Source organism: Pinus tabuliformis, chromosome 1_1 (assembly GCF_031772625.1).
Source record: "Pinus tabuliformis cultivar Carrire ecotype Pingquan chromosome 1_1, CPIR1, whole genome shotgun sequence".
NCBI lineage: Eukaryota > Viridiplantae > Streptophyta > Pinopsida > Pinales > Pinaceae > Pinus > Pinus tabuliformis.
The window spans coordinates 362,242,160-362,386,338 of record NC_142297.1 but is presented as its reverse complement, the minus strand read 5'-3'; the positions used below and the strand labels follow the sequence as shown (position 1 = coordinate 362,386,338).

The 144,179-nt window shown below is 38.2% G+C and overlaps 2 protein-coding genes and 1 pseudogene across 3 annotated transcripts; all 3 read right to left on the bottom strand.

Annotated features, from left to right (window-relative positions):
- Positions 1-20,077: 20,077 nt before the first annotated feature.
- On the bottom strand, positions 20,078-21,500 carry LOC149213101 (cypmaclein-like). Of its 2 annotated transcripts, none has more exons than XM_089390711.1 (4): positions 21,394-21,500; positions 21,184-21,228; positions 21,022-21,064; positions 20,078-20,370 (listed from the first exon to the last, which is right to left on the bottom strand). In XM_089390711.1, exons 1-4 carry the CDS (start codon positions 21,451-21,453, stop codon positions 20,189-20,191), a joined length of 330 nt encoding a protein of 109 aa, XP_089246837.1. In that variant the 5' UTR covers positions 21,454-21,500; the 3' UTR covers positions 20,078-20,188. The 2 variants fall into 2 exon arrangements, with proteins under 2 accessions (XP_089246837.1, XP_089246838.1); XM_089390712.1 differs by having other exon boundaries at positions 21,190-21,228.
- Positions 21,501-81,603: 60,103 nt separating this feature from the next.
- LOC149213100 (small ribosomal subunit protein eS27y-like) lies at positions 81,604-140,075 on the bottom strand. The gene is made up of 4 exons (XM_089388923.1): positions 139,965-140,075; positions 81,973-82,146; positions 81,860-81,888; positions 81,604-81,730 (listed from the first exon to the last, which is right to left on the bottom strand). Exons 1-4 carry the CDS (start codon positions 140,073-140,075, stop codon positions 81,604-81,606), a joined length of 441 nt encoding a protein of 146 aa, XP_089245049.1.
- Positions 140,076-140,126: 51 nt separating this feature from the next.
- Positions 140,127-140,807, bottom strand: LOC149213099 (UDP-glucuronic acid decarboxylase 2 pseudogene; annotated as a pseudogene).
- Positions 140,808-144,179: the final 3,372 nt, after the last annotated feature.

Genomic DNA, 144,179 nt, shown 5'->3' with positions numbered 1-144,179 from the left:
CGGGGAGAGTGGATGCCATCTGATCGTGATGGGGGGTGATCAGACGGTAGGGAATCAATCGAGCAGGTTTTTCGTTGGATTTGACGGGGAACCGCTGGATCGAGGTGCGGCGATTGATGACCACAATAAAAGGGGACGATGGGTTACGGAGCGCGAGGTCATGTGAACATGATTGTATGGGGGTTTAAGTTTTAGCGCTCAGGCTTGAGAGCAAAAAGTTTTTTTATATGATTTTTAACAAGAAGCCCAGAAAATGGAGGTGAAAGGAGGATGAGTGAGGTGAAGGGGAGGGTGAGAATGACTGGTATAGACCTCCTTTGAGAAAAGCCAAGGACCGAGCTTACTTCCGCTCCTCGAGTATTAGCAATATGTAGTAGAGCTAACACTGGCTCCTTTTGGGGATGAGATCCTCCATGTGAGGTCTCGAGAACTGCAAACCAACGCCTTGCCTGTCAAAACCAAATGAGCATAATTTCCTAGTGTTCCATTGGGCATGGAGTCTAATTAATCTTACACCTAAACTAATAAAACAACATATTTACAAATTTAAGGCCAAAAGAGCTTAAATAACATAAATTTTTAGAAAATGCCCATTAACTAGGGCATCAAAAACTGTCTCTTCCTTCATGCTTTGCAGCATGAAAGTATTGTTCCCTTGGATCTGAGAAATGATAAAGGACCATGTCCATAAGGCATCAAACTTCCCATGGTTGCCTTTCTTCTCTTTCAGTGCATCCCACTTAAGAACCAAGTCCCCAATCTGAAAATTAGCTATTTTTGTCCTCTTGTCAAAAGCTTCCTTGATCTTCTTCTGATGTGCTACAGACCTTTCAAGCAGTTGTTTTCTGACTTGATGTATCTCTGCTAAATCAGTGATCCTCTTTGCCATGTCTTCCTCATCATTCTGCTCTATCTGCAACAACTTTGCCACAGGGAGGGTCAACTGTATTGGGAATACAGCTTCAGTGCCATACACTAGCTTGAATGGAGAATTCCCTGTGGATCTCTTCGTGGTCACAATGCATACTTGAGCTTAGAATTCCAATTCTTTTTGTTGTCTTCCAACAAATTTTCAATTATCCTTATCATGCTCTTATTGGAAGATTCTGCTAGACCATTGCCTTAGGAGTAGTATGAGGTGGAAAGAACTAGCTTAATGCCCATTGAGTCACACATATCCACCAACTCTTTTGCCCTGAAGGCTACTGCATTGTCTGTAGCCAATTTATGTGGACAACCAAATCTGGTGAAGATATTCTCTGTCAAGAACCTCATGACCACATGATGATCAGCCTTTCTGGTAGGGAATGCTTCAATCCACATAGCGAAGTCGTCTGTGGCTACTAAGATCCATCTGTGTTGGCCACTGTAATGTGGATTGATTTCTCCAATAAAATCCAAGCCCCGCTACCGAAAAAGGCCGCTAGCACGTATGGGTTTTAAGGGCAGGGATTTTAATTGCTGCTTTCCTTCAAATCTTTGGCACCAGTCACAAGATTTAACAAATGAAAAGACATCAGAAAATAAGGTGGGCAATAGTACCCAACTGTGAGGATTTTACGAGCTGTACTTTTCCAATAATGATGTCCTCCACACATGCTGGAATGAAACTACTAGATAACCTCCATGAATTGTTCTTTGTCCAAACATCTCAACAAAATTCCAGAGGAGTCCCTCCAATAGAGCAGATTTTCATGAATGCAATATTTGGCTGCCCTAAGCTTAATAGTTCTGGGTTGGCTTGAACTAAGGCTTGGAGGAATTTCCAGCTTCAGCAAGAATTGAGCTATTGCAGAGTACCAATCACAAGAAGCTAGATTCTTTGCCAGTGACTGTTTTTTCCCTAGTTCAACTGTTTCTTCTCCTATTTGACCATTCTCTGAATTTGTGTTTATGAGATTTATGTCTAGCATTCTACAATTTTCTTTAGCCATTAATCTCGCAACGGCTTGACCTCTGACAAGCTTGGTGGGCTTCAGTTCTATGTTAAATTCAATAAGCTTTGCAATCCATTTAGCCCTTCTTCCATCAGCATCACGCTGCATTAAGACATCTTTTATTGAAGCAGAGGGTACATATGCAGTTATCTTGGAGTGCGGGATGTAAACTCAGAAAGCTTTCAAAGACTTGATAAGAGCATATGCTTGTTTCTCAATGATATCATACCTCAGCTCAACATCCCTTAAAGTCTTGCTGAAAAATGCCATTGGATGCTCTGAGCCTTCCTCATCTGCTTGCATCAAAACTACTGCAAGTGTGTCATGAGAGGCAAATGAAAATACATGGAACTCCTTGCTGTAATCTGGGCTGATTAAAGTAGGAGCTTCCACAATAGCTTTCTTAATGGATTCAAAGGATCTTCTTGCTGCATTGGTCCATTTGATTTCTGACCCCTTTTTCAACATGGAGGTAATGTGTTTTAAAAGTTCTGCAAAATTTGGGATAAACCTCTTTACAAAATTTATCTTGCCCAGAAAGGACTGGATATCCTTCTTTGATCTCGGGAAAAACAAGGTCGGTATTGCTCTCACTCTTTCTGGGTCGATTCTAACACCTATAGCGGAAAAAACATGTCCTTACGACTTGCCTTCTTATAAAACAAATTGTGACTTTTTAGGATTGACGGAAATCCCAAACCTTTTGCACTTCAGGAACACTTTCTTCAAATGATGCAAATGGTCTTGATGGCTACTGGAGTACGTTGTTATATCATCAAGTTAGATAAAGGAAAACTTATCCTTCTCTCCTACAAATGTTATATCCATAGCTCCTTGACAGGTGGCACCAGCATTCATCAGTCCAAAAGGCATCTTGGAATACATAAAAGTACCCCAAGGAGTGGTGAATGCAGTCTTCTCTTGGTCATCTGGATGTACAACAACTTGGTTATACCTTGAAAATCCATCCAGGAAAGACATCACTTTGGCTCCTGAGACCTTCTGCAGCAAAAGCTCCATCTTGGGCAGGGGATAATTGTCTTTCTTAGAGAATTTGTTTAAGTTTCTCAAATCGCCACAGAGCCTGATTTCTCCAATTTTCTTCCTTACCACTTCCAAATTGGCTACCCATTTTGGATATTTGAGAGGGACTATGATTTTGGCAGCCAATAACTTCTTGACTTCCTTTTCAATCAGCGGGAGGAGCAAAGGATTGATTGGTCCCAGCTTCTGCTTAAAAGGGATGGTGTCTTTCTCTAAAGGGATTTTATGTTGGATGATCTTTTTATCATATGTTTTTAGGTCACTATATTCCCAGGCAAAAACATTAGCAAATTTCCTCATTAAATTGCAGTACTCAGAACTTTGGGCAACAGATAGAAGGGTGGACAGATTTATATGTCTTGGATGCTCTGGACTCCCTATATTATGCTTATAGACTGCAGATTGATCCTCTTTTTGGGCAGCCTTATAAGGCACATCATTTTGGTCAAACAACTTTTCTAAAGGAACTAGGCCTTTAGGTATATGGTTACTCGGTAGTTGGAAAATGCTATTTTTACCAATTTTGTTTCTAAGCCGAGACTGGGGATTTTCTTCTAAGGCTTCATTTTCTTGATCAATTTGCATTTCACAAAATTTGTCAATGACTTGTAGAAACCTATTCACTTCATCATCATCTTCAAAAACTTTTCAATGCTGGACATTATTAGGCAAGGATGGTCTATATTTCATTTAAACTTCATAAACTAGTGTGGGAGGCATGGGAGGGGTGAACATGCTAGCAGACACAGCAAGGGAATCAACAAGTTGATTTTTTACTCTAAGGATGTATGAGATACAAAAACTATCAAAAGAATCCTTAAGTCTCCATACCTCATCTCTATATGCTTTCAGCCTTGGGTGCTTTGTTTGAAAAGTTTTGTTCACTTGATGAATGATACGATCAGCATCTCCAAACACCTTTATGCTTCTGATTTATCTATCTTTAGCTGCATTAAGGCCCAATATCAGAGCCTCATACTCTGCTATATTGTTGGTGACTTGGAAAGTCAGCTTAAAAGAAAGATTTGTGCTTTCTTGTTTTGGAGATATCAGCACCACCCCTACTCTTGCAGTCTCTCTTGAACATGTTCCATCAAAGAACATTTCCCAAACTTGACTTCCTTGCTCTCCCTCGACCTGATTCACTGATTTCTTGATCTGCATTGAGGCCTCCCGAGATTCTTCTATTTGGAGTATACATGCTCCAAAGTCAGTGTCCACAATGTAGATAGGATGATTGGAAGGATTCTTTTCATCACTTATGATATAAGCTAGTTGTGCTTCTCTGTACAATCTCCTGCTTTCCCCTCCAAAAACTGGGATAGTGGCATAACATAAATCATTCTGTAAAGTCCCACCTAGTCTCTTAATCCACCCTCTGGACAACAGCATGCCAAACTTAGGGGGGGCATCTGCTACCACAATGTCCATCATCATGATTTTCATGGCAAGTGAGTCAGGGAAATGACTAAATCTTTGATCAATCCTAGACATTTGACCTTTCTTGAATCGAAGGAAAATAGATCATGATACGGTTTGGTAATATCGAGGCCTAACTCTTCTATGAGAGCTTTGGGCATTAAATTGTGCCTGGCCCCTATGTCTAGCAGGAAGTTGTGGAGGATTTTCTCATGAATTATCAAGGATACATAAAATGATGGGGAATTATCATTAGCATGTTTAGTCATTGGGCTAAGTACAACTATATGCTTATCATCTTCCAAATTGACATAGTCGGTGGAGGTTCGTGTGGCTTTTAGCTCAAGAGCATCAAGGATAGGCTTTCTAACCACTTCACTCTTTATAAGTTCTATCAGAGGTATAGATATTTTTAAATTCTGGACTTCTGAGTCAAAGCTGAAAGGGGAAGGGGACCTTTCAGGACCTCTTAACTCTTGAGCTGGTGCTTTGAGGATGACTGGATCAGCTGCTGGTCTTTTTTGTTTGAGGTTCTGATGCTCTGCCGGGACAACAGCTCTTAGGGCTGGATTCTCCTTGATATTGTTTGCTCTTGACCTCAGATTATATCTTTGTTGTTAATCAGTCTAGAGAACAACCTCTCTGTCCCACTTTTGACTGGTTTGGTCCTCTAGTAATGATTCTTCATAGGCAACCAATGTCAAAAAGGCAGCACCGCCTTTATCCTCCATGCAATGAATTTCATCATCTTCTTCAAACTGCTCCTCCTCCATGACTACGTTTTGGAAAGGGGCTTTAACCTTTTTTTCTTCATTTGCTTCGTTGCCACTCTGAATGATCTGCAATTGATCATTTTCTCTGCTAAACGAATTTGTATTTCTTGGAGCAAATGTGTTTTGAAGCCTTGTCTTCCCAGAGCTCTCCTCGACCTTCAGCTTAGATATCTCAGCAGCCAATGACTCTATCATTTTAGTCATTTTGTATAACTTAGGCTCTGAAGATAAAACAGAGGAAGAAGAAGCCTCGCCTTTCTGTCTTCTTCTATCAACATGACTTTTGAGCTTTTCTACAGCCATGATATTAGATTCCACCTCTGGGGTTGCATCTTGCATTTCAGCTAGAGTGGCACATCTTCTTTCTCTCAATAGCAGACAAAAATCAGAGTCAAAAGCATTGGCATAGATGAGTTTGGGATAGGTGGGGGTAGGCTTTACTTCAGCTGGTATCTTACTATACATACGATTAAATCTTTTACTAAACTCAGGCAATGATTCCCCATTCTCCCTCTTGAGGTTTCCAAACTCGGTACGGTAATATAGCATCTCTTTTTTATTTCCCCAATGCTTCAAAAATACATCATCTAGGGTTTCAATGTCTGCTATAGACCTTGGGGTCAATTCTTTGAACCACTTTTTAGCTTCTCCATCAAGGCTCTGGACAAATACTCTCATCCACACATCATCTTCACCGATATCTAGGTTATCAACATAACTATAAAAAGACTCAAGGTGTTATTCAGTCGTTACTCCCTCTATACCAATAAAATTAGGCATATATTTCTGATACTCTCCTGCGGGCATGGCATTTGTTGAAATTTGGTACCGGAGGACAGGTGGTTCCTTTAGGCTTTGATCTTTGGCCTAGGGAAAAATGTCCAAAAGAATTTAATTTTTCTCCTAAAGTAACTTTATAATTTTTATAAAGTTAAATCTAATTTAAAAGTGACTTTAAGTGATAAAGTTACTAAGTCTAATTTTAAAGTGACTTTTATAAAGTCAATGAAAAATTAGAAATGAAAAGTGACTTTGGAAATAAATGACTAAGTGGGTCTTTATTAAAGTGGGGTGAATTAGAAAATAAAAAGTGAGATTTAAATGAGCATTTAATCTCAGCCTTAGATCTCAATCTATTGCAGCCATTGGATTTAGGGATCACCCAAAAGTCACTTGGATCACCCAAAAGTCACTTGGGGTTAGATTAAAGGAGGAAAAGGTCATTCATTCTTTCATGAGCAGATTGGGAGAAGGAGAGCAAGAGAGCAAGAGAGATTTCTGAGCAGGGAGGAGAAGGAGACAACAGCTTGGCACACATTCCAAGGCAACAATTGAGCAGATTTGTACAGCTGATTCAGCACACAATGAAAGGCAGATTTTGGCACAATTTTCGAGGACTGGTTTGCACAAAAATCGAGTAGTTTGCTGTTTTTTTGCACGCAAAACGGGGGTCGTACATCGCATTTATTGCAGGCCATACAGCTCATTCAATGTTGTCTGTACAGCTGCATTTAATGCTAAAAGTGGGCACGAAAATCAAGGAGGCCGTATATCATTTATTGTTGTCCTGTTTGCTGTAATTTCCAGATTGCTGTGAGGCACGGGAAATGAGATAAGTTGTAAATTTGCTTGTTGATTTTTTGCTGAATATTTCACTGTAAAAAGGCAATTTTCAGAAATAGAGAAGAGCTCTCGAACTGTTTTTCCCCAAGAGTTGTAGGGGGTTTTTCTAGGGTCAAGTTGACCAAAAATATCAGTGTTTAAATGTGTTTTAATGGCTATTTATTACTACTGATTTTTATTTCTGCAATTTCCAGCATTCTGTAAAATTTCCAGAATTTGTGTTTTCAGCAAATTTATTTTTTCCAGCTTGTTAAATGTATGGTTATGAGAAAGGGCAGTTAACTATATGGGAGAAATAAGGAGAAACTGAAAACCGAGGTGGGAAATGAGAAATTTCTACATGGTATCAGAGCTTTAGTGCTGAAGGATAGTTTGGGACAGCAAAAGGAAAAATTATAGCTGCTAATTTTTCACTCAAAAAATTCCAGCAAGCTGATTTTTTTCATAAACAGCAGTTTTATCTTTACTACAGCAGTGTTATTTTTCAGTTTTAGGACAACAGGATGTCATTGGGATTGAGGGTGGAGGATAGGCTGGATGGGCATACAAATTACAGCGTTTGGAAGGAGAGAATGCATAGTATTTTTGAGGAGGCAGAAGTCTGGGATATCATGGTGCATACCACACAGAACCCCATTGTTGTTCCTACTGATGCTACTCAGTTGACAACTTATAATAAAAAGAACAACAAGGGTAAGAGGCTGGTTCTAGATGTAATCAAAGACCATTTCATTCCTCATGTGAGAGGAAAGGGCAATGCCCATGAGATGTGGATAACATTGTCCAATCTCTACCAGAGTACCAATGAGAACTGGAAGATGGTCCTGAAGGAGAAGTTGAAGAACATTAAGATGGGTAATGATAGTGCGGCTGGATATCTCACAAAGATTACTAATGTGAGAGATGAGTTGGCAGCGATTGGAGAGGCCATTCCACCCACTGAGTTGGTGCGGATTGCAATGAATGGCCTCCCCCGTTCATGGTTGAACTTTGCTGATGGGGTTTGTGCATGTGAGACCCTTCCCACATGGGAGAGGTTTTGGGATGATTGCATTCAGACAGAGATCAGGAAAGGTCAGCTTGGGGCAGCCAAGCCATTTGATCAGGATGGGGATGTAGCACTGGTAGCAGGAGGCAAGAAAGGCAAAGGGAAGAAGCAGGCTTCCACAAGCAGTGGTGGGGGCAAAGGCAAAGGTAAAGGTAAACAGGGGAACACACAGAAGGACTATTCCAAGGTGAAGTGCTGGAATTGTCAAAATATGGGACACTATGCAGTTGTGTGTCCAGAGAAGAAGAAGAAGAAGGGGAAGAACCAGGACGCGGCAGCTTCAGTAGAGATTGAGGATTTTGCAGGTCGTTTTGACCGGGACTTTGCGTTCACTACGTGTGAGTCCTCTAGTGTAGGATCACCTGCCACACAGGTTCAGAGGGAGCATGCTTTTCCCTCGATTAGCGGAGCATCTTCAGGTATCTGGTATGTGGACAGTGGGGCTTCACGTCACATGACAAGAGTCTGTGAGTACTTCTCAGAGCTTTCAGAGAGTGGCACTGATATAGAGGTAGTACTCGGTGATGACAGAGTTGTTAGAGCAGTCGGGGTGGAGACACTGACATTTCAGAGGGAGTCCAAATCTCCCTTGAAAGTGTCAGATGTTCCTTATGTGGCAGGGATGAGGAAGAACCTCATATCCGTCTCAGCTTTGGAGGACAAAGGATATGAGGTACTGTTCAGGGGATGACAGGTGTTGATGTATCCCAAGGGCACTCCAGCTGATTCAGCTAGAGTGATAGGTGTACGCCATGCAAAGGTGTACAAGTTTACATTTCAGCCCCTTTTGGCATTGAGCAGTAGTACCGACAGCAGAGCTAGGAGTTCTGAGCTGTTTGAGATTTGGCACCACAGGATGGGACATATGTATCATGGAGCCTTGAGGACATTGCGGGAGATCACTACAGGTGTGCCAGATTTCAGTACTGATCACTTTGATACTTGCAGAGGTTGTGCGATGGGCAAGTTTGCCAAATCCCCTTTTCCCAGCAGTGACAACAGAGCGACTGAGATACTTGATTTGATTCATTCCGATGTGAGCGGTCGGACGTCTCATGTTTCCTTGAGTGGATATGAGTACTATGTTTTATTCATTGATGATCACTCCAGAAGGACCTGGATTTATTTTTTGAAGACCAAGAGTGAGGTCTTCAAGCGGTTTCAGGAGTTCAGAGCTCTTGTGGAGACACAGACAGGTCGAAAGATCAAGTCCCTGAGGTCAGACAATGGAGGAGAGTACACCCTTGGAGAGTTTGTTGACTATTGTGTGGAGGCAGGCATTAGGAGGGAGTTCACTGTTCCTTACAAACCCCAGCAGAACGGGATTGCAGAGAGGAAGAACAAATCCATCATAGGGGCTGCAAAAGCCATGTTACATGATCCGGGGTTGCCATTGTTCTTGTGGGTAGAGGCCTGCAACACAGCTGTTTACTTGTAGAACAGGAGTTCGCATAGTGCCTTGGGGCACATGACTCCGGAGGAGGCTTTCTCTAGGAAGAAGCCTGATATTGGTCATCTTCATATCTTTGGATGCATTACATACTCCTATATACCCAAGGGTGAGAGGACCAAACTAGAGCCCACCGTAGAGAAGGGTATCTTTGTGGGCTACAGTGAGACCTCAAAGGCCTTTCGGATTTACATTCCTGCACAGAGGAGAGTTGTTGTCGGATGGGATGTGAAGTTCGAGGAGGACAGGGCCTTTAGGAGGTCACGAGAGTTAGAGTATTTGGATCAGCCAGACCCTCAACAGCAGTTGAGTCAGTCACAGGGATCCAGTGGGCAGGCATCAGGAGGATCAGGAGGTACATCTATGAGGATGTCAGGTCCATCAGTGAGTAGTGGCTCACCGAGCCAGAGGGGTGGTGCTCCGGGCAGCATGCAGAGCAGTTCACTAGGGAGTCCATTGATGGACAGTTCACACGGTACCTCAGCTTCTACAGGTTCAGGTGCAGGCAGGAGGACAACAGACAGACAGTCAGGAGTTCAGGCTACTGATGGTGATGAGGAGGAGGAGTTTCATTCTCCTATGGGAGAAGCATGCTCAGGGAAGAGAAAGCCCAAGTGGCTTCAAGACATCTTGAGAGTTGCCACATCTGTTGCTGAGCCGAAGAGGCTGGTCAGAGAGAGTAGACCACCTGAGAGGTTTTGTAGCTATATGGCGATGGTTACCAGCATCCTTGACTCTGAGCCTTCTAGCTATGAGGAGGAAGCTAGCCAGCAGGTTTGGAGAGAGGCCATGCAGGAGGAGTATTCTTCTATCATGAAGAATGACGTTTGGGAGGTGGTGCCGAGTCCTGAGGGAAAATCCGTGGTTACTTACAGATGGCTTTACAAGGTAAAGCATGCTGCATATGGTAGCATTGAGAAATTCAAAGCAAGGTTTGTGGCTAGAGGGTTCTCCCAGGTAGAGGGAGTTGATTATGAGGAGACCTTCGCTCCCGTGGCTCGATATACTTTGATCCGCTCCCTTATATCGATAGCAGCAGAGATGGGTTGGAAGATCCACCAGATGGATGTGAAGACTGCATTTGTCAATGGCTTCATACAGGAGGAGGTGTACATTGAGCAGCCATAGGGCTTTGAGGTGCATGGGAAGGAGTCCCATGTGTGCAGACTGAAGAAGGCCCTTTATGGCCTGAAGCAAGCTCCCAGAGCTTGGTACTCCAGGATAGATACATAATTGCAGGGGATTGGTTTCACAAAGAGTGAGGCAAATCCGAACCTTTACTTTATTGTGATTGGTGAGGAGCCTCTCATGCTGGTGCTGTATGCGGATGACTTGGTCATTACAGGTGCAGAGAGACTCATAGAGCACTGCAAGAGAGATCTTGCGACAGAGTTTGAGATGAAGGACATCGGCTTGATGCATTACTTTTTGGGCTTGGAGGTATGGCAGGAGGAGGGGCATTTCTTCTTGGGGCAGGGGAAGTATATTGTGGACATCCTTAGCATATTCCACATGGAGGATTGTAGACCCATGTCGACACCGATGATCACCAACTGGAAGAAGCTTCATGCTTTGGATTCCGAGTTGGTGGATCCCACATTGTACACGCAGCTGATTGGTTCCTTGATGTATTTGGTCAACACTAGACCAAATATCTATTTTGCACTCAACATGATGAGTCAGTTTATGTATGAGCCTAGGAAGGTTCACTGGGTGGCTGCAAAACACATTTTGTGATACTTGCAGGGGATAGTGGATTATGGTCTGGACTACAGGCAAGGAGATGGAGTGAGATTGGCAGGATACATTGATTCTGATTGGGCAGGTTGTGATTCTGATAGGAAGAGCACTTCAAGGTGTTTTTTTGGGTTGCGTTCAGTAGTAGTGTCATGGTTCAGCTTGAAGCAGCAGTCAGTAGCACTGATTTCAGCGGAAGCAGAGTATATGGTAGCCAGTCTAGCTAGTTGTGAGGCTATCTGGCTTCGCAAGATGTTGTTTGGCTTATTTGGTCAACCGTTGAGACCTTCAGTGATTTACTGTGATAATCAGAGTTGCATTAAACTCACGGAGAATCCAGTATTTCATGACAGGTCAAAGCATATCGGGATCAGATCTCATTTCATCAGTGACTATGTTCAGAAGGGAGCTGTGAAGCTTGAGTATATTTCCACTGATGAACAGGTTGCAGATATTCTTAACAAAACCTTACCACGGGGCAAGCATGTCTACTTCAGAGACAAGATGGGTGTGGTGAGGAACACCTTCCTCAGTAAGAGGGAGTGTTGAAATTTGGTACCGGAGGATAGGTGGTTCCCTTAGGGTTTGATCTTTGGCCTAGGGAAAAGTGTCCAAAAGAATTTAATTTTTCTCCTAAAGTAACTTTATAATTTTTATAAAGTTAAATCTAATTTAAAAGTGACTTTAAGTGATAAAGTTACTAAGTCTAATTTTAAAGTGACTTTTATAAAGTCAATGAAAAATTAGAAAGGAAAAGTGACTTTGGAAATAAATGACTAAGTGGGTCTTTATTAAAGTGGGGTGAATTAAAAAATAAAAAGTGAGATTTAAATCAGCATTTAATCTCAGCCTTAGATCTCAATCTATTTCAGCCATTGGATTTAGGGATCACCCAAAAGTCACTTGGATCACCCAAAAGTCACTTGGGGTTAGATTAAAGGAGGAAAAGGAGGAAAAGGTCAGTCATTCTTTCATGAGCAGATTGGGAGAAGGAGAGCAAGAGAGCAAGAGAGATTTCTGAGAAGGGAGGAGAAGGAGACAGCATCTTGGCACACATTCCAAGGCAACAGTTGAGCAGATTTGTATAGCTGATTCAACACACAGTGAAAGGCAGATTTTGGCACGATTTTTGAGGAGTGCTTTGCACAAAAATCGAGGAGCAGTTTGTTGGTTTTTTTGCACGCAAAACGAGGGCCGTACAATGCATTTATTGCAGGCCGTACAATGCATTTAATGATGTCTGTACAACTGCATTTAATGCTGAAAGTGGGCACGAAAATCGAGGAGGCCGTACAACATTTATTGCTGTCCTGTTTGCTGTAATTTCCAGATTGCTGTGAGGCACGGGAAAAGAGATAAGTTGTAAATTTGCTTGCTGATTTTTTGCTGAATATTTCTCACTGTAAAAAGGAAATTTTCAGAAATAAAGAAGAGCTCTCGAACTGGTTTTCCCCAAGAGTTGTAGGGGGTTTTTCCAGGGTCAAGTTGACCAAAAATCTCAGTGTTTAAATTTGTTTTAATGGCTATTTATTACTACTGATTTTTATTTCTGCAATTTCCAGCATTCTGTAAAATTTCCAAAATTTGTGTTTTCAGCAATTTTATTTTTTCCAGCATGTTAAATGTATGGTTATGGGAAATGGCATTTAACTGTATGGGAGGAATAAGGAGAAACTGAAAATCGGGGTGGGAAATGAGAAATTTCTACAGCATTCAAAGGAACAGGCAAGACCAGGGGCCATACCTAGCAACTATAATTCTTTCCATATTTGTGGGTGCTTGTTGGCCTGCCATGGCTGGGGTAGGTGGAAAGATACTGGTAGATTGAATGGTAGGAAGCAATGAAATAGGTGACAAAAATGAAGGAAAATGATGGACTATATGGGAGGCTTTCTTTGGACTGAGATCCAAAGGGGAACTAAAAGCACAAGGAGCTTTATGAATCTTTGTAGGTATTTCTTCACTAATAATGCTAAGCTCTAGATCTTCAGACTGTAAATTCTCAGCTATAATCTTCTCTTGAAAAGATACATCAGATTTTTTGGGCTTACCTGATCCTGATGCTCCTTTCTATGATGTTTTCCTCTACTTAACAATATTCTCAGGGTCAGGCATTGGATCAGCTGGTGATTTCTATGGATTTCTTCGAGTATGCCTCACAAACTGAGCCAAGACTGTAATGTGGAGTCGCCAAAGGTTGGTCTTCCAGTAGAGTCACCAAATAAATGATTACAACCAGAAATGTGTCCAGACTTTGTCTATCATCAAAATTGGAACTGTGTCGTTCTCCCAGGGATGTTGAGCTTCAATCTCCTCTCCCTGGCAATGGCTCCAATTAATGTTATCACCCCTAGAAACTCTCCTAGGTTGTAGCTCAGAGATGCTCGGGAACATAAAAATTCAACTTAATGTTGGAAATGTATGAATGGAAGGAATGATGCTTGTTCAAGCCAGATAACCACTTCTACCTTGCTTACCCCTAGACATGCGTGAACACCTCCAGAGTACAAGGCTTTAGACCACCAATTACTCACAGTTTAAGAATTGGGTGAATTTGGAGAAGACTGCCAACACTAGCAGATGCACAAGACCTTGTGATGGCCGGCTGCAAACAGTAAAGAGGTCTGCAAATCTAATTCTCTAATGTACAAACACGATGACAGCTCTCTGTCACTAGGTGAAAAGAAACCCGAATAACTCATTCACTAACACATACAAGACTTTAACATAGAGATAGGATGACAACTCCTCTAATGCCAAACATCAAGAGTTCAGGAAAACAACATATTAGGCACAGCCTGGAACAGACTAGAAATGAAAAGTGAGAAATTAACAACAAAAGAAGCTTATATTAGCTAAAAATGAAGACGATAACAAGTATCAAAGTAGTTACAGTCTCCAGAAGTTGAACCTTACATCAAAACATCAACCATCAACCCTGATTACATCTTGTTTGTGGGTATATATAGAGTTCGAATACAAAGGCACTCAGCCATTCTAAGTATGGAGGGGTCATAATTGACCACCAACCACTTTACCTACCGGATGGAGCCTCTGAGTGCATTTGCTTGCTATGGTGGATGTATGTGATCTTTTCCTGCGCTCTGTTGTCCTCTCAGGCAGGTGGAGTGTCGTGCAGAATGAAATTCCATAACTATTTAATGCATTCACCTGCTCGGGCTCTGTCCTTTTCTTTCTCAACCATACTGTCTATTGAAGGCAATTGTTGAGGAGGAAATGCACCTAGTACTGAAAACTGGTCACCTTCGTCCTTTCAGGAGCATGGAATGGTTAAGGTACGTGGACTACACAGTGGGTGGAATAGTCGGATGGTGGAGCAAGACTAGCCGTCGGATTAAGGGGATAGACATGGGGGATTGCTTGGCTGAGAGCATCAAGAGATATGGGAGCGAGGCGAGCGTGGGCCGTTAGATCTCGGGCAGATAGATCCATGGCTATCAGATAGAGGAGACGTGTTGGAGTTAATGGGTGGGGACAAAGGATGGGTGGTAAGTGGTATTTCCCACACCACCGTTGATTGTTGGGCAGTAAAGGTACAACGGAGGGCAATCCCACTTGGCGCGTGACCCATGGTAGTGGAGGAGAGGGAAAACCACCCTTCCATCGTGTGTTAATGCCCCAACACTTTGTGGTCATGGGGAGAGTGGACGCTGTCCGATCGGGATGGCGGGTGATCGGACGGTAGGGAATCAATCGAGTAGGTTTTTCATCGGATGTGATGCGGAATCACTGGATCGAGGTGCGGCGATCGACGACCACAATAAAAGGCAACGATGGGTTACAGAGCGCGAGGTCATGTGAACATGATTGTATGGGGGTTTAGGTTTTAGCGCTCAGACTTGAGAGCAAAAAGTTTTTTTATATGATTTTTAACAACAAGCCCGAGAAATGGAGGTGAAAGGAGGATGAGTGAGGTGATGGGGAGGGTGAGAATGACCGGTGTAGGCCTGCTTTGAGAAAACCAAGGATCTAGCTTACTTCCGCTCCTCGAGTATTAGTAATATGTAGTAGAGCTAACAGGAAGGAAAACTCCAAAAAGGTGGTAAGAGTAGTCATAAACTTATTTCATCTTCGTCTGAGTTCGTTTATGCTTTTATAGGACAATGTTACCTATTTGGCTACAGATAGAAGACCATGATGGATTGGTAACATTTCAAACAAAGTAATGGTCAAAATGTTTATAATTTTATAGAGGATTTTAATAAACAAGCATTAGCATTGAATGTTCCATTAGACACTCCTAAGATGTTGATGAAATATACTGGCTTTTTGCATGGTTATTTGTGTCATTCATTGCTATCATTTTGAACCTAAATCTCTTGATGAAGCTAGTGTGAAGGTTGTACATATTGAATGTATGGGGGAGCATGAGAAAGATGACCACCGAGAGAGGAAAGAAGCAGCTAAGAGAAGAGAAGAAAATCCCTCTTATACCCATTGTGAGAAATAAGGGTATGATGAGGATCATTGGTGGAAATTGAAGCCTAGGAGGAACTACAAAAAGAAGAAGAAAATGACAGTTTCAACTATGCAACAAGACCAAGAGTCTGAATGAGAGGATGACGAGAAGATCATAGCTACAAGATTTACAGGTGTTGGACGAATTGACCTGGGATTAGACTCAGATAATGATATGAATATTGAAGCGCTTGGGATTGTATAAGATGGACCTATTGACATAGGTTCTAATTTGAGTGATGAGACAAATATTTCAACAAATGTTGTGCGAAAAATGAGAAGGAAACCAAATGTCGCATGACTCCAATAGATTGAAGAGATTAACCAAATAATTCAGGCATAGAATATGGAACGAAGGAGACTCCTACAAAAATAAGAGGACGAGAAAAAATGTTGTAGCGTCAGTTACAAGCCAAGGAGGAGGCCTTGAAAAAGTTGTAGTATAAAAAGCCTAATGTAAAAAGTGATTCTTCAATTTCCTTAAGATATGTCTTATCATTATCACTTATTTCTTTGAATTCATCAAGTGAAAGCGTAGTATATCTATAAGTTACAAGTTCCCGTAAATCTTTAGCGATGAATATAGGTTGCATGTGTTTGCTCCAATAAAAGTAGTTTATGCTAACAAGTTTAGGCAATATAATATTGCTTGCCCCTATGAGCAGAGTAAAAGAGAGAGAAAAAAAAAAAATGCACAAAAAAACGCAACGCATCCCAAAAAAAGACTAAACCACCACCACAAAATATTTATTTTATTAATGTTTGAGAACCACAAAACATGTGTTTTATTAATGTTTGAGTACAACAAAGAGCTAAAAAGCTCAATTCTATCAAACTTAAACAAAATTCCTTCAAAACTCTCTCTTAATATATTTTCCCAATAAATAAAGAAAAAGTAATATAACTTTCTTTACACCACTTGCAAAGAAAAATAAATAAAATATCTTTAAAAAATGTTTCCCACATTTTTCAAAATAAAAAAATTAAAAATTAAAATTCATTTAAAAAATTCCTCTCATTAAAATGTGCCTAAAGAGAAGAGTCCACTAATTCTCTCTCCGAAGCCTCTTCTCCACTAATTCTCTCTCCTAAGCTTCCTTTAATGTAAAGCATGGCTTTAAAAACTCCACGTGAAACATTAATCTATTTCTCCTTTTCATATGTATTATTTAATGCATAAAAAAGCAATATGCATACCATTTACGCCTCCTGTTTTCAACTTTCACATCTACGAAAAAAATATAAGGAACATCTTAATTCACGTGTTTGCATGTTGTACATCAAATCAAATACAATGAATATAATCGGACAAGCATGCTCTACTGAATGAATAAAAAATGCATATATGCAGGTTCAAGACTCCAAAGCACTCTGAACATTGTTACTTCAACGCAGGTCTGAACATTGTTACAGACATTGCACAAGTTGCACAAGTCTCCAGGCAAGGCTCCACACGAAGATGTTTCTCATGGTCAAATATTGCACACACAGTCATTCACATGATGGTCTCATAGGCAATGTAGGAAAGCTCTAAGCATTAAGCTCTGCTCCTACTCCACACTGATGACTTTTGGTTTCCTGCTCCACACGCAGCATCCACAAAAAAAAACTTCATTCTAGCTCCAATGTGGCGTCCAATGCTTACTGGCTACAAGATCAGTGCACGCAACCCCAAGAACAACGTTAGGCGCAGGTTCTCACAGAGATGACAAACGTTCTGATGCTTGGTTTTGAACAATTTCTATAATACCAAATGAAAGAAAACACACCAGCAATAAACAAATGTGAGAGCAAAATAATTTGACTCTGTTATATCTTATAGAATCTCAATCATTTTCATAAATCACTTCACAAAAATCATTCCACAATTTCATTAAACACTCCACAAATCTCTCAATGCATCTATGGCTCAAAATATAGTCTCTCAATCATTTTCATAAATCACTTCACAAAAATCATTCCACAATTTCATTAAATACTCCACAAATCTCTCAATGCATCTATGGCTCAAAATATAGTCTCTCAATCATTTTCATAAATCACTTCACAAAAATCATTCCACAATTTCATTAAATACTCCACATATCTCTCAATGCATCTATGGCTCAAACTAACATATTTACAAATGAGTCAGTATTTCAAAAATTAAGATATTTAGCTCTTTAAGAGTTATTTGAAATTAATTTGATTAAATCCAAGTTTAGCCGAAAGTGTGTTTATTAGTTTGTTTTTTAGTATGCAAATGTAGTTATGAAAGTCCATAGTCACAATATGTTTTATACATAGAATAACCAGTGACTTATTTTTTTCTCAAAAGTGATAATCACTACTATGGATTAATATTAGATTACTTCATTATTTTTAGTTAAAGAGTATGGATGGTCATTTTCTTAGAATTAATTATTAAAAAATCTTTTATGTAATTTTTTTTATTTTGCATTAATAAATTTCACTATGTTGCTATGTTGGTTTGTGCTATGGATTATTTCACTTGTTGAGGGTTTTAATCATGTATAAGCACTAGCACTATGATACTTGACATGGATTTTTTAGTGGTTACTTAAGGTGGAGGGTTTTAATAAAGTACAAGCACTAGCACTATGATTCTTGATATGGATTTTTTAGTGGTTACTTAAGGTGCTTGTGCACTGTGAAATACTCAATTTTTATGAACATGGTATCAAGTCTCATTTGAAGAGTTGTCCCGATTGTTGATCTATATCTTAAAACGTCTACTACTACATTTCTTGGCTCTGTCAATTAAATACATTTTGTTCAAGTATACTATTCCATTGCATTTGAAATGATATTTTCAATTATAAATGCTTTTCATTTTACTTGAAAATGTTTCTTTTTCCCAAAATAGAACATTATTTGTTATATCTAGAGTTATAGACTATAAATGTTATTTTTTTTAGAAAGTTGACATTTTAATTTTCTATTTTCATTCCAATTTTCCTACTTTTTCTTGTCTACATGTGTTGCTTTTATGTGTTATACTCAATATCAAAATACATGTGTTGTTTTTATGTGTGATACACAATATTAAAAAATTAGGACAAAAAAGCAAAACTTGTTCTCTATTTAGTGTAATATATTCATTGTATGTTTTATGAAATCTCAACAGCTTAGAAATAGAGACAAAGTTTTCATTTTCTGATAACCTAGCAAAAATTTAACCCCATTGTTGTTGAGTTTTTAGGATTTTGGTTTAGAAATTTCAATTGTTTTTATATACAAACAGGTCACATCCTTTTCACATGAGAAAGAATTTTTGCTATAAGTAAACACTTCAAAACTTCCCACTCTAGCTAATTTGCTATTAATTTATTAGTACCTAACTTGGTTGAGAGTTATTTTATTTATCAAAGGCTTCAAGTTCAAGTCCCCCTTTTTCTCAAGTTAGAGTTTGGGAAACTTCATGTCATTGGGAATGCATTTCAATCAAGTTATAAATTTGAATTAAAGTAAAACAAATTTAATGTTCCCTTTTTATGTTACTATTTTTCATGGAATTTAATTTAATTTATAAAGTAATTTACGCTCATTTTATAAAAGTATGTAGATTTATAAGTAATTTGTTTGTAAAGATAAACATATTTGTTTATAAAGGTGAATATATAAATAAATTTAGGGAAGCAATAGAATTTTAGTTTACTCAAAAAATCATTTTACAACTCTCACTACATGGATGATTCTCTACCTACCACATAACACTTTGATCATGCTTTCAACACTTTTTTAAATGACATAAATTTTATATCCAAAATATATTTTCAGCAATATTATTTTTAAATATTAATTTTTTAAGAACTCTCTATCCAAAATATATGTTTCATATTTCAAATGTATTTTACCTACTTATTTTATTATAAATAGGTAAAATGATATTTTTTATACTAGTGCAAACAAATTCTTATGAAAATCCCATGTAAATGATGTGCTAAGATGTAAAGATTACATGTGCTAAGATGTAAAGAATTATACAAGTTACATTGAGGACATTAATGCTGAAAAGATAGTCGAGTGAGGTAATTATAGGAAAAAACAATGATATTTTTTATACTTGTGCAAACAAATTCTTAGGAAGATCCCATGTAAATGATGTGCTAAGATGTAAAGATTACATGTGCTAAGATGTAAAGAATTGTACAAGTTACATTGGGGACATTAATGCTGAAAAGATAGTCGAGTGAGGTAATTATATGAAAAAACATATGCAACGATAAACACTCTAAACTCTCCCCAACCATAGAACATATATAGAGCATATAAACTGCCCACAAGATCATATATAGACAGCCGACAAGATCATAAATAGCGTTGGAATTTTACAGGTGATTATACATATCAAGGCATTCTCATCCAATAACATTTAACCAACATTGCTTTTCACATTACAAATAATGTTATGACATTAATGATGTTAACCACACTTAAATATATCTTTCCAGATACAAGCCTTGGCTGAACTTGGCTGAACTTGTAGTAACCTAACCAACATTGTTAAGCGGTTATTCATGAAATATTCTGTATACAACTGTAGACACACATTGATAATAAGCTTTCTAAGGATCCATTGCAACTGCATATTATTTAGCTATATATACATGCTTGGTAAACTATATATGTCTGAACTCCTGACAACCTCAAAATTACAGTACTGGATATAGCATACTCAAGGGCACTTAGGTTTGTTGTCATGTGTCTTCATGCTGGCATAACATGCGCAGAGATCCTGGTTTCCATATGTACCAGGAGGAACACAGTTGCATTTGGCACAGCATGTACCACAAGCTCTTAAACATACATTCTGGCGGGATGCTTCTTTGCATCTTTCTCCGCAGGCGGCATTACAATCTGGGTTGACCGATCCAGGAAACAGTTAGTGATGCGAAGGATGAACGTTAAATTCATAAGAAAAAACTAAAACAAGAAACAAACCATAACACCACCAATAAACTAAAGATGTGCCTGGAATTCACACGAAATAGCTAAAACATCAAGAACAATAACAGCGAGATTACACACTGAAGATGGACTTGTGATTCACAAGTAAAAGTAAAGACAACAAACGCCTAAGATGAGCCTTGACTTCACTAGAGAATGTATAAAGCAATAACAGCATCAACAACAAATAACAAAGGCCTAAAACGAGCTTTCGAGTTCACCAGAGGAGTTGAAAACAACCGAAGCAACGAGTACAGAGGATATCAAAGATAAGCAATGGCTATGAGCATTGAATTTGAAAAACCACCTTACTAACAGAAGAAATAGAAGCAACAAATAACAGAAGAAATAGAAGCAACAAATAACCTAAAAGACAAGTCGTGAATCCACAAGAAAACTATAATCATCAGCAATATAGGTAGAAAATGTTGAAGCAGCATTAGCGGCGATAACAATAAATTGATGCCTAAGCTAAGCTTCGAATTCACAAGAAACAGTTCTAGCAGTTGATTCAACAATTATAGAAAATATAATATCATGTGTGCCTTTCGGAGCATTTACCTATGGTCTGCAGAAGCCTCCTATTCATTGCATGTGTTTGCAGCTGGAATCGGGAAAAAAAGGAGATTGTTATATATGTGTAAAAGCCGGGCCTCCTAACTACATCTAGGAATGAATTATACGGATGTAGTAAAACTCAAATAGAGGTTGAGATATAATCACCCCAACTTCTGTTAAAGCTCCAATATCAATAGCTTCGGCATACATCTGCAGACACAATAATTATCAGCTATGAGATCATCTTCAAGGCCAATCAGATATTTTTAACAAAATTTCCAGGTAACAGATCTGAAAATAAGTATCACAGGACAACATCCCTTCAGAGAAGAAAGAGTTGTATTGATAAGCAGGTAGATGCAAGTAGCTTCTTACCGGAACAGCCAGTACTATCATCAGAAGATACATAACAGACAAACAGCGTGTAGAAGCCATGAGAGCAGGTATAATTGAAACTCAGATATCAATTACTTATCTTCTTCTCACTCAATGATACAATGAGGTGCAGGATGCTCTCAATTTATAGGGAGCAGAAGAGATGGCAAATCTGTCTTCCTACCATCTTCCTCCTTCTGGGCGCTTTCCTCAAAATATCAAGGTGGCTGTGAGTGTCATCCTGGTCATCACTTGATCCCATTGTGTACTGCCTACTATTGCTTGATTGCCCATAATCAATTCCCTAGAGTGCAGAAAAGCATGATTAGGGAACAGTAAACTGGAACTCTATAATTTTAATACATTTTTAAATTCACTAGTTTGGTTGTGTATACGAATCCAACATGTTTGGGCCAACCCGAATACAACTTGCATCGTTTCTATTCACCAATTTCGAGTATGTTATCTGTTATGCATTGTATGTTGCGCTCTGCAGTGTAAGATGAATCTAGGCCATTTCCAACTGGGCCTATGTTATTCGCTGTAAGTTGGATTTAGACAATTGCCATCTGGGGGTATCAACCGGGCACTCTAACCTGGGGCCAGGCCATTGCCAACTTGCATATGATCCATTGTAATGAAAAGTGTCTTCTCTGAACGCACCAAAATATTAATGTACTGCATGAAGTCAATGTGAGAATAATGAAGAAATAGGATTAGTTAGTTATAGTTAGTTATGAGTTGAACAGAATAGTTGGTTGAAGTAGTTATTGAACAGAATTGAGTTTCCTATATAAGTGAAGTGTAATTGAGTAAATGATAAATAAAGTTAGTGAGTTTTATATTTTGAGTATGGTATCGGAGCTCAGGGTTTGAGCTGGGGTGAGAGCGCAGGTGAGGAATTCGGCTCCCCTGCGTGAGGCCAGACTTGCTGTGTGTGTACCCGAGTTGGCGTGGTGAACCCGTGAACCCAGGGCGTTGTGAGAGGCTGTGTAAAGCTTGCGTGTTGTGAAGATGAAACTGCACCAGCAATGGAAAAGGAACAAGCATGGACCGTTTAATAAGAAGACAAAAATGAAATGTTTTGTTGTAAGCCTAGCTGAGACTTAGACCAGCAGGCAAGATAAAGTTTAAGTCGTATCATTAAGCATATATATAGTTTGTTATATAGTTGGAATTAAGGCGGAGTGGTAGAAAGGTATTAATCCCAACTACCCTCTGTTAATGCAGTAGTTAGATAGAGAATACAGCAGATGTTGAGAATACAGCAAATGTTCAAAGTACAAGTTCTAGAAGTCAGTTAGGTATGGTAGAAAATCCATTTCTCCATTAAGGGAGGATGTGAGAATAATGAAGAAATAGGATTAGTTAGTTATAGTTAGTTATGAGTTGAACATAATAGTTGGTTGAAGTAGTTATTGAACAGAATTGAGTTTCCTATATAAGTGAAGTGTAATTGAGTAAATGATAAATAAAGTTAGTGAGTTTTATATTTTGAGTGTCAATGAAGTAACTTCAGGCCGAAATATTCAGCAGAATAATGGTTTTTTTAATATCTGAATGTATGAGCGTGCTTTGACTGCACCAAAATATTAATTTATTTTATGAAGTCATCTAAGAAATTGGTTTACATGTTGGGAAGTTGGAGCTCTCCACAGGCCAGGTATCCTCACAGTAAATCACATCTGCTGCAATACTGTCGAGCAAGCTTACAACTTAAATAATGTATTTTAAACAATTTATAATAAATAAGTTACTGACAAATTTTAATAAATTTATTTATATTTTTCATAAACTTCATCATAAAATTACTGATAAGACAAATGATGTAGCCGCAATACTATCGGACTACCTCCCACCTCATATAAGGTGTTATAAACATTATATAATAAAAACACAGTACTCATGGTTTTTAATAGAATTATTTACATTTTTCTTAAAAAGTTCATTGTAAAATCGGTGATAGCTCGTTACCTTTTTCTTATATAGATAAAAAAATTCATGGGATAAGCGTGTGTCATTGCAATGGTTACTTTTACGAGGCAATGGTTGATTTTGCTTGAGATATTTACGATACATTTTATCTTTTTCTGGTTTTGTAATTAATTAATATGTACCAAAATTATATTAATTAGTTTCATAAGCATATTTAGATTGAAATACAATTTTTAGAATTTTAATTTAATTATATGTTTTAAAATATTTATAGATATTAAAATATTTATATTATCATATATTTCAAATTAATAAAATTTAAAACAATAATATTAAAAAAAATTAAATTAAAATTTTATTTTAAATTGTATTATTATTATTAATTATAAAAATATTAAAGAGGTGGGAGGAGGAAGTATTTTAATAAATCTGGAGTGAATATTGAAAGTAAAATTCTCTTGGGGTCTAGGGAGAAAATCCAACAACCAGGTTGAAATGTATGGTCTCTTTGATTAAGCATAGCCAAAGAAAAATGTGTTTAAGATATCATTGTTTTAGGGGACTCATTGCTTACTATTTAGTTCTTTAATAATGAGAACATCCCAAAAGACAACTCCCTCTGATTGGTGTTACAAAGGATTAGAAGATTAGGTGTTTTTTTTCACTTCATGAAGTCATACCATATTCTCAGATCTAATAATGAGGAAGTTGATGTGCAAGCTAATATAGCCTGCTTCTTGGAAGAAACCATGCTATAAATAAATGGCTCTAAGTGTCTTTATCTTATTCCCTAGGTTCTTTATGGCTCCATTTGAAAAATTGTCTTTTTAGCCCACACATCATTGGATTATGGATCCCCTTAGAATTAAACATGCCTGGCTAAGTTTAATGAAAGATCTCCATCCATTATGGATATGGCACTAGCTAATAATCACCTCCATGCAGTGTCATTTGATCTAGATGTCTCTAGAGAGGCTAAAAAATCAAAGAGGGCTATGGAAAGGTTCAAAAATCAAAGTTCTTGGATTGCAATGAAACCTATGGTCAGATCTAGGATCTCATCTCAATATTTCCAACAACACAAAGGACACTTCTATTCAAGTTCATATGAGCAAATAATGGTCAGTCAAAGTTTTGTTCAAAATAGGCCCAGTGGGTAAATTTGGCAAAAGTGCCAACTAAATTTGGAGGTCCGCTAAAATTGGAGGTCCAACTAAAATTGGGGGAAATCGCTAAATTTGACGGCCACTAACGAGGCAACAATTTAAGACTTATCAGCGACAGATTCTGGCGACTGGAATGGGCGAATTTTTCATCGCTTTAAAATTTCTAGTTACCCTTAAAAATCAACGGATGATTTTTTAATTAATTTTTTTAACCGAAAAAAGAATTTTTTTTTGGGCTGGTTGGCCGGTAGTCAAACATAGACAACCGAGCTCCTACTATATATATATATATATATATATATATATATATATATATATATATATATATATATATAATGGACAGGTCGATGGGAGTCGAACCTTCCTCGCCGATCGTCATCTGGTCCACCGACAACGCCTCAACACCCATATGAAATCACACCAAAATGACACACCTGCCACCATACGTATAATGTAATAAGTTTGGGGGCAACAAGATTCAAACTTGCCCCACCTTTCAGCCAGCCGGCCCATGGCTAGCCCCATAACAACTGCCAACTATAAAGATTGCTGCCAAACCAAAAAAAAATGCGCAAACAAAATGTTTCCAAGGTCAAGATTTGAACTTGTAACTATTGGGTAGTCAACAACTTAACCTCTTTTTTCCAAATGCATGCCTAATAGGAACCATTTTGACATGTCCGCCCAAAAATCAATATAAAACCCAAGTTTTTCCATTCTACAGGGGACAAAGAATGAGTGGAACGTAGATCGAGGAGGATGGAACCCTGCGCTGAAGAAATCTATGAGGAATCTTGAGATTCTCTTCGAGCCAATTTTTCATTGTGTCGAAAACATCCCTAATTTATACTCAAAATAATCAAAATTTTTCCAAGAACCTGATGGTGCCAATGAATTTCTCATATGATTATTGGATTTTTAGTCAACTTGCAGAAAAAATCTTTATGGAATCATGAGGAATATAAAAGATTCTCAAATGGCAAATTTTGATACTTTCAAAACTAGGTTGATTTGTCATATGATTAGTAAAATTCCAGTCAACTAGCGAGAAGGAATATTTGGGGAATCTTTGAGATTCTCGAGGATCCAGATTCTAATGGTGCAAATCATTTCTTCAATAGAGGTATGCATTTTCAAACCATGACGTAAAGTGCAGGTATAAGGTGTCTTTTGTAAATGCATGTAATTTTATTTTGTTGAAGATTAATGAATGAGACCTCCCCACTTTAAGCATGGCCCAGAGACGTAACCCACACTGGGTGAACTCTGTTATCAAGTTGTTTTGTTCATTTGCTTTCTCATGGTTGCATTTTATTTCCGCTCCTATTATGTGATATGTTTTCATGGTTACGTGCTCCTTTATATTCAATTATGTATGCATCTTTGAAGTGAAAAGATCTAAATCAAGTTTGGTATCTGAGAAGGTCTTCTATTGATGTGAATTGCAAGTGTATGATAGCCATGGGAAATCTTTAAAGAGGTGAAGGAAAACTTAAGTTGTTTGATCCAGAAGTGGGCAGCGCAACATGAAGAAGGAAAACGGAAGATGAATATGATCGGTTAGAGGAAGTGAGAAATTATCACAAGGCCTTCTATGCCATGGTAGAAAAGGTGGACAAATTGTTTGCAAAATATGAGAAGAAAATAAAGCAAGAGAAGGAACAACCAGATGATCATGTCTTGGTAAATCATGAAGGTGGAGGAGAAGAGCCCTCTCCTTCCACCAATGAAATTTCTTCTTCTTCCTCTTCTCATAATTCTAACATGCATCATAGGAATGCATCTAAAAACCCATTTTTTAAGTTGGATGTTGAGTTTGATTTTCCTATGTTTAGTGGAGGATCTAATGCAGAAAAGTTAGATAACTTGATTAGGTAGGCTGAAGTATATTGCGCATACAACGAATCAAAAGGGATGAAGCCAAGATCCAACTATCAACCCTTTGATTCAGTGGCACTTCTCTCATTTGGTGGGAAGGAAAACTTCAAAATGGTGGTAAGAGTAGTCATAAACTTATTTCATCTTGGTATGAGTTCGTTTATGCTTTCATAGGACAATGTTACCTATTGGGCTATAGACAAAAGTCCATGATGGATTGGAAACATTTTAAAGAAAGTAAAGGTCAAAATGTTCATAATTTTATAGAGGAGTTTAGGAAACAAGCATTAGCATTGAATGTTCCATTAGACACTCCTAGGATGTTGATGAAATATATTGGCTTTTTTCATAGGTATTTGTGTCATTCATTGCTATCATTTGTGTCAGGCCAGGCAGTAACTCCACAAAACAAATAACTGATTCGTCTATTCATTCAATCAGGTAGGTCTGATATATACATGAGGGAGAGACTGTTCAGTTCATCTCCCGATGACTGTTCACATTTCTCAATTATTTATTTACAATAATTCACCCAATCACAAGGATTAGGTGTCAACATTCCCCCCCTTAATCTGAAGGGATGTTGGTGAGTCCAAGCATCATTCTAAATATTTCAAGCTTTTCTCTTCCAAGCGCTTTGGTGAAGATGTCTGCAATTTGCTCATTTGTGGAACAATGACATAGATGGATTGTTTTGGCCTCAACATGATGTCGAATCAGATGATATTTAGTATTGATGTTCTTGGTTCGATCATGGAACTTTGGGTTCTTGGCCAACTTTATTGCAGAGGTATTGTCAATCATGAGTGGGGTTGATTGTACTTGTTTTACCTGCAAATCTTCAAGAATTTTCCTGAGCCACACAATTTCTTTTGTTGCTTCAGCTGCTGCCACGTATTTTTCTTATGTTGTGGAATCTGCTGGAACTGATTGTTTGCGTGATCTCCAGGAGACATCTCCTGATCCAAGACTCATAGCATATGCTGAAGTAGATACCCCAGTTTATTTGTCTCCATCGAAGTCTGAATCAGAGTATCCAATCAAGCTGAAGTCGTCCACCTGTGTATACTTGATTCCAAGGTCTTGAGTTCCCTTCAAGTACCTTAGAACCCTTTTTGCAGCAGACCAATGTCCCTCAGAAGGCTTTTGCATAAACCTGGAGAGGATTCCAACAGCAAATGAAATGTCTGGTCTGGTAGTAGTGAGGTAGATGAGACTTCCTACAAGCTATCTATACTTTGTTGCATCCTCAAATTCCTTTCCTTCAATAGATGTGAGCTTTAAGTTTTGTTCCATTGGAGTAGTAAGAGGATTGCACTCTGTCATGCCAAATCTGTTTAACAAATCTCCAATGTATTTCTTTTGAGAAAGAAATATGGACTTTGGATGTTGGGTTACTTCAATGCCAAGATAGTAATGAACATAGCCCAAATTAGTCAGTTCAAAACTTTTCCACAATTCCTTCTTTATGGATGCAATGTAGCTTTCATTGTTCCCTGTCATTAAAAGATCATCTACATATACCACAAGATATACAACTGTTTTGCCAACTTTCTTGACAAATAAAGTTGCATCATCAAGATCAAAATGATTGAAGTTGAGTTTCAGAAGATGCTCAGTTAGTTTTTCATACCAGGCTCGTGGTGCTTGTTTTAGGCCATATAAGGACTTTACAAGTTTGCATACTTTATTTTCATGTCCTTTCACAACAAATCCTTCAGGCTGGGACATAAAAACATTCTCTTTTAGATCTCCATTCAAGAAGGCAGTTTTTACATCCATTTGATGGACTTTCCAAACGTTCTGAGCTGCTATTGCAAAGAGTGTCCGGATGGTGGCCCATTTTGCTGTGGGGGAAAAATTTTCCTCTTAATCGACCCCTTCCTTCTGTGAAAAACCCTTTTCCACAAGCCTAGCTTTGTGCTTGTCAAGTGAGCCATCAGCTTTGTACTTGTTCTTGTAGACCCACTTGCAGCCAATTGGTTTGGTTCCAAATGGAGGATCAACCAGCTTCCAAGTGTCGTTCTTTATGAGGGCATCATAGTCCTTTTGCATCGCTTCTTTCCATTCATCATGAGAAGCAGCTTCTTTAAAGGAAGTTGGTTCAAATTATGTAGACAAGTTCAATTCACAATCATAAGAAACATCCATATCAAGAGGTGAATTAGAGTCATCTATATCACCTCCATTTTGTCGGTTTGAATTTCTGGTTCCTGTTTTTCCAATTTCATCAGGATGAACACTTTCAAGTGTCTTCATCAGCCACTTTGGGGGACCTTTCTGAGATGGTCCAGGCTGCTCTGTTGATTGAGTTGGGATTGAATCAAGATGAGCCTCCTAATTCTATCGATTACATCACTTAAAGCATCATCCATTGTTGGAGTTTCAGTCAGGGGAGAGTATTCTTCAGAAGAAGATTCCACATGTTGATCTAGAATAGGAATCCCCCCTTCAAGATGTGGAATTTGATTATCAAATTCTTGAAATGATTTCGTTTTTGCGAATCTATCCAAATGATCAAGTTGCCACTCAACAACATTGTCAGATTTGGATGATTCAAGAAAAATTACATCTCTAGATACAACAAATTTTTTATTTACTTCATCATAGAGGCGGTATGATTTGGAGGTGTTTGAATACCCCAGGAAGATACACTTACGACTTCTAGCACCAAGTTTGTTTCTATGTAACTTTGGTATCAAAGCGTAACAGGTGGAACCAAAGATCTTGAGATGTTTTACCGAAGGAACATGTCCATACCATAATTCATAAGGAGTCTTGTTTCTTATAGCATTAGATGGACATCTATTGTTTATATATGCAGCACATAGAATAGCATCAGCCCAAAACATTATCTTTACATTTTTGAAGAAAAGCATAGATCGTACCATATTCAAGATTGTTCTATTCATTCTTTCAGCTACACCATTCTGTTGGCGATTATAAGGCATAGTTGTTTGATGTTTGATACCATGTTGGCGCAGATAGTTTTCAAATTCATTTGATGTATATTCTTTTCCATTATCAGTGCGAATAGAGCCAATATGAGATTGTGCATCATTTTCAATCCATTTATGAAAATTCTTGAATGTTTGAAAAGAATCAGATTTATTCTTCAATAAATAAACCCAACACATTTTGGTGTAGTCATCAATAAACGTCATGATATACTTATTTCCATTTGCAGAAGAAATAGGCATTGGACCACATAAATCTGAATGAATGAGTTCAAGTTTCCTATGTTCTCTTGAATGTGAATCATGAAAAGACTGTTTGCTATGCTTTCCTAGAATGCAAGAATCACATTGCTTAAGTTTTCTAGCCATTTTTCTTCAATAAGCGGAGACTGTCATAGTTTAAATGTCCAAATCTAGCATGCCATAATAAACTTGATGGAAGTGTACCTTCTTCATGATGAGAAATATATGAGAAATGTTGTGCATGAGAAGAGGTTCCTTGCAGTTTGAGAAGCCTTTCTTCTTCTATTCCCCTCATGACAAGTGAGTGGTAAGATGCTTTTCTTACCTCAAGCTTGCCATCAGACATATGAATGGAGTGACCTTGCTGGCGGATGTGGACCAAGGACAACAAGTTTCTCTTGAGTTGTGGGAGATATAAAACATGATCCAGAAGAAAGTCTGGAAGACCAGGCAGTTTAAGCCTGATTGTGCCAAGCCCTGATGGCTTGGATTTTTATTGATCTGCAAAGTATACTGCTCCTTCAACATTGTCAGTAAAATCTTCAAAAAAATCTTTTCTATGAGTCATGTGACAGGTTGCTCCTGAATCAAGCAACCAATCATCTTTCCAGGAAGCAAGTGAAGCATTAAACAAATTTTCATTTACTCCAATGTTACATTGTGCTTCAACATAGTGAGTGGATTTAGCTGCTTTACCTTTGTCTGTATCATCAGTTTTACCTTTCTGTTGGTTTCTTTTCTTCTCAATTTTGTCCCATGGTAGCTTGCATGTAGAGGCATCATGTGATCCATTTCTTTTGCAGCGTATGCAGTGCAATCTGCCTTTTCTTCTTGAGGGTGTCTGCCCCCCCTGCCTCTAAAATATCTTCCTCTTTCTCTTGAATGCACATTGTAACAAAAATTATTTCTACTGATAGAAAAATACTTCTGCTGATATACAATGAAATTGTACTCACAAGGGCAAAAAGATTTCAAATACTTTATGCACTATGTTTTCTTCAAATCCCTCTAATGTTTATAAAATCATCCTCATATCATATATCCAACATATAACTGGACCATTAACTCAATAGGAGCAGCGTATTCAATAAAGCAGTGTTAATATTCCACAGCGCATAGCATTTCACTTTCATATACCATATATACCAATCTACGCATTCAATAAAGCAGTGTTAATATTCCACAATGCACATCATTTCAACAAGCGCACAGCAGTTCATATTCCATATATATGCCCCTTCAACGCATTCAACAGATTCAACATGACATTTGAATGTACCATGTCAGTTTCAAATACCACTGGACAGGCACATACCATTAGAAAACGAATATCAAAATGCATTTAATATACCAAAACGTATTCAATACCAGAACTTGGTCGGGCACATACCATTAAATAAATCAACACTATTATTCAAAAGCGGGTTGCTTTGCTATTCTAGGTCATTGATGACGGCAGACAGTAATGCTTCCACATTATACGACATACATCAATTGAGAAACTTGCGGCTGAATAAAGACAGCGTTACCAAATGCATTCTAACTTTATGGACAACATTAATACGTATATACCATTCAAAGTTAAAGAAAAACAGGTATCTCTGCCTGGCATAGTAGATTCATTCCAATAACATCATTCAACAGCGTTCAAATAACGTCATTCAACAGCGTTCAAATGATTTAAAAACTGCATTCAACTGGAGCTGATACAACATTTTCATGTTGCACCCATGGCTCGGTATGCGATATGGTATTATACGAAGATATGGTGCTGGGCAGCAGATACCAGGTGGGCAGATTGTTCAAAGATACAAAAAAAGAGCTCAAGCAGTGGCCAACTACAAAAAATAAATGGAGACAGATGCGACCAAGGTGAGAATAATCAAGTGAAGGAAATCATGCAGTGGAGGCATAGGTGCAATAATGCCTCTTTTTGAAACGTTTATGACAGTCAGAGAACTGAACAGTCAGACAGAGGGGTAGCTAATTTTATGGAGAACCTGCTTAACTATATGGAGAGCAGACAGGGAGTTACAAGGGACACAAAGGCTAAAAAGGATCTGGCTCTGATACCATGTCAGGCCAGGCAGTAACTCCACAAAACAAATAACTGATTCGTCTATTCATTCAATCAGGTAGGTCTGTTATATACATGAGGGAGAGACTGTTCAGTTCATCTCCCGATGACTCTTCACATTTCTCAATTATTTATTTACAATAATTCACCCAATCACAATGATTATGTGTCAACAATTTGAACCTAAATCTCTTGATGAAGCTAGTGTGAAGGATGTACATCTTGAATGCAGGGGGAAGCATGGGACAGATGACTACCTAAAGAGGGAAGTAGCAACTAAGATAAGAGAAGAAAATCCCTCTTGTACTCATTGTGAGAAAGAAGGGTATGATGAGGATCATTGGTGGAAATTGAATCCAAAATTGAAGCCTAAGAGGAACCAAAAAAATAAGAATAAAATGACAGTTTCAACTGTGCAACAAGACCAAGAATCTAAATGAGAGGATGACAAGAAGATCACATCTGCAGGATTTGCAGGTGTTGGACCAATTGACTTGGGATCAGACTTAGGTAATAATATGAAGATTGGAGTGCTTGGGATTGCATAATATGGACCTATTGACTTGGGTTCTGATTTGGGTGATGAGACAAAGATTTCAACAGATGTTGTGCCAAAAATGAGGAGGAAACCAAATTTCACAGGGCTCCAAGAACTCAAAGATATTAACCAAATAATTCAGGCGTAGAATGTGGAACAAAGGAGACTCCTACAAAAATAAGAGGAGGAGAAAGAAAGGTTGCAACGTCAATTACAAGCCAAGGAGGAGGCCTTGCAAAAGTTTTAGTATAAAAAGCCTAAGGTAAAAAGTAATTATTCAATTTCATGCTCTTTTTATGATGATGTTTTCACTGCTTTTGAGAAACATACTATAAGAACTGGATCAAAATAGTTCAAGAAGATGAGATATCAGGCAAAGAGCCTCAACACTAATGCCTGGGGCATTGTGAATCCCATCAAAGTGGAGGAATTGCCTCGTTATGCAGGACTTGGGTATGTCATAAAAGAGGTTGGAGAATGCTCCAATATAGCCAATGACCAACCAATAACGGATGATGGGAGCAAATCATCACATTCCAATGATAGTGACAATTACACAGGAATTTATCCTCATCAGGGACTCATCAAGAACAAACATTCAAAGAAGGCCCAAAACGTTTGGAGGAGGAAGAACCATTGAACTCACTACAACAAAGATGGACACTCGAGAGCCATATGTGAAATACTCCATGCCCAAGAAAAAAAAATGAAGGAACTAGTTGGTGAAGATGTTCAACTAGTGAATCTACCATAAGAAGACGACACATTCACTTTATTAAGTAAGAGATGGTTTTGCTAGATATAGTAGCTTGAAATGGCCAAATTTTATAAATCATGTGTTCTGATATAATTGTAAAAGTGATGATGTGTTTTCTGTCACTTATTAAATTAACGATGATGTTTTTGACCTTTTGTTGATAGCTGAGGTATTGGTTTCGATTATGATGTACACATGACCAAAGAGTGTGTGTTATAAACTCTTGGAAAGTACATGTAGATGCTTGGGTCTTGTAACTGAACATGTAGTTTGAAAATATTGTACTACAGGTTTGCAGAGAATACAAGTCTCGATTCATCACTTATGGCTGCGAAGAACAAGGTTGAAGGAGAATGAAGTGTGGTCTGTCAAGACACTTGTGGTGCAGACAATGGAACATAATAGATTGCATATTATGTTCATGCTTTTTAGAGGACCAAAAGCTCCTCAGTGGGGAGGAATGATCCAAGTGGCTCTAGAGAGGCTAAGAAATCAAAGATGGCTCGAGAAAGGATAAAAATAAAAGTTCTTAGATTGTCAGGAAACTAGGGTTAGATCGAATAACTCGTTGCAATTTTTCGATGGCGCAAAGGACACCTCAATTCGAGTTAATATGAAAAAGTTATGGCCAGTCAAAGATTTGGTTGAACTAGGCCCATTGGCTAAACTTGGCAGGAGCACCAATTAAATTTGGAGGTCTGCTAAAATTGGAGGTCTGACTAAATTTGGTGGAAGTTGCTAAATTTAGTAGCAACTAATGATGCAACAATTTGAAACTTATAAGCAATAGATTCTAGCAGCTAGAATAGGCGAATTTTTCCCCTCTTTAAAATTATCAGTGACTCTTAAAAATCGGTGCATGGTTTTTTAATTATTATTTGTTTTTGAATCGAGAAAATCATTTTTTTGGGTTGATTGGCGATGGTAAATCTCGGCCAACTGAGCCCCCACTGGCAGCCCCCCAACAGCCATATGAAACTGCCACCCAACATCAAATCACGCAGAAATGACATGCCTACAACAATAGATATGATGTAATAAATTTGGAGGCTCATGGGATTCAAAAAAGCTCTCCCTACTGGTCGTCCTACCCACAGGGGGCCCTGTAACAACTGAAAACTATAAAAGTTGCTTCTAAACCAAAAAGAAAACAAAAACCAACAAAATGTTACCAAGGTCGGGATTTGAACCTGTAATTGTTAGGTCATCAACAACTTAACCTCTTATTGCCAACCTTGTGCCCAATGTGTACCACTTTGACATGTCCACCCAAAAATGAATTTAAAACCCAATTTTTTTCATTCGATAGGGGACAGAGAATGAGTGACACTAAGATTGAGGAGGATGGAACCTTGAGTTGAAGGAATCTATGAGGAATCTTGAGATTCCCTTGGAGCTAATTTTTCAATGTGTTAGAAACATGCCAAGTTTGTACTCAAATTAACCATAATTTCACTAGGATTCTGATGGTGTCAAAATATATCTCATATGATTAGTGGTTTTCAGTAAACCTGCAGAATAAAATATGTGTGGAGTCATGAGGAATCTAAAAGATTCCCTAATGGCCAAATTTTGATAGTTTCATAACCAGACCGACTTTATGCTCCTTCAATAGGTTTTACGCAAGGAGCGTAGTGGTGAAGTCATATCTATCATTTGACAATCATAATTCTGGTCAACCAATGAGAAGGAATCTTTGGTCCAAATTTTAATGGTGTTAGAAGGGAGTCAAGTTTGCAGTCATTTTTCACAAAATTTCACCAGGAATTCAATGGTGCATCCCATTTCTTCAGCAAAAATGTGCATTTTTAGACCATCGCCGGAAGTGGAGATACAAGGTGTCTTTTGTACGTGCATGTAATTTAATTTTGGTGAATATTAATGAATGAGGCCTCCCCACTTTGAGCAAAGCCCAGAGGTGTAACCCACACTAGATTTGCTCCATTATCAAGTTATTTTGTTCCTTTTTTCTCAAGGTTGAATTTTATTTCCACTCCTTTTATGTGATATGATTTCATGGCTACATGCTCATTTATATGAAATTCTGTATGCATCTTTGAGGTGAAAATATTTGAATCATCATTGTATTTCATTTGTCATGCCTTAGATGATTTAATCCTTCTATCTCATACCTTGAACCATTTACTACTTAGGATTGTGATGAATTTACGTAAAAGAAGTATTGTGGAATTTATTTTCAATCTTGTAGGATTCATGTGACTAGACAAGCGAATTAAGTCTAAATTTGAGATGAGCACTGATCAACTTTTAATTACACTTTTTTGTGTATCTATGTGAAGTCCATTAACACAAAAATTGTAAATTTGGCTCTGGAACATTTTTTTGTTTCAAGGGTGGCATTGAGGGGGCATCTCCCTAGTAGCTCTGTGAATAGCTCCATCTCAGATTTTTTATTACCCCTCTCAGTGGGTTATGTTGGTTCATTCACCACTACTACTTGTGGGAAGTCTAGAGAACGAAGATTTCTAGTTTGAAAGCCATCTCAGTAGTGCCAGGAAACTTCTTCTTAGGAGACAATAGTTGGGCTCGACTTCTTACTCCCAAAGGTGCCATATTTTTTAGTGTTTACATTTCAAATTTTGGAAACCTTCTTGATTTGGCTAGAAATCCCAAAAACCTATGCTGGTCTCTCATATCTCTAACTAGAAATTCTCTCCAATTAATAATTTTTAAGGTTTCATTGGATGATTTCTTGGTGTTTTAGTGGTTCCTTAGTTCTTCGTTCTCATGTTTGGCTCAACTTAGACGTTGCTTATTCATGCATGATTCCTATCAATTGAGCCTATTCCCCTCACTAAATAAGTTAGCTAATTATCATCGTGCTAAAATGGAATTGGTCATGTTAAGTTATAATATTTCTAGGATTGGAATTAATTATATTACAAGGATCATCGGGTGGTCTCCCTTTGCTTTCAAATTACATCGCAATTTTGGTTTATGTTTCCCCATGAACTCTCTTTCTTCCTCAGATGAATTCTTTGCAGATATCCCTTTCTCTCACTATTTGTCAACTCATGAAGCCCTACACAAGGTTGATTATGGTTTTCAAGTGAAATTATGTCATATGTATCATCACTAAGTGTATTAAACAAAAAAATTATTATTCCTTCATAACCAAATTACTCGCCTTAATGATGAGGCTGGCACACTTCAAAACATAATCATGGATTTGAAAATTAACAATGTGCCTGCCTCAGGCATTGGCTAGGTTCAGGATGATATTGGAAAAAAAGGATATTGATCTAACTTGCCTAGCAACTAAGAAGGATTAATATATGGTCACAGGGGTCCCTTCTTTTTGTATCTGTCTGTTCTGCAGTCTCGCTTTTTGTAATTCACTATAATGGAGTCCTCAACCATTTTCTTGGTGTCTCTTTTGGTGTACATAATAATATATCCCATTGCTAGCCTCCTAAGACTTAATTTATCAAAGGATGGTATTGCTCTTGCTCTTTCACTAGAAATGGAATTGATGGTGTAACTCTCAAGTGTTTGTTGCAATCGGGCACACATTTTATCAATAATATACTCAATTTTGTTTAAAAAAAACTATAAAAAAATATTATAGGAGTTGTATATATCTATATATATATATATTATCAACATTTAAGCATGAATATTCAACCCCATTGTGTCATGGTGATCGTTAACCTAGAAATACGCTTATTTTTGTAAATTATGGATCAATATGGCTTACTCATATGCATTCCCATCAAACCATAACTCATGTTCATATGCGACATGTTAGTATGCCAATTTTTCTTTTCCTTTATCTAATTAATCAATTTAGTTAAAAGTAGAGAAATGGAATTAACACTTTGTAGATAAATCTCAACCTCTTATCTATGACTAATACTAAGAATTTTCTATCATATTTCATAGAGGTTAAATTTGTTCCATCCACCTAATAAAATTCATTGGTGGATGGTATGGATTTAACATGCACTAAATATGCTAAATTATTATTAGTAGTAATCATATATGAAAGGTTGAGATTTACCTTAGAATTAGTAATGTCCTTTTAACTAATATTTCATATGTACACTTGTATTAATCAAACAATGATACAATAAAAATACATGAATTCTTTCTCAATATAGAGAAACAATGTTGATCTCTCAACCTAACTATATCTAACAACCTCCTAAAGACTCCAAACAAACTCCATTACTTTTAACGCATCATAAAAACAAGTAGGAGATATAACTCTAACACTCTTCCTTAAATACTACTTCTCTTAGTCTTGATCAATAAACTCTATTTGTGGTTAAATCTAGCATTAACAATCATTACAAAAAATGTGGCATTTCATATTAAGAGACAACCATATATCAAAATACATGGGTAAATAACCACTACAACCTTTGATTTAATATGACACTCTTGAGGTACATGGTTCATTCAACCATCATATCTTCATACTTGTACCTATAATTGTACCATTAATTCCCCGTACATATCATCATCATCACCTAGGCTTTGTTGGCTCAACGTAACCATGCTTTGAGTTTTTTCCACTTATGTTTAACCATGTTTTGGGTTTTTTCATCTTACCCTAAACTAAGCTTTCAGTTTTGCGGGTTTATGCTCAACTATGCTCTCAATGCTCTTGCATTGCACTTCCACGAAAATACAACCTTCTACAGGAGTCCTTGTCTATATGTTACCAATCTCACAAACTTCATCACATAACAAGTGGCTTTGGATTAGCACAAACCTACACATACATAGTGGTTTTTTAGATTACCACGTACTACATAGGGGTACACATGGCTCATCAGGATGATATCATGACTGACTCAAGTGCATTCAATGAAAAAATCCATTTATGGAGATGTTGTGTACATACATTCTCAACGACCAGCCCATCAAACCAAACATGACGTAGACTTGCTACAATATGTGCGACTGAGATGACAACATGGTCATGAGTTTATTTTAATCAACAAAAAAATATAATGTTTACCTTTATTGTTGTCCATCATCACTCAACCTTTGCCACTATCACAACCAATAGCATTTGCTGGAATAGTGCTTCCATAGGAACTATGACCTACATTCCTTTGACCAATCACAAAATAACTCTTTACTGCATTGAGGATCTCTCTATCCTCCCTACCATAAACTCATCATTTCACTCCGAAAAATGCAACCTGCAACCAAAACTTGGTTTCCTTAAGTGAGAACACAACACTTTGTTTCTTTAAGTGAGAACTATGGAACTTGGTTCCATAAAAAAAGTGTCCATGCTACCGTTGTCACTTGAAAAACTATCATATACCAATAAAAAACTAAAGTATCATTGAGACCTCAAGATGAATGAGAAACTATTGCACTGTAAGGCCTAACATCAATCTGACCATTAAAACTTATCAAGTGGGCACCTTATGGACCTATTTCCATCTATTGAGATACATGGGTTCCATCCACTGTACTTGACAGTTATCAAGGTAAGTAGTCTAGATACAATATTTATCCATCTTAGCCTTACATTATTTGCACCTTCCAATCATGCCTGACAATGTACCATTGCACAAATAGTTCATGGAGAAAAAACTCATAGCTAAAAAACCATTCTACCTACAACACATCTTACTTTACAAACTTAGGAATGATATCACATAACAAAACGCTGTAGCACTACTGCATACATAAAAAATGAATAATAACATAATCACAGGCATCTAATATTAATCTTGTAGTAGCTTACAACGCGACTATTTTATCCTCATCTTTGAAATAATCATTCAATGAATGTCTTGGATCTCCAAGTTTTGCTTGTAATTTTTTAGATGTGCGAAATCTAAGAAAAAAACGATACCTATATTGAGTTACATGGGGTTAATGATTTTACTCATGATTCCAAGACATAAAAATGAACTTTCACATTACTAGAGCATCAATTTTATCCACTTTCTCCCACGGGAGGCTTCATCAATTACATCTTTAGTTAGGTGACTGAAGACCGATCACACTTGTCACACCTAGTTAACAATAATATAACACATTTTGATGTCCATAATAGTATATATAAAAAAATTTACATCAATATGAAACCTTAAAGTGATCCACTCTTGAAAATTACCTTTGTTGCTTATTATTGGTGTCCATAATAACTCGTTGCATAACTACTCTCTTTTCCTGTAGGTTGAATGTATTAACTCTCAATATTCACTTGTTGCAACAAAAGTTATCTTTGGTAATGGGTTCCATGTCTTAATCATCGTACGTTGCCTCACACTTTTTCTCATAATCCAAGAACCTTAATCCCACTCAACAATCCCTCTTGGATCATTGATACATGCTTATTGTCACACGTAATTGCTTTTCTCACAAATTTTAAAGGAAACTCCCACACTAAAATGTGATTCAAATTCAATTTTAAAAACAGATTTCAATGAGAAACATGAAGTGCATGGGAAACATTATAAGATCCATCTCTCGTAGGGTAACGATATGGAATGGGGCTATAAATTTTGCATGGAAAACAACATTGTGAATGGGACAAGTCTAGGGTCTCGAGCCAACATCATATACAATATATGATTTCTTCAGTGAATGCATCCATTCAAATTTATAATTTGAGCAAGTAAAATAAGGTCTTGTTTGTTCGACTGGATGCAAATGCATCAACCTCTACACTTAACCACTATGAAATATGACATGGCCCAAACATAGATCCATTCACATGGTTTGTATATATGTTGGGAAGAAAAATTATTTCGTGTGCCCTGTTTTGGAGAATTTAGTATCTATGGATAAATACCAAATCCCTAGATAAGTAGCTGTATCTAGAACAATAGTTTAAATTTTTTTAGACTTTTCCTTTAAGTAATAGATAAGATGAGAAGATATAAGGCCTACCTGTAGTTCCGCTTTCCTTTCGTCTCCCTTGTATCAATTCCATCACTCCTTCCCATACTTAATCCACTTAAGAAGTACCTTGTAAACGCAACATAAGACAAAAACCGATCAACATACAATCTACTGAATATAAGTGAAAGGAATCAGATATAATTCACACACACAAGCATTATGAAGCAATACAAACATATGGGAAAAAGGTTCAAACACTTTATTAGATAGAAGAAGGAATTACAACCATTGGTGTTTGATTCAAAGCCATTCCTCCAGCATGGATCCCATCCACATCACATCAAAAGCATGACAAACTTGTAGCATCACAATACTTGCTTCAAAGCCAAATCTCATGGCTGCGTCATCTCCTTACAATTCAACATAATCTAGCCCCTAATCACTTAGATGAGTGGTCAATTTATAGGAAGATGAAGGATGTTTTGTCATTAATGGTGGCATTTGATGGTGTTCCATATGTTAACACCCAGGTTGTTCCCTATGACTCCCAAGGGAATACGGCCGGGGTAACCACTAACCAATCTTTGGATTACAGCTTCTAGCCAAGCTGAAATCAGAGAGGGCTCTCTCTTTATGATTTGTCTCTGTTATGATGGTGTTTTAGGCTAGGTGTGAAGTTTAATTTTGTTTCAATTGTTTGGTTGGAAAAGGTTCAGTCAAACGTGTATGCTCTTACCAGCATATTATATAACATTGGGCAATGGAGTCAGTGGTCCTTTGGTTTGGTGTGCTATGGTGATACAGTAATGAAAGCTGCAGAGCAGGGTAATTGTCTGGGAAACAATGCTTTGGAATTGAGTTTGGGTGTGATATGGTCAGGATAAGAAAGGCAATTAAGGATCTTTCTATAAACTGGTATGAAAGAAAAAGCAACTGTTACCTGGAAGCATTTAAGAATTTCTAGATAACATTCACAGCATGGAATTAAATGTAACATGAGCATTTAAGAATTCATGTCTGCTTTAATCCTGAAGAAAACATTTACAGCAATATAAGGTTGAGCACAGGGTGTTAAGAAACATGTCCTGAACTATTCTTTTTCTTTATTGCTAGATATGATGAAAATATGAACATGAAATAACATAGGGAAACGAAACAGAGTTTAAAGAAGACATATCATTCCACCAGACAACGCAAGGATTCTGCAACAGCACTTAGATTATCAACAAGACACCAGAGTTCCAGGAAATCACTGAGCTGAAATTGCTCTTTGTATTAAACTTTTCTGAAAGTACATAGTATACATGCCTCAGAGTAAAATTTACCAACCCCTTATGCGTTACTAAGGGGGGTATATATACAAATTTACATTTGGAAAATATCTGAATGAAGAGTAAATGCTCCATAAATGTCCTACCAACTGCTGGAGTGCAGCAGCTGAAAGAGTAAATGTTGTAATAACTTTTAGTCCCTTAGCTGTCAAAAATGGTCAGAGACTGTTGACTTGGTGGCAATTGGAGTCGGTTGGAGACGCGCTGTTCAAACATGGCTAGCTGTCATTGTCTATGTGATGAGTCACCTTTGGCCGCTCTTTAAACGCTAACCCTTTTGCTGTCTGTCTTCTGGTGACCTGGAGCTGTCAGTGGCCGAATGACTTGAAGCTATCGTGGCAAAATTTGGAGCATGGCCTGCCACCAGTCCTCCTTAGGCATTTGATGCCTCCGAATTTTTATTAGAGTCTCATCGGCCTCTGTATACCGCCAAAAGTTAGGAGGAGTTTCAAACAAATGATTTGCCTCACTTTCAATGAAGAATAGGCCTTCAAGCTTAGTGTACAAGCTCTGTCCTGTTGGAGGCCCTGTTTCCTCAGGAGTACTGCCAGATGCAGTGATTTGATTTTCAATGTAAGTAGCCATCTTGTTGGTGAATTGATCTCTGGTAATCAATTTCCCTGTACTGTTCAGCAGGCCAGGCAGTCCCCTTGCTTGCAGCATTCCTATTTTGAGTTTATACTCCTCCACCTCAGCCTGTATTTCATAGCATTTTCTTTCTACAGTCTGTACATAATTTCTGAGAGTTAGCACCTTTTTAGTTGTGAGGATGGCTTCTGTTCTGTTAACGATGCCAATGGCTGCCAGCTCCTCTTTGTCTTGCCTGTTCAAAAAATCTATCAGTTGGTTTGCCTGCTCAGGTCTGTTTCCCAGCACTGTTTTGGCCCTCTGGATTTCTGTCTGTGCTTGGTTAATTAAATCCATGTACTCATGGATTGTTTTGATGGATTTCCATTGCTTGGTGATAGCTTGGGTAATCTTACCCCACAAAATTCTTTTTATTTCTGCCATGGTATTTTCCAGATTGAGCTCCTTCTCTAGGGCCTTTATTTTATCCTTCAGGGCCTTAATTTCTCTGCCCTGCTCTGCTACTGTTACCTTTGATTTATCATATTTGGCATCTATCTCTGCCAATTTTTCTTTTGCTTTCTTTATCTCATCTGCCTGGAGCTCCATTGCCTTGACAGCCTTGGTCAATTCTTCTACACTTGGGTGGGCATCTGGAGTTGCTGTTGTGCCTGCTGCTTCTGTTGTAGGGGCTACTGCTGCCCCTGAAGTTGTTGCTGTTGTTGAAGCTGTTGGAGGAGCCTGGAGTGTAGTTTCTCCCTGTTTGTTTTGTAGCGTTCCTTCCAGCTCTTTCTCCAATTCTTTGATCCTCTGATCTTGCTGTAGCAGGAGGTCAAGCTGTTCATTAAGTTGTTTTTCTTTTTGTAGTTCTGCTGTCTGAGGGTGTTCTGTAGGTAACAGCCCCAACCTCTTCTTCATTGCATTCAGATCATCATCTTTCTTCTTTATGAGGGCCTTTACACCTGTTGGATCACTAGGATCATGCCCTAGATCAATAATAATCTCCTCAAGAGACTTTATTCTATTGTCCTTGGCCTTAGAGGACATCCTCTCAAAATCCAGCTGAGTATTGGTGTTCTTTAGGGATTCCTTCAGCTCATGGGCCAATGTGGCTTTCTCCACCAAGGTGGCATAGACCATCTCCCCAGTCTGCTTGTGGAGTTCAATCTGGTCCATAGGATGTATGTCTTTAGCTAGGACCTCCACCCTTGTTTTGATGAAATCTGCAGTTGTCATTGGCTGTGGCCCCTTGGGCTTGAAATGACTGAATATCATCTTTTCTTCCTTAAAGTCATAAACAGACATTAATCTCTCCTGCTGGGCTGGTGTAGCATCTATGAACTGCTTGTAGACCTCAGCCCTTAATAGCTCATTTGCTGCCTTGATTTGCTTAAAAGAAGCCTTAGTGCCTTTAGGCTTCTTGCTTTGCTGAGAAGAGGATGACACCTCCAAACCAAGCTGTAAAGTTTGCTCCTGCTGAAAGGAGCTTGTCCCTGTATGTTGGCTTCCCTCCCTGTCTTTTCCTGTGCTGTTTAAGACATCTTCAGTAATGTCTTCCACCTCAGGGGAATCTGCCCTTTGTCTTTTGGCCTCTGGCTGATGGGAAGGTCCACTAATAGGAGTGGACTCTTCTCTTTCTCTTTTAGTACCCCTCTCCTCATGGGCTGGGGTCTGCAGAATAGGTGCTATTGGAGGTTCAGTTTGTGGGGGAGGAGTTTGCATTATGGGGGTCTCTGGCAGCCCAGTTTGTGCTTGTTGCTGCTCTGTTTGCTGATCTGTTTGTTCCTTTCCTGCTTCATCCTCTGCATCCATTATGCCTTTGCCTTTATCTATTGCTGCTGCCGATGTAGAGGGTGCCTGTGGTGCTGTCCTTGTCACTGAGGTCCCTTCTCCCACTGAGTGAGGCGGCCTGAAAGGTACCTGCTGCACATAGTCCAGGTCAATAGTCTTCTCAAGCTCTTTCATGTTTTTAAGCATTCTTTCTTCTTCAGTTAAACTCTCCACTAGAGTGTCCAGCTGCCATTCTTGCAAGTTGGCATACTTTTCTATGTGTGGGTAGTGGCAGTGCTTAATACCTAGGAGTCTGTACTTATTTCTCCTAGCAGTCATGAAACCTTGAGGGTCATAAGGGACCCATCGAAAACTATAGGACAACTTATATTTGTCTTTGAGGATCAAGTCTGCAGATTCCCATCCTTCCTTCTTGTTCATAATGAAGGGGCCCAACTCATTTTTGAAATTAAGGTGGGCCTTTTTCTTGGAGCTGTGGAAATGGGTGAGGTCTGACTGAATTAATTGCCTGTAATACTCCAAGGCAAATAATCTCATAGGTACATACTTGGGGAGCCTGTATGGACAGAGCTCACAGCCATATACTCTGAACACAGTATGGTGTTCATATAGGTACCAGTCACCTATTTTGTACTTCTTAGATAGCTGCATAGCTTTCTTGATCTCATTAGATATTCTAGGTGGAGGGGACCTCATCAGCATGCAAGAGACTGGGTACACAAATTGGTCAACAAATTCACAGTAGGTATAGGGTGAATTTGTGACTTTATGATAAACTGAGGTCCAGAAGATGACATATCTTCTCTCCCCTTTATTATCCAGCCTTCTGATGTAGCATGGGAAGGCTTCAGAATGATGAAACATGAACAGATGGTAGATGTAAGCTGAGTATCTGAAGACCCCCTGTCTGTCCACTTTGCTTAATTGATCATGAATCTTGTTGGCTATAAACTTAGCAAAGTTATACTTTCGGGCAGGGGGTTGACGCGGGCTGTAAACAGACAGCAACACTAGCATGGATTTATCCACATGCTCACTGTTTTGGTATCCCAATACATAGGCTATCATGTCTAGTAATAGCCTGCCTATATCATCGAAGTGCTCCCTCAGATAGGGAGGTGGCCCTGTAGGTTGGCATTCAGGTCTCATGAAGTTCAGGGTGACCTTTTGCAGCTCCTCACTGGTCATTTTATCACCAGCTTCCAGCAAATAACTCATGGAGAATGGGATCAGCAACTCTGTCTGATCAAATTGCAACATCTTGTTGATGGAGTCAGCATTTATATAGAAGAGGATCCTCCCTGATGGAGTACTGACAGCTCTGTGCTGCACATCATAGTGTTCAGCACATAGGTGAATGATTTCAGGGAAAACATTCACAGCTGGGAGACAGTAATAGGGCAGGTTTGACTCCCATATCCCATGTGTACCATGCCCATCCTTATAATCTTCCCTTAGTTGAGTGAAGATCTTCAAGAAGTCCCTGTCTCCCTCAAAGTCCTCAATGAGACAATCCTTGTCAATAAATGGCAAGGCCTCCAGCTCCTTGTTGGTTTGATTTAATGGAGCTACACTGAGGGAAGAGGATGTAGAGGCTGCCATGATATAATCTGAATTTGTGCAGGTGGAGGTACTGGCTTGACAAGTCTATAAAGACTTAAGTAGCAGGTGAACTGTAAACACAGTCTGGTGTCCTCTTTTAGTGAATAAAGGTAAACAGGTTTGTAAGTTGCTGCAAATTCACAGGGATGTGAATTGCTAATAGATAAGTTGCAGAGATATTGATGTTTCTTTTTATAAAGAATGCAGGTGGCCTGTACTCGGCAAAAGGGAACAATGCCGAGCACCTTGGGGGCAATTTTACAGTTTTAGCCCGCGGACTGATCGCTCCAAGGTCGAATTGTGGTTTAGGGATGGTGCAGATTGCTTGGGTTTAGTTTAGGTAATCAGGCAGAACTGAATTAAGTAGTTTTACCAGTCCTTTAATGGTGATTTTTACAGATAATTGGAATGCAGGGGCAAAGTGGGAAAACTGGCAAAATACCTGGAAAAACCGACTTGGAAGCTCGCGGGCCGGGCTGTGGAGACTTAGTGCCGTCGAATTCCGAACTTTCAGCGGTTGAATTGTCGAATTTGATGGCTGGCTGAGAAAATTCGCGGCAGCTGTTGGCAACGGCTAGTTCTCTTTTGCATGAAAATGACCGAAAACGGCTTGTTTAGTCGTTTAAAACGTTAATTTTGGTAAAAGTGTGCATTTGGCGCTTTTCCGCCGATGACGTCAGCATGACGTCATGGCGGGACCCGGGTACGGAGGTGACGTGGCAGCGGAGGTGTCTGCCAGGGTGGCAGGACATGGTGGCGGGCGGATGCGATGGCAGGTCCGCGTGGAGGGCCACGGGACGCTGGGGCGGGCACTGGTGAGGTGACGTCAGGGTGACGTGCCAATGACGTAAGAGGGAGGGTGGTAACAGGGGTGGCGGTAAGCGGGTTCCCCGCACCACCTTTGGGCAAAGGCGGTAACGGGGAGGGGGGCTCCGAACAACCCCACCGCCTGCCACGCGTCCCCTGTACGGGACGGCCAAAACCACTTTCCCCGGACGCTAAAGGTCGGCAGGTCGGGGAGTGAAAATGACCGCCCACCTTTGGATCTGGGCGACGGAGATCGGACGGCTGGCGGGCCCTCCGACGGATCGAGCAGGTTGGGGGGGTCCCGCCGGCACAATATAATATTCAATTTAATATTTGGGGCGGAGGACTATAGAAAAATGGGTTTTTCGTAGTGTTTTGGGTTTTCTGGGTTTTTCGCAAGGGTTTATACAAGAAAAGGGGTTTTGTGTGTTTTTAGCAGAGGGACGGTGAGGGTTGAGGGGAAAGATTTCTGCTCATAACCAGAGGTTAGAGCACATCCAAGACGAGGTTGACCACAGTCCCAGATGGACTGAAGTCCCCTTAGACCATTCACTTGGCTATAATGCCAAAAGGAGAATATGTAGATAATGCTGGGATTTATACACCATGGTGTTTAATACTAGTAGGGAAAAGGTAAGATAGGGGAGTTATATAGTAGAATTAGAGGTTAATATGGATGAGGAGGGAAAATGAAGGGGAAACCACTAAGCTTATTTGAAGCTTACTTAGTTTAGAGAGTAGATCAAAATGAAAAGATTTTTAGACAAGAAATGTGGCTTTTGAATGAACAAGAACCACCATGAAACCATGATCTTCTTCCATGAATCTCAGCTGATGAGGGGATGTTAGTAATAAACTGGAAGGGGGAAGGAAGGAGGTTAGTCATGCTCCTTGCTGTAACTTGATGGAGAAGAACACCTTGTCAATTGATTGACTTTGTTTTGGTAAACACCGTTTATACATCTGCAATGGTAAAGATGACCTTTCTGCAACCCCAATTACCTACCCAGCTACTTGCCTAGCATTTTTTATTTCTTCTTGGAGGGTGCACTTGGACTTGCAGACCCTTACTTGCCTTTTCTTTTCTTTGGCTTTTTCTTTTGCTTTTCTGCCTGCTTCTACCCTTATTGCTTCCAAGGTCCCAGATTAAGCGGTTGGGAGCCCTTTCTTCTCTACCTGAACTACTTGTCTGCCAAGATTAAACAATTTGGACAGACTCCTTTCTCTATTCTACAACTGCAAATTTAAACCATGGAATGATCCAGATTAGACTTTTGGACCATCCATCAAAACTTGAAACAAGGAGAAGCTCTTAACACACCTTGTCTTCTCTAGGAAATATGGGATCTTTGGATAATCAAAGCTGAGCATATTTGGACTTTCCCATGTCAATCATGAAATATGAAACCTATTGGTATAGGTAGCTAACACCATACATAGAATTAGTTCCATGGAGGAAGGGATGAGAGGATATGATGCACCTTAACTCATTCCTCATCCATTTTCAAGCTCATAGGAGTTGATAAGTGAGGGAAACTTCTATATGACTCCAAAAGATAAGAATATTCCCCAAACCATATGTGAATTTTGCTCATTCTCACCCACTGCAGGTGAAAGGAAGCCTAATTACTCTGCAGAGCACCCTAGCAGTGGACTTAACTGCTATGTAGCACACCTTCATAAGGGCTTACCTGCGTTAGTCCCTCTAGAGACTATTTCTGGATGTCTTCAAGTCATGAAACTATCTGGGAAGGAGGCATTGAAAGGGGTGACTTGTTTAGGCCATGAAGCAACTGAAATTAGGGTTTGATGAGCCCTAAAAAGCTGATCTGAATGTCTACATTTGATGTGCCCAAATGGATCTATAACATACCCTCTGACTCAATCTTGGTTCTACTCGTTTTCCTAGGCATATCATTCTACGAAAAAAATATGTATACTAACATGCAGTCCTCCATAGCATGATACAAAGACTAAATTTGAACTTATTTTCCTCATCAAGGTAAATGTTTCCTCCAACAATGATCTCAACTGTCTTGATAAATGTGTCAATACTTTCCTCATTTGACAGTTGTGTCAGTGAAGAGTCCATGATTACGAGCCAATGTTGGTAGTTGCAGCCTTGGAAGAGAGAATCTCACATGTCAGACTCATTCAAGTCCATACATTCTTCGATACATTAAAATGAACAATCATACATTGCATTTCGGGAAAATATCTAAATCTCCTATGGTATTAATGATCCCCTCAATAGGTACACTTGCAATGACAACGTCTCTTTTAACCAAATAGAAAATGAATCCATTTCTTGAATGATAGACAATTAAAAATTGATATGGAAGATTCATAGTGACATAAAATCATTACACTGCCAAACAACAAATTTCTCTCCGCTCCTCCAACCTTGGCCATCTCATGAGGGTCACACTCCCTCCCAACTTGTTGAACTCTATTAGGTTATGTGGCGTGTTACTTAACAGTGTAAGCTAACCTTCAAGGTCTGCTATGAAGGAGGGGTTATAAAAATACTCTTCTTCCAAATGCATCAAAATTCAAAGCTAACACTACCATCTTATTCAACTCATAATCTTTTTCTAACGATATGAAATCTATCTCAATTTGACTCTGAGATTGAAATTTATGCTCATTTGAAACATGAAAAATTAGCCATATCAACGAGGGACCACCATATAGCATCCTTATGTGACCCACCAAGCCCTTCCACGTGATCTCGAGTAGTCCCACATCACTCATGATCCCTATGTGGCATGCACATGGCCATCAACAATCCTCCATGTCACTTGTCGCCTTGTCCCAAGCTTGCAAGTCCCACTACAGTTGTCCCCTTCATCTTATGCAACTAAACCTTGTCATATCCAATTCCGATGGAAACATTGAGTGCATGCCTTATCAATTACTGACACGATTCGTAAACACTCAAACCTCTAAATCAAACACAACCTCCATAGAAAATTTGGTCTTTATCCCATCACAATTTTGCATATGTACATAACTCAAACACTATCACATATACCAAATTCCACCTATGATAGAAACTTATAGGGAAATATGGCCTTGTGAAAATTTTCACCCAAGTGGGGTCGACCCCATATAAACCACACTTTCTATGGAAATATAGTTCGATTGTGAACTAGTTCATTTCAAAGGTGTGCATGGCCTATTTGGCTAGACACACCAGACTAGTGAGATCATCCAAGAGGTTAAATTGGAATCTTCCCCCTTGACATATCTAGATGAAAACAACTTTGGGAGATGAAAAAGGTATTCAACTCGAATAAAAATGTACCAAGTGACCGTCGAGTGTTGGATAAAAATACCAAATTTATAATAAAACTTTTATGTCAACAAATTTAACGAATTTTATTAGAATTCTTTAAGGAAAGACATTTTCCGAGAATGGGAAATTATAGGGATAAGATTAAATTTATAGAAATCCACCTTCAAAGGATTTTTCTATGATCATAAAATACTTACTCGGACTAACAAACCTAACTTACATAAGATCCCAAGAAAAGGATAAAATAGCTATAAATGCTAGATTTAACAGGAAAACCACAAACCATGCTTATTATGTGAGCTAAAGACTTTACCATGACCTACAAGTGTGCATAACCATAACATTCAAACATATAGTACATGGATTGTTTTCCTGTCATGTGAGGTAATTACAGTCTTAAACAGGGCATTGAACCATCAAATTCAAGAACATATCATATAAAGGAAAACTCTTTCACTAATAGGATAACTTAGGGGATTTGGGAAACCAAACATATTCATGTTAAATACTCCAAAATTCATGAAGTTAATAACAACCGGATAGATAAAAACAATTCAACAAAACCATGAAGGTAAATAAAGAAAATCATTGGCTTTGAACCTATAGTAATCTTAGCAACCCTCCATACATAGTTTTGATCCATACATTTAACTATCACATATCATACATTTTCATCATCCATAGTTCCAATAGAAACAAGTAATTATAATTATCCATTTAACTTGAGATGGATGGAAATTAAAGGATGGATTTCAAATCTCCACCCAACCATAAAGTAGCTAAACTCCAATATTTCTTGCATCTAATCATGCAACTTCAGATGGATGGAAACTAAATAATGTATTTCAACTCTCCACCAAACCATATGGTATCTAAACTGCAATCTTTCTTGTAGCTAGCCATGCTAGAGTTGGGTGCATGGCCTCAATTACATTATCAATAAAATTTTATGCTAATATTTAGTGAAACAACCCAAATAATGAGTCCATTGTTTAAGTGGTTTATCAACTACTTTTTGGAAGTAAGCATCCCGGTGACTCTCTTTCGCTCTAAGATCAATCATAGAGATTCAACGAAAGCTTGGTTGTATTAATTCTTAGTTCCAAGATATTGAATACAATATATAGGTGGTTAATCATCTATATTTCCAAGGAAATAACTCCAAGATTCTACAACCCACTGTCCAAGTCTTTTATCATCTTAGCAAGCGGTAAGTGGTTTATTAGTTTCCACACCAAGCAATTAGTGGTTTATCATCTCTTTTCAGTAAGTATCATATTGCTTCAAATAACCTTCCTAGTGGTTTATCAATCTTCCAATAAACACCCAAGTGGTTTATTAGCCCATTAAAGAAACACTAAGTCGTTTATCAACTTATGAAACAACCACTTAGTGGTTTATTGACTTAACTAGCAAGCACTAGGTAATCCAAATGTACATGGAGCCTTCCAATAGAAAATCAAACATAGCAACAAAATATAGTCCTCAATACATTACAAGGGACACTTTCCCAATCACATAGCACCATCTCATGGATGATTCTTCTTCCTCTACAATTGTTTGAATGTTTTCCTTCTTCTTCATATTTCTCCCCAACTGTGTCTCTTCTCTTCATGTCCTTTTTCTTCCCTTCCTTTCTTGTGTTCTATATATTTTTATTTTCTTATGTGTTGACTTCCTCCCATTTGGATAGTCATCCACTCTTCATCACATCCCATAAGGAGGGGGATAGTATGGGAATTGTCCACCACTTAGGCTTCCCATGACAGACTTTACTACATGTTTGTGACAATAATTTAATTCTTTAGGGTTGTAGGTAAATGAACAAAATGAGTTGGGTATGGATGATTTTGTAATATCACAAGCAACATCTCCTCCTCATATCTCTAAATCTATGTCATCTCCTTAATATCAATCATTAACTGAATTTTCACTTAAATTACATAATTGTTTCACATAGCAACATTTACATGGGGTGCATGGAAAAAGGGTTGTTAAATACCTACCCAATTAAAGAAACACTATTGTTAGTGTTCTATAATAAATCACAAAACAACCACTGAGATTTAGAGTTACAATTCTTACATTTACTCTCACAATAAATAAAAAAGGGTAATGTACCCTCACTTGATTTTCAATTTCCCAAGTGCCTTCATATGGTCTAAAAGTTTTCACCTTCACCTTCTTTATTACTTGATTTTGGAGTGTGATCTGCCTCAAGTATGTAATGCACTATGTTTCTGGTTGGAATTCTGTCGTGGATTACATATGTATCATAAACCAATCAACAATATGATTATAAGCATGTACATACTTCTTAAGAAAATGAATGTTAAAACTATCGTACACTTTCACCAATCTATAAGCCATTGTCCCCACTCCTTATGAAATATGAAATGGTCCACAAAAGCTTGCTGCCAACTTAACCCAATAACCTTTTCTTAGTGAACTCTTTCTTGGTATGACGTAGGGATATATATGATCTCCCACTTGGAATTCCTTGTGCATTCTATATTGATCAACATAACTCTTTTGTGCATCTTTGATTGCCTTCATTTTGTTCCTAACATTAAATCTCCTTCTCCATTTCCTTAAGTGTATGAGGTCCAAGAACCACGCTATTCACTAGATTATCCGCGAGTCTTACGTTTTAGCTATATAAAGCCTTGAAAGAGGTCATGTTTAGTGACTCTTGATACCCATTTTGGTAGGAAAAATCAGTTAAGTATCAGAAGTATTTCCACCTCTTTGGCCTATGCATGAGATACATCGTCAAAATCTCTTGTAAAACTCTATTCATTCTCTTATATTTTTTATTAGTTTGAGGATGATATGTGTTGCTAAATGCTTGTTGAGTTCCAAAATCAACAAAAAAAACTTTCATTTTTTTAAGTGAACCTTAAACCCCAATCCAAAATTATATTCTTGATCATTCAATGTGATTTGAGTATCCCATTCATGAAAAGACGAGAGATTTCAATTTCCAAGTGTGTGAACTTGACAGTTATAATGTGAGCTATATTTCTCAAATTTTCCAATAACACCATTATCAAATCTTTTTTCCTGGATGGTTTTGGGAATCATGTGATGAATTATATAGATATGCCTTCCCACTTCCTCTCAGAAATTGGAATCGACTATAGTAATCTATTTGGTTGTCTACATTCTATTTTAACATGTTGTAATTCCACGCACTTGGAAATTTTATAAATAAATTAATCCTTTTTCATGCCTGAAAAATAGTATATTTAATTCATATTTGTTATACTTTTTTGATAACTTGAGTGACTTGAATAAGGTATTTTGTGAAATTAATCTATGATAATCTTCTTCAAGTAGACCATGTAAAGTACATACCATTTATCCCTATACTTAAACATACCATCATTAGTGAGTAAGTAGTTATTTCTTAATGAACCTTCTGTATCCTACTATGCATTCCTTCACATGTTGGTAATGCTCAACCTAATGTAATGCATATTTTATCATTTCTTTCATATCAAATTCGCAAGCGTTTATGGCTTCCATATGTGCCACTTGCACACCTCTACTAAATGCATATACTAATTTGTTTTGTTTCCCTTAATGTAATTTATTTAAAATTCAAACCCACTGGTAAAGGATAACCATCTAGCCTATATTTCATTTAAATTTGGTTTCTAGAATAGGTATATCAACCCTCCATTGTCTCACATTAAAAATAGATAAAAAATCGAAGAAAGTAATGTCTCCACACTTTAAATGCATATATAATTTCTCTAAGCTCCAATTCATGAGTGACATAATTCTACTCATGATGATTTAATTTTCTTTATTCATAAGAAAACAGTTGTTCATCTTGCATTAGGACTCCACAAAGCCCTCTCTTACAACCATTTGGGCTAACCATGCAATATTTTTTTGAATCAACTATTCTCAATATAGGTGCATGTCTGATCAGATGTTTGATTTATTCAAAATTCGTTGTGCATTCTAATGTCTACTTGAATTCAAATCCTTTCACATGCAGTGTTGTGATTGGATGCCCAATATTTGAAAAATATCGGATGAGCCTCTTGTAATATCCTGGCAATCCCATGAAAAAAAGTTCTATAACATTTCAGGGAGTAGGCCACTCCATGATGCCCATTACCTTCTCAACATCCACTTCTGGTCCTTTAGTGGAAATAATATGCCCCAAGTACTGAACTTATTATTGGAAAAAATTATATTTTCTAAACTTCGCATGGAGCTTGTGCTATCTCAGTAATTACAATACTACTATAAAATGCTATTCATGCTCTTCTTTGGTTCTATAGTAAACCAATATTCCATCTATGAAGACCAAGAAAAACTCATTCAAACATGAGCTAAGGACAATGTTCATTAAACAAATAAATGTGCATAGAGAATTTGTAAGCCCAAATGGCACCACCACAAAATCATAGTGTCCATATCTACTTTTAAAGGTTGTCTTGTGGATTTATTCATATTTAATCAAAATTTGATGGTAAATAAACCTCAAATGCATGATTGAGAATACCGCAATAATTCTCATCTAATCAAACAAGTCATCAATTCTAGGAAGTTGATACTTATTCTTTAGTTTTTCTTCATTTAGCTGCTTATAGTTCAAGAACGGTTGTAGTGTGTCATCCTTCTTCTTCAAAGACAATGCTATGGATCCCAAAGGAAACACACTTGGTATAGTATACCCTCTTTCTATCATTTATTTCAGTTGTATCTTTATCTCCAATGGCTCTAGTGTACTCGTGTTATATGGGGTTTTGAAACTAGTACTAATCCTGGTAGTATTTGTATAGAAATTTCAATCTCTTTCCAGGGAACTAGTAATCCCAGTATTTCCTTTTGAAACACATCACTCATCTTTATTAACACTATATTTTCTTCCATTTTTTCCCTACTAATTTATAATTTGCTATTCATCTCAACTACGTACAAGTCACACCCATTCTTGCTATAGATTTTCACTTGCAATGTTGATATTTTCCTAATGATGATAGGATTCTTTATTTCATGCAACATATCTCCTTCGTTAGTGAGTCATTCTAGAGAATTGTTATAGCATTCAATTTTAGTTTTAGTGGCCACTCACTATTCCATGATGAAAAACACATTATATGAGCGCAATAGTAACAAGTTGAGATCAACTGATGTGGAAATGTCACGTACCATCATTGAGAACGACTACATCATGTTTCACACCGACATTTTGGTTCTCATGGCTAACTAAACCAAAAATTACTTCTCAAGGGTTCTCTACTTTATAGTACAACTCTATATGCTCTTCAGGATGACATAGCTAAAAGTAGAAGCAAGGTCAATCAAAATTGAAACAGTTCAGTTGAAAACCATCACTTCCATCTTAATCATTGAATATTGATGGTTTCCCTACCTGTTTTCCTATGTTGCATGGATTTGTTTCATGTTCCAAGCCATGCCATTCACTATTACTACTTCTTTCACATTATACGACCTTGGACCATTCTATTGTTGTTGAGGACAATCTTTTCACTCATGGTTTTCTCCACATGTCCAACATTATATGGATCCGCTTTTGAACCCATCATTTTCCTCTCTTGTGGAATTGGAGGGTTGATATATACTAGTAATAGTATATCTTTTTTGTAAATAACCCTTGGTAGGAGTGGTGAAGTCCATGTTCCTTCTTCCTGGCTGGTCTCCTCAAGTTTTTTGCACTTTTCCCTTAATTCTTGTCCTATCTCTTGCTTTCTGATCAGTTTGGAACTCAAACTTATACTAAAATTGTTCATAAACTACTTAGCCTTTTAGATGGCGTCCTCTAATGTTTTTTGTTTATCAAAATCAAGTTTGTATTTATAAGTTTGTCATAACCCACTAATGTACCTTTGAATTTTTACTTTATCATCTCGAATATATGGAAGATACCTCAACAACTCCAAATATCTATTAGTGTACTCATCACCAATGAGTTGTCCAAATTTATGCTAAGAAAAGTCATTCACCTTGTTGTCATAATAAATATTATATAAGTACTTCGCTTGGAAATATCTATCAAATCTTCTCCAAGACAACTCCTTCTCTCTAGTGTCCTTAACATTTCCAAGTTTTCTCACCATATATCAACCTTTCCTTTCATGCTAAAATTTGCCCCTCTAGCCTTCATGTTCCCATAGTAGTCATGCACCATGAATTATTTCTTCATTTCCAATAGCCATGCTTATAAATCTTTTGCCTCCTTGAATTCTCCATCAAATATAGGAGGCTCTAATTTCCTTAATTCCTTGAGTATTAAGATTTCCTCATTCCTCCTCTACTAGTGGTGTCTCTTAGTTTAAACACAAATTATTACTCCTGAATGTTTATCCTTTCTTCTCTCTTGCATGATCACTCAAGCTTCTCCTTTCATTGTATGTTTACTTTCTTGTTTATTCCTCTTCTTCGAATTGCTTCCTTTTCTCTATTAGCCTCCAGTCCATGCTTCCATAATCCTGAAGCACTTTTCTTGGATTTATGTTTACTTAGGTAGTTCACACCAAGTTTGTGTTTCTTTTTTCGTAGCATATATGATAAGTTCTATAAAGTAACTGCATTTACTTATGCTTTCATCACTTGAGATTTGAGAATTCTTTCCTTACCTTCCTTGTAGCTTCTCAACTTAACTCTTAAACACTTGATGGTGACTATCCATTCATGAAAGTCTTCCTCCTTCCTCTTCCCAAATGAATCTTCTTCTTGATAGTGATCAGATCTACCAGTGTTGTAGTAGACCATTATGCTACCTATTCCTTGGTTTCCTTATTGGAAATTTGTGTCTTCTTATGTGTTTTCACATACATATGATTGTTAGTTTAATATAAAAAAATTAGACATGTTTCATCTCGATATGATGTGAATCTGGATGAAACATCGAATCTTTGGTTAGTATACAAGTTTGAAAAAAAATAACATTTGAGGAATTTGTTATGCCAACCCTCATGATTCTAAAATTAACACACATTTTTATACAATAATTAATCATCAGGTTAAATTTCATTTTGTAACTCTTAACCTAGCTTGCAACATATCTTATTTATGGACCATTCATTCTAAGTGTTAAATCTGGTCTGTGACACCATATTGTAGTGCTACTTCCCACCCACTTGAAATTCTCCAGGGCATGGGAGGTGTTATTTTATAAGCTATTCCATCCTGCAAGGCATATTATGGAGACGGGGTTACAAATATCCTCCTCTCCCAAATTGGTAAAAACTAAAAAATAGTACTACAATAACATTCATCTCATTAAGATATTTCTAGGGATATGAATTTTATCTTAATATGAGTCTTAGATTGTAAGGTATACCAATTTGATGTTTAACCAATTAAATTTTGCCACATAAATAAAGGACTACCATGTGGCAGCCATGTGTGATCCAAGTCTCCCTGCAATGTGACCTAAAGCATTCCCACATCACTTACAACCCCAACAAGGTACCCACATGGCCATTACAAGGCCTTTGTGGTGCTTTCTACCTCATCCCAAGCTCCTGGGTCCCACTACGCATGATCACTTCATGTTATGCAATGGAATCTCATTATAAATGGTTCTAAGGGAAATTAGGAGTGCACACCATATTCATTACTAACACAAGCACCAGACCCCTACACCTTTGGATCAGATGAAGACTCCATAGAACATCTAGTCTCGGTCCCATCTAGGATTTTCCATATGTGTGCAAGCTCAAACACAACCCGATATTGAAGTTTCTAGATACAATACATGCTTATGGGAAAATACAGCCTTGTATAGATGCTCACCCAAGTAGGTCCCACCCTCGATGAAATACACTTTCAATGAAGATCTAGCTCGATTGTGATCCAATTCATTTTGAACGTTTCCATGGCCTTTCGAGTCAAATGCCACAAACTATCAAATGTGTTTGAGAGGTTAAAGTAGAATCCATCTCATTCATGTATTTATATGAAAACCACTTTTGGAGATGAAAATTTATCCATCCTAGATACAAGTCTATGAAGATGCCATCTAGTCCCAGACACAAAGAATGAGTTTCAGGAAAAAAAAAAATCAAGAAAGGAAATTCAAGGAATTTTATCAAATTTCCTTAACACAAAACATATACTAAGAACAAAATATTCCAAGGATAAGATCAAAGTTATGAAAAATGAACGTTAAGAGGATTAACTATGACCATAAAATAATTAATGATACTAGCAAACCTACCTTACACTAAATCCTAGGAAAAGGAAACAATGGCTCCAAAAGCAAGATATAATAGGAAACCCACAAAGTTCCATGCTTACTTGATGAGTTCAAGAACTTTCCACAATGTACTAGTGTGCATAGCCATAACATTCCCAATTTTGATCTCTTAAAAATAATAACAATTCCTATTGAGCTAAATATTTATTAATACTATAGTAAATGGATTATTTTCCTATCATGTGGGGTAATCTACAATCTTAAACATAGAACTTATCCATCCAATTAATTGACATATAATATAAATGAAAATATTTTCTTTAACAGTCTAACTAACAGGATTCAAACAACAAATCATATTCATGTTAATAGCTCCATGGTTCATGAAGCTAATAGCAACCACATATATCCAAAAGTTTAGCATAGCTATGAAGGCACAATAAGAAAATATTTTTTGGTTAACCTCCAATAATATCAACAACCTTCCATAGGTAGTGTTGATCCATACTTTGACAAATCACATACTAGACATTTTCATCAAGCGTAGTTAAAATTGACCCAAATAATTATAGTTATTTTTCTTAACTCGAGATGGTTGGAAACTAAAGAAGGGACTTCAAATATCCACCCAACAATAGCTACCTTCACTGTAATATATCCTATAGCTAACCAACCCATTGTTGGATTTAGACTCTAAGGAATTACTTTCTTATGTAATAAATATTCAAGAGGAATATTCAGAAGAAAAATGCTCACAAGAGGAAACCACAGTTGTTTTAACAGGTATTCCCACAACATCATTCCTATATGTTGAGGAGACAACAACGTCACCTATGTCTTCTACATCTCTGATTGTAGCACAGAAAAAACTTTTTTCCTGGTACAAAGAGATTAGGAAGAAGAGTGAAGAATTGAAGGCTACTACATATATAGAATTTTGGAAGTAGACTTCTACAACTCACCACGGGTTATTGTGTGCACTTGACATAGAAAATGGATCGTTCCAATTAGTATGCTTGGAACCTATAGTTCCAGTCCCTAAAGGTGAAAAAGACTACAAAGCATTAGTCTTTTATTTTGATACCAAGAAGATTCATGCAATCAACTAGATTGATTTGCACAAATAGGCTGGTGAAATGATCTACTCTACTTTAACAAGTTCATCCATGGAAACTTCCAAGCTGCAGGCCTCTCTAAACAACATGCATTCAGAGCTAAAGATAGAATGAGTGTCATATTTTTCCAAAGACACCAAAACCAAAGCTCTTGAGGACTTCGTAATTAAACTAGGATATGATCCTAGTGACATCAAAATAGTTGAGAAGATGATAAAAAATAAAGAGGCAGATATTTAGGATTTGAGAAAGCAACTCAACCTTCCAACCACAGAGAATCCATAGATCAAAGAAATCACTTAGCTAGAGAAAGAGAAGGATAATTTTTTCAGGTTAATAGTTGAATAAAATGTTCAAATTCAGAAGATGGAGACATACATGGAGGCACTTCTAAAGGAAAAGGAAATGTTAGCAACTATAGTTATACTAGCACAACAAACAACAAAAACAACTTCAAAAGAAAGGGCATAAACATCTAATGTAGATCTTTCTCAAAAGTTAGTGAAAGATTTGGGAGATTTATCATTGAATAACAGAGAGAATGAGAGATTATTAAAATCATTGAGAAAAATGAAGAACAAAATCAAGGCTAACAATGCATATTTAGCATAGGTAGAGAAGAATTTCAAGTTGAATCAATAGATTACAATGTATGAGAATCAATCTTTGACAACTCAGATGTTGGCAGAGGCCAAGCAACGTTTATGGGACAACATTAATGCCAATATTATAGAGTTTTGGCCATCATTTCAGATTATTTTTGTGTAGGAGGAACTAGTACAAAGTATCAAAGTAGTAGTTGAATAAACTAAAGCTAAAATTGAACATATACCAACAGAAGCACACAAAATTATCAAGATGTTGAACTCCAGGGCTAAGGATGAGCTTGAAGAAATCTAGATTCAAGACAGAACATACATATTCCTAGAAGTAAAAAGAGTTCTGACGAAGAAGAACCTCATGAGAGAGGTAGAAAAAAAATGCAAAGAGTTGGACTTACAGGTGAAAAGTTTTAACATAAAGTTTAATTTATTCAAAGAGAGGGGGCTTCTAGTTTTGAAATCCTCTAATGGAAAATTGACTCCATTAGAGAACTATTAAGACCAATTGTACAAAATAGCTGCAATTTTTTCTAAATTTACCGAAGTTAGAGGGACAAGGACTGGAGAGGCTTTATTCGAATGCCTACAATATAATCTCTACATTTAGCATGAAGTCCACCATCTATTTCTCAATAGGCCAATTTTTCAAACATACACATAAGTAGATGAAAGATTTTGAAGCATGGTGAATATATTTATTCCTAGTGAAGAATGATGGGATAAACTATTGGAGATTGTTGAGTAAAATTGAATAGAAATCCTACAGACTGGGAGTGGTCAAATAAAGGAATCATAAATATAGCTACAGTCAACAACACTCCTCAAAGTGTGAACAAAACATTTGAATTAGCCCATCATTGCTATTGTTTCATTTTATTTTTGGAATATATACATCTTCTGATATATATTATTTTGTAAATAATTTTATTCAGAAGCCCGAATTGAGTTCGAGACAAACTCTATACGTATTTTGTAAAAATATTTAGAAAGGGTTGGACTATGAAAAATCTAAGATCTTTCTTTGATTGTAAGCAATGAAATTTATTTTGAAGTAATCAATTTAGAAATACAGAGGGAGTATTGTTTCAAGATTATTACTCAAATAAATGGTGAATTTTTCCTCTTTGTTAATGTGTTTTTCCTTCTACGTTTTCACATGGATGTTATTTCCTTGTTGTTGCAAGAAGATTAAGAGATGAATTTACTTATAGTACTTCCCTTTGGCTTGTTAAACAATCTTAATGTTTTCTTTCCGAGATTAAATATAAAATTCATTTAAGTATGCTTTATATTTAACTGAATCTTACTTCATATTCATCTTATTCATACCACACATAATTCAAGAGATCCAGGAGTTTGCCTACCTTGCCCTGTTTTAGCTAGTTTTTTTATTTGTGATTGACTACTAAATATTTTAATGACTTCGTCACCAATGGACTTTTCTTTAATTTTACGACTAAAACATTACAAAAAACTATCTTGACCGTTCATACTTAGTGTAATACCTAACGAGTAAGATTAAAATCATACACTGAGATCCCTATTATACACAGAGATCCCTTTGTGAAGTTGGAAGTGTTAGATACCAGCATTAAAAGTGGTTTGTGGTTACTTTTGCAATTTCCTCTTCAGCCTAGGAAAACTAGAGAGTGCCAACACACCATACAAATTTATTATGATATTAATCATGTTAACCATGCTTAAATATATCTTCAAATTTACAAACCGTGTATTGTGTTGTAGTAACATAACCAACATTAATTTTCTTTTTACATAGAGAAACCCAGTCATCTTAACACTTAACTATCAGTAAACCTTTGGGAAGCTACGATATGTGTTCCTCTTTGTAGCCCTGATAACAACATAACCCTGACAACATAGCCAACTATAACCAAACTGATAATAACCTTTATCAGGATCCATTGCAACTGCATATTATTTACCTTATATATAAATGGCTATAGTAAAAACTAGTAAGTTTATATGTCTTAATTGCTAACAACCCCAAAACTATAATCAGAGTGCATTTATGAAATGTGTAGATATATCATACTCAAGGGAACTTAAGTTTTTTTTCATGTTTCTTTAGGCTAGCATAACAAGGGGAGATATCCTGGTTTCCATAAGTACCAGGAGGAACACACTTGCATTTGGGATGACATGTACCACAAGTTCTTAAATAAATGTTCTAGTGGGATGCTTCTTTCTAGCGTGATGTTTCTTTGTGTCTTTCTCCACAAGATGCCTTACAATCTTAGTTGCCAATTCAGGAAACAATTAGTGATGCCCAGGATGAGCGTTGAATTCATAAGAAAAAACTAAAACAAGAAACAATAATAAACACTACAGATTTTCTTGGAATTCACGACATAAAGCTAAAACATCAATAGCTATAACATCAAGAAGAAACACTTAAGATGGTCCTGCGATTCACAACAAAAAGTTCCAGTAACAAACTCCTAAAATAAGCCTTTGAGTTTGCAAGATAATGAAGAGACCAATAACAACAAGAACCTAATAATGCCAAATCTGAAATAACAAATGCCTAAAATGGGTCTTCGACTTCACAAGAGAAAAATATTGAAAGCAACCAAAGCAACAACCGCTAATCTATATCAAAGATAAGGAATGGGTAAAATGAGTGTTGAATTTGAACAACCACCTTAGTAACAGAAGCAATAGAAACAACAAATGACGTAAAAGACTAGTTGTGAATCCACAGGGAAAACTTAAACCATCAAAAACATCGAATAATTTCCGGAATGAAGCTCGAATCGGTAAAAAACTGTTGAAGCAGCATTAGCAGCGATGACAATAAATTGATGCCTAAGCTAAGCTTCGAATTCACGAGAAACAGTTAAAGCAATTGGTTCAACAATTATATAAACTAGAAAATGCAGTGAGACATGCAAACCAACATCGAAAAGAGGAGTGGGCAATGCGGAAGGAAACTATCTCCTTGTGTGACATGTTAGGCTACATCTTCGATGTTGCATTATGGGGTACGCAATGCCAAACTTAAGGGAAATAACTTTCTAACCTCCAAACCTCAAGAACCACTCTAATCGTTGCAATCAAAGGGGGCCATGTGAAGGGAGATGTTTTATTATGTGGAAGGTGAGAAAGCAATGGTAATAACGATGTGGTTAGGGTAGTGTAAGTGTGTAACTTGCATTTAAGTGCTTACTATCGAGAGTGAACAGATGAATTTGAAGAAATTGTTAGGCCAACGATGAAGCACATAGATAACCAACAATGAGTTAAGAGAACACATAAGGACTTACACAGGGGTTCTTGATTCTCACTTATGTGCATCATTGTGAAATGTGTTGTATCAAATACATGTAAGTGGTGCAACCATGAATTTGTACATATATATTTTTCTTTTTATGGGTGGAACTGTGAAAAAGATCGTAGAATGCTTCTCCATCGATGGTCCATCACCATAAAGGACAATCATTCCATGGAATCTGTTACAATGATTTAGTCACTATAGATATTATCATACACACACATGATGGTGTTTCAAAAGCTCCTTTTATAAATGATTCCAAGGCTCCATCTCTCGCCAAGGGTTGAATGTTCTTGGAGTACTTAATTGGCCCCAATCTTCCTATTATCTTTATTTTGTGATTGGAGATTAAGGTTTTGCCTAAACTATCATTGCCAAATAGCATGCCCACTTCATTTTCCAAAAAATTAGAATCAATGTCATACCGTTATCTAACCTTTTTTCTCATCCTCTTTTGTGGAGGCCTTCTTCTTTGTGTTGATTTTGAATAGTTTCCCTCTTTTCTAGATTTTCATCTAAAGTTTTTTCGAAATATCGTCAAGTCAATGTAATACCATTAGCTACCCCTTCATTTTGGCTTCATAATTCCCTCCAAAAAAATTTACAAGTTTTCCTTTGCCATCTTCAACATTTCTCGTTGTCTGAACCTCATATGTTTACATTTATACTTTTCACTTCTTCATAATTGTATGGAATAAAGTGGAATTCTCTTTGCTATTGTCTTTTAAATATATTTCTTATTGCATTACACTCTTCATTGAACTATGAATATAATTTAAATTCTTTTAAGGATAATTTTTCTTTACTAAATGTTTTACCTTTATCACTTCCCCTCATTATTTTGAATCTCCTCCTTTAACTTTCCGCATAGATCTACTTTTTCATTTATGAATAAATATGAATTGAAGGTTTGACAAACACTATACATACAATAATAAAATAATAAATGTTATATATATTGGAACATACATTTTTGGATCTAAAGCATGTGCTCTATAAGCTAAGTTTAAATATAGGCCATTGATATGACATGTTGAAATCAATACTATTGGATTTGAAATTTTTGAGATATATGCCATTATACAATATATATTTTACACATAGTTTAACTCTTCTCTCTTATTGTCATTTTTCTAGAATAGTTTCCAATTAATTTTTTATGAAATCCAACAAGGATTTGTTTAAATGACAAGTTTGAGATTTGTAATTTCCACAATCTGTGTGTTGTTGAGGTTTTTAAGGGCATTGAATCCATTGTTTATGTCATATATTAAGACACTGAATCGAGAAAGTGAAACTGTGCATCTCTTTTGGGTCAAGGATACGAAACAAACTGGGGAGATAGAGGATTGAAATTATCGGGGGGGGGGGGGGGGGGGGGGGGGGGGGAAGCAACTAATTGCAGTAGTGAGGGATTTCAAAATAATATGAGTACATTACTATTAGACGAGCCAACTGACATTGGACAACCAGTTGGAGAAGATTGCTAAAGAAGAACTAAACGAAATTATGGTGGGAAGAATGAGTGTTGTAGCAAATCGGGATGGTCGTGGCAAGAAAATTGAGGCAAATGGTGATGAAGGAAAACAATGACAAATCTTGGAGGTAAATGGTGATGAAGGAAAATAGTGACAATGCCAAGTGTCAAATTTTAATTGCAGGGAGGACGACAAAAATGAAGAAATTCTATTGGTTGGGGTGAATAGTATTTTCCCACCGAACCCCACAGTGAAAAATGCCTCTGATGTAAAAATGGAAGGTGAGAGAACTCCATCAAAATGTAGTTCATTTTGGGAGTGGTCATAGAAAATAATCTAGATTTTACAATTTTCAACAACATAAATGCATTCAAAATCCAATTTTATATATAAATGATCTACACTGCATCAAAGAATACATATTTTTAAGTGTTCACAATGTAAACGACCTCAAATATATATGGTTGTTGTGTCATCCATAATAGAGAAATACAATTTTCACAAGGTGAATACGTTCAGAGCAAGGAAACTCTGAAATTAAAAGGCATGTGCTCATATCATACCTTGAGCCATGTATTTGATTTTGAGGGTGAAATCATTAATAAGAAGAACAACCTTTTCTTCCATAGCTAATTGTTTAAAAATTAGAGCACACTCAAGAATGTGAGTTTGTGTTGTCGATGAAAAAATGTCAATAAGGTTTCCATAAGAAGAGAAAGCAACTGAAGAATAAACATCATTCTTACCATCACTTTGATGGGAATGGGGATATCAAGGGGTGACACCAAGAGGAAAACTCTCGTGATTTTTGTACGTTGATCCACCAACCAATTATCACCATGCACTCCTTTATCCATCTCAAAATTTTTTGTACCTAATTCTATCTCTTTGATATCTTCTCACGTTTCAGAGAATATAGCTCTCGTATAAAAATTATAGGGATGATCATAGGAGTCCCTTAGATGCCATCAAGCTTCTTTAAATTCTATCTAGTTTTTATATCTAGTAGCCAACCAATATCTACAACCATATCACATTTCTTTTTTGTTTCTACTGGAGTCAAATGTTGTACCCTGCCATAGCGTGGTTAATATTGTGCACCTCATAAGTGCGAAGCCTGATTATTTTCAATACTCTTCTTAGAATTATTTAAGAGGAAATGAATGGGTGGTACTCCATTAGCCTTTGAGTCCTGAGTAAGATATTGCAATGGTACTCTCTTTGTATTATTTTTAAGGCACATCTCTTCACCCGCTCTACTACAATTCTCTATTTTATCCTTGGATACTGGAGGAGTCATGTTCTCCTTTTCAGATGTTTAATAATCATTATATTCTAGCCAAAATCTAGTTGAAGAGGACCCATGAGCACTGGATTCTTGCTACAATTCTTGTAGACAACCTCTCTTCCACTGTGCCAAAATTATGTTTTTTTTGGTTATACATCACATTTTATTTTATTTCTAGATATCAACACTTGAATTCTCTTTTAAAATTATGGTTTTCTTTCCCAACTTTACCTATACTTCCTAAATATTTTGACCAATTGATTCAAGGTTAGATGTGTGCAAAAAAAATAGGATTACCACTCTATTGTCTTCTTGACCAGATGTTAATTGGTCTACCTCTATTTGCTTCCATTAAAGGACTCTGATTATGTTTCATTTGGGACATATTGACCCCTTTTTTCTCTTCGAGCACTTCGATTCTTATCAATTTGAATCATATCGACCCCATTTGTTTCCATTAGAGGACTTTGATTTTGCTACATTTCATCATATTGGCCCCATTCTTTTCCCTTATAGGAATCTGATTATGCTGCATTTGCACATATTGCATTAGGGGAATTTTGAGGTCTAAAATGGGCCTCTTAAGAAAAATGTACAACCAAAATAAAATTTATAAGAACCAATACGATTCAAGATGATGATGTCAACCATGGGGGATGATTCAAAATTTTTGGAGTAAAAAAGTAAAAAGATAAAAATTTAAAAAAATAATAAAACTACTTTTTTAACTTGTATATTCAACTTATCTCCCTAAGGTTTTAGTCAAATTTCAAGTGAGAGTACTCACTGGATGCAAAATTCAATTAGCCATCCAAGGAGTACCCATGTTGCATACTTTCTATGGACCTCACTAGATGAAATATGAGAAATACATGCAAATACATGATTGCAATCAATTTTTTCATGTATTTCTCAATTTTTATGTATCCAGGCCCATCAAAAGTATGAAACATGGGTACTCCTTGGATGAGGAGTCAAATTCTGCATCCAACGAGTGTTTCCACTCGAAATTTGAGTAAACCCATAGGAAGATAAGTTGGAAATACAAGTTGAAAAATAGTTGTTTCTTTTTTTCTCTCTAAAGTATGATTATGTAATCTAATATTATTTTATTATTTCCACTATTATTTTATAATTTCCTTAGGAGGCCCATTTGAGACCTCAAAATTCCCTAAATGGCAGCGTTCTTTTCCCCTAGAGGACTCTTATTCTCCTGCATTTGCATCATAAAGTATCTTTCAATTGGGTCATGTCGATCCCATTTGTTTCTCTTAGAGAGATTTGATTCTCCAACATTTGTTTCATATCAGTCCCATTTTCAAAACATAGAGGGATTTTATTCTACCACATTTGGGTCATATCAACCACATTTATTTCGTTTAGAGTACTCTGATTCTCTCGCATTTCTTTCATGTCAGCCTCATTTCTTCCCATTAGATCACTCTGATACTCCTACATTGGGGTCATATTTCCCCTATTCTGTTTCTTCAGAGAATTCTGATTCTCCTGTATTCGGGTCATTTTGATTCTACCTGTTTCCCTTGGATAACAATGATATTCCTATGTGTGTGTCACATTGGCCTCATTTTTCACTAAGAAATTTTGCATTGGGCAAAGGAGAAGGGGACCCTCATAATGGAGGCACTTTTGGTTGCACTGGTATTCTATCTTGTGCCACTGCACTCCCAAAGGGAAATTCAATAACACAACATTGACTTTCTTCCCAAATTATTCGACCAGGTCCGGGCTCGACCAGTGAGAAATAATACAAACACAAAAGTGATAATCCTTCCCATTCGAAACTTCAACTTTCCCCAATGTAGAAACAAAAATAATTGGCCTGCCCAAGTTGAAGGCCCGGTTTGATCAACCCAATCAATTTTTACAAAACTCCAAATAAAAATGGTCCATGATAATAAAAATAAGATGATTACCACTTTGGTTCCGAGAAGAGGATATGGGTTTCCTCAAATATCCTTCACAGTAATTTCATAGTCATGTTATAGTATATTTCTAATACTATTATAAAGACATAGACTGACTGATTTTATAGCTTCGAAATATCCATCCTCCTTCATAGCTAGGATGCTTTTGTTTTCATTATCAAATCCTCATTTTTTTTCTGGTTACAAAAAAATTGGCTAGTAATATTGGTGCCTGAGCTTCTTTTTCTGGCAAAGCCCCATGAGAAGTTCCCATTACAAGACAAGTGGTTGCTTCCTCATCCAAAATGGTTGAGCAGAATGGAACCCATTGCATTGTTTAAACTCTACTGGAGGAACCCAACTTAAAGGTATCAATTTTCCCAAGGGTTAACGAGACTTGGGGTGTAACTTTCTCTCCGGAGACCCATGTGCCATGGGTAGGAATTTACAAGGTAAGTTCCTCAGACAGAACACCAAAAGGACACCGCTCACAACCAGATCGCAGATCAATACACCTGTATTTTGATGTGGTTAAAACCCTCAAAGAGGGAAACAGTCCATGGCCTGAGCCAACGCGGCCACTTCAGGCAATTTATTAATAAAAGAATGAAAATTTACATATGTTTCTCTCATGCACGGATTACCTAACTCTATACCTAACTCTACACTAGACCAAGTTGTACTTAACTATTTCCTATGTGTCGGAATATCCTAACATCCCTCCTTAAGAACAACTTGGGATAGGATTGAAGGATTTACAACTATGACACAATAGGAGAAGGAAGGAGGCACTAGAGCCTATCCCCCCTTAGTGACAACTTCCTGAACTCCAACCATAAATCGAAGTTTAGTGAACTTTGCCTCTGTGAGAGCCTTTGTGAAGATGTCTGCAACTTGATCATCTGTTGAATAATATTTCACTTCAAGAACATGGTCGTGAATGAGCTTTCTGATGAAGTGCATGTGCAGTTCAATGTGTTTGTTGCGCTGATGTTGGACTGAATCTTTGCATAGCTGAATGGCACTTTGATTATCACACCAAAGTGTAGTCGAATGCTGCTGCTCAAAGCAAAACTTTGACAGGATCTGACGAAGCCACAAGGCTTCCTTACTAGCTTCTATGGCACCACGATACTCTGCTTTTGCTGATGAAAGAGAAATGGTAGCTTGTTTCTTACAAGCCCATGTAATAGGTCCTGAACCAAGAGTGAACACATAACCGGCAGTAGACTTCCGATCATCAGGGTCACCAGCCCAATCAGAATCAATGAAACCAACCAATAGAGGAGATGCTTCGGCACTGTAATGAATCCCAAACTGAATTGTACCTCGAACATAATGAAGTATGCTTTTAGCTGCTTTCCAATGACTTTCACGGGGGTTTTGCATGAACCGAGCAACAAGGCCAACAACAAAGGAAAGGTCAGGACGGGTATGGGTTAGATACAAAAGTTTTCCTACAAGTTGACGGTATAAGGTAGCATCAACTTCAGGAGAAGTACAAGTGACTGAAAGTTTGACTCCAGACTGAAAGGGAGAAGGGGCTGGATTATAGTCTTCCATGTGAAAATGACGTAGAATATCACAAGCATACTTGGACTGGGAAAGGGAAATACCCTCCTTGGATTGCAAGACTTGAAGATCGAGAAAATAGTGTAAGTGTCCTAAGTCTGTCATTTCAAATTTTCTTTTAAGATTAGACTTCACATGGTTTATAAGGTTGGGATCACTACCAGTAAGGATGAGATCATCAACATAAAGAACAAGGATGATAAGAGAGTTGCCCTCTTTCTTGGTGTAGACAGTATTGTCAGAATGACACCTAGAAAAGCCAGATTCTAAAAGAAAGCTATCCATTTTGGCATACCAAGCCCGAGGAGCTTGCTTGAGACCATAAAGGGATTTCTTAAGTCGACATACAAGGCTGGAGTCTGTTTGTATGAAGCCAATGGGTTGTTCCATATAGATTTCTTCATGCAAGTCTCCGTGCAAGAAGGCAGATTTAACATCCATCTGATGGACTTCCCATTTGAAAGAGGCAGCAAGGGAAAGAGTAAGGCGGATAGAGTTAATTTTGGAAACAGGGGAGAAGGTTTCAGTGTAGTCAATGCCTTCAACCTGTGAAAAACCCTTAGCAACAAGACGAGCTTTATGTTTATCAACTTTCCTGGTCCATACTTGGTTCTGTAAACCCATTTGCATCTAACAAGTTTTCGTCCCTTTGGTAGAGGAACAAGATCCCATGTATCATTTGCCAACAATGAATGATATTCTTCATTCATAGCTGCTTCCCAATCTGGATGGCCTGAAGCTTCTGCAAAGGTGTCAGGATCATAATTTACTAGAGCTTGAGCCAGTAAAGAAGAGGCTCTCTCGAACTGAGAACGTGTAATTTGATGATCTGTAGGATCACCGGCAAGATCACCTGCTGCATCTCGAGTAGCACGAACCCATTTTGGAAGCTCAGGAGCTGAAGGAGGATCCTGAGATGGTGGGGGAGGATTGTCATCCTCACTTTCATCATCTGAAGAAGAAATTTTTTCAAAGGTAGAAGAGATAGGGAGAGGTGGCACATCCGCCGGACTAGGCTCACAGGCCGATATATTTTCATCAAATTTTACATCTCTTCTAATGATAACATTTTTGGACTTAAATGGAATAAGTCTATAGCCTTTGACATCTTCAGAATATCCAACAAAAGTACATTTTTCACTCTTAGGTTCTAAAGCTTTATGCTTTTCATCTGGAATATGGGCCCATGCTTCACTACCAAAAACACGAAAGTGACTTACATCTGGTTTGATTGAGCTCCATGCTTCTTCTGGAGTGATATTCTTTAAAGCCTTAGTAGGAGTGCGATTTATTATGTAATTTGCACAATTAATTGCTTCTGCCCAAAAACTAAGACCAAGTCCTTTAGATTGTAGCATACAATTAGCCATTTCCTTTAAGGTGCGATTCTTCCTTTCAGCTACACCATTTTTTTGTGGAGTATATGGAACAGTATGTTTCATTTGAATTCCATTCTCAGTGCAATAGTTGATGAATGTGTTTTTAACATATTCTCCGCCATTATCAGATCTTAACTTAAGAATTTGATGTCCAGATTGTTTTTCAACAAAGGCCTTGAAGGCCAAAAAAGTGTTAAATACTTCACTCTTGAGTTTTAAGAAGTATACCCAAGTGCGTCTGGAGAAATCATCAATGAAAGTTAAGAAATACTTGCAGCCAGAGAATGACACAACTGGAAGTGGACCACATAAATCACTATGCACAAGCTGTAAAGGGGCTGAGGCGTGCCAAGAGCCACGTTTTTCAAAACTGTCCCGATGACGTTTTCCGAGTACACATCCGGAACAAACACCATCTCTGCAAGATACCATAGGAAGACCTGTCATCATATTTTCTTTACATAGATGCTGAAGGGAGCGATAGTTTAAGTGACCAAATCGCTCATGCCAAAGTTTGCTCACTTCATCATTATGAGCAACAAATACTGAGGGAAGATTCGATGACCCAAAGTTGTGAAACTTATACAACCTTGTAGAATCATCAGCAATGCCAGTAGCCAAAATCTGTTTAGGATCTCTTAAGTCCTTGATTACAACATCATCAGGTGAAAATTCAACGATTTTACCTTCACCTGAATGAGTTATCTGATATACAGATAGAAGGTTGTAGGATAAGGTTGGAACACATAATACATCATTAAACTGACCATTGTCTAAATGAACAGTTCCAGTCCCTACAACATTAAGAGATATATCATCACCAACATATATATTTTTGGTGTTACAATCATTTAAAGAAGAAAACATGGCTTTGTTTTTGGCCATGTGATAAGAAGCTCCAGAATCAATGAGCCACTCATGAGAATGAGAAGAAGAAGATACATTTAATGCATAGCCAGACCGAGATGCTTGACAACCACATGCAGAAAGTGCCATTCCTGAAGATGAAGTTGAAGTTGAAGATTGCCCCAAATGGATGTTATGCTTCTTCATTGCTGCTTCCAAGGCTTCCATCTTCTTAAAGCATTTTGATTCTAAGTGGCCATCTCGATTACAAAAATTGCAATGTCTATCAGTCTTCTTCCGTTTGTTTTTATTTGTCTTATCATTTTGTTGAAATGATTTTTCATTTTGGGGCTAAAATTGCTTAGGACCCTTGTTTGGTTTAGGACCATTCTTTTTAGGATATGACTTCTTAGGATTCTTGGAATTTGGTTGCTGTTGGGCGGCTAACACTTTCTTGGAAGAGTTTCCAAGATTAAGAAGACCAAGGTGTAAGAGTTTTTCTTGTTCTCTTATTAAAGAATCGCAAAAAGAGTCAAAGGAAGGGGACTTGTAGTCTGTTCCTTGAGAAATGAAGGCTTCTATTGTAGAATGGAAGGTGGAAACAAACACAGAGTAGGCTGGTCCCAATTTGTAAGAATGGAATAGATAAGGTTACTATCTTCTCTCTTAACTTTAACACCTTCCAAAAGATATCTAAGGGTCTTGAACTTGGACAAGAAATCTTCAATGCAAGAAAAATTATTAGGGTCCAATGTAAGCAACTCATTTCCAAGTTGATGGGCTCTAATTTCATTTTTAATCCCAAAAACTTTATTGATTTGTTTCATTGCTTCATCAGGAGTATCAATTTCAGCAATATGGAATCCAAGATCTGGAGAAATAGACATCCCTATCAATCCACGTGCTTGATCTTGCCTATTTTCCCATTTAGCAGCCTTATCTTCATCCTTCGGTTTCTTTTCTTGGCCTGAGGCTATTCTGTAGAGACCTTTACTTCTAAGTAAATCCTCAATGTAAGCCAACCATTGGAAGTAGTTGGTGCTGTCAAGGGTAACTTGGTATTGAATTTCCATTTTAATGGAAACTGAAGCTAAATATGCTGAAAATAAGTGTTCCAATGGATAGATCTCGAAAAATTAGGCTGGTTTAAAAAAAACGGCTCTGAAAACGGCTTCCGGATGAAGAAGTTATGGCTTTTTGAAAAAACAGTTGTTGAAGTTGCCGACGAAGTGCGGGAATGTGCGGAAATGAAAAAGTCCGCCCCCACAAAATGGAGACTTGAACCCAAGACCTCTACTCTCTTAAAATAGCTTTGAACCAATTGATCTATAAAAAAAATTTGAGAGAGAGAGAGAGAGAGAGGGGGGGGGTGCTTTGGGTTGCATGCTTGCTTTGAGAAAGCTCTTTTTCCTACAAAACAAAAAACACAAAACCCAACACGGAAATGCAAAGAAAACGAACCTTATGGCTCGAAGTTAGCTTTAGCCGAAAAACTAAATATTTTCAAAAATGAACCTTGCGGCTCAAAGTTAGCTTTGGCCGGAAACTAAATATTTTCCTCAATGTTTTTGATTTTCCAAGATCACCCTAAGGCGCAGGGAAAAGAGCATACGCATGAGAAAAATCCTTCCTTTCTGTTTCTGATTTGCCCAAATCGTACAGAGTCGCAGGGCAAAGAGCATACGCAGAAATGAAAGGTATAGATCCGGTAATAAAAAGGCTAAATAAACCGAAACCGAAATAAACAGAGAGAAAATAACAGTAAACTGCAAATAAACACTATATACCTCCAGATCTTAAAAATGACGTAGCTAGGGCTATCAGAAACCTTTTCGCATGAAACGAAAGGGGTTCCTCACTGGAACAGATGCTCCCAACACAACAGAGCAGTCCTCTCGGCCCGAAAGCAGTCAGAAATAGCATATCTAGGAAACGGCAGTCGGATGCAGTTCTACCGGCTTCAGATTTGGATCACCAACAAACGCGGCCCTCAAATAGCTCTGATACCATGTAGGAATTTACAGGGTAAGTTCCTCAGACAGAAAACCAAAAGGACACCGCTCACAACTAGATCGCAGATCAATACACCAGTATTTTGACGTGGTTAAAACCCTCAAAGAGGGAAACAGTCCACGGCTTGAGCCAACGAGGCCACTTCAGGCAATTTATTAATAAAAGAATGAAAATTTTCATATGTTTCTCTCATGCACGGATTACCCTACAAATTACCCTCCATGCGCTTTAAATAGAATTCATGGACCAATCGGGTGTCAAGCCACGGATCAAGTGTCGGTAATACCAAGGAGAGAATGAACCGTCGGATCACTACATATCGTGACCGTCGGATTGTAAGTTACAAAATGTACAACGGTAAAGAAACACACTTTACCTAACTCTATACCTAACTCTACACTAGACAAAGTTGTACTTAACTATTTCCTATGTGTCGGAATATCCTAACACCATGAACTCCAAATCCATGAGGAATCAATGTAGAGAGGATTTGTGAAGTTGGATATACAAATGTGATCTATTGATGCTGGGATGATCCACAACAATATGGCAATCCACATGAATTCTTACAATTAAAATTTTATCTTCCACTAATTTTCCCTCATTTCCCTTTGAATTTTGAGCCTGCAAAAGAATAGAGCACATTCATGTTCCATTTTTGGAGATGGAAAGCACTGGAATGAGCTCTCCAGTTCTGTCTTCATCAAAAATAGCCTGGCAGCCTCAATCTTGCCCAATATGATTCCAAATGTTTCCCGGGGCCTCAAGTTATGATGAATCCACCTGAAATAAAAGGGGCATGGTGAAGCAAAAGGGGACCCTAGAAATGAAGGTGTTATTGGTTGCACTGCATTCCATGTGACCAATTTTTAGAAACACTAGCTGGAGAGATTGGTGTTGGGTTTATTTTTCTAGGAAATCCTTATGAGATATTACCATGATAGGATAAGTGGTTTCTCCCTCTTATAGAATGGTTGAGGAGAATGGAACCCATTACGCAGTGTAAACCCTACCTAAGGCACCCAGCTTAAAAGTATCATTGGGTGTTGGGGTGTAGCTCTCTCTTTGCAAAACCATATGTTCGAACTAATGATAGATCCATGAGGAGGAGAGGTTGAGAGGATTTGTGAAGTTGGATTTTCAAATGCCATCTGCTGATGCTAGGATGATCTATAACAATATGGCAATCCACATGGCTTCTGATCCAAGTGGATATTGGTGGCCACCTGCCAAGTCCACTTGGACCCCCACCATCATTTCTTTCAGCCTTTTAGTTTCCTTAATTGTAGCACAATTTACTATTTTTAGCAGTTTTTCAAGTCCTAAACTTTCGGAGCCATTTTGAGGCCCTAAACGATGTTTTTTAGGAAAACTAGGAGCAACATGGGTCTATGGACTGATGTTGTTCTTACCAAAATTGTATTTCCTGGATAAATCTTTCTAATGAGATACTGTGTGCATCAAATAGAGATCGTATGCCATAGTTACAACCCCGAGAAGTTGAAGTACCAATTTACCCAAACAAGGCCCACAGTTTGGCGTTTCATCTTCTAGGCTTAGGTTTTTGGATGTTTAGGGTTTTCCATTGTTTCTGAACAATAAATAGGCCTTCAAGCCTCATTGTAGCACAATTCAGAGGCATGTAGCCGCCATATCTGTTCTCAGAGATAAGCTACCATCGCCCTAGCTGGTTTATTTCCATTGTTGTTTGTAAACATATTTCAATATTTTACATTAATGACATGAAGTATTATTTCCATTGCATCTCTTTTTTTATGGTTGTCTTTGTAATTTGTTGTGTTCCTGTTTAAATTTGGATCAGTGGTATCAGAGTGGTCTGCTTTCTCTTTGTTTTTCTTTGCATGTCCCCAACAAGGTCGGGATATAAGGAGTTAGGACTTGAATTGGTTGAACCTTTGCAAGTCCAACCTTGCAAATCCCGACGGCCTCCCATGGCAGATGAAAAGAAAGATGAGGGGGCAGGATATCTTATCAAACTCTTGCTCGAAGAAGCCCTCGAGTGACAAAGGAACACAATGATGGAAAACTTTACCCAGATCCTTTAGAGACTACCCAGGGGCGACACATCAGCTTCCAACAGCTACTCTGGAAAAACCACACCGTTTAAGGTACAAGTTAATTTAGAAATTTCATATTCGAGGGTCAGATAGACGCATATGTCGTCGATAAACGGTTAAATCTACTAGAGGGTTATTTTTCTAGTCATGACTTTTCCAGTCGAGAAAAGATTATTTTTGCTCTTCTCAAAGCAGCCCCCCACGTCAAGAACTAGTGGAAAACCTAATGCGAGTAGAAGGATGAAAGTACAGGCTCACTATTTTCAACTGCACCCACTTGGGATTCATTCCAGGATGCCATCAAGGAGCAGTATTACCCTGTCGGAAGCTATGAGGATCAATACATAAACTAGACCATGTTGCTCTAGGGAAGGGACCAAGACGTGCCAGAGTTTACCTATATTTTCCATACCCTTCTCACAAAGTTTTGCATCAAGGATTCAGAGCAGCATTTGGTACTCAAACATTGCGGCTGCCTACACAAGTACATCTAGGAAGAACTGGAATTCCTGAACATCCCCTTGCTTGGCACGGCATACCGATATGTTGTCAAGGTCAAGCAAAAGTTTAAACAGAAGAAGATATATTTTGTATCTATAAATCTGAAGCAAGCGAAAGGTGCCCCCAAACCTCAGAACAAAGGAAAAAGCCAAGGCAGGGTAGCCCATGACAACTTGCGAAAGTTGTAAGCAAAGAATAGCGTCATGAATCTGAAAAAGGACATAGGAAAGTGGTGTGAGTTCCATAAGAGCTCCACTCACAACACAAGTGAGTGTTGGGCCAAGCAGTCATTGGTGGCCGAGCTAAAGGTTTCAAAATCATATGCATGTTCTGACTCTGAGTCAGAACCCAACAAGGGGAATGACAAAGTGAAGCATATCGATGCGGAGCGCAACACCACCATTGCCACCACAAAGATCCAGAAGGAGGAACCCGATGATCCGGAGGAGGAGGAGCATCTCTTCCACTCCCAGATGTGGGTAAAGGGCTTGGTGCTACAGTTCATTATTGATAGAAAGAGCCAAAAGAACCTCATTTCGGTAGAGGTTGTGAAGCATCTAGGCTTATCGACCACAACAGATCCACAACCGTACACCATCAAGTGGCTTCACCAAGGATGGGATCTTCACGTGACCTAGAAGTGTCCCATTCCATACAACATCAAACCATTTATGGATGAGGTATTGTGTAACATTGCTCCCCTTGATGTTTGTGATGTATTATTAGGACAACCATACTTGTGGAAGAAACATGTTGTGTATGAATCAAGGCCCTGTGTTGTTATTGTTACTTTGGGAAATAAGTTGTACAGGATACCGGAGGTAGCACTGCCTACTGCCATCTCTTTGATTATTGCAAAAAAAGGTAGTAATCTCATTTCCAAAACAAGGAAATTTGTTTTCCTTATAATATGCCCTCAAGGAAATAAGAATACGGTGGCCACGACATCCAGACATGGTCCCTCAGCACGACAACTACAGATGGACAAAGCCATGGAGGAGTACGAGGGCATCTTCACCTCCCCTGTAGGGGTTCCTCTGCACTGTCAGGTCAAGCACTCCATCGATCTAACCCCAAGTGCGCCGCTACCCAATGGAACAATACATCGGCACTCCATTCTCGATAATGATGAAATCAAGAGGTAGTGTCAGGAGCTACTGTAGAAAGGTCACATCCATCCAAGTTAATCGCCTAGTGGGAGCTCGATCATGTTGGTACAAAAGAAGGATGGGACTTGGAGACTCTGTATTGACTATCAGGCCCTGAACAAGATCACTGTCTGTAATAGGCACCCGATCCCACGGATTGATGACCTCTTGGACCAACTGAAGGCGGGAAAATATTTCAGCAAGATCGATTTGAAGTCAGGATATCACCAAGTACCAATCGAACCCTACGATGTGTGGAAGACTGCCTTCAAAGCCAAGGAGGGCCTTTTCAAATGGTTGGTTATGCCTTCTGGATTGACGAATTCTCCTGCAACCTTCATGAGGCTAATGGATGACATCTTGCAGCTATTCACCAACTCATTTGTAGTGGTATACTTGGATGACATCTTGATCTTCAGCCAAAGTTGGGAAGACCACCTCCACCACATCCGACAGGTTCTCCAAACACTGCAGCAGCACAAGTTATGTTCCAACTTGGAGAAATGCGCTTTTGGCATGATCCAGGTTCAGTACCTGGGATACATTATTGATGAATAGGGGGTGCATGTGGATTTAGCCAAGATCCAAGTCATTCGAGATTGGCCATCTCCAACCACTCTGACGGAGTTGTGCAGCTTTCTAGGTCTTGCCAACTTCTACCGCAAGTTCATGTTGGGATTTTCTCATATCAATTGGCCCTTGAGTCAAGTCACCAAGGGAGGAGCAAAAGAAAAATTATTTTGGTCTAAATCTCAACAGAAGGCATTCACAGAGTTGAAAGATCGCCTATGCATGGCACCAGTGCTCACATTACCAAAATTGCAACGACCATATGTGGTCGAGACAAATGCCTCTAACTATGCTATTGGGGTAGTCCTTACTCACCACGAGCATCCAGTGGCATATCATAGTGAGACACTTTCAGACATAGTCCAGAAGTATCCCACTTATGACAAAGAGATGTATTCCATTGTGCAGGCTTGCCGACAATGGAAGCATTACATTTTGGGGAAGGAAAAGGTCATCCACATAGACCACCAACCCCTATAGTTCATACAGACCCAACGGAAATTGCCGAATGATCACTATTCAAAGTGGTCCACATACCTGCAACAGTTCCATTTGAATATCAAGTATAAGAAGGGTAGCACCAATAATGTTGCATATTGCCTCAATCGACCACCGATCATGGCGCTAACCATTGTGCTTAGCTCTTGTGGGAACGAGACTTTTGATTGGCCACTTCTCTACAAAAGTGATCTAGAATTTGGCCACATATACCAGACACTCATGGAGGGTCAGCATGTTCTAGATTTTCCCCTCCACAATGCTCTATTATGCCACTTGGGTCACCTTTGTGTTCCTTGAAGCGAGCATGCTAAGATGATTTGGGAAGCACACTACAGTCGGGCTGCTGGACATTTTGGGGTTGAGAAAATGGTGGTAGTACTGGAGAAGTATTTCTATTGGCCAAATCTTTGACATGATGTCGGGAAGTACATCAGATCATGCACTGCCTGCGCCATTGCCAAACCGACCATCAAGAAGCAAGGCCTCTATACCCCACTGCCTACACCTAGTCAACCTTGGGAATCCATCTCATTAGATTACATGTCAGGTCTTCCTTCCACTAAGCATGGAAACGACTATGTTTTTGTGGTCATCAACAGGTTCTCGAAGATGCGCATTATGGCTACCTGCAAGAAGAATATCACAAGAGAAGCCACTGCTAAACTCCTCTTTGAATGAGTCTGGGTACACTTTGGGGTCCCACACTCTATCATCTCAGATCGGGACAACAGGTTCCTTAGTACATTTTGGTCCAGTCTCTAGTCGATTCTCGACACCAAACTCACTAAATCCACAGCCTTCCATCCTCAAACTGATGTGCAGATAGAGGTTGTCAATAGGATGATTGTACACATTCTGTGTATGTACAACTCAAAGCATCCACACACATGGGACAAGAGTCTCCCCTATGTTCAACATAGCTACAACCGGGCTCTCCACAGCTCGGCTGGCCACAGCCCTTTTTAGGTGGGCTTGGGATTCCAGCCACTATGTCCCATTGATGTGGCCATTCCATTTGTAGCTACTCACGTAGATTCGGCTCATGTCCAGTTTGAAATAGATAAGGCAAACAACTTCATTGAGCACATCCAACATATTCGCCAGTAGGTCCATTCCATTATGGAGAAATCAAATACCAAGTACAAGCAGCGACATGATCAACATCGTCTACCGCACAAGTTTTACGTGGGCGACAAAGTCTAGTTGCATTTACAAAAGGAACGCCTTACCGGAGCCTATCAGAAACTCAAACCACTCTAATATGGTCAGTGCACCATTACGAAGGTTGTGGGAGAGAATGCATTTCAACTCAACATTCCCCCATTCCTTGGCCTGCAACCAGTGTTCAATGTGGACCGCCTTCGGTCATACTTTCCACCATTACTAGACACATCCGGCATTGCAGAATAGCTCACACCCACAGAGTTAAATCCAGATTGCATGGAAAAAGCTACAACTGATTGGATCATGGACACACAGAACAAGCACACTTGGCAGCAGAATATCCAACTGTATCGAGTTGTCAAAGCAAGCTAACTCCTTCACCAAGGCATGTGGCTCACCAGGGACCAAGTTCAACAGAAGCTTCATCATCTCATGGAGGAACTCAACGCAATGGGGACCATTGCTACCTAATGGGGGAGGAATGATCCAAGTGGATATTGGTGGCCATCTACCAAGCCCACTCGGACCCCCACCATCGTTTCTTCCAGCTTTTTAGTTTCCTTAATTGTAGCACAATTTACTATTTTTAGCATTTTTCGAGTCTTGAACTTCCCGAGCCGTTTGAGGCCCTAAATGACGTTTTTTGGGAAACATGGGAGCAACGTGGGTCCACGGACCTATGTTTCTCTTCCCAAAGTTGTAGTTCTTAGATAGATATTTCTAACGAGATACTGTGCGCATCAAACAAAGATCGTATGCCAAAGTTACGACCCCAGGAAGTTGATGTACCAATTTACCCAAACAGGTCCCATAGTTTGGCATTTCATTTTCTAGGGTTAGGATTTTGGATGTTTAGGATTTTCCATTGTTTCTCAACAATAAATAGGCCTTCAAGCCTCATTGTAACATAGTTCAGAGGCATGTAGCCACCACATCTCTTCTCAGAGATAAGGTACCATCGCCCTAGCTGGTTTATTTCCATTGCTATTTGTAAGCATATTTTAGTATTTTACATTAATGAAATGAAGTATTATTTCTATTGCATCTCCGTGTTTATGGTTATATCTATAATTTTTGCATTCTTGTTTAAATCCGGATCACGTTCCTACCATTAAAATTTACTCTTCTAAGAAGTTTCCCCCATTTCCCTCTGAATTTGCGGTGCGCAAAATAATAGAGCGCATTCCTGGTCCATTTTTGGAGACAAAAAGCACTAGAACAGGGTCTCCAGGTCCATCTTCATCGCAAATTTTATGGTTGCTTCAACATGACTCCCAAGCTTCAGAACAAATAAATTGAAAAGGAAACCTAGTCGTTTAACATATAAAAGAAGATGAATATCTACAAAACCATCTTCCAGGTTTACTAACCATTAGAACCAAAAATCTCGAAAGCAAACTAGTCGTTTTAACATATAAAGAAAATGAATATCTACAAAACCATCTTTGAGCTTTACTAGCCATTAGAAACCAAAAATATCGAAAGCAAACTAGTCATTTCAACATATAAAGAAAATGAATATCTACAAAACCATCTCTTAGGTTTACTAGCCATTAGGGATGAAAATATCTCGACCAAAATCAACAAAATTGAAAATGCACAAACATCTCATTTTAAATTTATAACCATCAAAAATGAAAACTTGCAAAGAGAAACTAGAAAAATTTTAGCTGCAGCATGGTTGACTGTAATAAAATGAACTTAGAATAGATAGACCATGGTTATTGCAATAAAATGAGAAGAATTAGCAAAAACAAAAATGGACAAATATATCATTTTAAATTTATAATTATCAAAAATAAAATCTTGATAAGAAAAGTTGGCAAAATTTTAGGTAGACCATGTTTGATTGCAATAAAATGTCTTAAGTAGACCATGGTTGATTATAATAAAAAGTTCTAGGTAGACCCTGGTTGATTGCAATAAAACGTAGATCAAAGGAAAACTTGAAAAAATCTTAAGATTGTTGAATGCAACAAAACTTAAATAATCGAGATAGAAACAATGATACTAACTAAAGAAACAACCATTGATAGTAAAAAGATGAATGTATATTTAATTTTGTATCTAGTATGTAAAAATAACAACAGGGAATGCCTGAGTACATGACAATACTAACAGCAAAGAATGACCAAGTACATGACATTTCCAATTCGACATAGAAATGAGGACCACCAATACATAATTAGACACTATCATAAATTAATTAATTCAATGTTGACAATTACTTGTCTTCTATTTTACCTTTCAAGAACCCATACGAGAATATCAATATACCCACTGCAACCATTCGAATATAAAAGTTCCTCTATATGAATATGATTCATGTTGACCATACCAACAACGAAGTATACCCAAATCACAAGAATTCAAAAAAAAAAAATCTATCAGTTGATACCATATACACAAAACAAGAACCAAATGCATGGCAATATTTCATTAATAAAAGCTCCATCATCAAGAATATTTTCTTAATAAAATTTTCATCAAGAATCAAAACACATGATTTAAAGAGTTCAAATGAGCATTTAAACAAACATAAAAATTCTATATATCTATGAAACTTATACTACATAGGATAAGTCATTCTCACCATGTAACATATGGTAAACCTACGAAACAATGATTCAAAAATTACCTAGTTACTAAGAGTTTAATTTGACAATCTATTGGAAAACCCCTCCTCTCTCAAGAATGTAATTCCATGAGTAAAAACCACATTTAGAAAATACCCATCACATGTAATCCTTTTGCAAAAGAGTAAATCAATCAATCACCCTTCTTTCTAAAAGGGCAGCCTTCAATTAGTATTTTGTTTCCTCTAGTTGGCTGACATACAATAGTTTGGTAGCTCCCACATACAACAACCATATGTGAATGACTGAAAATAGTAGTGTTGCATGGTTCAACAATTAAGATGTTTAGAGAAAATACTAACACAACTTTACAACTTCAGATGACACAAATTCTAACGAAAAAATAAATTAAATCACAGTATACAAAGCAATCAGCAGATACTACTCACATGTTGAAGCAACCTTCGCACTTTACATCCTGCAAAATAAATTTTGAGTTGAGGAAAACAGGCATCTAAAAACTAATGTGAAAACAACAATTAACACTCAAGCTAGTCGGTACCATGAAAAATGAGTTTGGAGATTGCACAAGCCTTTTCAGTTTGTGCTTTCGCTTTTCTAGCTCAACTGGGGGATGAAGCAAGTCAATATCATTAGAAAGAACTTGGAAATACCACACATGAAAAGCATTACAATATGTTAATGAATCAAATCCATCTCCGATCCTTAACATATGCTAAAATGTTTTTAATTATATAAAAACTAACAAAACCACCACAAAAATCATTCTAAAAACATCTAAATCCCCTCGATTAGAACAATAATGACTATCATAAACACCAACTGTTTCCAGGATTGAAATCGAAACTCCACTAGAAGATTAATATTTTTCAATAAGTCATGCTTAAGAATTTGCACTCTAACATTGGACTAAAGATAATAATTTGCATGGCACTAGGTTGTAATGAGATGTACATGTCGATAGGTAATGTAGTGGCTACAACCACACTCCAAATTTTTTCCTCAGCATCATTCTGGAGCCTCCGTACCAACCATCCTTAGCCACATGTCTTGCATTGTCCAAGTACATAGGCTTCAACTAAGTTTCAATCACTTACTAGCTTGTGCTTGTCAACTTGTTTTCCTCCCACCCACAGCCTATCATTCCAAACTTAGTCATTTTTCTAGCTGAGGTGCTCACCTAGAAAAGTGCATAGTTCTAGAGGGGAACCACCCTTCCCTCCAGAAATTGCACAATCCTGCTCGGCTCTAGAAATGCATAATCGAGCCAGGAAACCTTCCCTCTAAAATTTCGCAATCCAGCCCAACACTGGGCTTCATCTCAGAAAATGCACAATTATGACTGACAGCTAGGGCTTTAGTCCAGAAATTGCGCAATGAAAGAGAGACAACTAGTCTTGGTCAGCCCAAAAACTTCACAAACTTCATCCCCAGGCTTGCAAACTATTGCATGTGCTTTCAGGTTGACTAGTTCCTCCCAAGATCTAGGAATCCTAGTTTGCATGCACGGGTTGCTTTTTCCTAAGAAGGAAAAAAGAAAAAAAAAAACATTCCTATATTTTAGGGATATATTTTTAGTAGCTAGAGGTTACACGCAAAGATCATTTCAGAAACTTCCCTCCAAGTGTCACTTTTTCCCAGATTTGTCACATGCGCATCATAAGCCTTATCCTTATCAAATTTATTTATTTGATGCTACAGAGATAATTCCTCACATCAATCTTGGAGCTCTGACATCCCACATTGCATCTAGGAGTCTTCGAGACATCCAACTCAAATTTTTTCGGGAAAGTATGCTTTTCATGTCTTTTGCTACTTTTTTTTCGCTTTTTGTATTTCTCTTTGTATGAATGTTGTTTGCTTGGTTTTGTTGAACGCCTGCTATCATTTTAATGTATGTTAGCTTATAAACCATTGTTTCAAGTTTTTCATTGCATCTCACGGTTGTCGCATGCATGACACTGTTTCTGCACAAACGATCGCCATTATGGAAATTTACTTCACACATATACTTGTTTTCCCATTTTATGAATCTTTCTCTCATTGTTTTCATGCATGATCATTCACTCTTGTTTACACTTAAGCTTTGCCATGCATTTAGAACTTTTCATGTTCTCAATCTGTCGGCAGGTTTGGGCTGCTTTGGCCTAGACCTTGCCTTGCCTGGCTGGCAATGCACATTTCTAAGAGTGAAGGCTTTTCCTTCCCTACAGAAAATGTGCAAATAAAGCCTAGCACTAGCCTCCATGCTTTATTTAAGAATTTTTGGGAGGAAGTGCCTTGCTGGCCCCAGAAATTGCACAATGCAGTTTTTTGGGTTTGCATGTCATTGATGAATTAAACTACGCATTGCATAGTTTTAGTCCTTAGTAGGCCAGGCTGAACTGTGCATTACATAGTTTCAACAGTTAGTTATCCCCCTGATAGCCCAGACTGTGCATTGTGCCTTTTTGGCAGTTAGTCTCCCAACCTTAGGGTCAAAATTGCACAATCTTGCTAGTTAGTAACCCTCGCATGTTGCATGTTAGTCCTCAAGTTGCTTTTGGTTTTCAACTAACAAATTTATTTCCATGAATGTTGTTATGTCTCTAGGTATCACAAGTCTTGATCCATCTCTGAGAAACACAGGTTCAATGGCCTCCAAGAGAGCAAGGTCAAAGGACATCATTGAAAGTGCAACTGCAGATCATAAAAAATTTTAGGGGCGAATGTTTGCCCTTTGGCGAAATTAAGGGGTTTTAAATTTTTAGTGGGTGAATATTTTGTATCATAGTACATTTTTACAAATCACCTCAAATAACCCACCTTATTTTAAGGGAGAGGGTAAAAAAGGTAAATCTAGCCCTTGAAATTAGGAGTTACAACCTTCCATTCGCCCATTTTCAAGAATAGGTTTTATTTAAGTGAATCCATTCGTCCATTTTCAAGAATAGGTTTTATTTAAGTGAATCCTATGGGCCAAAGGCCCAAATACCATATTTATAAAAGAGGTATGGTAGATTAATAAAAATATAAATAAATGAGAGGTATGGTAAATAAATAAGACATTTTTTATATTTGCTCCATAAGTCACCTTATATACATGCAAGGGTGTAAACAAATAAAAATATAAGTAAAGTGGAGGTATGGTAAATAAATAAAATGTCTTTTTATACTTACTCAAAAGGTATGGTAAATAAATAAAAATATAAATAAACTAGACGCATGGTAAATAAATAAAACCTCTTTTTATATTTAGTCCATAACCCTCGTTGTATTTATGAAGGCTCAAGAAAGAGGTTTTATTTAAGTGAATACTATGGGCCAAATACCATATTTTTAAAAGAGGTATGGTAAATTATTAAAAATATAAATAAACGAGAGGTATGGTAAATTAATAAAAATATAAATAAACGAGAGGTATGGTAAACAAATAAAACATTTTTTTACCTTATATTTACAAACACCCAAAAAATTATATTTAGGTGAAACCTATGGGAAAAATACTATGGGACAAATACCATGGACTAGATTGTTATTAATACCATGCAAAAAAACATTATTAACCCTAATATTAGTATTAATAAAAATAAAAATGGCACATGGTATTGACCCATGGTATTCACCAAAATGGCACATGGTATTGACCCATGGTATTCACCTGGAATGTAGCCTATTTAAATAGGGGAATTAAACCAACATAGATCCATATTTACTCTGGATCTACTAACCCCTGAGAGGTATCAAATATCGTGATATGCAAATTAGCATAGAGTGAAAAAATATTTGATCCAATCAAGAGTAAAAATGGATGTTGTAATTTAATGTATGTTAAACATTTTAGCTTGGTTAAAATAAAGAATAAAATAAAAATCAACTATTAATTTTATTAATTTTTATAAATTACTAATACTAAATTTTAAGCTCCATGTTTATGATAACCCATGGTATTTCCCATGGTAATACCATGGTATTCATGTGAGCATAGACTATTTAAAGGGGAAATTATATCCATCTTAATTCTGGGTCTACCAAGTGCTCAAAGGGATAAATAGATTTCATCCCCCTAAGAGTGGTAGATGTGGAGTTAAGATGGATATAGGTTGGTTTTTATGATAATGAAGATATTAAATAGACTTAGGAAATTATATTTTAAAAACATCTTAAGGTGAATGGTTAAAGCATAGAAATTGGACAAGTATATTTGTATTGATTGCACTAGTCATCCTTCTATAACTTTCCAACATATGCTGGAGTAAACAGATTGTAATTTGGGTAATTTTTCTAATTGCAAACAGGAACATACTTTTGTATGTGTATTGGCAGGGTGGTTACGAGGTCCCTAGAAGTGATGAATTTGAATATTTCTTGGTTTTATATATAGTATTAGGTTTTTTCTCATGCTTTTTGTGAATGGCACAGGTGAATTTTATCCTACACCCACTAGGTTATCGATATGTAATTTCGGTAATTTTGATTTCAAAATATATTTTAAAGAAATGCAATGATTTCATTTGTGTATTCAATAAACATAAGATTTTATAATTGAGTAAAATATTCGCCATGCCTGGTGAGAGATTCGCCAAAAAATTATATATACATATCATATTATTGATAAAATCGCCTTCCATTTTTCCTATATACCATGGAGATTCGCCCATTTATTATACATGTAAATCTAGGGGGCGTTCCTAAAATTTTCCCTGCTGCAGATGCAGTTGAGCTAGTGTCTATGAGCTTGCCTATCTACAAAGACACCAAGATTTCCATAGAAAAATATATCAAGATGAAATTGCAGGACACCAATGATACATTCTCAAGCACATTTTAGGAAAATCTGGAAGACTAGAGGGTCTATGTCAACATTTACAAGTATGGTTTGTACTAAATTGCATGCAGGTATCTCGCATTTCCATGCACGGACATGATCCACTGGGTTGTCTTGCATACCAATCCTAAGACAATGGTGTTGAGAAGCACCAGTGGAGCATAGAATGCTACCTTTAGGGAAAAGTACTTGTAGATGTATCACTTGCCATAGTCGGTGATCACAATGGAGAAACCCTTCAGCAGAACTAAGAGCAGTGCAAACTTAAGAGATATCTTGAAGAGTTGGGCAAAAGAGCCAGCCAAGTTCAGGACAACACCTAGGTAGGTTTACAAGATGAAGATACTGAAGAAGGAATATTAGTACTTGGTCATCTTTGTATGTCGCTTATACGGCCAAGAGAGCATAAAGACCTTCCCACAAAGTTGGGTGATCATGTTGGACCAACTGGCCAACGAAGGAAGACTTTGCAACTAGTCTAACATATTGGCTCTCATGTTGAAGGAATTGGTGACAGAAGCCCAATATCAACCCAAGGGTCAGCAAGTGGAGATATACATGTCTGCCTACATTCTCGATGTAGTATGTACCCGTCAGCAGTTCCCAGGCTTCGGTTGGGCATGATCACCTTTGGAAACCTCTATGCAAACTTATTGCAGATTGTTCTCTGAATGCAGCTTCTGTGGATTTATCATACAGTTGTTCTCCTCAGTGTACAAAATTATATTTGAGCAATATTCACCTTGCATGTCATAGGAAAAAATGGAGGAATTTATCGACATAGCATATTGGTATGCCTCACCCCTTGGAACCTTCATATGATGTACACTATGAAGAAGGCTCTGCATGTTTTACAAGCTCGTCATGCAAGAAGTGTCATATCACATCTCGACAGAGTTATCGGTGAGACTGCACAGGAAAAATAAGGCACCTTGGCCCGCTCTTCCTTTTTGGATCAGGTTGTAAGAGATTTATAATATCAAGCATGCTAAGGCCGAGACGAAGGAGTTCAAAAGATTCACCTTTGACAGGAGAAGGTTCAATCCATATGACCCACATTTCTTGGTGAAGGACCACTTTTCGAGAGTACAATTTCCATGGATCCACAGGGTGTGTCATTGGCCTGAGGAAGACCCATGGAGATATTGTTATCACTCCTCCAGGCTCAATGAACTAGTCGGCATAGTTGTAGAGTGGTTGGCAAAGCAAAGGGAGGCATCATCCAAGTGAGCAACATCATCATCAGCAGCAGAGGGTAGAAGAACTATGCGTGAAAAAGGCAAGAGAAAGGTTTTTGATAGCGCAGAGGCATAGCAAAGTTGCAAGTTTAAAGAAGATCAACTTGTGTTGAAATAAGCTTTGGAGATTAAGTCTAAGAGGCAACAACGCGACAAGAGGATCACATAAAGGCTAAGAGAGAAACAGAGGATGGAGGAAACAGAAAAGGAATTGTAGGAGTTGAAGAAGCAACTCAAGGAAGAATAGGAGTTGCGTAGAAGAGAGAAGGAATCACAATGGGAACAAGTACAAAAGGAGGTGCAACAGGCACAGATTGACGAAATTGCACCCATATAGGTTATAGACTAATCGAAGCAGGTGGCATGGAGAAGACAAGGTGAGAAGTCGCGGGAGCAGGACTTGGCTCAAGAGGTTGAACAGATGATAGAGCAGATGGACACGGGTATGGTCTAGCTAGAGTAAGATAGGATATTGACTTCATGCCTTGGAACCAAGAGGTAACCCTACCCACTTCACCAGATCCGGAAGCAGAGCAAGTGCCAAGCGATCAAGAAGACATAGAGATCTTTGTAGACAATCTAGAAGCGAAGATGCATAACATATATTTCAATGATTCACAAGAGAGAGTTGTGTAGTTGCGCAGCTTGCCGAACAAGTGATCGTATCTGATGTGCATAAGAATCCAATAGTATTGTCTGATGTTACTAGAGCATATGCCAAATCCACTAACTCGAGTGTTCAATTCTTGATAGCAGAGAACAAGCACATGGATAAGGATTTACAACCAGCCAAGGAGGGAGGAGAACAGGTCACAACATCCACCAAAGTAGAGTTGAAAAGAGCGATACTAGATGAAGTACCATCCCTCAAGACAATCATGCAGATGTTGTATTCCAGATTCATCACCGTTCACAAGTCATTTGTCCATCTCAATGGTGGGCAGCGTCACTGTGCTAGGAGAGCACACATCTTGTCAAACCTACATACTATTGTTAATCTCATGCAAACACGGAAAATGAGGTACAAAGGATCCCCATTTCACTTGCTAAATATGATTAAGCAAAAGGTGGTAGAGTTGAAGGCATGCATCCAGAGTCAGATCCAAAACTATGAGGAACTCCCATAGCTCATCACCAGTTTGTAGGCTTCACATGCACGGGTGTTAAGAAGCATGGATGTTATTGTTCACACACATGCGATCCCATCCATTGGCACACTCACTGAGGCAAATTCAAATAACCAAGTCCAACTAGATCTGGACATGTACTTTGATGAGGTGATGCACGTAGCCACCAACGCAGACTTGGAGATCAACGCAGACACTATGCATCAGTATGTTGATGGCCTGACTGTAGTCAAGACTAGGATGCGCATGTTATTAGATGAGTTGGATGTAGGTTCCAAATGAATGTACCCAGATGCAATGGAGGCAAGAGTTCGCTTTCAATAGGATATCACTATTGAGCACGTGGAGACCATAATGGACTACCAGGCTTGGTATCATTCGCCACAGTTGATCATCATGAGGATGTTGAAGAGTTGGTGTTCCCAAAGCCATCTGAGTCTTAGTAATGTCTTGCATGGCTTACTCAAGCCTATTTTGTCTCACATGGGTACATGTGCAGATTGTAATGTAACATCTAGTAAAAGTGAAAGACCAAGTGTCGATAGTAAGTGTAACAATCATGTAGTAGTTGAAGAGTCATGAGTGTAGGTGAAGATTCACAAAGGGGAATGTCAAAGTTCACCCCACCCTTTTTTATTTATAGAAACTCATAGATCATTGTACAGGCTTTTGGGAGCCAATCTTCCTATAGGTATCTTAGAGAAAGCTTGGAGTGTATTGTAACGAGCCTTGGTTTCTCCACAGTGCAGAGCTAGTATATCTCTTTGGAGGACCAGACAGTAGTGACTGTAACATTCTATTGTTAGGACTAGTGGTTGTTCATAGTTGTATATATTATTGGATCTTTCACTTTCTTAATATAAAAAACCCAACAAATTTCATGCATATGTTGTTATCTTTTTTAATCTATCTTGATTACTCTAATGATATATGTCGTTCTTGTTTACACATGTATGTATGGACTTTTCTATATATGTTTGTATGAATCTTAACGACATGTGTTATTCGTTTAACCATAACTTTGGATTGTTGGCTAACCTTCTTTCTAGCTTGTGATGTATCTGTGCTCATGTGTTCCCTTCCAACCTACATGGTATCATAGGTTTCCAAGGGGCACACTCATTCCCCTGTTCTGTGTGTTAGAGCCATTCATGGAGCTTCCTTGAATTCCTACACATGTAACATTCTTGCTACCAACAAGGACATATTACTCACCTCTGCATGAAACCATGGTCGAGGCGATACTGTACTACCATCTACAGGGACTCCTAGATGAAACGGTGTGAGGTCTTGTTGGGACTTCTTGCCAGGGATATCCTCGGACATATTGGTGGGTCTAGCACCATCAACATTTCTGACACTAGAAGGAGGGGCATATGACACGTTGAGTCCTCGCATCCTATTTTGAATATTTTCACATCTATCATGGATATCATTAGACTCCTCCCTCCGTGATGTCTATGTAATGATTAACCTATTGTCAACACGAGGGATTTTTATGATCTCTTATCAGAATTCGTGTACAATGGTGAAGGTGAAGTGGCCTGACCTGAGTACTTACATGACTTCCTTTCATTCCCTGAGGATGCAGATGAGTTCCATGAAGTCAAGGTCATCTTGCTACATTCACACACACTTCATGAATCCCCACAATGATGGTGCCACAACCTGCCTCATGGTTGTATGCACTCACTTAAGTATTTCAGTGATCTAATTAAATATACTTTTCATCATTTTGATCTTGAACCATTGACAAAAAGATGTTGAAACAACTGAAGGCCTTGCATGAATCACCTATGGATTTTTGGCAGTGCTTCTATGTACATCAATATGAAGCTATGAGAAAATAGAAAAAATTCCAATATATTTGGGACAAATTCAAATATTTCCTTCACAAATCATTCTATCGTAAGATGAATTTGAAGTTCAATCCCCACTCGGCATACTTCAGCGATGGATCTATGTAAGCGTAAGAGGAAACAATCACTATCACAGATGAATGTCTACCTTCCCCTCATGAAACAATTCGATCACCACAACATGATGTGGGAGAACATGCATGAACGTTTGTTCAATTTTCATATCCTCCCAACATCACATCTCTCAATTTTCGCACAGATTCAGTTGCAAAGCCAATGGGTTGTCACATGCATTTGTTACCTCAGCCTTCATGTTCATGTTCTGCTCATCCTCTGGATTGCACTATCTTGTGTTCTTTCATTCCAAACTCTAAAGTTGTTTTGAATGACGATCAAGCCATCGACAAAGTTGGTGTTTCCCAACCAACCTGCATTTTCATTTGTGATGAGTATGTACTATGACTGGGAACCTAAACATCAACTTGGGGTGAAGGATGATCTCCTGCTTCCCGCGCCTCCTCCACTTTTTCTTGATATCTTTGGTGATTATGCTATCTTTGATTTTCATTGTGTCAATCCTTCCATGGATGAACCTACTATTGATCATTCGCAGAACACAACCGATGTCCGTCCCTCATTCAACAACGGAGGGGACAAATTATTCATTGAAAATCCACTTGATTTTTCATCTTCCATTTCAGGAAACTATTAGGTCCCTATACTACTAGTGTAACCCCTTATTGTTATTAATAAAACCCCCTTATTATATTGTTGTGCCCATGTAATCCCCATATGGTTATTATTGTGCCCCATAGAAGCTCACTATTGTTATTATTATGCCCTTACATTATTATTGTTATGTCGACTCTCATTATATTATGACCCCTTAGACTCCTATATATAGAAATAAGGTCTTTTCATTTGTATCATACAAGAATTGTTCATTTTTGTAATGTAAAGGAGGTTTCCCCCTTGAAGAGGATGAATTCTAAGACGTTGATCTATCTTTTCTATCTTTTTGTGAGTTGGTTTCAAAACATTTCATGCCAGAGCTTTGGATTCTAGGGTTTTGCTGCTCCAAACAGGTCATCGTGGAAATTTCACTATAACATTTTTTCTGCGACCTTTCAGAATCTAAAAATAAAACCCATTTGAGCTGAAATTGTTTTGCACTTTGGGTCCAAATTTCATATCTTATTTCGCTATCGTTTCAGAGATATCGGCTAAGACATTTAGGGTTTCTGTAGGCACCTGAGTTACATCCCAAATAGGTGACCTAGGGAAAATCATCATAGATGTCCCTCTGAGCATCAGATTGAACTTTCTTAACAAGTTACAGAAAGAGGACGGACTGTAGTTTTCTTTGTATATTATTTAGATCCAAAGATCGAAATAGTGACATGTGGCACTTCATACAAGTTCGTTCTTCTGAAAAGGTATATAATCAGGTCATCCTGGGAGATTGTGCATAAACCTTTCTTGGAGACTCCAATTTTGATCAGACTAGTGGCATTGGAAAATGACGTAGAGGTTCACCGCAGGTCACAATTTTAGAACTGGGAGATCTGCAATTACAGAGTTAAAGTCATTTCAAGATCGAGCCCCTAAAATCAAGAAAGGTGATATGAGGAAGTTTGATGGAAAGGATCCGGTAAATTGAATACTATAGACGAAGCAATATTTTGATGTACATGAGGTGAAACTGTTAAAAAAGGTACGTATTGCATCTTCATATTTAGAATCGAATCAATTTTTATGGTATAAAGGGCTTTGTTCTCGTAAATCACTTGTTACATGGTCAAATTTCACAGAGGAAATGGTAGCACATTATGATGATACAAAGAAAAACAACTTCTTTAGCCAATTGATAAATCTCAAACAAAAGTGTTCAATGGAAGATCACATTGAGGACTTTCAAAAATTGAATATAAGGGAGAATGATATTCGAGAGAAGTGGAGGATTGATGTCTCCATAGGGACTTTAAAGGATAACATTCAACATGAGGTTCATCTTTGGGAACCTAATTCATTGGAGAATGCATTCAGGTTGGAAAGAAAAGTGGAAAGAAAAATTATGGCAACAAGGAAGTCTACCCCTCACAAATATAAAGATGGAAGTGTTGCTTCTCCTAGCCTTCCACAACCTACAAGGTTGACACCACAACTATTTGAAGAAAAAATAGCAAAAGGGCTTCGCTACAATTGTGATAACAAATACATTAAAGGTCATAAGTGTGACAAGAAGAAATTATTTTACATTGAGTGTGAAGAGGAGGAAGAAAAGGATCAAGAAATGTCAAAAGAAGAGAATATACACCAAGAACCAACCCCAGAGAAAGAAGAAATGAATTCGACCATTTCTTGTAAATCATTGACAAGAATTACCACTCCTCAAACTCTCAAGATAGAAGGACATATCAAGAAGAAAAATGTTCAAGAAGTGAAAGATCACATCGAGAATCAAGAAATGAATCCGACTGTATCTTGTAAAGCATTGGCAAGAATTACCACTCCTAAAACTCTAAATATAGAAGGACATATCCAGAAGAAAAAGGTTCAAGAAGTTAAGGATCACATCGAGAAAGAAGAAATGAATCTGACAATATCTTGTAATGCATTGGTAGAAATTACCACTCCTCAAACTATGAAGATAGAAGGACATATAAAGAAGAAAAATGTTCAAGAAGTGAAAGATCACATCGAGCATCAAGAAATAAATCCAACCACATCTTGTAATGCATTGGTAGAAATTACCACTCTTCAAACTATCAAGATAGAAGGACATATAAAGAAGAAAAATGTTCAAGAAGTGAAAGATCACATCGAGCATCAAGAAATGAATCCGACCATATCTTGTAATGGATTGGAAGAAATTACCACTCCTCAAACTCTCAAGATAGAAGGACATATCAAGAACAAAAAGATTCAAGCAATGAAAGATCACATTGAGCATTAAGTTCTCCAACTTTTAAAGGATAACGCCACTTTGGTGTAGAATCAAATGAAGCAACAGGTAGATCAACATCGTAGTGAAAGAAGTTTTGATGGAGGAAATTGGGTGTTTTTACGACTACATTTCAAGAAAGCTATTTATGAGAAGGAAATGTTGGCAATACTACATGCACTTAAGAAATGGTGACCTTATCTAATGGGAATACACTTCAAGGTAACAATGGATCATGATAGTATTAAATACGTTTTAGAACAAATATTATCTTTAGAAGAATAGAAAAAATTGGTCATAAATATGTTGGGTTATGAATTTGAAATCATCTACAAAAAAGGGAAGAAAAATGTTGTTACATATGCTCTCTCAAGAAAGGATGAGGATGTGGAAGCATTGTTTTGTGCTATTTCTATTATCCAACCAAATTGGATAAAAGAAGCAAGAGATGAATGGAAAAGAAGTGTGGCCACTCATTCAAAAGTTGCAAAAGATCCCAACTCAAACAATATTGCTAGAACTTGACGAGGAAGGAAAAACATATTGGAACCTGGAGCAGTCACAGAAACAAGAACTCGATACAAAATCGATCAATTTCAGAGTATATCATCAAGTCGAAGAACTTACCTACTAAAGATTCCACATGGGAGGACAAGAATTTTATATAGAAGCATCAATAACTACTCAAGAGTTAAGGACAACACTTTTTGAAGGAGTGGGGCATGCTAGGTCCCTATACTACTAGTGTAACCCCTTATTGTTATTAGTACAACGCCGTTATTATATTGTTGTGCCCATGTAGTCCCCATATGGTTATTATTGTGCCCCATAGAAGCCCACTATTGTTATTATTGTGCCATTACATTATTATTGTTATGTCGGCTCTCATTATATTATGACCCCTTAGACTCCTATATATAGAAAGGAGGTCTTGTCATTTGTACCATCCAAGAATTGTTCATTTTTGTAATGTAAAGGAGGTTGTCCCCTCGAAGAGGGTGAATTCTGAGACGTTGATCTATCTTTTCTATCTTTTTGTGAGTTGGTTTCATAACATAAATGCAAAGGGTCAACATTCTTGCTTCTCATATACCCCTCTATTTGATTTATCTGATCATGAGGATGTCGACGAAATCCTTGATTTTTATAATCCTAGCTGTCGTGATCCATTTACTCCCATGTTTGATCACGATGATGATTCTATCACTATTGATCTTTCAAAGCCACTCATTTATGATGATCTATCTGTCAACGAAGTCGAAACCTTGCAGACTGTCGAGGAACTTCATCCCGAGCTGATGGTTAGCCTGAGGTTGGTTTCACTTTCGATCAAGAAATTGTTGAAACACCCAAGGCTCCCCATCACTCATATGTATGCATTGAATATCAATCCAACCCACATATTTCACACCCTCCACTTGAGTTACATGATCCTACCGCTCATGCATTAGAGGAATCTTACACAGAATGCACACTTGCGTGATGCAATTTGTCTATGTTTCTCGCGTTTTCTTGCATGTCATAGTCAAGGGAGTGCATATGCTTAACATATTCACGTAGTGTAGCACAACACCATGGCAAGTCCATAGAGTGCATGCCATGCAATTTCACTTTTTTCTTTTCTATGGATGCATTTAACCTGGAAGTGTGTTTTTCTTAATTATTATATCTTTCATGTTTGTTGGTTCATCTTACTATGTTGTTTGTGAACCATACCTTCACCAACATGGGTTGACCAATACATGAGTGCCTGTAGTGGAAGTATCGCTTTACGTGAGTAGGCCCTTCCAAGATTAGTTTAGGAGTGGGAGTAGTGTTTGATTTTGTCTTGTTTGCTTGGATGCACGTTTACTTCCTTGATTTTTTGTTTGTTTTCTTTCCTTCTTGCTTCACTTACATGCTTTGCTTTTGCATTTTCCTTTGCTCTTTATTTTGTTTTTTTGTTTTCTTGTTTACATTCGTAGGTTAGTTTAGCATGAAACTGTATGCGACTCTCTTAGCAAGAAGGGTGAAGTATAAGAGGACTTGTGTAGTTATCAATACATGGTTATTTGTTGTCATGTCTCTTTATGTAGAACTTGATGTCTTCAATCAATGATAGACAAATGGAAAATATGTTATGTTCGAAGTGAACCTTGATGAAAGCACATTGCTTGTGTGTTAACTAGTATCACCTACTCTAGTTGGTTGTTTTTGGGTTAACCCTTGTCAGCTCAGTCAAGTAGAGTAAGGTGAGGGGGGAAACCTTAACAACTATGTGAGAGGTATATACAAAATAATTCTCTGAAGGAACAACCTCTTCTGCTCTTAATAAGTTAGGATCCCTCTTATTCCTGTGAAATAAATAAGTGTTATGCACAGTTACGAAAAATGAAAAATGAAAATGTGAAAAATTATAAAAAATGAATGAGGCAAAAGAAGAGAAAGGCTTGCCTACGCAGAGAGCCGATGCAAGTAACTCGGCAATGGTATGACAAGGCTCATTGGCAGTAGAGAAATTCTTGTGTTCCTATGTGACTCTGCAGGGGTACTATCTAGGCCTGCTGGAAGTGGAGCAACACCAAAGATGAAACTTGAACTCTGACTATCATATTGCTTGTGTATTGATATACCCTTCATCCAAATCAAAACAACTTGTTTGACTTGGCTCGGAATCTATCTTGATCGACGAAGAGCATGGAAGGTGATACACATTTCAATAAAGCTAGTGTGGAAACCAAGATGGTCTGACAACTGAACAATACTTTTGGAGGAGTTATACTTGCTTTTCATGAAACAAGGTACATTTAGAGAGCTAGAATTATACCCGTGTCTTAGAAATTGCTGTAGTGGCTACAACCACCCTCCAAATTTTTTCCTCAGCTTCGTTTTGGAGCCTCCCTACCAACCATCCTTAGTAGCATGTCTTGCACTATCCATATACATAAGCTTCAACAGGGTTTCATTGGCTTACCAGACTATGCTTGTCATCTTTTTTATGTCCCACCCACAAGTTATCATTCCAGACTTATTCTTTTTCTATGGATGAGTTGCTCAGCTAGAAAATTGCACAATTTTGTAGGGGAACCAACCTTCCCTCTAGAAATTACATAATATAGCTAGCCTCCCTGTTAGGCTCTAGAAATGTGCAACCGAGCCAGGAAACCTTCCCTCTGAAAACTGCACAATCCAGCCCAACATTGGGCTTCAACTCAGAAAATGCACAATTCTGACTGATAGCCGGGGTTCGGGTCCAAAAATTGTGAAATGCAAGAGGGACAACCAATCTTTCTTAGCCCAAAAATTACAAAAATTTCATCCCTAGGCTTGTAGACTGTTGCATGTGCCTTCAAGTTGACTAGTTCCCACTAGGATTGAGCAATCCTGATTTGCATGCATTGGTTGATTTTTCCTGAAAAGGCAAAAATCAAAAAGCAAAAAAGCATGCCTAGATTTTAGGGATCTATTTTTAGCAGCTAGAGGTTACATGAAAAGATCGTTTTAGAAACTTCCCTCCAAGTGTCACTTTTTCTTAGATTTGTGGCATGAACGTCATAAGCCTCATCCTTATCAAAATTATTTATTTGACACTTCAGAGTGCATTCCTCACATCAATCTTGGAGCTCTGACATCCCACATTTTTTCTAGGAGTCTTTGGCACATCCAGCTCAGATTTTTCTGGGTAAGTCTTCTTTTCATGTCTTTTTCTTCTTTTTTGTCGCTTTTTATATTTCTCTTTGTATGAATTTTGTTTGATTGGTTTTGTTGAATTCCTTCTATTATTTTAATGTATGTTAGCTTGTAGAAGAATTGTTTCAAGATTTTCATTGCATCTCACTATTGTCGCATGCATGACATTGTTTGTGCACTTACGGTCGTTGTTGTGGCGACTCGCTTTACACACATGCTTGTTTCCCCATTTTCTGAATCTCGCACTCACTTTTCGTGTGTATGATCATTCACTCTTGTTTACACTTAAGCTTCACCATGCATTCCAAAATTTTCATGTTTTGAGTCGCCCGTTGGCAGGACTAGGTTGATTTGACCTAGATCTTGCCTTTCCCGGCTAGCAATGCACATTTCTGAGAGTGAAGACTATGCCTTCCATCCAAAAAGTGTGCAAATATGGCTCAACACTCACCTCTATGGTTGCCTTTCAGAATTCTCGGAGGCAGTGCCTTGCTGGCCCTAGAAATTACGTAATGTAGTTTGCTAGTTTGCATTGTCATTGCTGACTGAAACTGTACATTGCATAGTTTCAGTCCTCATGAGGCCCAAATGGACTATTCATTATGTAGTCCCAACACTCAGTTAGCCCCCTAACAGCCCAAACTGTGCCTTATGCATTTTCGGTAGTCAGTCTCCTAGCCTCCCTGTGAAAATTCTGTAATCTTCCCAGTGAGGCACCAGGGTATGTTGCATGTTGGTCCCCAAGTTGCTTTTGGTTTTCAAATGACAAATTTCTTGCCATGAGTGTTTCTATGTCTCTAGGTATCATAGGTGTTCGTCCGTCTCTCAACAATATAGGTTCAATTGCCTCCAAGAGAGCGGGGTCAAAGGACGCCATTGAAAGTGCATCTGGATATGCAATTGAGCAAGTGTCTATGAGCTTCCCTATCTACGAAGACACTAAGATGTTCATAGACAAAGATGTCAACATGAAATGGCAGGACATCATTGATACATTCTCAGGCATGTTTGAGGAAAATCTAGAAGACACAGGGTCTATGTCAACATTTACAAGCTTGGCTTGTACCGAATTTCATGCAGGTATCCCGCACTTCCATTCGCAGACATGATCCACTAGATTGTCTTGCATACTAATCCCGAGACAATGGTGTTGAGTAGTACTAGTGGAACACAACTTGCTACCTTCAGGGTGATTGAATTTCAGGAGATGCATCACTTTCCACAGTGGGTGATCACATTGGAGAAATCCTTCAATAGACCCAACAACCATGCAAACTCAAGAGATATCTTGAAGAGATGGGAGAAAGAGCCGACCAAGTTCAGGAAAACACCCAGCCATGTTCACGAGATCAAGATAATGTAGAAGGCATATCATTACTTGGACATCTTTGCATGCCTTTTATACAACCAAGAGAGCAAAAAGACCTTCCCATAAAGTTGGTTGACGTGTTGGACCAACTGGCCAGTGAAGGAAGACCTTTTAACTAGTCCGGTATATTGCCTCTCACATTGAAGGAATAGGTGACAAGAGCCCAACATTTTCCCAAGTTTCAGCAAGAGGAGATATACATGTCCACCTACATTTTGGATACAGTTTGTGCTTGTCACAAGTTCTTAGGCTTGGGTTGGGCATGGACACCTTCATAAACCTCTATGCACAGATATTACAGATAGTTGTCCAATTGCAGCTTCCACAGAGTTATCATACAATTGTCAGACAGCTTTGGCACCCCAGTGTACAAATGATATTTGAGCAAGATCCACCTTACATATCATAAGCAACAATGGAGGCATTAATTGACATAGCCGATTGGTATGCTTCACCCCTCGACACCTTCATATGGATGTACACTGTAGAGATGGCTCCGCATGTTTTATCAAAGTTTTCCATGGACAAGCTCGTCATGCAAGAAGTTTCATATCACATCTCGACAGGGTTGTTAGTGAGACTACATGGGAAGAAGAAGGAAACTTGGCCCACTCTTCCTTTAAATATCATGTTGTATGAGATTGATAATATCAAGCATGTTGAGGCGAAGACGAAGGAGTTCAAGAGATTCACCTTCAGCACCATAAGTTTCAATCCGTATGAACCACATTGCTTGGTGAAGGACTGCTATGCGAGAGTGAAATTTCCATGGATCCACAGGGTGTGTCATTAGCCTTATGAAGACCCATGGAGATATTGTTATCACTCCTCTAGGCTCAATGAACTGGTTGACATAGTTGTAGAGTGGTTGGCAAAGCAGAGGGAAGAATCATCCCAAAGAGCAACATCATCATCAGTAGCAGAGGGTTGCAGACATGTGAATGATAAATGCAAGAGAAAGGTTGCTGACAATGTAGGGGTAGAATAGAGCTACAAGTTCAAAGAATATCCACTTATGTTGAAAATAGTTTTGGATATTGAGGCAGAGAGGCGACAGGACGATAAGAGGATCACAAAAAGGCTAAGAGAGAAATAGAAGATGGGGGAAACAAAAAAGGAGTTGCGGGAGTTGTGAAAAAGAGAGAAGGAAGTGCAGTGTGAATAGGTACATAAGGAAGTGCAACATGCAAAGATTGATGAAACTTCACCCATATAGGTTATATATTCATCCGAGCGGCTAGCACAGAGCAGACTGGGTGAGAAATCACAGGATAAGAACTTATCTCAAGAGATTTAACAAATGATAAATCAGATGGACACGAATATGGTCTAGCTAGAGTCAGATCGGGATATTGACCTCATCCCTTAGAACCAAGAGGTCACCCCATCAATTTCACCAGATCCAGAAGCAAATAAAGTCCCAAGTGATCAAGGAGACATAAAGATCCTTGAAAACAATCCGAAAGAGAAGATGCACAACATTCTTTCGTTGAATAACAACACAGAGTTGTGCAGTGATGCAAAGTACCTGCTTCAGATGTTCACATATCTCCTACACAGTTTGAAGAACAGGTGATCATATTCGATGTGTGCAAGCATCCAACAGCATTGGTCAATGCTACCAGAGCATATGCCAAAGCCACCATCTCGAGTGTTCGATTCTTGATAGTAGATAACAAGCGCATGGAAAAAGCGTTACAAGGGGCCGAAAAGGGAGGAGAACATGTTACAAAATTCACTAGAGCAGAGTTGAAAAGAGAAATATTGGATGAAGTATCATCCCTTGATACAGTGATGTAGACATTATATTCCAAATTCATCACCGTGCACAAGTCAATTTTTCCGTCTCAATGGTTGGCAGTAACATTGTGCTAGGAGAGAACACATCTTGTCAACCCTACATACAATTGTGGATTTCATGTAAACATGGACAATGAGGTACAAAGGAGTCCCAATACACTTGCCAAAGATGATGAAGCCAAATTCAGTATAGTTGAAGGCACACATCCAAAGTTAGATCCAGAACCATGAGGAACTCCCGCAGCTCATCACCAGTTTGCAGGCTTCACATGCATGGGTGTTCAAAATCATGGATGTTATTGTGCACACCCACGCGATCCCATTCATCGTCACACTCATTGATGCAAATTCAAAGAACCAAGTCCGACTGGAGCTGGACATGTACTTTGATGAGTTGATGCACATAGCCACTAGCGCAGACTTGGAGAATGACACAGACACTATGCATCAGTATATTGCTGGTCTAGCTACACTCAAGACTTCGATGTGCTTGTTATCAGATGTGTTGGACAGAGGTGCCAAATCATTGTACCCGGATGCAAAGGAGGCAAGAGTTTTCTTTCAACAGGATGTCATTATTCAGCATGTGGACACCATAATAGACTACCAAGCTTGGCACTAGTGTGCCACCATCGATCATGACAAGGATGTCGAAGACTTGGTCTTCCCACAACTGTCTGAGTCTTAGTAATGTCTTGCATGGATTCTCAAGCCAATTTTGTATCACATGGGTACATGTGCAGATTATACTGCAACATATTGGAAAAGTGAAAGACCAAGTGTCGATAACAGAGTGTAACATTCATGTAGTTGTTGAAGAGTCATGGGGGTAGGTGAAGAGTCACAAAGGGGAATGCCAAGGGTCACCCCACCCTTTTCTATTTATAGAACGTCATAACTCATTGTACAGGCTTTTGGGAGCCAAGCTTCCTATAGGTATCTTAGAGAAAGCTTGGAGTGTATTGTAACGAGCCTTCACTTCTCCATAGTGCAGAGCTAGTATATCTCTTTGGAGAGTAGGTGATAGTGACTGTAACATTCCATTGTCGGGAATAGTTGTTGGTCATCATTGTATGTATGATTGGATATTTTACTTTATTAATATAACAGATCCATCAGATTTCATGCATATGTTGTTATTGTATTTCAATTATCTTGGTTACTCTAATGATATATAGTTGTTGTTTATGCATGCATTTATGGACTTTTCTATATATGTTTGTATGAATCTTAATGAGATGTGTTGTTGGTTTAACCATCACTATGTATTGTTGGCTCATATTCTTTCCAGCTTGTGATGTATCTCTGCTCGTGTGTTCCCTTCCAAGCTGCATGCTATCATAGGTTTCCATGGGGCACACTCATTACCCTGTTCCGTGTGTTAGAGTAATTCATGCACCTTCCTTGAATTGTTGCACATGTCACACCCTTGCTACCAACAAGGACATCTTACTCACCTCTGCGCGTAACCACAGACATGACCATATCATACTCCCCACTATGGGGACTCCTACACTAAACAGTCTGAGGTCTAGTTGGGACTTCTTAGTGGGGAAATCCCCTGACATGTTGGTGGGTCGACCACCATCAAAAACAGGGTACAAAAATATATAAAATTGTAGTGAGTGACTAATTGATATAACATTACGGTCAAGACTCGATTGGTCTTGTAATTTGGCAGAAATGAGCATGTTCCCACCTTCAATGGTGTGTTGCAGGGCATTTCATTATAGTGGTTGCATGGATGTTCCAATATTACATATTTTATTAGTTGCATCCTTCCAAGTTGAAAGGCAAGTATAATGGTTAGTATACCCTATTGTATCTTTGTATATTGTATATTGAAAATAGATAACAGATATACAATTCAGGGCTCTCTCTATATACATGCACAGAGTATAGAAACTCTCTCTATATATACTCTCTTAAGTGCCTCTGTGTATAGACTTTCCTCTCTATATACTCTCTCGATATACAATATGTATCTATATATATACATTGTATATAGGGAAAGAAACTAAGTAGTTACACTAAATTAGTTGACATGTACAGGTAGAAACCTCCAAAATTGTCAGACATAAGTTCGACGTCCCACTAAACTAAACATGAAGATCTATTTCTGTAACCATAGCCCTTGAAAATGGGAAACAATAATCACCGAGTGAACAATAATCACTGGACAGGTAAACATTAATACTACTTTATATTGGCATATACATCAATACTCAAATCTGAAGGCATACTTCTGAGTATATTTTACTGTTAAATTTTTTATGGTCCATAGTTATTGGTTACTGTTGAGAAACTCAAATCTAAAATTCAAAAGGCATTCCATCCCCCTTGTGAAGAAAAAAACCATCAATTTTTGGGCTTTTTTTATTGTCAAGTAAGAAACCATCATTTCGTGTTTCCTTTCAACAATGAATACTATATTATAAAATTCAAACAACAATTAAAAAACCATAAATACATAACCTCAGAGACTCAAAAACTAAAATGGAAGTATCACTTTCGACGTTTTACTATTTTCCACTAGTCCCTACATCCACAAACCCTAAATCTATCTCGGGATATTCAGAATCTTCAATCCAGAAGTTTCAATCCATATGACCAGCATTGCTTGGTGAAGCACCACTGTGTGAGAGTGTAATTTCCATGGATCCATAGGGCATGTCATTATCCTTAAGAAGACACATGGAGATATTGTTATCACTCCTCTAGGCTCAATGAAGCAGTAAACATAGCTATAGAGTAGTTGGAAAAGCAGAGGGAAGCAACATCCCAGAGAGCAGCATCATCATCAGTAGAAGAGGGTAGCAGACATGTGCATGACAAAGGCAAGATAAAGGATGCTGACAACGTAGAGGCAGAACAATGCTACAAGTTCAAAGCAGATCCATTTATGTTAAAAGTAGTTTTGGATATTGAGGCCGAGAGGGGACAACATGACAAGAGGATCATGGAAAGGCTAAGAGAGAGATAGAGGATGGAGGAAACATAAAAGAAGTTACAGGAGTTTTGAAGAAAAGAGAAGGAAGTGAAGCATGAACAGGTATAACAGGAGGCGTAACATGCACAGATTGATGAAATTGCACCCATACAACTTATAAATTCATCCGAGTTGTTGGCACAGAGTAGACAAGGTGAGAAGTTGGAAGAGCAGAACTTAGCTCAAGAGATTTAACAAATGATAAAGTGGATGGAGAAAAATATGGTCCATCTAGAGTCAGATCAAGATATTGACCTCTTTTCTCAGAACCAAGAGGTCACCCCATCAGCTTCACTAGATCCAGAAGAAGAGAAAGTCCCAAGCAATAAAGGAGACACAAATATCCTTGAAGACAATCCAAAAGCGGAGATGGACAACATATATTTTGACGAGTCACAACACAGAGTTGTGTAGTTGTGCAGAGTACCTGCTCTGGATTTTCATATATATCATGTGCAGTTTGAAGAACAAGTCATCGTATCCAATATGCGCAAGCATCCAACAACATTGGCCAATGCTAGTAGAGCATATGCCAAAGCCACTATCTCGAGTGTTCGATTCTTGATAGTAGATAAAGAGTGAATGACTAAAGAGTTACAAGCAGCCAAGAAGGGAGGAGAACATGTTATGACATTCGCAAGGGCAGAGTTGAGAAGAGAAATATTGGATGAAATATCGTCCCTTGAGATAGTCAAGTAGACGTTGTACTCCAGAATCATCACTATGCACAAGTCAATTCTCCATCTCAATGGTTGGCAATAACATTGTGCTAAGAGAGAATGCATCTTGTCAAACCAACATACTATTTTCGATCGCATGCAAGCATGGACAATGAGGTACAAAGGAGCCTCAATACACTTGCCAAAGATGATGAAGCCAAAGGCAATATAGTTGAAGGCACGCATCTGAAGTCATATCTGTAACTATGACGAACTCCCACAACTCATCACCAACTTGCAGGCTTCACATACATGGGTGTTCAGAAGCATGGATGTTATTGTGCGCATGCATGCAATCCCATCCATTGGCACACTCACTAATGCAAATTCAAAGAACCAAGTCTGACTAGAGCTAGAAATGTACTTTGATGAGATGATGCTTGTAGCCACTAGCACAAACTTGGAGAACAACACAGACACTATGCATTAGAATGTTGCTAGTCTAGCTGCACTTAAGACTATGATGTGGATGTTATCAGATGAGTTGGACAGAGGTGTTGAAAATACCAACAAGAAATGCTAAAAATAGCATTTGTATAGATAGCATTTCAGGATACATTACAATTTTAATTAGTCCCTAAATTAAAATTGTGAATTAAAATTCAAATTTGAGCTCAACAATTGTTTGTAAAATAATTAATTAACTCATCTTGAGTTAATTAGTTAGAAAAAATCAAACATGAAGTCTATGTGAAGACATGTAACAATTATCCCTTCGATTGAATAAGTTATCCCTTAATTAAGGAGATCAGGATGAGTTATACTTTGATTTGTAATTAGTTAGCTCAATTAACTGAGTTAAGTCCAGTTAGGTTAGTTCCAATAGTTTGTGGAACTGATTGTGAGTTGTGTTAGTCAATGCATGCAAGCATCCAACTAGTGTACTTCAGATAACTAAATATTCTCTCATAAATAACTCATGCATGTTAGTTCAGACAAAGACCCAGTTGAGATCGAAGGATGGGACAATGTACTATCAGTTGCAGGAATATTCCCATGAGGATATCTCTTACATGCAGAAGGAATTCTTTCCTTGAGGATTGGGTAGTTATTTCAGAGGTTAGTGAGAAGTGTGTGAGGTAATTACACACAGGTTGTAGCTTGAGGACCTAGGAGAAATTGCACAAGGAAATAGGAGGCTTGGAGGACTAAAGGAAGGCATATGTGTTGTCTATTCTATTTATGAGCAGCAGTGAGGGATTGTACTGAGAGCTGGATAGCTTGTGAGCTAAAGCTTTGTGTAATCCTGAGATATTTCCACTTGTATGATAATACAAATAGCGGGGTTTTTACCTGAGGCTTTCCACAGAGTATTCTTATATGTTCATGTGTGATTGTTTCTTCTTCATCTGTTATATGTGTTCTATTTTCTCTTTCTCAAAATCGATTAAGCTTCTGCAAGTTTGTTTGTAGAAGTAGATCAAGTATTTTGCTTTAGTATATTGCATTATCAGGTGATCTACAATGATAATTTCTACATGGTATTGAAGCAAAGGTGATCAAAGCAGAGAACAATATACAAAGAAGGGAGAAGTTCGAAGTTTGAAGTTCTTGATTATAGAAATCGAATTCTTATGACATCTCAAATTTCACCAATGGCATTCAATGGTTTGAGACTCAAGTATGCCCTGGATGGAAGCTCGAATTATATAGCCTGGAAGGATCGCATGGAAGCAGTATTAGAGGACAATGGTTTGAAGGACTTTATTGATCAAGAAGTCCCCAAGCCAGTAGCATCTAATGCCCAAGATTTGGCGGAATGGAAGAAATGTGTGGGTAGAGCGAGGATGATTCTTTTGGAGGGATTTCGAGACCATATTATCTCAAGTCTCCATGGGCAGGAGACACCATTTTCAATGTGGAAGACATTGAAGGATCTAGAATAGCAGTGATTCGAGGAAGCCAGCACTGAAAGACAAGCTTTGGAAAATCAAGTGTGAAAAGGGTGACACGATCTCTACATATCTGAACAAGCTCACCACCTGTAGGGATGAGCTTGGAAGTGTAGGAATCACAACAATCGATGATGACATGGTGAGTCTTGCTCTCCTCTATCTTTCTAAGAGTTGGCATAGCTATCAAGACTCAGTGAATGGAAGAGAGAAGCTACCAGATTGGGAATTACTGTGGTCAGATCTAATGCAGGAGGAGATCAGGGGAAGCACCAGAGATGGTTCTTCATCAAAGCATGATGATGAAGAAAATCTAGCTTTAGCGGGTACGGCAAGGAAAGGGAAAGGGAAGGCTTCCCATTCCAAATTGAGTTCTTCCCATGGTCGGAAGAAGATTGACAAATCTAAAGTGGAACGCTTTAATTGTCATGAGGTGGGCCATTATGCAACATATTGTCCACAAAAGAAATCCAAGAAGGGATCCTCGAAAGGATCATATGGTGAGGCATTAGCCTCACAGCTCAAATTGGATTTTACCCTCATCACATGCATGGTTTCATCGATGATGGGTTATGTTTGGTACCTAGAAAGTGGAGCCTCATTCCACATGACCGAAAATAAGAGTTTATTCAGTACCTTGGAGGAGAAGGACCTCCAGATGCGCATACATATGGGCGATGATGGAAAGTAGCATGTTTCAGGTGAAGGCACGGTTGTGTTTCAGAGGGAGCATGGAGCTCCTCTCACCCTGACTAATGTAAAGTATGTGCCTGGACTAAAGACGAACTTGGTATCCATCACAATGTTGGAAGACAAAGGCTATGATGTATTCTTTACTAAAGGAAAGGCGTTCCTGAGACACATCAGCATAGGACAGACCAAGAGGATTAGGATTCAAGTAAAGAATCTCTACAAGCTAGAGGTAGATGACTATGCTGCATTGAGTGCCAAAGAAAAGTTGGTGCAAAGCCAAGATATTGGCGAGCTATGGCATTGAATATTGAGCCACTTACACCATGGGGCCTTGAAGATCATGCAACAAATTTATACCGGACTTCCCAAGGGTAAACTTGAGCAAGTGGATACATGAAAAGGTTGTCCCTTGGGTATGTATGCAAAATCTTCCTTTCAGGATCGAGACAGATGAGTTGGAGCAGTCTTGGAGCGAGTTCATATAGATGTGTGTGGACCATTCTCGACAGCCTCCACCGCTAAACAAAGGTACTATGTTATTTTCATTGACGATTTTTCTCGTAGATGTTGGATCTTTTTCATGCAGAAGAAGGAACAAAACTTCTCAAGGTTCTGTGAGTTCAAATCCTTGGTTGAGAAGGAATCTGGAAAGAAAATTAGGGCCTTGTGAAGTGACAATGGTGGAGAGTATGTCTCTCAAGAGTTTAAGGACTTCTGTGCAGCAGAAGGAATTAAACTGGAGTTGACGGCACTCCATAACCCACAAGAGAATGGGGTGGCCGAAAGGAAGAACACAACGATTGTTGGAACAGCTCGAGCGATGTTGCATGATCAAGGCCTACCACTTCACTTGTGGGCTGAGGCATCCGATACAACAATTTACTTGCAAAATACAAGCCTGCATCACATACCTAGGATGAAGACACCAAAGGAGGTTTCCTGCGGGAAGAGATCAAAAGTGAGTCACTTCAGGATCTTTGGCTTATCAGTATTTTTCCATGTGACCAATGATGCTCGGAAGAAACTTGAGCTAACAACTGAGTTGGGGATACTTGTGGGGTACACTGATGCACCCCACAACTATCGAGTGTTTATGCCTACCAGTCAGAGGACAGTGGTACGCAGAGATCTAAAGTTTGATGAGTAGAAGACCATGCGAGTTTCCCTTGAGAGGGAGTTCAAGTTGCATTCAGAGGAGGAACTTTTGGTTCCTAAGGGGTAGGAGCCTCAGACTGATGTGGAGTAGCCGCATGTAGAGGATCTAGGAGTGGAGACATCAACTCATGCAGAGTCTTCTAGAGATGGGTGGAAATTCTCAAGGGAAGCTGACAGATTTTTGATGGATGCAGGAGATAATGTGGGAGAGCCATCTTCTCAGTGTAGACAGAGGGTCACCTGAGTGGTACATTGGGTACATGGCCCTAGTTTAGAAGTGTATAGAAACCGAACCATCTTCCTTTGAGGAAGCAGTGCAACAACCAGTTTGGGTTGATGCTATGGTGGAGGAGTATGACTCCATAGTTTGGAACAATGTTTGGGATGTTGTTCCAAGACTAGAGAACAAGTCAGTGGTGAGTTCTCATTGGCTTTACAAGGTAAAGCAAGTAGCTGATGGTAGTGTGGAGAAACATAAGGCAAGGTTTGTTGTTCGTGGTTTCTCACAGGTGGAGGGGATCGAATATGATGAGACTTTTGCTCCTGTAGCAAGGTACCCATCTATCAGATCGATGTTGGCACTATCAGCACAGATGGGTTGGAAGATCCATCAGATGGATGTGAAGACTGCATTCCTCAATGGTAAGATTAAGGAAGAGGTGTACATAGGGCAACCAGAAGGATTTGAGACCTTTGATCATGAGTCACATGTGTGCCGACTCAAGAGAGCTTTGTACCGGTTGAAGCAAGCACCTCATGTTTGTTACACGAGGATCAACAACTATTTCACTGGGTTGGTCTTCAAAATGAGTGAAGCGGATGCGAACCTATACCACATCATGGTAGAAGGTAAGCCATTGATCATTGTTCTTTGTGTTGATGATCTAATATTAACAAGTGATGATTAGTTGATCAAGTATTGCAGGGAGGATCTTGCAAGAGAGTTCGAGGTGAAAGACATGGGTCTCATGCACTACTTTCTAGGCATGGAAGTGTAGTAGAAGGATGGGGAAGTGTTTGTGTCTCAAGGCAAGTATGCCAATGAGATACTCAGGAGATTCCACATGGAAAAGTGCAAGCCCATGAAGACTCCTCTAGAAGGTAACTGGAGGAAGGAGGATGCTACTCAGGTGAGGTAGTAGTTGCTACTCTGTATGAGCAACTTATGGGTTCATTGATGTATTTAGTGAACACACGACCAAATTTGTGCTTTGCGGTGAACCAACTGAGTCAAGCTATGGTTCAGCCTACCATGCTGTTTTGGAAGGTAGCGAAGCATGTGCTGAGATACCTCAGAGGCACATCTTAGTATGTATTATGGTACAAACAGACAGAGGGAGTGAAGCTTCAAGGCATCACAGGTGCAGATTGGGCAGGGGTTCCATCAGATCAGAAGAGCACTTCAGGAGGAATTTTCAACCTTGGCTCAGATGCACTTTCTTGGTACAGTAGGAAACAGAGGTCAGTTGCACTTAGCTTAGCAAAGGTTGAATACATGGTTGCAAGCCAGGTAGCATGTGAGGCCATTTGAATGCAGATAATTCTAGTTGGATTGTTTGATCAGAGGATGGATCCAACTGTGATCTATTGTGATAATCAGAGTTGTATCAGACTCTCTGTGAATACAATATTTCATGATAGGTCCAAGCACATCGATATCTGGCATCATCATCTTCGAGGCTGTGTGGTGAAGAGGATCATGTTGTTGCAATATTTTTCGACCCAGGAGCAGGATGCAGAAATTTTGACTAAGACGTTATCAAAATGCAAATTCAAGTTCCATAGAGTCAGGATCGGGGTGACAGATAATCCCTTTCTTGTAGAGAGGGAGTGTTGAAAATAGCAACAAGAAATGCTAAAAATAGAAATGAAAAAATAGCATTCCTATAGATAGAATTTCGAGATACATTCCAATTTTAATTAGTCCCTAAATGAAAATTGTGAATTAAAATTCGAATTTGAGCTCAGCCACTATTTATAAAATAATTAATTAATTCATCTTGAGTTAATTAGTTAGAGAAAATCAAACATGAAGTCTATGGGAAGACATGCAACAATTATCCCTTTGATTGAGGAAATTATCCCTTAATTAAGAAGATCAGTATGAGTTATACTTTGAGTTGTAATTAGCTAGCTCAATTAACCGAGTTAAGTCCAGTCAGATTAATTCCAATAGTTTGTGGAATTGATTGTGAGTTCAGTTAGTCAATGCATGCATACATGCAACTAGTGTACTTTAGATAACTGAATATTCTCTTATAAATAACTCATGCATGTCAGTTCAGACAGAGACCCAGTTGAGATCAAAGGATGGGATAGTGTACTATTAGTTGTAGGAATATTCCCATGAGGATATCTCTTGCATGCAGAAGGAATTCTTTCCTTGAGGATTGCGTAGTTATTTCAGAGGTTAGTGAGCAGTGTGTGAGGTAATTACAAACAGGTGGCAGCTTGAGGACCCAGGAGAAATTTCACAAGGAAATAGGAGGCTTGGACGACTAAAGGAAGGCATATGTGTTGTCTATTTTGTCTATGAGTAGCAGTGAGGGATTGTACTGAGAGCTGGATAGCTTGTGAATTAAAGCTTTGTGTAATCCTGTAATATTTCCACTTGTATGATAATACAGATAGCAGGGTTTTTAGCTGAGGCTTTCCCCATATTATTCTTATATGTTCATGTCTGATTGTTTCTTCTTCATCTGTTATACGTGTTCTATTTGATCTTTCTCAAAATCGATTAAGCTTCTGCAAGTTCGTTTGTAGAAGTAGATCAAGTATTTTGCTTTAGTACATTGCATTATCAGGTGATCTATACTGATAATTTCTACAAGAGGTGCAAAATTAGTTTACCCAAATTCAACGGAGGCAAGAGTTCACTTTCAACAAGATGTCACTATTCAGCATGCAAACACCATAACGGACTACCAAGCTTGGCACCAGTTCGCCACCAACGATCATCACGAGGATGTCGAAGAGTTGGTCTTCCCACAATTGCTTGAGTCTTAGTAATGTCTTGCATGATTTACTCAAGCCTATTTTGTCTCACATGGGTATGTGTGTAGATTGTAATGTAACATCTTGGAAAAGTGAAAGACTAAGTGTCGATAATAGAGAGTAACAGTCATGTAGTTGTTGAAGAGTCATGAGGGTATGATAGGTCCTTATATTACTAGTAATTGCCCCATTACTATTGTATTTGTATCCCTTATTAATATTTTTGTGCCCTATTCTCCCCATATTGTTATTACTATGCCCCATAGAATCCCTCTTTTTTTTTATTTTTGTGCCTTTATATTATTATTGTTAGGTCGGCTTTGTTATATTGTGACCCCTTAGACTCCTATATATAGAAAGGAGGTTTTGTCATTTGTATCATCCAAGAATTGTTAATTTGTGTAATGTAAAGGAGGTTTCCCCCTCGAAGACAATGAATTTTAAGGCATTGATCTATCTTTTCTACCATGTTGTGAGCTAGTTTCATAACATTTGGTATCAGAGCTTTGGATTCTAGGGTTTCACTGCTCCAAACAGGTCATTGTGGAATTTGCGCTATAATTTTTTTTTTGCGACGTTTAAGATGCTAAAATAGAAAACATTTGGGCAGAAATCATTTTGAACCTCGGGTCCAAATTTCAAAGCTTTTCGAGCTATATTTGCAGAGATATGATGTGAGGAAGTTGGCCTTTCTGGAAACTCTCGAATTATATTCCAAACAGGTGACCTTGGGAAAATATTCATAACTTTTGTTCTAAGCATCAGATTAAAATTTCGTAGGAAGCTACAGAATCAGGATGAACTATAGTTTCCTGTGTATACTTTTTAGATCCGAAGGTCAAAACAGTGACACGTGGAACTTCATACAAGTTCGCTCTTCTATAAAGGTATATAATCAGGTCATCGTGGGATATTGCGCATAACGCTTTCTTGGAGAATCTAAATTTTATCAGACTAGCGGCATTGGAAAGAGGTTGCAGAGGGATACTGCAGGTCGCAATTTTAGAACTCGATGATCCAAAATTACAGAGATACATCAGATTCAATATCGGGCTCGTACAAAGTGAAAAAAGGTGTGTAGTTTTTTTAATTTTTTCATAAGCTTGGTTTGAAAAAATAGTTTGAAGGAATTCAAAGGGCATAGTAAAGCATTATTATCGGTAATTGATGCCTCGAGGAATGAAAATGAAAACACCTACTAGGCAACCTAAAAGCTATAGCATTACTCATGAAGAAGATGAAGAAATGCAACATGATATATCAAAATTATGAGACCAAGTGCAACAAATGTCACTCGCACAAAAAGTAATAGAATCTAAGATGGATGGTTTAAAGAAAGATGTAGAAACTAAGATGTATGGTGTGGAAGCTAAGCTGAATGATGTGGAAGCTAAGATGGACGATTTGAAGATGGATTTGAAGATAGGCATGGAAGATTTGAAGACAGATTTGACAAAGTTTCTACAAGAAATGCTTACTAATGGTGAAAGGGTAGTAAAGGAAACTCATGATGAGAACAAAATAAATGTTAAAATGATTTCATAGACTATAATGTTGGATCAAACAACCACCATATTCCAAAAACTGATATGAGGAAGTTTGATGGCAAGGATCCCGCACCATGGATACTACAGATGGAGCAATTTTTCGATCTCCATAATGTGTAAAACACATAGAAGGTACGTATTGCAACTTTATATTTGGAACCAAATCATTTTGTATGGAATCGATGGCTTTGCTCTCGTAAACAAATTTTCACTTTGGCAATTTTTACAGAAGAAATGGAAGCACATTATGAGGATACAAAAAGCAACACCTTTTTAGCCAACTGATAAGTCTCAAACAAAAGGGTTTAATGATGGAGCACATTGAGGACTTCGAAAAATTAAACATAAGGGTAAAAGATATTCCAGAGGAGCATAGGATTGTTATGTTCATAGGTACTTTAAATGATAGTATCCAACATGAGGTTCACCTTTGGGAACCTGATTCATTGGAGAAGGCATTCAGGTTAGCAAGAAAAATGGCAAGCAAAATTATGGTAACCAGGAAGCCTACCACTCACAACTATAAAGATGGAAGTGTTGTTACCCTTAGCCTTCCACAACCTATAAGGTTTACACCACAACAATTGAAAAAGAAAAGGGCAAAAGGGCTTTGTTACAGTTGTGATAGAAAATACACTAAAGGTCATAAGTGTGCTAAGAAGAAATTATTCTACATAGGTTGTGAAGAGGACAAAGAAAATGAACAAGAAATATCAAAAGAAGAGGATATACTCCAAGAACAAACCCTAGATAAAGAAGTGATGAATCCGACCATATCTTGTAATGCATTGGCTGGAATTACCACTCCTCAAACTATCAAGATAGAAGGACATATTAAGAATAAAAAGGTAATAGTGTTGATTGATTCAGGAAGTACCCACAATTTTATTCATTGTAAGATAGCAAAAGAATTGAATTGCTTCCTATATCTAGCACCAGAGTGTCAACTGATGGTTGCAAGTGGAGAAACCATAAATTGCTCTAGAAAGTTCCATAATATCAAGCTATCCATGAGAGAATATGTATTGAATAGCCCAATGCTTTCCATTCCAATGGGAGGTGCTAGTGTTGTACTAGGAGTCCAATGGCCACAATCCGTGGGTGCAATAGCTTTTAATCTTCAAGAAATTTTCATGAAATTTTCTGCGGAAGGTAAGGAAGTTGACTTAAGGGGTATTGCAAGGAAACCAAGAAAGATAATCAGCTCTAACGGTATGACAAAGCTTCTAAAAATGGAACAATGAGGTGTAATTGCACAATTATGTTCGCTAGATGTTTCCACATCGAAATCATCTATTTCTCCAGATCTCCAAAAATTCTTCTACAATCATTCCAAGGTATTTGATACTTCCAAAGGTATCCCACCTATTCGTGATTATGATCATGCTATTCATTTGATTCCAGGAAGTGTTCCTCCAAACATCAGGCCGTACAAATACCCCTATGCCCAAAAGAGTGAAATTAAACGTATGGTTGCAGAAATTCTAGAGGCTCGTATAATTAAACCTAGTCAAAGTTCTTTCTTTACTCCAGTAGTATTGGTGCACAAGAAAGATGGATCATGGCGCATGTGTCCAAATTATAGGGGGCTCAAAAAGCTCACTATTAAAGATAATTTTCCCATTCCTGTCATTGATGAATTATTGGATGAATTGCATGGATCAATTTACTTCACTAAGTTGGATCTTCGTTCAGGATATCATCAAATCAGAATGAAGACTAAAGACATTTTGAGAACAACATTTTGAACTCATGAGGGTCATTATTAATTTTTGGTCATGCCTTTTGGCCTTACCAATGCACCTTCTACATTTGAAGGTTTGATGAATTCCATTTTCAGACCCACCCTTAGAAAATTTGTGTTAGTATTTTTTGACGATATACTAATCTACAGCAAGTCTTGGAAGGATCATGTTGAACATGTTCATAGGTGCTACAACTATTGGAGGGGAAACAATTATATGCAAAAAGATCCAAATGTTTCTTTGGAGTACAAGAGGTGCAATATCTGGGTCATATTGTATCTCATGAAGGAGTTAAGGTAGACCCTAGCAAAATTAAAGACATTAACTAATGGAAAATCCCCACATCCATAAAGCATCTGCGAGGATTTCTCGAGTTGACAGGGTATTATCACAAGTTTGTTAAGAATTATGGGAGAATAGTAGCACCTCTAACAACATTATTGAAGAAAGATGCATTTTCATGGACTCTAGCAGCAACAAAGGCCTTCGAACATCTTAAAAAGGCAATGTTCCAAGCACCGGTCTTAGCTACACTAGACTTCACAAAGACCTTTATTGCGTAATGTGATGCTTCAGGAATGGGAATTGGTGTTGTTTTAATGCGAGATGAAAGACCCATTTCTTTCGAAAGTTGTCCAATCAAGGGAAAGAATTGACACAAAGCTATTTATGAGAAGAAAATGTTGGCAATACTACATGCACATGAGAAATGGTGACCCTACCTAATGGGAAGACACTTCAAGGTAAAAACGGATCATGATATCCTTAAATACATTTTAGATCAAAGATTATCCTCTGAAGAGCAGCAAAAATGGGTCACAAAGATGTTGGGTTATGACTTTCAAATCATCTACAAAAAAGGGAAGAAAAATGTTGTGGTAGATTCACTCTCAAGAAAGGATGAGGATGTGGAAGAATTGTTGTGCACCATTTCTATTATCCAACCTGATTGGATAAATGAAGAAAGGGAGTAATGGAATAATGATGAAGAAGTGTGGGAAATTATTCGAAAGTTACAACAAGATTCCAGTACATCTGATACATTTAGCTGGAAAAATGATTCGTTATGGTACAAAGATCACTTATACCTCTGTAAGAATTCTGAACTCAAATAAAAGATTCTTATGGAATTTCACACTTCTCCCTTAGGAGAGCACTCAAGATTTTTAAAAACTTACCACAGGGTCAAGAAGGAGTTTTTTTGGGATGGCCTTAAATCAGATATTCAAAATTTTGTGGCAAAATGTTTAGTTTGCCAACAAAATAAATTTGAAACAATTAAGACCCCAGGTCTATTATAACCTTTATCCATTCCAAGCCAATGTTGGGAGGAGGTTTCAATGGATTTTATCACAGGTTTACCCAAGTCTGAGGGAAATAATGTCATCATGGTGGTAGTTGACATACTTACCAAGTATGCACACATTTTTGCATTATCACATCCATTTAAAGCGAGTATAGTTTCTACTGCATTTATGGAAACAATTCAAAAGCTACATGGAAACCTAAAAATTATTGTAAGTGTCAGAGATCCCATTTTCACTAGAAAATTTTGGACAAAATTATTTTCTTGTCTTGGTACTCAGTTATCCCATAGCTCATCTTATCATCCTCAATCTGATGGGCAAACTGAGATAGTAAAAAAATGTTCAGAAGGATATCTTTGTTGCTTTGTATCTGATAAACAGACATAATGGGTCAAATGGTTGCCTCTGGTTGAATGGTGGTATAACACTTCTGTCCATACTGCAACAAAAATGACCCCATTTATGGAACTTTATGTATATCAGCCACCATCCATCACGTCATATTTAAGAGAAAATTCTAAGGTTCAAGCACTCGAACACCACATCGAACATCAACAACAAGTTCTCCAACTCTTAAAGGATAACCTCATGTTGGCACAGAATAGAATGAAACAACAGGTAGATCAACATCGCAGCGAAAGAAGTTTTGATGTAGGCAACTGGGTATTCCTACAGCTAAAACCATATAAACAAATGTCCCTCAAGCAAGGTAAGAAGGATAATAAATTATCACCAAAGTATTATGGTCCGTACAAGGTGTTGCAAAACATGGGTACTATGGCATACAAATTGGAGCTTCTTGCAACTTCTTGAGTGCACCCAGTTTTCCATGTTTCATGTTTAAAGAAGGTTATAGGCGACAAGCTCCCAACTCAAACAATATTGCCAAAACTTGACGAGGAAGGAAAAATTATATTGGAACTGGAAGTAGTCATAGAAACAAGAACTCGACAGCTATGAAATCGATCAATTTCGGAGTATCTCATCAAGTGGAAGAACTTATCTGCTGAAGATTCCACATAGGAGGATGAGAATTTTATACAGAAGCATCTAGAACTACTCAAGCATTGAGTACACCACTTTTTTGAAGGAGAGGGGCATGTTAGGATCCTATAATACTAGTGATTGTCCCATTATTACTGTAGTTGTATCCATTATTAATATTGTCGTGCCCCTATTGTCCCCATATTGTTATTACTGTGCCCCATAAAATCCCTCTATTGTTATTTTTGTGCCTTTATATTAGTATTGTTAAGGCGGCTTGGCTATATTGTAACCCCTTAGACTCCTATATATAGAAAGGAGGTTTTGTCATTTGTATCATCCAAGAATTGTTCATTTGTATATTGTAAAGGAAGTTTCCCCCTCGAAAAGGCTGAATTTTAAGGCATTGATCTATCTTTTCTATCATTTTGTGAGCTGGTTTCATAACAGGGTAGGTGAAGAGTCATAAAGGGGAATGTCAAGGGTCACCCCACCCTTTCCTATTTATAGAACCTCATAACTTATTGTGCAGCCTTTTGGGAGCCAAGCTTCCTATAGCTATCTTAAAGAAAGCTTGGAGTGTATTGTAATGAGCCTTGGCTTCTCCACAATGTAGAGCTAGTATATCTCTTTGGAGGAGCAAGCGACAGTGACTGTAACGTTCCATTGTCAGGACTAGTGGTTGGTCATCGTTGTATGTATGATTGGATCTTTCCCTTTATTAATATAACAAATCCATCACATTTCATGCATATATTTTTATTGTATTTCAACTATCTTGGTTACTCTAATGATATATGTATTTGTTGTTTACGCATGTATGTATGGACTTTTCTATATATGTTTGTATGATTCTTAACGAGATGTGTTGTTGGTTTAACCATCACGATGGATCGTTGGCTCACCTACTTTCTAGCTTGTGATGTATCTATGTTCGTGTGTTCCCTTCCAAGTTGCATGCTATCATAAGTTTACATGGGGCACACTCATTACCCTGTTCTGTCTTAGAGTAATTCATGCACCTTCCTTGACTTGTTGGACATGTCACACCTTTGCTACCAGCAAGGACATCTTACTCACCTCCGTGTGTAACCGCAAACATGGCGATATTGTACTCCCCACTCCTGGGACTCCTACACCAAATGATATGAGGTCTAGTTGGGACTTCTTAGTGGGGAGATCCCCTGACATGTTGGTGGGTCGAGTACCGTCAACAACAGGGTACAAAAATATATAAAACTGTAGTGAGTGACTAATTAGTATAACATTATCTTCAAGGCTTGATTGATCTTGTAATCTAGAATAAACAAGCATGTTACCACCTTCATTGGTGTGTTGGAGGGCAATGCATTATAGTGGTTGCATGGATTTTCCAATCTGACATATTTTATTAGTTGCATCGCTCCGAGTCGAAACGCAAGTATAATGGTTAGTATACCCTATTATATCTTTGTATATTGTATAATGAAAACACATAACAGATATACAATTTGGAGCTCTCTCTATATATGCACAGAGTATAGACACTTTGTCTATATATACTCTCTTAAGTGCCTCTCTGTATAGACTTTCCTCTCTATATACTCTCTCAATATACAATATGTATCTCTCTATATACACACTATCTATAGGGAAAGAAACTAAGTAGATACACTAAAATAGTTGACATGTGCAACTAGAAACCTCCCAAATTGACAGACATAAGTTAGGCCTCTGTGTAAACTAAACATGAAGATCTGTTTCGTTAACCATAGCCCTTCAAAAGGGTAAACAATAATCACCTCACTGAGCGATAAACATTAATAGTACTTTATATTGGCATATACATTAATAATGAGATCTCAAGACATACTTCCGAGTATATTTTAATGTTAAAATTTTTATATCAATAGTTATTGGTTACCGTTGAGAAAATCAAATCTAAAAAATTCAAAAGACATTCCATCCCCTTGTCAAGTAAGAAACCATCATTTTTTAGGTTTTTTTTATTGTCAAGTAAGAAACCATCATTTTTTAGATTTTCCAATTAAAAAAACCCCTCCTGTTTCCTTTCAACAATGAATACTATATTATAAAATTCGAACAACAACTAAACAAGCAAAAATACATACCCTCGGAGACTCAAAAACTAAAACGCAAGTATCACTTTCGAAGTTTTACTATTTTCCACCAGTCGCTACATCGGCAAACCCTAAATCTATCTCGGTTTTTTGAGAATCTTATCCTCTTTCAGACAAAAACCTAAACCCCTATTTTTAAACCCTTGAAATCTTACTTTTAGCAGTGGATGAGCAACTTTACTCATGAACGTATCTAAGGTGAGCCGATCAATGTATTACTTTGGGCATTAGCACCAAAGACAGGCAGCCGGTAACACCAAAGAACTGACCTTATAGACCAGACTTTCAATCATGAGCACTACAATTATATGACAAGATTGGGAAAGACATAGTTAGGGAGCCTAGCCCCTGGTTGAAGGGAAAGTACCCCTAGGGTCCTTTGGGCTAAGACTCTACCAGACTGAAAATTGCTTATTCAAAGAAACACACACACACAGCCATCTTTTTACTTTTAAGCAAATTCTAATGTTTAGGGTACATACCTAAGGTCCTACGTTCGAGAAGACCGTTAGGGTGCAAACCCTTCTTGGAGTTCCCTTCTTCTTTCTTTGACCTGCAAGACAACCAAATCAAAGAACACAACAGTACATGTATAGAAGTTTATATATAAATCATCTTTATGCTATAAAGTTAGTTATAAAAAATCTTTAAGTAACCACTTTCATAAGAATTCAACACAAGAATCTCATAAGCATAAAGAAAGATTATTCGGGAACAAAGACGTGTTTCTTTATATATAAAGGCAAATAAAGTACATATATCGGAAATATATCACCTGAACACCTTCAGCAGGCTCCAAGAAAGCTTCCTCCCGGATTCGTTCCAGCCTCAAGCCTCCGACAAGAGCTCCTTCCAAGTCTTACTCAATGATGATGTCAAGGATGAATGATCACCAATACACATGGAAACAAGGGTTTCCTATGCAAAATGGGGGAAGTGCAGAATGCACCAAGGACTTCAGACCTGGTCTAAGGGAAAAATCTCAGCATAATAATCTTGCTCTCCTTTCTCTCTCCCCTTGGCCTTCCCTTTGATGTCTTTTTATACCCTCTCCAAAGTAGTTTTTTAGTTAGGAGTTGGTTGGGAACAGTTGGGCCACGGGCACTAACAGGTGATCCAGCAGGTAAACCCGCGATCACCGCCCGAAAAAGAGGAAATTATATTTTTTTAAGTGTTTTAATAGATACACGCGGGTTGGGTATGACAGACCCGCGTGTACACGCGTTTAACACAGGGCAAAGTCGCGTATAGGGAATAAAACACTGTTTTTTAAATTTTTGGACCAGGTCTGGAAGGAGGGGTTGCCCTAGGCCATAAGTGCAGCATCACAAACCATAAGAGTGAGATTTGGAGCTATAACAGATGCCCCCTAATGTATGAGGTCAGAAGGGGAACATGATGGCCGAAATATATTAAGTAAGTACAAGGAAAGGAACTCTGCCGAAAAACCGAGGAGGACTTCACCAGAATTCAGCCTGCCAAGCCACCGAAAGGAGATCAGAAAGAAACACTGTCTGAGGCGGGCATACCCATGCTCAGGAAAAGTAAAGCATGTCCGCATATCAAGTACAAGCGGATCCACAAGTATAAATGACTGTAAAATACATAATGGATCATCTGATCATAATGAGTAAGTACATGTCTGAATATCACATATAAAACTGTCAATGATGCTGAAAGATGCAACGGATCACTGAAATCAAAGACTGATCCCATAAGGTACCAACTGAACATGATGGAATAGGATGGTACTACACTGCAAACTCAGGTGCCAGCATATAGAATGTCGCCATGACTGACTGCAACATATAAGGTGGAGTGGTATCAACTAGCAGCAACAGGGGCAACTGTCAAGTGAACTAATGAATGCTGATACAACCTGAGGTCTTCACCGACTGCCGTGGTACATTTCTACACCATGGGAATAAATGATCTGAAATCGACCATGTGAGAAATCGTTTGATTACCGGTCATTGATGTATACCGTTAACAAATGCGAGACTACTCACCGATAATGATAATGAGCGTCAAGGTACCCAGTACAATCTAACAAGTTTGAATAGATGAGCTGAAGTCGAACACCTGTAAGAATCTATCAATCAGGAGACAATGATGGTTTCCCACTGTCGATAGCGAGGAATCTGCCACTAATGACTGCAAACCCCAAGGTACTGCCAAATGGACTCTAGATCTTTGCCCCAGAGCAATGAGTCGGAGTCGATAGGGAAAGATCCGCTAGAAGGAAGGCATTAAGGCATCCTCCATCAATCTAGCGCGAGTGTAACCCGTAGGACAATAATGTGGAAGGAATCAGACGAAAAAGATGTAGTAACCCAACCGAAGTACGTTTCCGGCGTACACAAGATGTGGCTAGCGCACGGCAGAAACCCTCTGAACCAACCAATAATGAAAGCTGACACAGAGGCGAGGTATCCACCAATAGGGTCAAATGGAAACCAAGGTACTGCACGAATCCCAATGTGTGATAATGTATGCTGATGTCGAACACAAGGGAAACCACTCAGTCAAAGACCCATGATACTGATCGATGCTGAGCACAAGGTGACCTATCAATAATGAAAATAGGGCCAGGGTGCGGTCTCTAGGTCTGCCCTCAGAGCAATGTGTCGTCGTCGATAAGGACAAGACCCGCCAGCAAGAAGTCAATGGGGACCTTCTCAAACTGGCACGAGTGAAGGACCAATATAACTGATGTGATGATAGACATTACACTGACAACCAGGGATGGCCGACTGAAAAATGAGTCAAGAGACACCGCAGAAAGGCCGACTCAGGCTAACTTCCCTTGAACAAAAGCACGACTCAATGTGACTATGTGGCAGCATATAATGAATCTGTATAAGTTCGTCATGCAGGAGGCACGAACGAACCCTCCATATGATTGGAAGAGATAACCAATCGGGGGAGAACTGACTCGATAACAAGGTTATGGCTTACCTAAGTCAAACTAAATCCCACCCATGCGGAGGAGACTTTGTTTTGAGTGCTTTGTTCAAGGGCGACACGACTGACTCTAGCTGCCAACAATAAATGGAAATAATGTCCCTGTTCCCGCTCTTTTTGGAATATTTAATTTTTTTGTCTTTTTCTGATAAGCCGGAAAAAGAATAAAAGAATGCTATGGTACAGTGGAAAGAACGAGTGTCGGTGAAACAGATGATCTAGTTCCTGGGAAAGGAACGTTCCTATGCTCAATGCAGGGAGGTGAAAAACTGGTCAGTGACACTCAGAGGTATGTCCCTTCCACGGATCTGGGTATGTCAAGCTGCAGAGGTCAAGGGTATGCAAGGTTGATTTTTTGCAGACGTCATGGTCAAAAGTGGGCTTAAACACGAGTCCAAGTGAAGCTGGCTATAGGCCAAAAGGTGCAAATGGTCAACATGCAATGCAGAAGTACAACTCAACACACATAGGAGCCTCTAGGGTATAAGGCCAGAACGAAACGAAGAAGCAAAGGAGAATGAGTCTTCAACGCATAAGTCATGGCAGGACTACAGAGGACTCCCGAGCCTACCCAAAACGAAGCAGCATGGGCAACAAATGTCAGTGAGGTGCTAACTAGGATGCCCATGTAAAAGGATGGCTCTACCATCATGTTATGATTTAAAGAATCGGCGAGTGAAAATGGCTTGCGAACCATAACATGATGGGGTCGACCCTACGGCAGATGTATCGGTCAAATGGAGGCTAGTATGCATAATGCAACGGAAAAATGGTGTCCCTAACCTATATGCCAGTGAGAACACGATACCTGCCATGATGGGTCAGCAGTCATGGAACTGTCTCGAACCGTCGAAAAATGTCCAAAATGTCCTGAAAAACAACTCAATCTCGACATTCCAAGCTCCCAAGTTAAAAGTGACATGAAACCAAACAAAATAAAATTTTGAAAAAATTTTGCATTTTCAAAACTTATAAAAAGAAATTTTGGACTTACCATTTTCACCGTTTGACTTGGAGAGCAAATTGTGGAGCAAAAGGAGCAAACTTTCCCCGTGACTTATTCAACCGTTCAAACTTGCCGAAAACTTCCAGGTAAGCACTAAACTTGTCTTGCAATCAATTGTGATAGTTTTTAGGAAGTTTAATTAGTGTTTCACCGTTAGGTTTTTGCAAAAAATTGTTCTGCGGCGTACACGCGGGTTGGATGTATATAAATCGCGTATACGATGGCCCTACACGCGACTGTGTATAGGGTAAACCGCGTGTGCGCAGCGAAAATTTTTTATACATAAAACTAATGGATGAAAATGATTTTTTCTTCCAGGATGACTCTCACATGGCGTGAAAGAGAGCACTCAGCTGTAGATAATGAAGTTATGGACAATGATGAGGCATTAGATGCCTTACGGGGATGCGGATTGTTAAAATTCTTCAAGTTGCCGAATATGAGAGCAAATGTGCGTTTGCTCGAGAGACTTATTGATTATTGGGATGTCGAGGAAGAAGCTTTTATGATTGATCAGATGCCACTCAGGATAGAAGTGGAAGATATATATTTCATCACGGGCCTTTCCCGAAGGGGAGAGGTAGTACACTCCCGGGGCAGGACCCGGAATAGTCTCAGTGTGGACGACTATGTACAACTTTACTGCCCAGGTCATCGGAAGGTCGGGAGTCAGATCTCGATCCCACACGTGGCGAGTTTGTCATTGCGGATAATCTTGTTCACCATAGCTCGAGTGAACGGATCATCTTCGCTACATCAGGCATCACGGGTAAACATGAGCGTAGCAGTGGACTGTCTCACCACGGTGTTTGACTGGTGTACTCCTCTACTTGCCAACATGAAGGAGCAGCTTGCTTCTATCAGGAGGGGACAGACCAAGAACTTTGGGTACGGAACCATTTTATGCACTTTTTTCTTCGAGAAGGTTCCCGCACTCCGCCCCAGGGTAGCAGTTCCCATCAGTAGTCCACGTGTTCCACGCATGGGCCGGTGGGCTGACTTGATGAAACGTCTGGGGGGTGGGGAAGTGCCCAGGAATGCATTCGACGACGACTTTTTTGCTTGGTGGGAGCAACAGATCATCGCCATAGACGACTACCCCTATGCTGGACTGGATTTCCGAGGAGATCCTGACCTAGTGTTACCACCAGACGCAGCATGGGGCGAGATCGGTAAGATTTTTTTGATTTTTATGATTTTATGATTTTTAGGATTTTTCAAGTATAATGATGAACTTTGAAAAATATATATATATATTTTTTTTTGATGAGATTCAAATGACTGATATGATGATCATGTTCCAGACATTGGGCCCGTGCGACCAGATGGATTCCCACGGCATGGATGGCGTGGCCGAGGAGCCGAAGAGGAGGCTGCGAATGCGGAAAGGACCCTCAACAACGTCCAACGACACTTGGCGAGATTGAGCTACCAAGTATCGATGGCAGAGATAGAGGACCTTCCTCCAGATATGCAGCGTCATGTGGTTGGGATGCCACGTGACTGGGTTCGCGTCTTTCGGCGCGTGGCCACTGCTATAGTTAGTTATTTAGCTGCTCATCCAGAGCCGAGGCATTAGATATGCCTGACATGATTATGGGCATTTGAGTCCCAATTTTGTATATTTTTTGGACACACATATGTACACTCGAGACGCTTTGCGATATATATATATATATATATATATATATATACAGTTTGACTTTTTGATGCATGATTTTATGATGATGAATGATTGATATGCCAGTCTAATGCTTGATTAGCGATAGAATCAGCTAACCAATTTTGAGATCTTGGAATGTGCAAATAATTAATGTAAATAAATGATCTTTGCAACAACCTCACCCTTAAATATTGGCGATATAATGATGGATCTCTAACCCGATAAATGTTATTTAACTGAGACACTATCAATTGAGAATCAAGATACACTACCAATGAGTTGATCCCATAAGAGATTGCCTCAGATAATAAATTGATAACAGCTGTATACTCGGCCATATTGTTTGAAGCAGGACCGATACACACGCCTCTCGATGTCATCAACTGACCAGTTGGGTAATAAAGTACCCAAGCTGCGGAAGCAAGATTCCGAGTGTGCCGACTAGCACCATCGGCGAATCCAAAATAAACCAAGTCATCCATCAACACCTGCCAAAGCAGACCAAAAAGTGCTGATATCAGAAAACGCTCGATAAGATATGTACAAATATACATAAAATACAAAGAAGCCATTGCCTGGCCAAAGCTAAGCAAAGCACTTCCTGAGGTAGAGCCCGTCAGGGGGCTCCGCCAACTGACTCCTAGGGATGTTTATAGGTACGACGATCGAACCAATCAATATACTCTCTTCGGCAAATAAATGTGTTGGAGCCAAAGGGACCGTACAAACATCACTAGTCGAACTGGAGGACCGAGATTCTACTTCATGCACAGGGGAATGAAAGTGTAACCGACGATGTAAATCTTCCAAAGGTCGATCTACGGCCGTCATTGCTTCGAATACCTCTTCATCCGATGGAAAAACAATATCCGAGCAATCCAATACAGAGGTGGAATCAAGGGTCCAAAAATGAGCCACATCACCATCTATTTCTTTCCCAGAGGAAATAGTAGAATGGTTATCTACAGAGTTATTGATAGATTCACATCTAGGTTCTGCTGCAGACATAAGAGATTCTATTTCACCCACCTTGTCGTCACCTGATGTGGTCACAGATGAAGCTAAGGTTCCAGGATTCGATGAATAAGGAGTTTGAACAAACTCTCTCCGTAAAGGATCCCTGGAGGATGAAATTGTATATATACCAGCTGTAGGAGGGGGAAGATTAAACGTACCCATCAATGAAGAGTACATCCCGACTCCTAGACTCTCAATAGGCGGACGGGGGTTACCCACTAAAGGAATGGTAGAGTCAGAGTTTGCTTGAGGATCAGCTGGACAATAGTCCAATTGGTCAACCTTAACGATTTTCCCCTCATAAGGAAAGCAAATGACACGAAATAGAGTCGAAACAACGGCTTCCATCTCGTATACCCAGTTCCTTCCTAATAGGAGATTATAATCTAGGTTAGCGTCTATGACTTCTACTTCAATATTAACGACCTTTCCTCCAACACATATAGGAAAAGCCGGGATAATCCCGTACGGTCTATGAGAGTGACCATCAAATGCTGTCAATAGGGTGGGCGAAGGAACAACCGTCGGTGATCCAATGGCCTTCCAGCATGACATAGACATGACACACGTGGAAGCTCCCTCATCTACAACCGTCCGAAAAATATTCGTTTTCTGGTAGGTAGACTTTATCTGGAAAGCCATGTGATGAGGAAGTCTCTTTTTGACATTACTCATATCAAAAGAGAGAGCTAAGGAATTACTTGGATCGACTGCCCCCATTGCCGATAGCAAGGCACTTCGTTGAGTAGGACATGTCTGGAGAACCTCTAACGCGGACATAGCACATGGACTCTGAGCCAGATCCTCAACAATGGAGTAATTCTGGGCTGCCCTAATATTAGGGTTGATAGTTGCGCGTTTAGCTGAACCTTTCGGCACCCGAGGTATAGTCTCAACAGAAGGTCGCTCAATATGAAGTGGGTTGTTAGTTTCAGGAACTGATTTACCCTTAGAATTTTCACCTTCACCATAATCGCGTGACCGTGTGGCCACATTAGCGTGAGCACCCATCATGAATACATTCGATGACTTGTCCCCTTCCTGGTTGCCCCCTGCGGAGGTACCAGGGTTCGAACTTGCGCCAGCAAGAAGTTGCTGCCCTTGGGGAAACGAGTTAGTTAACACAGCTTGCGAACTAGAAGTTCCTTGCTGTCCTAACAAGCGCTGAGCGTCTTCGATTCTAGGGCAGAGATGAGTTAGATGGTCTCCTTTGCATAACTTGCAAGGAAACTTAACTTTCTTTCTCGACTCATTTCCACCACCACCAGCGTTGTTGCCGGATTTATTTGCATCGGGCTTCCCATCCTGATTCTTCTTCTTACCACGTCCTTTCTTTTTTCCATCGGAATTTTCATTTCCTTTGGGGTTATTGGATTGGACGGCATTAATGGAAGAATTTTGGGAAGCTTGAGGATTAGACATTGTGACTTGGTTGTTAGGAGCAGTTTGTAATGACAACTGCTGCAATTGATTCAACAAGTTCACTGTAGTTGAGTCTACTGACCCTACGATACCATCCGCGTGCGGACCTGGATTTGGCTTAGCTAAATCAACCTTAGATCCAGGAGCATCTGGCAAGTACTTTTGGAGGATCCCAGACTGAGAGTAGATCAGTTCTAATTGCTGGGCCCTAAAAATGGCTTGCTCCTCAGAATAGACCCCAGACATGGAGACATCCTTGGAGATCTCAGGTTGCAAAGACTTCAAAAACCACTCTAGACGGTACTCCGGAGGGATTTCGGCTTTAATGAGCCTTTTTCTCCTTCTCCATTCCTGTATGTGATCAGAAATGTGGGTTGCCTTATCCTGACGAAAGGTAGCCAGAAGTTCAGTTCCGGCATCATAGCGGACAGGCAGCTGGAAGTGATTCAAGAAGATATTGGCTAAGTCAGCGAACGATGTAAAGCTGCCCCCTGGCAACTCTATGTACCATTTAGCCGCATTACCAGTCAAGGTGCGTTGAAAGAGTCTCAACCTAACTGAATCTTCGATGAGGGAGTTAGATGAGCACCACAAATGGAATGTGGTTACATGATCGCCCGGATCTTCACCACTTTTCCCTTCGAATTTTGGGATGTCTGAAGGGAGTTTGGTTGGGACCGGAGGCCAGGCCGGATTGTATCTGATAGGGTTGTTCGTTAGCTTAGTGAGATCTGGCAAGTTTAACGTTGCCAGAAATGGAAGCCTAGGAGGACCTAGGGGATTCCACCCAGACTGGGCAGAACTCCCAAAGTTCTGAAAAGATTGTCCTGGGATTTGAGAGGCACCAGGCTGCCCCAAGTGACCAATAGAACCAGCTGAACCAAAAGGCAAGCCTTGTGGTCCAGCAAAATTCGGAGTTTGACCAACTCCTGTCGTATAAGCTCCATAGCTTGCAAAGTTTCCTCCTAAAGAATTGTAAGGAGTCGATAACCCCTGATATGGGTTCCAAGCCGAAGTGAGGGGAGGAATACTTTGAAACATGCTAACCGTGGAATATGGCCTACTTCCTTGTTGGCCAATGAATGGATTCGCAGTTCCTGCGTTACTAACCCCAGGGTTATTCCAACCTTGGAAAGGATTGCTGCTTTGTCCTATTGAAGAAAAAGGCATGGATCCTACCGTTGGGTTGGAATGTGGGATATGGCCACTTCCAAAAGGAAAACCCTGAAATGAAGCCGATCCGCCCATCATGGACGTAGCGGCACTGAACGGAACTGACGGAATACCCTGTGATTGGGTGCCAAAAAGGAAGGAACCAGTACTAAAAGCATTGGTTTGGGCATTTCCACTCGTGGACGGAATGGAGGTAGACCCAACCAAAGATGTGCTAGCAAACGATCCGAACAAGGAAGCGGAGGGGATGGAAATGGTTCCTCCCCCTTGCATCGATGTTGGGGTTTGCATAGTCGCAACACTCGTGGAAGCCATGCTTCCAGTAGTGATTATAAATGGTAAGCGCGTAGCGTAACCTGGACTCGCTGGTCTATATAATGGAGGCCCAACGTATTGCAATACGTCTGGATAACTAGATGGTAGTGGAGAATTTGGAATCACTAATGATTCTGAAAGTTCTTCTACCTCTACGTTATTCTCCGCTTGAAAGCGAACTTGAGAAAAGACTGGAGTGTCCCTCTCTTGTTCAAAAGTACCAGGCCTTGCTTGGCCGCTAATATCCCCGAGAGGAGGATCAATCCCCGATGCGTCAACCGGCGTGGGACGGACCCCACCGGTAGTATTCCCTCTGCGCCTTCTAGGAGAAGGCTCTAAACTAGGTGGGGAGAGACCACGAAGTCTTCGAGACCGTCTTGGAGACCGGTCAGCCACTTTGAATTTTTGTTAAGATCTAACTAAAGACTCAAAAAATTAAAAGCTAAGCCGACTAGGAGCACAGAGCACACAGTATAAAGTTCCTAAAGATACAGCCAGTCAAACAACTTTCAAGTATTTCCGCTCCGGGTGATTGAGACCGGACACCAAAATACGAGAAAGTGAATCAAAGGGCCTTCCGAGGATAGTCTGGGATGATGAGGGCCCAGTCCTATCAGCGAAGGTATCAGAGGAAGTTACGCTGACCTCCTAACAACAGCCTGCGCCGGTGCAAGCCCCCAAGCTTCGCAAGGGTGCCCTCCGGAAGTACTGTCGAGAGTGATACAACGTCGACCTCAGGTGCCACAGGATTCCCCTCCGCAACCACCTATGCAAATCCCTAGGAGAGGCAACTATGGGTAGTCCTCAAGCCAATCAAGGCTCAATCCCTCTGTTTGTTGGTTCTGACTGTCTGATATTTTCTTGAACTCCAAGCTTTTCCAGTTTTTCAGTTTGTGTTTTTTTATTTTTCTTGAAAGACTTCAGATACGCACTTTTTCTGGATTACAGAAGCGTATATACGCAAGTTGCACTAAGTAAACCCGCGTATACGCAGGTTTCCTTAGTTACAGTCGCGTATACACGCATTCTGCAAATAATTGCAGGCGCGTATATCACATAATTTTATGTATTTTATGGCCAGGCAATGGCTTCTTTGTATTTTATGTATATTTGTACATATCTTATCGAGCGTTTTCTGATATCAGCACTTTTTGGTCTGCTTTGGCAGGTGTTGATGGATGATTTGGTTTATTTTGGATTCGCCGATGGTGCTAGTCGGCACACTCAGAATCTTGCTTCCGCAGCTTGGGTACTTTATTACCCAACTGGTCAGTTGATGACATCGAGAGGCGTGTGTATCGGTCCTGCTTCAAACAATATGGCCGAGTATACAGCTGTTATCAATTTATTATCCGAGGCAATCTCTTATGGGATCGACTCGTTGGTAGTGTATCTTGATTCTCAATTGATAGTGTCTCAGTTAAATAACATTTATCGGGTTAGAGATCCATCATTATATCGCCAATATTTAAGGGTGAGGTTGTTGCAAAGATCATTTATTTTGCATAGGAAACAAGGGTTTCCTATGCAAAATGGGGGAAGTGCAGAATGCACCAAGGACTTCAGACCTGGTCTAAGGGAAAAATCTCAGCATAATAATCTTGCTCTCCTTTCTCTCTCCCCTTGGCCTTCCCTTTGATGTCTTTTTATACCCTCTCCAAAGTAGTTTTTTAGTTAGGAGTTGGTTGGGAACAGTTGGGCCACGGGCACTAACAGGTGATCCAGCAGGTAAACCCGCGATCACCGCCCGAAAAAGAGGAAATTATATTTTTTTAAGTGTTTTAATAGATACACGCGGGTTGGGTATGACAGACCCGCGTGTACACGCGTTTAACACAGGGCAAAGTCGCGTATAGGGAATAAAACACTGTTTTTTTAAATTTTTGGACCAGGTCTGGAAGGAGGGGTTGCCCTAGGCCATAAGTGCAGCATCACAAACCATAAGAGTGAGATTTGGAGCTATAACAGATGCCCCCTAATGTATGAGGTCAGAAGGGGAACATGATGGCCGAAATATATTAAGTAAGTACAAGGAAAGGAACTCTGTCGAAAAACCGAGGAGGACTTCACCAGAATTCAGCCTGCCAAGCCACCGAAAGGAGATCAGAAAGAAACACTGTCTGAGGCGGGCATACCCATGCTCAGGAAAAGTAAAGCATGTCCGCATATCAAGTACAAGCGGATCCACAAGTATAAATGACTGTAAAATACATAATGGATCATCTGATCATAATGAGTAAGTACATGTCTGAATATCACATATAAAACTGTCAATGATGCTGAAAGATGCAACGGATCACTGAAATCAAAGACTGATCCCATAAGGTACCAACTGAACATGATGGAATAGGATGGTACTACACTGCAAACTCAGGTGCCAGCATATAGAATGTCGCCATGACTGACTGCAACATATAAGGTGGAGTGGTATCAACTAGCAGCAACAGGAGCAACAGTCAAGTGAACCAATGAATGCTGATACAACCTGAGGTCGTCACCGACCGCCGTGGTACATTTCTACACCATGGGAATAAATGATCTGAAGTCGACCATGTGAGAAATCGTTTGATTACCGGTCATTGATGTATACCGTTAACAAACGCGAGACTACTCACCGATAATGATAATGAGCGTCAAGGTACCCAGTACAATCTAACAAGTGTGAATAGATGAGCTGAAGTCGAACACCTGTAAGAATCTATCAATCAGGAGACAATGATGGTTTCCCACTGTCGATAGCGAGGAATCTGCCACTAATGACTACAAACCCCAAGGTACTGCCAAATAGACTCTAGATCTTTGCCCCAGAGCAATGAGTCGGAGTCGATAGGGAAAGATCCGCTAGAAGGAAGGCATTAAGGCATCCTCCATCAATCTAGCGCGAGTGTAACCCGTTGGCCAATAATGTGGAAGTAATCGGACGAAAAAGATGTAGTAACCCAACCGAAGTACGTTTCCGGCGTACACAAGATGTGGCTAGCGCACGGCAGAAACCCTCTGAACCAACCAATAATGAAAGCTGACACAGAGGCGAGGTATCCACCAATAGGGTCAAATGGAAACCAAGGTACTGCACGAATCCCAATGTGTGATAATGTATGCTGATGTCGAACACAAGGAAACCACTCAGTCAAAGACCCATGATACTGATCGATGCTGAGCACAAGGTGACCTATCAATAATGAAAATAGGGCCAGGGTGCGGTCTCTAGGTCTGCCCTCAGAGCAATGTGTCGTCGTCGATAAGGACAAGACCCGCCAGCAAGAAGTCAATGGGGACCTTCTAAAACCGGCACGAGTGAAGGACCAACATAACTGATGTGATGATAGACATGACACTGACAACCAGGGATGGCCGACTGAAAAATGAGTCAAGAGACACCGCAGAAAGGCCGACTCAGGCTAACTTCCCTTGAACAAAAGCACGACTCAATGTGACTATGTGGAAGCATATAATGAATCTGTATAAGTTCGTCATGAAGGAGGCACGAACGAACCCTCCATATGATTGGAAGAGATAACCAATCGGGGGAGAACTGACTCGATAACAAGGTTATGGCTTACCTAAGTCAAACTAAATCCCTCCCCAGCGGAGTCGCCAATTCTGGTTGAAGGGAAAGTACCCCTAGGGTCCTTTGGGCTAAGACTCTACCAGACTGAAAATTGCTTATTCAAAGAAACACACACACACAGCCATCTTTTTACTTTTAAGCAAATTCTAATGTTTAGGGTACATACCTAAGGTCCTACGTTCGAGAAGACCATTAGGGTGCAAACCCTTCTTGGAGTTCCCTTCTTCTTTCTTTGACCTGCAAGACAACCAAATCAAAGAACACAACAGTACATGTATAGAAGTTTATATATAAATCATCTTTATGCTATAAAGTTAGTTATAAAAAATCTTTAAGTAACCACTTTCATAAGAATTCAACACAAGAATCTCATAAGCATAAAGAAAGATTATTCGGGAACAAAGACGTGTTTCTTTATATATAAAGGCAAATAAAGTACATATATCGGAAAGATATCACCTGAACATCTTCAGCAGGCTCCAAGCAAGCTTCCTCCCGGATTCGTTCCAGCCTCAAGCCTCCGACAAGAGCTCCTTCCAAGTCTTACTCAATGATGATGTCAAGGATGAATGATCACCAATACACATGGAAACAAGGGTTTCCTATGCAAAATGGGGGAAGTGCAGAATGCACCAAGGACTTCAGACCTGGTCTAAGGGAAAAATCTCAGCATAATAATCTTGCTCTCCTTTCTCTCTCCCCTTGGCCTTCCCTTTGATGTCTTTTTATACCCTCTCCAAAGTAGTTTTTTAGTTAGGAGTTGGTTGGGAACAGTTGGACCACGGGCACTAACAGGTGATCCAGCAGGTAAACCCGCGATCACTGCCCGAAAAAGAGGAAATTATATTTTTTTAAGTGTTTTAATAGATACACGCGGGTTGGGTATGACAGACTCGCGTGTACACGCGTTTAACACAGGGCAAAGTCGCGTATAGGGAATAAAACACTGTTTTTTAAATTTTTGGACCAGGTCTGGAAGGAGGGGTTGCCCTAGGCCATAAGTGCAGCATCACAAACCATAAGAGTGAGATTTGGAGCTATAACAGCCCCTGCACCAAACACTATTACCATTAGCACCAAAGACCAGACCTTAGACCAAACCTTCAATCATGAGCACTAAAAATATATAACAAGATTGGAAAAGACGCAGTTAAGGAGGCTAGCCCGTGCACCAAATGCTATTACCAATGCTTACACGTGATAAAACTCAAATAGCAGTAAAGATATTCTCACCCCAGGCGCTCACCCCAACTGTTGTTGAAGCTTCAATACCAATAGCTTCGGCCCAGATCTGCAGATTCATTAATCCACTTTGATTTAATCTTCAAAGTCAATCATATATTTTTAACAAAATTTCCAAGTATCAGATGTCAAAACAAGTATCTCATGACAACATTAGCTTCAGAGGAGAAAATAAACTTTAATATGGAATATGAGTTATATAAATTAACATGTAGATGCAAGCGGCAGTTCAGCAGCTATTAAAAAACCACTTCTTACCGGGACAGCCAGTACTGTAATCACAAGATATAAAACGGAGAAACAGTGAAAACTTATAATTTAATATCTATTCCAATAATGAAAACTTAGATATAAAATACCTTTGTAATGCAATGACATGTAGGATGCTCTTAATTTATAGGGAGCAGAAAGAATGGCAAATCTGCCTTCCTCCCGTCATATCTTGTGGGCGCCTTTTTCAAAATATCGAGAGGCGGTCGCTGTCATCCTTGTCATCACTTGATCCCATTGTGTACAGCTTACTATTGCTTGATCGATCATGATCGACCCCTAAAGTCCACGAATGCAAGAAAAGGAAACATCAAGTGGAGGTAAACTTTAAAGTAGAATCCCAAGAATAATAATTTTTTTTTTAACTAGCTACGAATCCCAAGACGTTTAGGTCAACGTGAATACAACGTGCATCATTTACATTCAGCCATTTTTAAGTTGCGTTGCGTTAGTGCTTTGCACTTTCAGGTGAATCTAGGCCATTACCAACTGGGCCTATGTTATGCGCAGTAAGTTGGATTTAGGCAATCGCGATCTGGGTATCTACCATGCACTGTAAGCTGGCCCCAGGCCATTGACAGCTTGCATATTATCCATGGTAAGGAAACGCCTCTTCCTTATCTGGGTGTTCTTACTGCACCAAAATATTAATGTAGTTATGAAGTAGTGCAAGAAACTTCAGCCGGAAATTGCACATTTCTTTAAAATTTAGTCAATTTTTTCTAAAATCCAGCAGCAATTTATTGAAATCGCAAGTTTGATAGTTAATTTCTGCACAATCAAAGCGTCTTTGTTGCTGAATCCAAATATGCAGTTAAAAAAACCATTTTAAATAATACAAATCAAGATTTATATCCAAAAAATTACACTAAAGACAACTCCATAATGTTTTTTTAATAGTGAAATGTGATAATGCTCAACATATGACTTCAAAGTAAATTGACTCCAGTTCATTGCTTTCGGACCCTTTTGCGGTAGTCTTACCACTTTATTTAAAACAATTACAAATCATAATCTAATTAGAACTAGATTATATATATATAAATTCAATTCAATTCAATGACATACCAAAAAATCTTATTTAAAATAGCTAAAGAAGTCATGATTCAAAAAAAATTGTGCAACCATTTTTCCAATCAGGTAAATGAACAATTTTTTTCAAATTTATTCTTGGAAGGTTACATGTTCAGAAATTAGAGCCATCAATATCTGAGTTATCCTCATAATATATTACATATCTTTGGATACTATTGGATTATTTCACAATTTCAATAATATATTTTAAATTTTTTATAATTAAAATTTTATTTATGTTTTATATTATGATTAATTATATATTATCATTTACATGTGTGTTTGAAGAAGTCAAGTATACAAATCATCATTCCTATTAGAAGGTCTTCTTTATGTGGAGAGACTATCATAATATCCCTTTCCCTTTCCACTTGGAACTTTTGGAACTACAATTTTCTTGTGATGCCCTTATATACCTCATTCTAAAAATTTATTTAAGAATTTTTGCTAATGCTTACATCTATTTTTAGATATAGATCTCTCACTTAAAGAACACATTCATTTTTAACATCGTGAACAATTATACATTGTTATTTACATGTATGCTTGAAGAAATCAAGTACACATCCTATCATTCCTCTGAGAAGGTCTTCTTTTTGTGGAGGGACTATCATAATATCCCTTTCCTCTCTCATAACTTTTGGAACTACAAATTTCTTTTCATTTCCTTATATACTCCATTCCCAAACTTTATTAAGAATTTTCTTTAAGGCTTACATCTATTTTGAGATTTAGAGCTCTCACTTAAAGAACACCTTTTTTTAATCTAGGAATATTCTCTTATAGATAAGTCATTTGTGCTTTAACTATCCATGTTTTTCTACCTTATTGGCTTTGATATCAATGATAGGACCACATGATAGAAATTTAGGGTGGGACTATCAAATTAGTGTAGTAAAGAGGATGATAAACTGGTGAACTTATCTTCATTCGAAATATTATAGGTACAAACATATAATTAAATGGTTAGTAAGCACGCATAGAAATCAATTCATGATAAACATCAAAACACTTAGATTGTGTTACAATACCGTGGTTATCAATATTGCATACTTGAAAAGCCATAATTGACTTCATATTGCATTTGTTCATATGATATTTTTTATAACTAAAAAATTTAATTAAAAGAGGAAAAGGGCATAACTACTTTGGAAATAATTCTTGTTTTTTTATTTGAGTACACTACTATAAATATTTTGTAATATTATGCGGAGGAAGAATCCTTAATATATACCTAATAAATATTGAGAATTAACTTAAAAATGTAGAAGCCCTATTATAAACTAGAGACACTTATCAATGTAAATTATAACATACACTAATTAAGTTACCATAGTATTGATGGCATTCACATGCTCTATCATGAAATCTCCATTATCCATCCTCATTTTGGACGAAATATTTTCCTATGAGGGAGTTAGACTAATACAGATCATATATCCGATCCTATAATTCCTTGGTTGTAGCTTCTCCTAAAATATTCAATAATTTTAAATTCTAGAGACAACCAAATTGTGTACTTTCTCTAATCCAAATTTTTTCATTATTTTATTGACATTCTCTAAAATTTGACAATGGAGTTCATCGATATGGTCTATGTCTCTATATCGGCTTGAACTAATCATTAGATCCCATAAAAAGAATTCAAGCATACCATTTCACCTTCACATAAAATAATGGCCTTCAATCCAAAAAAAATGGTTTCTTTTGGTAGTAATTAGAAATATGATTTTGTACTCTCCCAAAATAGTTGCTTCTCATTTGTAGAAGGACTTGAATTAGATGAAGGAATCGAACAAAAGTGGGATATAAAATACCAATAAACTATTAGTTTGATTCGTATATATTAGATGAATACATGCTCAAAATCAACAAGATCAAAGTGCCTCTATGTGGATTTGCCAAGTTGTGGTTCAATCCTTCAAACAATTGTTTAACATTTCTTCAACATACATCACTAGTGAAGAGCTTATCTAAGGATGTAGCCTATGAAATCTTTGAAGAGGATGGAGAGAAAAATTAATTGCCTATGTTCCACTTAGTTGCCTTGATCTCTTCTTGGAACAACCTACTTAATGACAACACACTAATTTATTTTTAAATTCCAGTGTGCATGCGAATTTATTGATTAGTAAATCTCTTTTTTTTAATTGTAGGATGTAATTTCCAATCACTTTCCAACAATTCTAATTGCTTCAAGAACCTTCTCCTTTATAGCATCACTTTTTAATCCCCACATTTCTATAACATATAATGAAGGTTTACAATGTTGGGATGATTAACTTGGATACCTTTTTGATATTTTTAATTAATGTAATATTCATCATCATTTAACATATTAAGGCTAAGGAAGGGTGTAGTCAATGGATCTCTATGTCTAGGAGGGAAATGTGATTTGAGGGGAATGTTGTGAGAGGGATTAAAGAAAATCATTATTTAACTAACCAATTAGATCTTCTTAACTACTTCATGGACCTATCTGCATTATTACATCCATCTACCACTAAATATTTCCTAACAATGAAGTATATACTTGGCTTATGAAATTATCCAAAAGATGTCTAAAAAAAATCATTTATGTGGAAGAACATATAGCAAGAGGGCATGTTGTACATAATACTATCATTCATTGCAAATCTTAGGACACTACTTATGATATTTCTGAAGTAATTGTACCAATATCATCGTAACTACTTCAATTTGTCAATCACTCTATGAATTAAATATGTTTGCTCCTCTAAACCTTCATTTTCATTAACTCTAAAAAAATTGAGTACAATTCCCTAAGGAAGTGAGAGTGCTAACTAGATACAATGGATGAAGAAAAAAAAAAAACTAAACATTTCAAAAAGACAAACTTCTAATCCATTAGTATAACGTATTTCTAAGAAAAACAAGTTATATATTTTTCTATACCTATCGATAATAAAAAGATTTCTTAGACATATGTAAACCTCTATATAATCCATTAGATAAATAATAAAAACCTTTCTTGGACATATGCAAACCCCTATATAATCCAGTGACATATTTATGGATGAAAAGGTATTGGAAGTGACACACATGACTTCTTCTTTACCTAGTTTGCTAGATGCATCCTTTGTATATTTGAACCAAGGAAAATTTTAAGGATGGAACTTTATCTTAAAGTTTAGAAACCTTGGCGAATCTTACTAGTTCCTAACATACAAATTATAAAATGTTTAGTGATACGTTTGTAAAATTATTCAAATTTCTAATGATTTTATATAGTTTTTTCAAAATTTTGGCAATTTTTAAGGTAAAATAATTTTATGATATAAAATTTTGGCAAATCATTTTTAGGAAAAATGGAAATTGGTGAATCTTTGTTTTAGAAAAAACATAGAAAATTAGCCCACCTACAAATATTAATCCCTAAAATTTTCTCTGATTTGGACATAGTTTCATATATCTAAGGCCAATAATTATATTTTTGTAATTAGATATTGTTTTATCTTTACTAAAGAGAAAAATAAGATCTATATTTGGACATAGTTTCATCTATCTAAAGTCAATAATAAAATATGATCTATATTTGAACATAGTTTCATATATCTAAATATAATATTGTTGTAATTAGGTTATTGTTTTATCTTCACTAAAATGAAAGGTATGTGCTTGTTTCATTATACTCACTTTTTCATTTTTTAAAATACATAATTTACTGAGATGGTATGATAATTTTTTATATACATGATAATACAATATTTCCATTTTTAGTAGCATGGATTAGTGTTTCGTAAACATTCTTAAATTCTATTATATTTTCAATATAACTTCCTCGAGGTAATGAAATATGATATAAAGCAATGGATGAATTAACAGAAGGTCTAGATAATATATCAACAACTTTTTTTTTATACCTTTCTTATACCTAATGATCAAATAAAATTCATGCAAAAATCTCATCAACCAGCAATTACATTATTACTTACATTATTACTGTAGCTTAGTTTAGTATTGAATATACTTAATTAGTTATTGAATATACTACAAAGGTTGATGATAGGTATGCACGATTAACTATTATGTCATCAACTAGTGTTTCCATTATTTCATAGTGTAATCAAAGCAGACATTGGACATTTTTTTATATCACTAGAATAATTTCAAGTGGCACGAATAAAGAGCTATCATAATAATACGAAATTGGTTTCCTCCTTCGAATTATCATTTCTACCCTGGCATTGTCAAACTTCAGTGAAAGATAGTTACTATAAATCAATTTCAATCACTTCCTCTACCACTTCCCTATCTCTTCCAGATAAAATGTGAACATAATTGAAAAATAAAGGAGATGTAGCTCACAGGTGAGGCTTGCACCTGCAGACTACAATCAAAATAGAGAGATCACTCTCATACACTCTATTACACATGAATGAAAGATTACATCATTTAAGTACAACACTAGGAATTAGGAAGTTGCAACCAAACCCCTAAACTTTAGGAACTAATCCTAAACCAGGGAGATACGTTACAACTATGTAACCATTTTCTCCATTAATACAAAATAATATAATTATTTTCAACTCCCCCCTTTAATGGAGAAAGGGTTGTCCTGAACTCCTAGCATCCTTCTAAACAATTCAAATTTCACATGTGCAAGAGGCTTTGTAAAAATATCAGCCATATTGTCACAAGTTTTACAATATTCAACAGTAATTTCTTTTGACTGTATCTTCTCTCTGACAAAATGGAACTGAGTGTCTATATGTTTGGTGTTTTTGTGAAACACTGGATTGTATGCCAATTTAATGGTGCTCTGGTTGTCGCTTTTGATGGAAGTGGAATTCTCTTGTTATTTTCCTGCATCATTGAGAAGCCTTCTCAACCAGATCGCTTCACACATTGCTGCACACAATGCTTGATACTCAACTTCACCCGAAGAAAAAGCTACAGTGCTCTGCTTCTTGCTGCTCCATGCTATGACCCCAGATCCTATGCTGAATGCGTAACCTCTGATAGATCTTCGATCATCCAAGTTACCTGCCCAATCAGAATCTGAAAAACCTGCTAGAATAACCATTCTGAACCTTTCCAGCAAGCTTCTGGCATACTTCCCTTGAGTAAGAAAGGTTTGTCCAGAGTCTTTCCATCTCATACACTTGTGACATCTGATTTCTTTGATCAGATTGTTAGCATTCCCTGTTACAATCATATCATCTACATACAAAGAAATCAAACTAATTTGCCTCTGTTTATTAAACTTGGTATACAGATTTGGATCATTCAAGCTCCTATGAAAGCCATGCTGTACAAAAAATGAGTCAGTTTTCTCATACCACGACCTGGGTGCCTGTTTTAAACCATAAAGTACCTTTTTCAATTTACACACAAGATGTTCTTGTCCCTTTTTCACAAAACCTTCAGGATGTACTAAATAAATTTCTTTCTTCAAGTCACCATTTAGAAATGCAGACTTAACATCTACGTGGTGTAGCTGCCATTTGTGTTTTGTTGCTAAGGAAATTAGCCTTCTAATGGTGTTTAATTCGGCTACAGGAGCAAAGGTGTCATCGAAATCTATTCCCTCTTGTTGTGATTAACCCTTTGCTACCAATCTAGCTTTAAGTTTCTCTATACTCCCATTTTCATTTATTTTTGGTTTATACAAGCCATTTGCATCCTATGGGGGTTTTACCTTCAGGCAATTCAACCAAATCCCAAGTATGGTTTCTATTTATTGATTCTATTGCAGCCCTCCATGCATCAAATTTACTTGCTTCCTCATAATTTGCAGCTTCTACAATGTTTAAAAACTTTGACATTAATGCATAGTCTTTCAATTTTAATGGTAATTGAGTCTTCCTACCAGATCTCCTTGGTAGGGGACTTACCTCAAATTTGTCAGCTCTAAATGGGCTTGCTTTATCACCTTTTTCATGTTCTTTTTTCTGCTTTTCTTGTTTCTGCTCGTGCTCTTCATCTTCCTTGTTGTTTTCTCCCATTAGCAATGGAATGTTCCAATCACTGTTATAGTCATCCTTTCCTTCTTCAATCTATTCTAGTTCTAACATTGTAAATTCTCCAGGATTCCCAAGATTGAAAGGACTAACATGTTCGCCCTCCATAAGTCGCATAAGGCCTTCAACCAGATCAGAAACGAACTGGAAGCTTTTTGTCTGTTCCCCATTTCCATAGACTGTCAAAATCTCCTTGCGTAAAGCTTGAGTAACAAAATTACTTGCAACGCGACCATCATCACGGCACATTCGAGAACCGTATGTATTGAAAATTCGAGCAATCCGCACCTCAGCATTCTCCTTCATTCCTGTGAAGAAATTGTCGACATCAATAACACTGTCGCCTCTTGCCATGAGCCTATTAAGTAAATGACTACCAACAAAGCCAGCTCCACCCCTCATGACAACCCGCAGGGACTTTTTCTTCAAACCTAGGAGCCCTTTAGCCCCCGAATTCACCATCGAACCCGAATGATATTGAGCACACCGAGAAATAGGCGTCTCATAAACAACCCGATGAGGTTTGTTGGGCACAAACCTTCCATTTTCATTAACATTAGAAGCCAAAAAACCACGCTGAAGAATAAAGAAAGTCGATGAGATGGCAATTCCTATCAAAATTAACAGCAACCGTTGCTCCCTGAGAAAATAATCTACTGGCTTGATAATAGACCACGTCTTTTCTTGCTTAAGAGAGTGCTCATCCCTGTTATTCATATTGGACTGATAAATTTCTGATCCTCTGATGAATCAGTCTTCAATGAGCCACCACCGAGCAAGTCCGATATGCTGCCACCGAAAAGATCCGGAACTCCAATGTGCCACCACCGGGCAAGTCCGATCTGCTACCATCGAACAGATCAGGAACTTCGATACGCCACCACTAGGCTACTCCAATATGTTGATCTCGTGATCTACTCACTGATTCAGATCCGGCAATATCTGACAACTTAGCAAGATCAATTCCGCTTCGATGAGCAAATTCCTCGTTTTTCAATACAACCAAAAAATTGATCTGATCAAAACTGATCCGATCTGCCTCTCCCGGATAGATCTGCAACTTCTCCAATCTGCTCCCTTCGTAAATCGCAAAACGAAGATGAGGCTTCCTGCATATCTCCTTGAAGGTGGATTGGCGCGTCCCCGAGCACACTGGCGCGTTCCTAAGCGAAAAATCCGCGCTAGGGAAAAATCGGTTAGAGTAAAATTTGCTGGTGCGATTTTTCCATGAAATTCTGCGCCAATGGGTATTTTGGCGCTCTGGCACGATTAATAGCCTAATAGTCGCGCCAATTCCACTCCTGACGCTACTGTTAGCACAAAAAATGCGCCAATCTCCTTTCTACTCAAAAAAAAAAAAGTATCCAGTCTGAGCCAAGTGTTCTGTAGTCCACCTGCTCAATTGAGCACAAAGCTCTTGTGTACACGCAGCCACAGAGGCACCTCAAACAACATAGGCAATTCTGCCACAAGGCAAGCTAGCCACAAAGGCACTTCAATCACAAGAGGTGATACAAGATTAGGCTCACCCAATCTAAGCTCTAATACAAAGATAAAATGTGAACAGAATTGAAAAATAAAGGAGATGTAGCTCACAGGTGAGGCCTACACCTGGAGACTGCACTCAAAACAGAGAGATCACTCTCGTACACTCTATTACACATGAATGAAAGATTACATCATTTAAGTATAACACTAGGAATTAGGATGTTGCAACCAAACCCCTAAACTCTAGGAACTAATCCTAAACTAGGGAGATACATTACAACTATGTAGCCATTTTCTCCATTAATACAAAGTAATATAATTATTTTCAACTCTTCCATGATGCAGAAGATTAAATTCCACTGTGAGAATGATTAGAAGGAAAATCTCGCATGTCATTATCACTTGCATCAACTTCAGTTTCAAATGGTTACTATAAATCAATTTCAATCACTTCCTCTAGTGCCCTATCTCTTCCTTAGCGTATCTCTTCCTCAACTTAGATGATCCACTCACTATAAAATTCACTGTGAGAATGATTTGAAGGGAAAACGGCTTGCTGATTTACTTTTACTGTCAATGCTTGAATTGATATATAATTATTAGTAAATTGTGTTGTTAAGATTATAGCAGGTATGAGTGTGATTTAGTTTATCTTTTCGTATTAATGTTATATTGTCTGTGTTTATCTTTTCCTTTTGCACGATTGTTTTCTATGCGCATTTTAGGTATTTAAAATGGTTTATTTATTTATTTATTTTTAAAAGAAAATTAGTTTTTTTTTTAAATCTTTAAATCGTTTATATATTGCATATTTATATAATTTTTTATTTTTAAGAAATATAACTATATTTTTTTAAATATTTAAACAATAATATATTTTTAAAGTTTTAATTATGTTTATGGACATGGTTATTTTGGAAATGAGTTTCATAATTTTAATTTAATAATCAATAATTGTTAAATAGATTATAGAGATTTAATATCCAAGAAATATTCTATAATATTCTTAGTAATGTACGCAAATCAAAGTAGTTATGGTCTTTTTTCTCTTTTAATTGTAATAGCATTTGCACCAGATGTTGCAAAGGAAACATTGTAAGGCATAAATTGAAAAACAATTGCGACATGGGAATGGGCAAATCTAAAGACAATCTTACCTTTTTTTATAAGAGAAAAAAAAAACATCAAAATTTTAGCAGAATTCATATCTCACGACCTTGCATCTCTGTGTCACATATAAAGTCTCAAAAAAACTCAAAAAGTAAAGAAACTTTTACTACTACAACTCTGTGTTCTTCCAATTGTTCTGAAATACTATATCGAATTACAAAAAACTTTTCTTTAGAGCTTATCCTTCACAACATATTTTCTAGACTGATCTAAACATTCAGCTTGAAGATATGAAAAATACATGACAGTCTCGACAATTACAAAAAAAAAACATCCAGATTGCAAAGAATAGTCCTGCACAGACCATTAGATACTCCCTGAGCTATAGAGAGTACCCGTTATTGTGGGCTTGGTAGAAGAGCCTTCCAGGAGAGAAATAGCATCCCATATTTGATAATCGATATGCCTCTTGATTATGTTATTTATAGGAATTCAACAAATTTCTGATACCTTTTATCGAATGTGTGAGGGAAGGTGTTCCGAAAGAAGACTTTTGTTGTACCCAATATAAAATCACCTTTGAGTGACCAAAACATCTAATTTCTTTGTTGCTAGATAATGAGAAAATAGAAGAGCCCCAAAGAGCTATAAGCTCCACTCTATTGTTAAACTGAAAGTCACCATTCCACCAGAAATAAAAATAGCTACATGTCTTTAGAACTAAAATAGCCCCACTGCCACAGGGCCTAGAATTATATGCCCCATCAAAGCATACAACTGGATAATTAATCCATACCTTCTTGCGTTGAAATGTAAAAAATCCCCACTGGCACGGGCCCTATAAGTATATGCCCCATCCAAAAATACAACTGAATAATTAGTCCATACCTCTTTGTGTTGAAAGGGTCTCGAAAGAGTCTCAAAGGAGTCTCACAAGAGTCTTCTTCGACATAGGACCAATCTCCAAAAAGTAAGAAGATATCTTAAGACATGTTCGTTTAATATTTGGGAAATCTTAAAAATAAAGTTTTCCATTAAAAAATAATTAGTTTACGTGGTTCTAGTTTTCAAAGCTATGGTCTCAGGATATAGTAATTTGTGCAGCAGCTTCATCCTCATCCACATAAGAAACATGCCTCACTCCAAAGGTGCATAAATGAACTAGCTTATGGCACTCATCAATCAACCGATATAGGAAGACATAATGGCCTTACAAATCATTATCAGACATAATTGAACAGTCTCAAGCCTAGTCACAGTGATGGCGCTGTTAGTAGATCAGAAGTTTGGGTCTCGGTTGTGATGCACTAAGGGTTGAGTAAGTTTGGGCAAGGGATTTGGCCAAGGACTAATGGAATTTCGTTAGGTTGGGATTTTCCTCTTTTCCAAAGTGGACATTTTCCCAGATATTTCTTAGTTTTCTTTATGTGTGTGATTATTTATATTTGTGTTCATGACTATGTTTAATTTACCTTGATTTTTATACGTTCA

Bases quoted from the DNA above. Each gene is read 5' to 3' on its own strand.
- LOC149213101 (XM_089390711.1), bottom strand. From the start codon at position 21,453: ATGGCTTCTACACGCTGTTTGTCTGTTATGTATCTTCTGATGATAGTA. The intron at 21,229-21,393 runs GTAAGAAGCTAC...TTGTGTCTGCAG, and splicing joins TGATAGTACTGGCTGTTCCG to ATGTATGCCGAAGCTATTGA. The intron at 21,065-21,183 runs GTGATTATATCT...TCCCGATTCCAG, and splicing joins GAGCTTTAACAGAAGTTGGG to CTGCAAACACATGCAATGAA.
- LOC149213100 (XM_089388923.1), bottom strand. From the start codon at position 140,075: ATGGGAGAAAACAACAAGGAAGATGAAGAGCACGAGCAGAAACAAGAA. The intron at 82,147-139,964 runs GTAAGTCCCCTA...AAAACATTTTAG, and splicing joins TTAGAGCTGACAAATTTGAG to CATATGTTAAGGATCGGAGA. The intron at 81,889-81,972 runs GTACCGACTAGC...TTTATTTTGCAG, and splicing joins CTCCAAACTCATTTTTCATG to GATGTAAAGTGCGAAGGTTG.